Genomic DNA, 142474 nt, shown 5'->3' with positions numbered 1-142474 from the left:
TTAGCCATTTCAAACCCCTCCAGTTAAAAGGAAGAAACAGCTGCGATCACACATTGCTCCCAGAAGCACGAAGCTGAAGCCTGAAGATGACAAATGAGACTTCATCGAAACGTTGCCAAGACACTTCCAATTTTACACGGGAGAAAACCCGAATAACCAAAGACCCACACACACACACATATATATATATGTGTGTGTGTGTATATATATATGAAAGGAAGTGAGAAGAATTAAGACAGTGTAAGGGGGGAGAGAGAGAGAGAGAGAAAGAGAGAGGAAGGCAGTTGTGGTATTCAGTCGGTTCTATCCGGATCGGGCGAACTGGTAGGGGCGACTGCGGGATGCCCCACCCACCCACACTGATGTCATGATATCCCGTTTTTTCATGTTTTTGAGGCTCTGTGCATGCACAAAAGGCCTTCTGCCTTCTGCATGTGCAAAGATGGTGCGTGAGAGTGATGCAAGCACACACGCACACATTTGTGAACCAGTAGGGAAGGTAAGTGAATACCACCCCTGGAGGGGGGGAAGGGGAGGGAGAGAGGGAGGGGGAGGGAGGGAGAGAGGGAGGGAGAGAGAGAGATTAATGTGATCCTACTTGGAATAGAGGTGACCAACTGATCCATCCTAGGGAATCTTTTTTTTAGAGGAAATAACTCTTCAATACGGCTCAACCTACTGACCTCATAGAGTTAGAGAGTCAGGGATGTCCGTAGTGTTCACTCTCTCTCGCTGTCAACTCTGCTTCAAGTTTGTCTAGGATTTTGCTTATCTCAGGATGACGGCATAAAATTTCTCTCATCAGATATCACTAAAAAGGTGCTACACTGGCCCTATCCATCCACTCATATTTTTGTTCCTTAAAATATAAAGATGAAGACTTATTATTTGGAATATTTCTGATTCTGATCCAATTATTTTGGAAGAAAAATTGTGGAAAAAAATAACAAAATTATGGCAAAATTAGTATTATTTTCAAAAGTAAGATGTATGTATTAATTTATTTTTCAATAAATGTACATGGCAGGAAGAATAGAGCCAACAGCAGTAGACATCATTAAGAGGATTTGCAGTTCCTCTTCCACAAAGATGACTTTTTTTTCCCCACCAATTAACCAAATCACTAGTTTTCAACTATTTTTCTGATCTTCCACAAATTTGGGTCCATCTGTTTATGGCTTTTGAAAAGGATTTTTTTTTATTATTTGAATTTTATATCCCGTCCTTCTCCGAAGACTCAGGGCAGCTTACACTATGTTAGCAATAGTCTTCATTCTATTTGTATATTTATATACAAAGTCAACTTTTTATTGCCCCCAACAATCTGGGTCCTCATGTTACCTACCTTATAAAGGATGTAAGGCTGAGTCAACCTTGGGCCTGGTGGGACTTGAACTTGCAGTAATTGCAAGCAGCTGTGTTAATAACAGACAGACTTAGTCCGTTGAGTCACCAGTGGCCCTGTACCAAATGTACCAAATAACATTTTTGTTTGTAAACTTCTGATATTTAAAGACACTCCAGCCCAGAGCTTCAGCAGAAAATTCTCCCTAAATTTCTCTCTCGCGTGCCAGCTATGCATCACATAGAGGAGCTATCTATTGCCATCTCTCTAATGCTATTTAGCAACTTTTGATGTGCAGTCTCCATGTTTGGCTCTGTTATGATATAAACTTCAGGTTAACTTCAGTCCCCAAATGCTCATTAAAATGCAAGGTTGTCAAAAATGTACTTTGGAAATACATCCCTGAAGTCGCAAGGTTCCCAAAATTGGAAATGTCCCTTGGAAAGTCAGCCAAGGCTCTCTGTAGACCTAGTTTAACATCACTATTCAACTCACCTCTGAAGATTATTTGATCTTAATCGCCATTGGGTGGGACAGATGGTGATAACAGAATACACAGATATGTAATAGGCTCCTTTGGCTTCAGAAATGCCGCACATAGTTGAATCAAATATGTATCGTCGCAATAGCTGGTCTCAGTAGCACATAACCCACAACAGAATCAATTTATCCATTCCTTTTAATCATTACTAACCTGGGTAAGTAAAGAAAAAGCTGCTATTGATTTTTTTTCATAGCTGAAAACTATAGAGGAAGCAATTTTTTTAAACTGCAGATATTTATTGTAATCAAAGATTGACCGGGGTTGATAATTTGAAATTTTGCAATATAAGAAGCCATTACTAAAACTGTACTAAACTAGCATTCCCTTCCCTCTCTGATATTTCCCAGATCTTGGACTACATTTTCCTCCTGACCATGCTGAGTGAGGATGGTGAATCTTATAATTCAACACAACAGAATAGCACTAGGTTTGATTAGTGTGTTGTCACTTGTACATTCAAGTTGTATTTATTTTATGTAGGAAAAATGGTGAGGAGTGGTGGTAATGCTTATACAATGGAACTATTTTAGGTCTGCAACAGATTGGGGAGTATTTCATTCATGCTGGTCCAATGTTGTTTGAAGCTGATGAACAAAGGGCTTTGATTCACAATTTGTTAGTCATTCAAATTTCTGATACTAATGATGACAGCAGTATGAAAATGATGATAGTGATAATAAATATTTTAAATAAGTAAATTAAGTAAGCAAGTAGGTAAACAAATTTCTTAAAGCTAAATCACTCACTATTTTTGCATGTTGTTCCTAAAGATAGATCATGGGGCTCTAATGAAAAGCGAAGTTGCTTTCCAGTGCTGGTGTATTGCGAACTTTGACTAGGAATTCTACAAAATGTGCTCCTACCACATTTCGAGAGCACAAAAATAAGAAATGCTATATTTGATGTTGTGTAGGAATTGCATTCTCCTGATGCCAAGATTGAGTCCTAAATTTCTGCTAGCTTTCATTTGCAAATTTGTCATACCTTATAAGGTATTCTTTCTTATTTATTATTATTTATATTATTTACAATATATAAAATACTACATTTGCATTAAAATATTGCAATATTGGTTATATTGTTATTCTAATTTATTATTATTTATATTATTTACAAAACAGATATCAGATTAAGAGATATCAGATTAAGAGATATCAGATTAAGAGATATCAGATTAAGAGATATCAGATTGCCTTTGAATAATTAGGATGTATTATTTTATGTAGGAAAAATGGTGAGGAGTGGTGGTAATGCTTATACAATGGAACTATTTTAGGTCTGCAACAGATTGGGGAGTATTTCATTCATGCTGGTCCAATGTTGTTTGAAGCTGATGAACAAAGGGCTTTGATTCACAATTTGTTAGTCATTCAAATTTCTGATACTAATGATGACAGCAGTATGAAAATGATGATAGCGATAATAAATATTTTAAATAAGTAAATTAAGTAAGCAAGTAGGTAAACAAATTTCTTAAAGCTAAATCACTCACTATTTTTGCATGTTGTTCCTAAAGATAGATCATGGGGCTCTAATGAAAAGCGAAGTTGCTTTCCAGTGCTGGTGTATTGCGAACTTTGACTAGGAATTCTACAAAATGTGCTCCTACCACATTTCGAGAGCACAAAAATAAGAAATGCTATATTTGATGTTGTGTAGGAATTGCATTCTCCTGATGCCAAGATTGAGTCCTAAATTTCTGCTAGCTTTCATTTGCAAATTTGTCATACCTTATAAGGTATTCTTTCTTATTTATATTATTTACAAAACAGATATCAGATTAAGAGATATCAATGAAATGATTGTATTTTTCATTGCTGTCCTCATTCTTTTGTGTCCCTTCTCCTTTATACTGATCACATATGTCCACATTCTAATAACCATCTTGCAGATTCACTCCACACAAGGCCGACGTAAAGCTTTCTCTACGTGTGCCTCCCACATGACTGTGGTGGCATTGTTTTACGGTAGTGCTATGTTCATGTACATGAGACCTGGCTCAAGCCATTCACCAGACCAGGATAAAATGGTCTCCTTGTTCTATAGCATTGTCACACCCATGTTCAACCCCGTGATTTACAGTCTCAGGAACAAGGAAGTGAAAGGGGCCTTAGTGAAAGTGTTGCAGAGATGCAACATCTGTCATGGGACTTAAAAATTTATTGGCGGTCAGAATGAAATGTTCACCTCAAATGTGGTCTAACTGGAAACGTGTTACACTCAACGTGGTTGATGCTTTGTATTGATAACCTGGAGGCTTATGTCCTCTTAACAACGTAATGGCAGTACAGCAGTGGATATTTAAGATCTTGCTACATTCAAGGCATGGGCGAAGGGAAAAACTGTGTCGTGTCCCACTCCTCCGCTGACGGCCGGGTCAGGGAAATCCGAATCAGGCTTGCCTCTGCAGCTCTGCCCAAAGTCCTAGCAAAGTCCTCAGAGAAGGCAGGAGACCAGTAAGTGACTTCAGCAAGATAAGTTCGACTTTTGCCTGACTCAGAGACTGCCAGAAAGTAGATCCTTTATATAGGCCATGGGGTGTGGCTCCATGACTCAGCACTCATTAAGGCCTGCCTCCCTTCCTCTGTTGCCTCCGCCTATCCAATCTTCTGATGCGAGGATTACTCCAATCAGCTGTTAGAATAAACCTCCTCAGGCTCACATGCTGTGGAGGAGGAGGGTCTAGCTGCTCCGTTTGCCTGGGCATGGAGTCAGGGCTGGGGCAGGGAGATTCTCCTTCTTCTGCAGTTTGTGTGGGCATGGAGCCAGGACTGGGACCGGGAGGCATACATTCCTCAGTGTTCGGGAGCAGGTAAGAAGGCCCCGGCTGCTCTGAGGGCGGGCAAGACACAACAAACTGTAAAGATTTTGCAAGGGGCCTTTTCATTTTTGCACACCAGGTGGGTGAGGCTGGATTTAATTGAAAGTTGTTTGCTTCCTCATCCATAATATTTGTCATATCAGCAATGTTGATTTTTACAAGTTTCGTAATAGAAGTTGGGTTTTTTTACTGAAATATCCATTTAAGCTCTCTGTGCTGAAAAGATTCGCTCCAATTGTTATCAGAGGAATTGTGACTGGGCATGCTCTACTTTCATTTCTGGTCTATCATTTGTTAAATCCCAGTGTTTTTTAAAGTACTGATTGATAAAAATGATTAGGATTTCATAGTGTATATATTAAAAACATTAAAATTAATATGTTCATTTAATTAACCAAGTAACTTTGGGCAAATTGCTCTCAGGCGAGTCTAACACCTTCTGTTTTGTTATGTTGATAAGATGAAATTATTTTTATATATTCCAGCCTAAGGAGAAGTGTGGTAGAACACTGCAATGAATGGCTAAATAAATATTTCCCTGGGGGAAACATTTCTAGATTGTTGTGTGTTTATTTCTCAAAATCATTCAAACTTTTATTTTGCCTTATTATATAGAGGAGACACTTGCAATTCCCGTGTCATAGTAACCCATTGAACTCCTAGCAACTTCAATAGTGATTTTAATAGACTACAATAATAGCAATAATTTCCACCATGGTTTGGATTCAGACTAAGGTACCATCAAGCGCAAACTAGACTCAGATGATTATACCCATCAAGACCAGGTTGTAATCGTGACAGGGTTGTAAGTGGGAACCATGGCAGAAATATGCAAGAACGATTTCCTAGGCAAAGAGGGGAAAACATTCTTTCAATCCTGGGAAACAAGATAATATTTAGAAGCAGCTCAGAAATATTTTCTTGATTCACTGGGGTATATGAAGAAGGGAAGGCGCAGTATAATCAGTCTTGCAGAATTTTGTTATGGCCTATCTATCTCAATAAACTTAGACTTAGAATAACTTTACTGCCACTTTGAATGTACACTAATTGGCATACATTAAAATGAAATTTCATTGCATACCGCTCCCAAAGGGTCTCCACCTCTAATATACACTACATAAACAAAATAAATAAATACAAAATTATGCATATACCCGCATATATTATATGACACAGTCATATAATAACAACACAGTCTAGTTTGCTCACCCCATTTCTAAGAGGTCTGTAAGGGGCGTGCATAAGAGCACAAGCGTGCCTACCATTCCTGTCCTATTGTTTCCTTTCGTTATACATGTACATGGCAAGAGAAACGAATCTTGCCAGTTTACCAGATGGATAGCACAGGGAACAAAGCTGTTACAGAATCTGGTAGTCCTGCTAGAAATACTTCAAAACCTCCTCCCAGAGGGAGCAACAGAAACAGCCTGTGAAGTGGGTGTGTGGGGTCTCTAACAATCCTTTGAGCTAGAACTCAAAGCACATAGGTCTTATAAGTAGTATTAGAAGCACATAGCTCTTACAGCAATAGCAATATATACCACTTCACAGTGGTTTACACTCCTCTCTAAGTGCTTTGCAGAGTCAGGATATTGCCCCCAACAATCTGGGTCCTCATTTTACCAACCTCGGAAGGATGGAAGGCTGAGTCAGCCTTGAGCCTGGTGAGATTCGATCTGCAAAACTGCTGGCAGATTAGCAGAAGTAGCCTGCAGTACTGCACTCTAACCACTGCGCCACTGTGGCTCCTTATAAGCAGTATCCTGAATGACAGGAAGCAAGCTTCCTATAATCTTCTCGGTTGTTCTTACTACTCTCTATATCAGTGGTTCCCAACCTTTTCTTGTTTGAGGCACAACCTTTTCTTGTTTGAGGCACCCTTGGAAAGCCTTTCAAAAGTTCCCGGCACCCTTATAAGGAAATAGATATTTAAAATCTCCGTAGCTCAAAAGTTCCCGGCACCCTCAAAAGATCTCACGGCACCCCTTAGTGCCGCGGCACACTGGTTGGGAACCACTGCTCTATATGGACATTCTCTCTGAAGCATTGCAGCCACCTAACCAAACAGTGATGCAGTTTGTTAAAACACTCTCAATCGTATAATAAATAAAGCTATAATAAGGTATAGCTCTAGGCTTTCTATTGCTTTGTGCCTAAGGTAGGACTAGAATTCCCAGTCTCCCAGATTCTAGTCTGATTCCTTAGCCATTAGGGCAAACTGGTTCTCCAGTTTAACAAAAGCAATTCTCAATTTGATCCAAGGATGAGATGATAGTAGAACAGGGCAACAGTGTTTGATCATTGGGTAAAGGGTGAGCTTTCACACAAGAAGCTGAGTTCTTGAGTATCCAACATATGAATTCATATTTGGCCAATAAAACTCAGGATAGAGAATCTGTTTCAGTGGTGGGTTTTAATTTTTTTTACTACTGGTTCTGTGGGCATGGCTTGATGGGCATGGCATGGCTTGGTGGGCGTTATTTGATGGGCGTGGCAGGGGAAGAATACTGTAAAATCTCCATTCCCACCCTACTCCAGGGGAAGGATCTGTAAAATCCCCATTTCCTCCCGGTAAGGTGGGACTTGGGAGGCAGAGAATAGATGGGGGCAGGGCCGGTCAGAATTTTTATTACCGGTTCTCCAAACTACTCAAAATTTCCGCTACCGGTTCTCCAGAACTGGTCATAACCTGTGGAAACCCACCTCTGATCTGTTTGGATTGCATCCATCTTGATGTTTTCATCAGCTTTAGCAATTTGCACATACTAATTCTGGGATATCAGTTCACTCATTCTGCATATTCTTAGATTATTGTAGGGGAACAGGGATTGCTTGTGGTCATGGACTGGAGTTTGATCCATATGTTGAAGTGTTGTGATCAAAGCATCTTGCCAACGGTAAAGCAAAGTTCTTTTAAAGATAATTCCTTAAAATTCAGATATATCTAGTTCACCAACCTGACAAGCATATTCCTCTAACAATTAGTTTGATTCTGAATCAGGTAATGGAAGTCAAGGAAAGGAATCAGGTGCATCCAGATTCCAAAACTCTGTTGTATTACAAAAGTATACAGTTGCAATCTCCAGCTGAGACACTAAATGCAAGATGACAAACTTCATATTGTCAAACCATGTGTGTGAGCAGTTGTGAGCTATCAACAACACAAATGGATCTCTTATAGGGAACATTAATATGTTCTATAACTTACATGGCATGTGTCCCAAAATTATGTGTGGAACAAGAAATATATGATTCAGGAATATATTATTTAATATTGGTAATTCAATGTCCTGATGGACTTTTACATAGGGGCCTTGAACATGTATCATACGTAGTTTAAAGCTTTCTGCTTTTCTTCCCCCAAAAAGTTGAGCTACTTGAGATAGAAATGAATATCATCTTCAAGAAGCAACTTTTTCCATGATAGGAAATAATTTTCAATGTTCAAAACATGATCCCATGCTTGCTTTGTTTTGTCTGCTGACAGTTACCTATGTGGCCGGCAGTATTGGTGAGGCTTGGAGATGGATGTGGAAAATCAGATGGCAGCTTCTTCCTGATAGTGCAACATTAATTAATGGACCAGGGCAGGGGTGGTATTCACTTACCTTCACTACCAGTTTGCAAATGAGAGCACACGTACCACCTCTGCATATGCGCAGAGCGTCAAAATGGGATGTGATGACATCCGGGCGGATGTGCAGAGTCTCTGCAGCCACTGCTACCGGTTCTCCCAAACCGGACAGAACCGGCTGAATAGCACCACTGGAATAGGGATGAGGCCTTCTTATCCCATCAATCACCTTCAGCAGTGAACGTCCCCCTCAGGGCCCTAGGTCAGCTGACAAAGCCAGGTTCTGATACCCTTCTGGAAAGTCCAAAGAGAGGAGGCAGTTCTTACTTCCAGTGGTAGAATATCCCACAGGGATGGGGCCACAGCGGAAAAGGCTCTTCTCCTTGACCCTGCCTGTTCCTATTCTCTAGCAGACATCTTCCACTGGTACGAGTGGGGCAGGCTTGTCCCTTTGGGAAGAAATGGCTTCATCAGATAACCTGCATTTAGCATTTAGCAAAGTGGATTGTATGAGTTTTCAAAAAATGCAATTGGTCTGGACAGAGTTGCTTGGTGGGTTGCATTGTGGGTACACTATTTTAAAGTATTTATTGTTCTTTCTATTTATTTTTCAAGCCTTGAGATTTCATTTTTTTCCCCAAATTTTCATACATATATTTCATACAGATATATTTTTTCGTAGGTTTTCACAGGTATAGGTATGTAGGTCTTGGCATATTCGGGTCTTCTCCTGTGTAAGGTTGAAAGTATCTTGGTGGCATTTCGACAAGGTCCCATTCGTCATCTTCAGACTGCTGCTTGCGGCTTCGTGCTTGTGCAAGCAAAGCATGGTTGGAGCTGCCGTCTCTCTATAAATACTGGTGGGGAGGTGTGCAGTGCTGGCTTTGTTGCTGTAAGTGGGTTGGTTGGCTGTGTTGTTACATCTTGATTGGTTGATGGAGTTGATGTTTGCAGATTAGTCAGCTGTTTCGTAGCATCCTGTGTGGGTGTGAAAATTGACACTGGACCCAGGATAACACATGATGCCACCACCAATCATCCTCACCAGATTCAAACCCAAACCTATTCCATGGACCATCTAGAAGCCAGACCACTGCGGCATCACCAGCTGCTGCACCCCCCTCTGATCCCCACGCAAAGCAAGCTGACACACCATGAATACATGACAGGACCTCAGACTCGGAGCCAGGCCAAAGCCCGGGATGCTGCATCACAGCCATCTGCTCAGGATGTTACAGCACAGTTGTTGTGACTCCAGCCCCCGAACCTGGCCCCATGCCCAAAAGTGACTCCGAGAGTGAGGGGGAAGGGCTGGTAAGACTTACCTCGGGAGCACCGATTCCTTTGGCCCGGCTCCAGGAGCCAGAACCAGACCAGTCGGAGGATGTAATGAGGCCGTCATCCCCTGACTCCTCCCTTCCCCAGGCTATGCCTTCAGACCCAGCTAATAATAATAATCAAGCTTGGACCGACCCGCGCTTCAGAAGATTAGAGAGGTGGCGTCATCAAAGGGAAGGGTGGGGCAGGAGCCCCACCCCACAGGATATATAAGGAGCTTTGGGACTGCTCTCACTTCACGGGAAGCAAAAGCTAGCTGAACCATTTCTAAAGAGAGCTGAAAGTCTTGCTCCATGAGTCACTTGTTTGAACTTTGGCAGACAGCTGCGATTTCTCTGCCAGGACTGATAAGAGCCGTGAATCCACTGGCTGAAGGCCAGCTCATTGATCCAAAGTGGGGAAGGAGACAGAACAACAGTATTCAGGATGTCACAGAACTAGAGCTCAGGATGTTGCAGCACAGCCCATTACCCAGCCCATGAAACTGGATGTGGTGACATACAAACAACTCGAAGAAGTTTTCCTGGGTGAGTTTCAAAAGTTCCCTCACTTGAAGCAGTGATTTTTTTTCTCCAGAAGCTCTGTCGCTGATCAGGGTTAGTTCTCACAGTCGATCCCGGAAATCATTTGTTTTCTGGATTCGTTTCAGGTCTCCTGGATCTGCAAGCAGATTGCGAAGCCTCAGTGGTTCAGGCTGCAGCTGACTCAGTGGAAGAAATATTTCGGCAGTGGGGCCATCGGATCAAGCCGGGTCTTATTAGGAGTCAACTCCTCTCCAAAGTTATCAGAAGGATCTCCAAGCCCAAGCAATAATAGTTTCACAGTTTACTTTATTGTCATGGCACCTCATACAATGAAATTAAGTGCCATCTTCACTGTATATTATATCTGTAAAAAACCATATAAGAATAAAACGAAAACACACTTCCTTCACATTGTATGCAATTGAATTGAAAACCCCTGATATTGCATTAATCTACTGTATTAATCTCTATTCTATTCTATTCTTAAAAACAATTTCCCCTAGGAGAGGCACATGAATATCGTGCATGCACTTTCAGTACCTGAGGAAAAAACAGTTAGCCATCACTGGTCTAATCTCTTCTTAAATGGATGGAAACTAATCAAGAAGAGAAGCAACCTAGAACTAAGGAGAAACATCCTGACAGTGAGAACAATCAACCAGTGTGACAACTTGCTTTCAGAAGTTGTGGTTGCTCCAACACTGGTAGTTTTTAAGAAGAGATTAGACAACTATTTGTCTGAGATGATGTAGGGTCACCTGCCTGAGCTAGGGGTTGGACTAGAAGACCTCCAAGGTCCCTTCCAACTCTGTTATTCTGAAATAATTGGAGAATTCTACTCAGTTCAAAGTTCACCTGATTAAGACAATAGTGTGACTCATAGAAACAGCAGATAGTTATGTTCAGCAAAGGCATTCAAAATATCCAAGGACAGTATTAGAAGGGTATATCTCTAACAGATGGTGGGATGCTGAACGTAACACGATCTCATGTTCTTGTTTGACTTATCATTTATTTCATGTCTAAAATCTCTTCCATTAATGAAACCATTTTTGTCCAATCCAGAAAACGTCCAGCAAGTGAATGGCAGCTCAAATCTCTGGAGAAACAGCAGACACCTTGATAGGCTATGTGACCCCGTAACAAAGAAGGAATTGTGATGTGCAAAACTGATTGTAGGGAGATCTGATGCCATGAAGGTTGTTCAAAGCTGAAGAAATCAAGAAACTAAAAAATCAAAAAGGTGACGGTGTTTAAAGCCACTAAAGCAAATTCAGCTCTGAAACCAGAAGCTGCATTGAATCACAAAAATCACACACTAAAAAAACAAACTTTATTTCTTTATTCATATAAGTTAAAGGATTGTCCATCTCAGAATGAAAGAGATTCTGGCTGGTCTTCAACAAAACTAAAATGCAGGTAACCCTTGATTTACAACCACAATCAAGGGCAAAATTTAGGTTGCTAAGCTAGATGGTTTTTAAGTGAGTTTTGCCCCATTTTACAACCTTCCTTGCCACTGTTAAGTGAATCCCTAGAGTGGAATTAAGGATAAACTTCCTAACACTGAGGACAATTAACCAGTGGAATAGCTTGGCTTCAGAAATCGTGGGTGATTCATCACTGAGGTTTCTAAGAAGAAACTAGACAGCCACTTATCTGAAATGCTACAGGTTCTTCTGCTTGAGCAGGGGGCTGGCCTAGAAGACCTACAAGGTCCCTTCCAACTCATTCTATTCTATTCTATTCTATTCTATTCTATTCTATTCTATTCTATTCTATTCTATTCTATTCTATTCTATTCTATTCTATTCTATTCTATTCTATTCCTGCCCAGGCACGAAACCCTACACCACTTCAGTATATCCTATCTCATATATATCATATCTCATATCTCATAATAAAAAAAACAACCCCAAGCTCAATGGCAGACTACGCCAATCAAAGAATAAAGTTGATTAGCTTTAATCTTGGTTAGGTTCTTTTGAGATCTAGCAGGTTGAGGGACACCATCACACTGGGTCATTCCATAGGTGACCACTAGCTTTCCTCCCCATGATATCTCAAATGTTATCAAGGGGTTTATCAAGGGGACCCGCCATATCCCATCCCTATTATCTTGGGAAGTAAGAGGCCCCTTAGGTCATGACATCAGCTGTCCCCCATGAGATCATAATGCTGTGATATCACAGCCCTGGAGCAGAGATATAAAGGCAAAAGGGATGAGAGGGGAGCTGTGGAGAGTTGAGGAGAGGAGAGTGGAGGATAGTTGATTTGATTTGTGTTAAACGGAGCGGAGCAGAGCAGAACAAAGTGGAGGAGCAAAGAGCAGAAAAAAGCAGATTGGATGATATATAAGCAGAAAGAGCAAAAAGGAGTAGAGGAGACACAAGTAGAACAGAGTGGAGTGGAGGAGATAACAGTGGAGTAAAGCGAAGTGGGCTGGAGGGGATAAGAGCAGAGCAGAGTGAAGTGGAATGAAGGAGATAAAACCGTAGCAGAACAAAGCAGAGTGGAGGAGATAAAAGTGGAGCAGAGCTGACTGGAGGAGATAAAAGCTGAGCAAAGCGAAGCGGAGTAAAGGAAATAAAAGCGAAGCAGAGCTAACAGAGTGGATGAGATAAAAGCAGAGCAAAGCAATGCTGAGTGGAGGTGATAAAAGTGAAGTAGAGCGAAGCAGAGAAAAGGAGATCAAAGCAAAGCGGAATGGAGGAGATAAAAGCGGAACAAAGCGAAGCGGAGTAAAGGAGATAAAGGCAGAGCAGAGCAAAGCGGAGTGGTGGAGATAAAAGCAGAGCTAAGTGAAGTGGAGTGGAGTGGAGGACATAAAAGTGGAGCAGAGCTGTGTACAAGAGATAAAATTGGAGAAGAGCAAAGAAGAGCAAAGGAGATAAAAGCAAAGCGAAGCAGAGTGAAGGAGATAAAAGCGAAGCAGAGCGGAGTGGAGGAGATAAAAGCGGAGCAGAGGTGAGTGGAGGAGATAAAAGTTGAGCAGAGCAAAACAGAGTGGTGCCCATATATCAGAGCAGAGCAAAGCTGGGTGTAGGAGATAAAAGCGGAGCAGAGCAAAGCAGAGCAGAGCAAATGAGATAAAAGTGGAGCAAAGGAAGCAGGGTAAAGGAGATAAAAGCAGAGCAGAGAAAAGTGGAGGGGAGGACATAAAAGCGCAGCATAATGAAGCGGAGTGGAGGAGATAAGAGCGGAGCGGAGCAGAGCAGAGGAGAAGAGATCAAAGCGGAGCTCAGTGATTATAAGAGTGGAGAAGAATGAAGCTGAGTGGAGGATCTCTTTTATGAGTTTGGAAATCCAACGAGCGAAGAGTAGATGCTTGTAAAGTTTGGAATATTAGTATATTAGGTAAGGCTGCCCCTTGATTCTGCAGGATGTGATGTGATGTGATGCCATTAGATGGGATGGGATGGGATGGATGGAATATAATAACATAGCATAGCATAGCATAGAATTAGAATAGCATAGCATAGCATAGCATAGAATAGAATGAAAATTACAATATAATAGAATTCTTTATTGGCTAAGTGTGATTGGACACACAAGGAATTTGTCTCTGGTGCATAAGTTTACAATGTACATGATTGGTCTGTAGTTTCCTGGGTCTGATTTCCCCCTTTTTTTGGAGATGGGAAGCACATCAGCTCTTTTCCAATCCTCTGGTAGTTCACCAGTGCTCCAAAATGTTTGAAAGATAACGTCTGCTAGCACCTTCAAAACTCTGGGATGTAATCCTTCATATACTGGTGGTTTATATTCCTCAACATCAGACAGGTGTTCTCTCTCTCTCTCTCTCTCTCTCTCTTTTGCTTATTTTAACTTTTATTTCTAGTCTGTCTTTTACAGTTATGTTATTGGTAGGTTGGGCTATTGTTTCTTTTTGTGTGAAGACCGATGCAAAGAACAAGTCAAGCAGCTCTGCTTTCTCTCTGCTGCCTGTTACTTTCTAGCCGTCTTCTCTCTTTAGTGGACTTTTACTTTGGTTGCTGTGCCAAACCAGACAGTTGTAGAGGTACAAATGAGAGACTCCATAATTCCTCTGTAGAACTGGAACAGGAGCTTCTTGGGCAGTCTGAGCTCTTTGAGCTGACACAGGAAGAACAGGAAATAGATAGATAGATAGATAGATAGATAGATAGATAGATAGATAGATAGATAGATAGATAGATAGATAGATAGATAGATAGATAGATAGATAGATAGATAGATAGATAGATAGATAGATAGATAGATGATAGATAGATAGATAGATAGATAGATAGATAGATAGATAGATAGATAGATAGATAGATAGATAGATAGATGGATAGATAGATAGGTAAGATAGATAGATAGATAGATAGATAGATAGATAGATAGATAGATAGATAGATAGATAGATAGATAGATAGATAGATAAATAGATAGATAGATAGAGATAGATGATAGACAGACAGACAGACAGATAGACAGACAGACAGACGAGAGCACCAAGGACACTTCCTTTCAATCTGAAGTTACAAACCTTCTCCTTTCTTGATAGGATCTCCTTCCAGTTCCAACACTTTGTCAAGGTTCCAGAAAAACCTCTTCTGCATAAAGAAAACTCAGAAGCCATTGTCTTTAAGAGTTCTTTACTAGCATGAGGAAACTGGCACACGATGAGTGAAATTCCAAAACTGAACTTCCGGATTCCTTTCCCAGTTATACAACCCTCAAGAGTCCCACCCCCCTGACCCCTTTGATGGTCACATGGTCCCATGTTCTCCCAGTTCATTCGAATATCCTCTCGCCACTCTCCGTGCAGATGTGAACACCATCCGACCTTGACCGTCTGAAGAATGTTACCATACCCCTCAGCCCCCCTTCTTCCTGTTAAGTTCAGGAAGTAACGAGGCTGGAGACCAGGGTAGTGACAACAGCTCTTTAATATATGGTGAACCCAGCAACCAGGCTGGGGAAAAACCTCTCCTTATATACAGTTCTACCGGCGGCTTTAACCAATCAGCAACGTGCTTGTTTCCCGCCAAAACCATTTAAAGATACATTACACTCCTTCCCCCCAGAAAACACTTTACCCATATTTACATTATATTTACATATTATTTTTCAACGTAATCACGCAAATAGACTGGGCGTCTCCTGACTCTTTCGGACCTGCGCAGTACATTCCCTGGGAGTGGGTCGAGCTGACCGGAGGGGCTGTTTGCTCCTCGCAGCTCTTTCTCTAGGCCATCCGGCCCTGGATTATTAGCAGAGTCGTCCCTGCTGTTTTCTACTGGAACCTGTGGGCGTCGCTGGACCTCCGGAATTTCAGCTAAGTCCTGCAAGTTCTCCGGGTTTGAGTCAGCTGGGGAATCAAACATTGTGTAGTCAGGGCCCGTTTCTATTGATTCAGATTGTTCAGCTATGCGCCTTCGTATTTGGTCTATGTGGCGCCTCCATACTCGGCCGTCCCTTAATTCCACCAAGTATGATTTGGGACCTGTTCTGTTTAGGATCTGTCCTGCTATCCAGGTTGGGCCTTCACCATAGTTGTGTGCCCACACTCGGTCGCCTATGTCCATTTCTCTTGTTTTTCCTATTTCCCCCTTGTAACCCTCCGGCGTATAGTTTGGATGTAGACGGTCTAGGGGGCACCTGAGCTTCGCCCATTAACAATTGGGCTGGGCTTCTGCCGGTTGTGACACAGGGGGTTCTGTGTTGGACTGCCAGGAAAATATCTATTTTTGTTTGCCAGTCGCCTGGCTTAAGTCTGGACAATGCCTCTTTAGCGCTCCGGACGGAACGCTCTGCAAGGCCATTCGTCGCAGGGTGGAAAGGCGCCGAGAGGGCATGTCGGATGCCCTCCTCTGCCAAGTATTCTTCAAATTGGGTTGCCGTGAATTGCGGGCGTTATCGGACACTAGCGTGTCGGGCAACCCATGGGTTACAAATAGGTGCCGTAGGACTGAGATCACGGCCTCGGCTGTCATGGATCTCATGAGAATGATTTCCAGCCATTTGGAGTAGGCATCTACTACTACCAGGAAGGGTTGGCCGTGGAAGGGCGGCAAAATCAATGTGTATTCTAGACCAGGGCCCTGGGGTTTCTCCCATTCCGAACCGGGGCCGTTGGGGTAGCGGTCTGGACTCCTGGCAGGCCTGGCATTTCCCTACCCTTTCAGCAATTTCTGAGTCCATTAAGGGCCACCACATAGCTTCTCGCTAGACCCTTCATCCTAACGATCCCTGGGTGACCCTCGTGGAGGAGGTCCAACACCCTTTTCCTCAATTTTTCTGGGATCACCACTCTATCCCCCCCAAGCAGGCACCCCCCTTGCGCCGCCAGGTCCCCCCCGTTTTTTACAAATTCCTTAAACCGCTCGCCCGGCGGCCACCCTCTTGTACCCAACCCAGTACAGTTCTCAAAGTAATGTCCCGGTATGATGCCCGAGCCACCTCCTTAGATGTGACTGGGCCAGAGTCCAGAGAGTCAATTAACAGTATGGGCGTCCCCGGAGTGGGGTCTTCGATCGCCCCTGGTAGTGGGCATCTGCTTAATGCGTCCGCATGCCCCACCTCTTTTCCCGGCCGATGCTGCAGTGTGTAGGAGTATGCGGCTAAAAAGATAGTCCATCGGGTCAATCGTGGCGAAAGTGCCACAGGCGTTGGGCGGTCGCCAGCCAGTATCCCTAACAGTGGTCTATGGTCTGTCACAATTTCAAAGTCTCTACCAAAACGATTCGTGAAACTTTTTACCCCTGACACAATAGCTAGCGCCTTATCCAACTGGCTATAGTTCCTCTCTGTCGAGGACATCGTTCTGGAGTAGAAGGCTATTGGGGCTTCTGTGCCATTTGGAAACCTGTGGCTGAGCACAGCCCCACCCGTAAGGGAAGCATCGCAGACTAATACCAATGGCAATGAGCTATGATACTGAACCAGTAAGCTATCGCCGAGAGTAGGTTTTTACTGCTTGAAAGCCCTAGCTCCGACTTTCCCCAAGACCAAGCAGTATTCTTTCCCAGTAACTTATGTAGCGGCTCGGCAACGGTTGCCTTATTTTTAAAAAGACCGCGTAAAATTCACTAGACCCAGGAATGCCTGTAGCTCTGTTTTGTTTTTGGGCGCTGGAGCCTTTCTTATTGCCTTGACCTTGCTTTCAGTGGGTGAATTCTCCTTGTCTATTCTGTAGCCCAAGAAATCTACGGATTCTACCCCTATCTGGCATTTGTTCACTTTAACCTTTAGACCGGCTGACCGGAAAATGCCCAGAACTTTTCTCAAACGCTCCCCCAATTCTTCTAAATTTTCGGCTGATATCAATACATCATCGAAATAGGGGACTACCCCCGGGAGCCCTTGCAGAAGTCGCCCATTAAATTTTGAATAGCCCAGGTGCCACACTCACCCCAAACTGTAACCGGGTACACTTGAAAGCACCTCTGTGAGTCACAATCGTCTGGGCTTCGGCTGTGTTGGCGTCTACGGGCAGTTGTTGATAGGCTTGAGCCAAATCTAACTTGGCAAAAACGTGTCCTTGCCCCAGCGAGTGCAGCAAGTGTTGCACCACGGGGACCGGGTAAGCGCTTTTCTGCAAGGCTTTGTTTAACGTCGCCTTGTAGTCAGCGCAGATTCTAACTGACCCATCTGGTTTTACTGGGGTGACGATTGGCGTCTCCCACTTTGCGTGATCGACTGGCACCAGAATCCCCTGACTGATGAGCTTGTCTATCTCCTTGTCAATCTTAGGTTTAAGGGCAAAAGGGACTCTCCTTGCCTTTAACCTAATGGGGGCTACCTGGGGGTCTAAATTGAAGGAAATAGGGGTCCCCTTGTACTTGCCCAGGCAGTCCTTGAAGACATCTTCGAACTCGTTCATGAGTGTGTCTTTTAGGTTAAAGTCACTTCTGTAGATGCCAGTCACTCCCATGCCCAATGCACGGAACCAGTCTAGTCCCAACAGACTTGGCAGGGTCCCTTCGACTATCGTGATGGGCAGGGTCTTCTTGTGTGGTCCGTACTCGACGCGGACGGAGGTGGTCCTCAACAGGGATGCGATTCCCTTGGTAGTCGTGGACTCGTAGCCGTTGTGTTTGCAGTTTGCGTTTGGCGATTCTCGCAAAGCTTTTGCAAAAGTGTCCCAGGACATGATTGTGATCGCTGACCCGTGTCCACTTCTAGTCGGCACGGCACTCCTTCGATTTTCGGTTTAGTGAAGATTTTCTTCTCGACGCTGGTTGCTGCACGGCCTATGATCACGGTCGCTCGATTTGAGTTCGCGCCTTTTGTTTTGACCAATCGCGGGTCGCCTTGCCGATCCCGCTCTGATTGGTTGGTTTGAATTTTCGGCGGGAAGGTTGGGGTGCTCGACAGACTTGAGCCAGGTGCCCTTCTTCTCGCACCGCCGACATGTAGCGCCCTTGAACTTGCATCGTTGACGCTGGTGTTGCCCTCCGCAACTTCCGCATTCATCCCGGTCTTCTTTGCCCCTTCTCTCGGTGAGGCAAACTCCTTCCTCATCCTCGCCGCCTGATTCGGGCTGGATTTCTTCATTATGGACCGGGTTGATTTCGCCGCTGCTGGCGTGAGTGGCTTTTGCAGGGTTTCCGCTTGGGTGGACATTTCATGAGCTCTGGCTTCGTCCAGAGCGTTTGCCAGCGTTAGATTGCTTTTTGATAGCAGCCGCCCGCAAACGCATGTCTCTGACCCCACGGATGAGTTGCTCTAACAGCTCCTCATCCAAGTCTCGGTACCCACAGTCCTTGGAGGCTTTTCGCAGGGCGCCATGTAATCGCTGATGGATTCGCCTCTTGCTGTCTGCGCTCCAAATTCAAAACGCCAGACGTATTTGGACGGTGTTGGCGAAATGGTTCTTCAATAGATTTTGCAGAGTTTGCCACGGTACCGATTGTACCGGCGTTGGCTCTGCCAGGGCTTCCGCAATGTCGATGACCTCGGACCGCAGTGGCTCAGGAAATATGCCCTTTGCGGTTGTCTGAACTCCTTGCAGTTCGTTTGCTTCTAGGAAGCTCAAACGGGTCATGTACGCTCCCATTTCTCCCTGGCTGGGTCAAACGGTGCGGGCGGAGTGTAGCTGGCCATCTCCGCTTCTGCCCTGAGTTTGCTGGGTTCGGTTCTCCGTGCTCAGCCTGCTCCTGGTGCTCTTAGCCTCGAGATCCCACCTTCGTCGCCAGTGTTAAGTTCGGGAAGTAACGAGGCTGGAGACCAGGGTAGTGACAACAGCTCTTTAATATATGGTGAACCCAGCAACCAGGCTGGGGAAAAACCTCTCCTTATATACAGTTCTACCGGCGGCTTTAACCAATCAGCAACGTGCTTGTTTCCCGCCAAAACCATTTAAAGATACATTACACTTCCCCTCAGGGGAAAAATGTGGCAGCGTCTGGAAACCTAAAGTCTAGTATGGTTTCCAGGCCTGACACACTCATTTCTTCATGAAAGGATGGATCGTAGGCTAAAAAAGTTGCCCCACCTGAAGAAAAAGGACAGCAAGGAGTCCCGTCCACAGATCAATAACAATTACCTCTGTCGGTGGGGCAACCAGGAAGTCCTCTTTTCTGACTCCCACCCATCCACTTCCTCAGCCACTCAGCGAACCACGCAGGTCTTGCCTCTGATTGTAACATCTTCCCCAGTTCCATTGGAGGTTAGAAAGAAGGTTCAGCCTCCAGTGCTAATGCTGCCCGATTTGGCCCAGAAAACAACTCTTAGGATGCCTCTGGGGCCTCCTCAGATGGAGAGCAAGCCTGGCTTGAAAGAACCCCCTTCCTTACCAAGGAGGCCCGAGAGGGAAAGGACTCAGGGGAGTAAACCCACTCCAGATGCCGTCCTGCCTTCATATCCAGGTATATACGCTATAGGGCTGGGCTACCTATGGAACCAGCCTTGTCCTATCCCATCAGCCTGTCCCACACTACCAATCAATCTATCTATCAAAACACAGCCGGAAGGGTCCTTGAAGGTCTTCTAGTCCAACCTCCTGCTCAAGCAGGAGATGCTGTACAATCCCAGACAAATGGCTAGCCAGTCTCTTCTTAAAAGCCTTCAGTGATGAAGCACCCACAACTTCTGGTGGCAAGCCATTCCTCTGGTTGATTGTCCTCACTGTTAGGAAGTTTCTCCTTAATTCTAGGATGCTTCTCTCCTTGAGTAACTTCCATCCATTGTTTCTCTTCCTGCCTTCTGCTGCTTTGGAAAATAAGTTGAGCCCCTCCTCTTTGTGGCAGCCCCTCAAATACTGGAAGACTGCTCTCATGTCACACACACACCCTTCCTTCTTTCATCTAGACTAGCCAAACCCAAATCCTGTAACCGTCCTTCTTCAGGCAGGGATGTTATGGTGCAGACCCCATTAGTCCAAGAATTTCGACGGGCGGGGTCTAGGAAGAGAGTCTTCTCTACCGCTGCCACTATATTAGGGAACATCTCACCCTCAGAGGTGAGGAAGGACCCCTCCCTCTTAGCCTTTTCCAAAGACTATATCTGAATTATAAGATTACCACATTGTGAAATTTCAAAGCCATAAAAAAATTCCAGTCCATATATGGAGTTGAAAGTTCCTCCTCAAGACGGTTGTCTAGAAACATAAAAATCAGGGACTCGAGACTTATGACATATTTGACCCCTCCCTCAGGCTCAGCCTGGTCATCCCCTATGCACACTTTTTCTCTCTTCGCTTTGAGAAGGCTTGTCCTGTCAAATTGCCAATCAATCTCAGTCTGTCTCTTTTTCTCAGAACTCAGAACTCAGAGTGCTTCCGAAATTTGTGGGAGAGCAAGACGCCTTTAAAATGCAGACCTGTGAAAAAATTCTTGGACTTGATGGATGAAAGAGAAATATTAGACACCATCTTAGACCATCTTCGTCCTTTCCAGGTAAGCAGCTTGATTTGTGTCGTGGTGGGCCCGGATGTTGTGGCTCCAGCCCCCGAACCTGGCCCCATGTCCGAAAGTGACTCCGAGAGTGAGGGGGAAGGGCCAGTAAGGCTTACCTCAGAAGCACCGATTCCTTTGGCCCAGCTCCAGGAGCCAGAACCAGGCCAGTCGGAGGACATAATGAGGCTGACATCCCCTGATTCCTCCCTTCCTCAGGCAACGCCTTCAGACGCAGCTGATAATCATACTAATCGAGGATCGACCCGCGCTTCAGAAGATTAGAGAGGCGGCGTCATCAAAGGGAAGGGTGGGGCAGCAGCCCCACCCCACAGGATATATAAGGAGCTTTGGGACTGCTCTCAGTTCCATGGGAAGCAAATTAGCTGAACCGTGTCGAAGTGAGCTGAAGTCTTAATCTTTTTGGCAGGCAGCTGTGTTTTCTCGGCCAGGACTGATAGGAGCTGTGAACCCACTGTCTGTAGGCCAGCTCGTTACTCCAGAGTGAGGATGGAGACAGAACACTGGAGGTCCATCGTGGAGAGGTTGCAGAAGCCAGGACTGCCTCTGTGGAAATCATTTATCCCAAAAGTAGACAAATGTGGTTATCAAGAATTTCCTGAACTATGGGGCTGTTGGTGGAAGATCATGGAATCACCATGCAATGATTGCCTCAACAATAGGGTCCTTGAGTGGCTCAGGCTGCTAATGCAGTCTGTTATTAACAGCAGCTGCCTGCAATTACTTCAGGTTCTAGTCCCACCAGGCCCAAGGTTGACTCAGCCTTCCATCCTTTATAAGGTAGGTAAAATGAGGACCCAGATTGTTGGGGGCAATAAGTTGACTTTGTATATAAATATACAAATAGAATGAAGACTATTGCTAACATAGTGTAAGCCGCCCTGAGTCTTCGGAGAAGGGCAGGATATAAATGTAAAAAAAAAAAAATTTTGGGACTGCCTCAACACCAAGACTTAGAGATGCACTTAGAGACTGTCAACACCCCTGGAACGCTTCAAATCAATGGAGAGAACCTAAAGAAGGTAGACATTTTCGGCATCTGGGATCCCACCTCCAAGGCAAAGGGGACATCAAGGGTGAGGTGCGAGCAAAGGTGAATGCACCCTGGAGTCTTGGTGAGAACTCACTGGTGTGTTATTGGACAACCCATCTTAAATCCAAGATTTACAAGACAATCATCCGCCCTGTTGTACTGTATGGCACTGAATGTTGGGCAGCAGCAACAGGGACCAAAAGCTATCTGCCTGCCATGGAAATGCAAAGGCTCCATTGGATATCAGGCATCTCCCTTCTTGGCCACATCACACATGACACTATTGGACAACATTTTGGTGTAGCACCAATTACAAAGAAGACGAGAGAAGGCCGACTCCGATGGTATGGACACGTCCAGAGAGCAGCACTTTCCATCATGGCCAAGACCACTTCCCAACTAGAAGTCAAATGCTGGCAACCTCGCAGGTGTCCAAAACAGAGATGGCAAGACGCCATCAGCAAAGATGTGCAAGCCATGGGCCTGCGCCCTGGAGAAGCAGCTGCCCGCACAAAGTGGCATTCAATGACCCGAAACGTGGACCCTGCACTTGCGGGAATACACTAGGAAGAAGATGGGGCCCTTGATACTCTCTCAACTTGACTCTTTACTAGCAGACATTTCATGACCCAACTAAATCACCAGTGCTGGTGAGCATCATGTTTGCACCCTGCTTATTCGGGGCAAGCTACTGTGTTTAAACAGAGAGCAAATGTCACTCCCTTCTATTACTGATGATGTTCCCTAGTTGGGTCATGAAACATCTGCAAGAAAACAACCAAGCTCAAAAAGAACCAAGGACCCCACAGTCCTCCTCATTCTCCCATCACCCACCACCCTCTTCCCTTCTTTTTCCTCCCTCCTCCCTCCTTCCTCCTCCCCTTCTTCTCCCTCACTCTGTAAGCCCACTCCCTTATAACACTGATGAAGTTCCCTAGTTGGATCATGAAATGTCTGTAAGAAAAGAACCATGCTCAGAAAGCACCAAGGGCTTTCCTTTTCCTCCTCCTCCTTGTCCTCCTCCTCCTCCTCCTCTCAACAAACAACACTCCCATCTAGCACTCATGTTGTTACCAACTTTGGGTCATGAAATGTCTGGAAAAAATAGAACCAAGCTCAGAGGAGCCCACAGTTCAACCCTGAGCTACAAATATTCTTTTCCATTTGCTGAACTATAGTTCTTGCAAGCCCAGCCAACCAGCCAATAGTGAGGGAGACTGGGAGTTTTACAGGTGGTCCTTAATTTATAACCTCAACTGAGCCCAAAGTTTATGTTGCTGAGCAGGACAGCTGATACAATCCGGATGGTCCTTCTTATGTGCTTCGTGTCTGTCCCAGCTAGAAAAGTCAAAGAAATTATAATTTGCATCCTGACCCAGAAGGGAAACCAACCCTCCCCTTGGAAACATACAAAAAGCTGTTCCTTCCTCTGCTCCTTCACTTTCTCACAACTTCATTTTTGTTGTTCTTGTTGTTGTTGGCAAAGCAGATTCCTGCAGACCACAAACTGGCCAAGGGGAAAACAAGTGGATTGCCACCCATCAACCAGAAGCGTGCAACCCAACAAAGCACCTCCCAGTTCTTGCCTAAAGACAAGGTAAATATGCTGAGGTTTTACACTTTTAAGGCCGCAGTTGTCTGAGATGCAACGTCAGAAGAAGACAGCTTGCCATGCCAACTCACCACTGCCCATGAGACACAGCAGACTCACCGCGGGTTAATTCAACAATTCTGTTCTTTCCAATAATGTTAAAAATCATTTTAATGTTTATCATTTATGTTTCATTTTGTCCCTCCTTTGGCATCCTTTCTTTGATGCTTCTGTTCTACCATTTCTTTGATATTAGACAGGCAAATGAATAATAGAATTACAGACTTGGAAGGGGGCCTTGGAGGTCTTCTAGTCCAACTCCCGACTCAAGGAGGAAACCCTTTACCATTTCAAGCAAATGGTTGTCCAATTTCTTCTTAAAAGCTTCCAGTGATGGGGCACCCACAACTTCTGGAGGCAACCTGTTCCACTGGTTAATTGTTCTCACTCTTTGGAAGTTTGTCCTTGGTTCTAGATTGGTTCTCTCCTTCATAAGGTTCCATCCATTGTTTCTTGTCTTGCCTTCAGGTGCTTTGGTGAATAGGCTGACCCCCTCTTCTTTGTGGCAACCCTTGAGATATTGGAACCCTGCTATTAGTGTGACTCTTGTTCCCTGGTGAGTTGGCCACGGCAAGTAACCCATGGCTAATTGGCCCCATGGTTAGTTGGAATGCCAAAAGGGACAGCAATCCACCAAGGAGAGCTAATGCATTTAAAAAGATGAAGCTGCCAGATCTCCACAGAAACCATAAAGCATATCAGGACCCCCAAACAGAGAATTATCAAGGGTACCTATGGGGATGGAGGTGTTAAAGTAGCTTTTTAAGAAGAAGAAGAAAAGTCAAAATGGCAATTATTGACTTATTAGATTTATATGCTGCTCATCTCCCTGATCAGGTCACCTGGAACCACTTTCCCTGCGCTTGACCACAGGGAGCCCATTTTTTATCATAATGTGTCCTATATTTCCTTTTCCTGGCCGATTGGTGGCGCTCCCTAGGACTCTTTTTCCCACCTTCAGATTACCCTCTACAAACACTACGGGGTTAAACTCCGAAATTCAAGAGAGAAAGACCTAGTGACAGACCAGCTCAGAAGCCTCCTAGGTTTTTCATTGCAGGAAGAAACAGACCGAGAGGTGAGTGGGAGTGGGATGCTTGCAGGGGCTGAGACTTCTATCTTTGTGGGGTCCTTACCTTGGATGCTTTCTTGCAGACGTTTAGTGGCCCAACTAGGTCACGATATCAGTGCTAGAAGGGAACAGGTTTTGCAGAGTGGAGATGAAGGGGGAGGAGGAGAGGAGGAGGAGGAGAGGAGAAGAACTGTGGGGTCTTTGGAACTCTCTTAACTCAGTAGTTTTCTTGTAGATGTTTCATTACCCAGCTACCTAGGTAACGTCATCAGTGCTAGAAGAGGATGGGGATTACAGAGAGGAGGAGAGTCCTTGGTGCTCTCTGTGCTTGGTTGTTTTGTTGCAGACATTTCATTACCCAGCTAGGTAATTTCATCAGAGCTAGAAGGGCCCAGGGTTTGTAGAGAGGAGGAGGAGCAGGAGGAGATGGAGAAGGGGAGGAGAAAGCGGAAGATAAAAAAAAAGGAAATGTGCAAATGTCCTAATTCACAAATATCCCTTGGCCTAGGGAATCTTGGAAACTATTCGAATGGTTGCCTTTTGCCACCTGCCGGAAATTCTGGTGGCCCTGAAAGAGGCTGGTCAGTTCAGGCAGCCAAACGCACCTTCTGCGGTTGAAGCCCCGATTGAGGTAAGACCAGGGATGGGGTTGCAAGGTCTGAAACTCAGTACAGAAGGAGGCTGGGGGATTCTGGGAAGGAAAGTCCTATGTGCTTAGAAGGACTTATGCACCAGGCAATCTGGTCTCCTCAGATTGGTCATAGATCTCGAAGACCTGAGACCAGCACCGAGGATGTAGGTGGTGCTGGAAATTCTCCACCTCCATCTCCTGGGGAACTATTTTATAAGGCTAGAGAAGATTATGAGTTGCCCCAACAAACATTTCAAGTAGACCCAACAGTGCTTTTTCCAAAGGCCTGGACTTTGTTTTTCCCTGAAGACATTTTGCTTCTTATCCAAAAAGCTTCTTCTGTTTTGTCCAAAGTGAGAACTGAAGAAGCTTCAGCCAGAACTGAAGAAGCTTCTTGGATGAGAAGCAAAACCTCTTCAAGGAAAAACAAAGTCCAGTTGCCTTTGGAAAAAGCAACTTTGGGACAAACATGGCCTACATGTCTAAGAAGCTCCATCAGTTTCCATCCATTGTTTCTTGTCTTGTTTTCTGATGCTTTGGAAAATAGTTTGACCGCCTCATCTTTGTACTAACAGGACTCACAGACCCTCTCCGAGAGACAGATTCGGACAACATTAATACTCTGTTACGGCCAGGCAGTCCTTGGATCCCAAGCAGAAGACATGGTGTTTCACTTGGACAACATCGTTTCTGAAATTCTAAGGCAGTATTGCACCATGAACAAGGTAGGCTGGTTTCCACCCTATACTTCTCTTAATGCTGAGTTTAATTACGAGAACAATTATAATCTGGAGTCTTTGGCTTGGTTGCTTTCTTACAGAAATTTCATGACCCAACTAGCATGTTGTGGGAAAGGAGGAGGAGGTGGATCAATGGTCATGCTGCATTTATTATAGCCAAGGCAGCGCATGTGCATTATACTCTTTCTTCCTTTCCACACAACAACAGCTCTGTGACGTGTGTTGGACTGAGAATGAGGGACTGGCCCAAACTCACCCAGCTGACTCTCATGCCTAAGGCGGAACCAGAACTCATCATCCCCTGGTGATTGGCCCAATGTCTCTCAGCTGGCTTTCATCCTAACGCAGGACTAGAACTCACAGTCTCCAGGTGATTGGCCCAAAGTTACCAATCCAGCTTTCATACCTAAGGCAGGACTAGAACCCAGACTGTCCAGTGATGTTGTGATTGGGAGCCCCCCAAGGTTCAACCAAAGACAAACGGCTATGTAAAGGTTTAAATAAATAAATGTATCTTCTTCCTTCTGGTTTCTTTTCACCCCACCCTATTCCCACTGGGGCTTTCCAGGACGAAGGGCTGAAGAAAGCCTTCATGAGGTCCACCAACATTATCATCAGAGCTGTTGCCTACAGCAGGAGGCAAGACGTCCATTTGCCCCATAAAGAGGAACTGGTCACAAACATCATTGTAAGAGGGGAGAGGGAGGGGAGGCAAGTGCTCCTGGGCGTATTTATTTTTGAAAGTGAATTTGAATCAAATTGAATACCAATCAATTGAGCTTAAAAGGTTTTTGCTGTTAAGTGGGACATTTGTTAAGTGAATTCTGCTCATTGTACAACCTGTCTTGCCACCGTTGTTAGCCAAATCATTTTCCTTAAATTATTCGCACGGTTGTTAAGTGAATCTGGCTTCCCAATTTTACATAGGTCGTAAAGAGGCCACAGTTGCCATCCCTGACTTAAATCATGGTCACGGGACACTGCAAACTCCCATAAATGCAAGCTGGTTCCCAAGTGACCGAAATATGGTCATATGATCGCTGAGGAAGGGATGCCTCTCGGAACTACAGGGCAGATCCGACCACATTGTGGGCCACATCCATGCCAGGGGCATTGAGTTTGATGCCCCTCCTGTAGAGCATGCACTGAGTTAGCAGGTCAGCCCCAAAATTTGGAAGGGTGAAGAATTTGCACGCTGGCAATCTGGGCAGTTCAGATCTGGGAAAGTAGGTGAGCATGCTTCTTTAGATGTGAGGGGTCCTTGGTTTTCTCTCAGCATGGTGGTTTTCTTGTAGACATTTCATGACCCAACTAGGTAACATCATCAGGGCTAAAAGGAAGCGGGGTTTGCTCTCACTTTAAATTCAAATTCATGGCTTACCTTGTCTGTCTTGGTGGGAGTGTTTCTGGTGGCCTGGTCTAGTAGATTAGATAGATGAGAGAGAGAGAGAGAGAGAGACCACCATATAAAAAAGACGTGGAGACTCTTGAAAGAGTGCAGAGAAGAGCAACCAAGATAATTAGGGGACTGGAGGCTAAAACATTTGAAGAACAGTTGCTGGAATTGGGTAAGTCTAGTTTAATGAAAAGAAGGACTGGGGGGGACATGATAGCAGAGTTCTGATATTTGAGGGCCGTTCACAGAAGGGAGTGGGTCAACCTCCTCTCCAAAGTAGCTGAGAGCTAGATAAGAAGCAATATATGGAAGCTTATCAAAGAGAGATCCAGGAGAAATTTCCTGCCACTGAGAACAGTCAATCAGTGGAACGGTTTGCCTCCAGAGGTTGGGGGTACTCCATCACTCGAAGTTTCCAAGAAAAGAGTGGACAACCATATGACTGGGATGGTTTAAGGACCATCATGCAACGGCTGTAGTATGTATTCTTAGTAAAGCAAGAAAAGTGGGAGAAATGTTAGAATAAATGGAACAATGATATTATGAAATGATTAACACTGGAGGAACAAAAAGATGACACAAAAGATGTACTCAGATGATACACTGAACTACGGATTATGTACTGTTTTTTAAAAAAAAAATTTTTAAAAACAAAAAGAAAGCAACAGCCGCATAGAAGACATCCGAGGTCCCTTTTAGCCCAATGTGATCTTCTCACCTCACCTCTTTTCTTGTCTTTCATCAGCCGCATGAAACCCCCCTTGAACGCGGAGATGAGGTCAAAGCTGGTGAGGAAAACCATCCAGAAGGTGTTTTCCTTGCCAGCTTTCAAGATACAGAGGAATTATTGAGTCTGTCATTTGCATCTCTATAACTGTCTGGTTCGGTTCTGGAACCTAACAAGAAAAACACAGACTTCAGAGGATAATTAGAACTGCAGAAAAAATAATTGCTACCAACCTGCCTTCCATTGAGGACCTGTAAACTGCACAAATCAAGAAGAGGGCCGTGAAAATATTTACAGACCCCTCGTATCCTGGACATAGACTGTTTCAACTCCTACCCTCAAAACAACGCTATAGAGCACTGCACACCAGAACAACTAGACACAAGAACAGTTTTTTCCTGAAGGCCATCACTCTGCTAAACAAATAATTCCATCAACACTGTCAAACTATTTACTGAATCTGCACTACTATTAATCTTCTCATCGTTCCCATCACCAATCTCTTTCCACTTATGACTGTATGACTATAACTTTGTTGCTGGCAATCCTTATGATTTAGATTGATATACTGACCATCATTTGTGTTGTAAATGTTGTACCTTGATGAACGTATCTTTTCTTTTATGTACACTGAGAGCATATGCACCAAGACAAATTCCTTGTGTGTCCAATCACACTTAGCCAATAAAAATTCTATTCTATTCTATTCTATTCTATTCTTCAAGATGACCTGATTCAAAGCGGACAGCCCAGGGGAATTCATTCAAACACAGGTGAGCAGTCCAGATAGAGCAAAGCCATATGAGTTCCACCTAGAAAAACAAGGATGTGATAAATGTGATTCAAGTTCTCCTCAAAAATTCTGGATCCATCCATCGAGCCCACTGGCACCTTGGTCTGTCCCTTCATCTTTGATTCTGAAAGTATGCATCCACTTCTCATTCTATGTTTCTGGAGCATAGGACTATCTATTTTTAAGTCCTAAACATCTCCATAGGGTTTTCCCCACCATCTCTTCCTCCACTTCTCTTTTACGTTCTGCTTGAAGAGTCTTCTCAAGACCAATTCCCATCTCCCCCCTTTGCCCCCGAACAAAAGAAGGGCCATGGTGGGGCAGAACAACCATGTTTTGCATGCATTAGCTACGATTCGTAGGTAGTCTGAGAGAACCCTCAGAATTCAGTTGCTTAGCAACTGATTCAGATTTATGATGGGCACAGAGTCCTGGGGTCATGTGACCCCCCTTTTGTGACCTTCTGACCAGTCAATGAGGAAGCTGGATTCACTTAAGAACCGTGTGATTAACTTAACAACCGCAGTGATTTGCTTAACCACAGCGGCAAGAAAGGACATAAAATGGGGGCAAAATTAACTTTACTAATGTGTCGCTTAGCGATGGAAATTTTGGGCTCAGTTGTAAATTGAGAACTGCCTGTATTTAAATACCCCAAAACTGTTAAGAAAGGCATTCAACCTTTTAGTTTTTCTTTTCTGAAAGATAACAGGAAGGAAGTCCTTTTGTTCCTTGTGTTCAGCCGAGAAAGCATTTCCTCCAACTCTGGAAGAAAAATCAGCCCTGCAAGGTGGGCCACTCCATTTACTGCAGACTTGTGGACTTCAACTCCCAGAAGTCCATGGCCGGCTCAGGATTGTTGGGTGTTGCAGTCCCCCAGTGGTATTAAAAGGGCCATAGGTTCCCCGCCCCTGGATTTCTTCCTCATTTAGATGCTGTTCCTTCCTTTACGCCACTTCTTCCTTCCGACATTCTTTTAGGATCTTTATCACCAGGTGGCGACCACCTGCAACACCATGCTCACCGGCCTGCTGTCCGAGGCTCCCAATTTGGATTAGACAAAGCACCCAATGATGAAGCTTGCTAAATGAAGACAGGACAGATTAAACAGATATATCTGAAGAGATTCTCAGTCATCCAGCTCATGGGTGCCCCACAGGTGCTTTTTCAAAAGGCAACCAGACTTTGTTTTTCCCTGAGGAGGTTTCTCTTCTCACCCAATAAGCTTCTTCAGTTCTGATTAGCAGACGTAAGAAGCTTCGGATGAGAAGTGAAACGTCTTCAAGGAAAAACAAAGTCTAGTTGCCTTTTGAAAAAGCACCTTTGGGACAACTAAACAGATACGTACTTGGGTTGATGAGTATGTTCAGAGTGCTCATTAATAGTATATCTAGTGGAGAGCTGCTGAACGGTGGAGGATGGAAGGACTTCTATTCCTGTCATCATCTGGTCGTTAACACTCTGTCTTTAGAAGAAACGACCAGATGACTGCAAGGAAGGTAAATTTTTCCATCCTCCACCATTCAGCCAGAACTGAAAAAGTTTCTTGGATGAGAAGTGAAAGGTCTTCAAGGAAAAAGAAAGTCCAGTTGCCTTTTTCAAAAGTATCTTCGGGGCAACCATGACCTGGATGATTGACCATCTTCATGGACATTGAACTGGGAATAGGTGTGCTCTGAACTTGTGTGTTCTCCTGCAAACTTCAAGAACCTTCTGCATGGCAGCCACCAACAACCCCAAGAACCCAACAGTTCAGCATTGAGCTACATCCATTTTCTCCTATTGGAGGGACTAACCTGTTTCTCTTCCTTCGTAGGATGACATTGAATTGAGGAATACCTCACTCTCTATTTTGGGGGGTCTTCTGAATGGACTGAAGGAGATACGTAATAGTAATGTGACCGAAAACATCCTGAACAGCCTTGTTCCCCTATTCATACAACTGTCAAATTATCAGACAAAAGAGATGAGTTGAAGGGCTGGGTAACCTGAGCTCCTGGTCTCTTCATGCTCCCTTCTCAATCAGACAACTCTTTACCCTCATCTTCACTCAGAGCAACGTGGTTGTACCACGTGGACACTCTGGAGAATGCAAAGAGGTTCTGGACAATCCTGAAGTTGTGAGCTCCTTGGTGCTCTTTGAACTTGGTTGTTTTCTTGCAGACCTTTCATGACCCAACTAGGTGACAGCATCTCCTCTTTCCTCCCTCCGCCAGGTCTCCAGGAACACCCTCAACTCCTGTGTCTCCTTCATGAACTGGGGGGGACATTCCCAGCAACTTGTTTGACTATGAAATGTATACCAGTCTCCATAGCATGTATTCCAACATCTGCTTCATGGTTGTAAGTAGGAGCCAAGCTGGCTTCTTTTCTTTCATGGCACACAACTAGGACCACACCCACATAGGATGCTATGAAACAGCCGACTAATCTGCAAACATCAACTCCATCAACCAATCAAGATGTAACAACACAGCCAACCAACCCACTTACAGCAACAAAGCCAGCACTCCACACCACCTCACCAGTATTTATAGAGAGACGGCAGCTCCGACCACAAAATGAATCTATTGTGGGTTATGTGCTACTGAGACCACCTATTGGAACCATATTAATTTCACTCAACTACATTCAGCAATTCTGAACCCAAAGGAGCATATTAATGAAGTACATATCTGTGTATTTTGTTATCACCTTCCATCCCACCCAATGGGGATTAATCATCCTTAGAGGCAAGTCGAACAGTTGATGGTAAAATAGGTCTAAAGAGAGCCTTGGCAGACTTTCCAAGGGACATTTCTAATCTTGCTCTAAACATCTTGCCTCTTCAGGGAGATGTTTTCAAAGTTTTGATAATTTTAATGAGCATCTGGGGACTAAACTTAACCTGTGGTTTACATCAGAACAGAGACTTCTTCAAAGTCCAACTTTGCTTCCATAGAATGTCATAGAGAATACCATGGCTTCTACAGTTCTGATCTTTGTAAAATATGTATTTTCCAAGACCTTTATGACTGCTCTACCACATGCTAATCTTTTCCATGCTTGTTCCTTTACTGTTGAACAGCTAAAAAAACCAGGGCTAAATGAGAACTCATTTGTTGAGCAAGGTGGATGTTCTTTCAATTCAAGCAATTCAGGGCCTCTGTGGCTCAGGCTGCTAATGCAGTCTGTTATTAACAGCAGCTGCCTGCAATTACTGCAGGTTCTAGTCCCACCAGGCCCAAGGTTGACTCAGCCTTCCATCCTTTATAAGGTAGGTAAAATGAGGACCCAGATTGTTGGGGGGCAATAAGTTGACTTTGTATATAAATATGCAAATAGAATGAAGACTATTGCTAACATAGTGTAAGCCGCCCTGAGTCTTCGGAGAAGGGCGGGATATAAATGCAAATAAAAAAAAAAAAAGCAAAATCCAATATTTTTGCCATTGATCCTCTGGTATTTGGAAATATTCTGTAATCATTTCATTTTTTCTCCCCAATTTACAACTCCTTCAGTCCTAACACATGTAGGTTTAATACAGTTTTTAATATAATTAACTTAAAACATATAAGCTCATTCCTTCAAGTATTCAGCCTCAATTTCTAATAAGATGTGAGAGTAGAGAAGGAAAATATAAATTAATTTGGGAAACCCCCTAAGAATGGATACTTTTACAGCAGACTCCCACATTGGGTAGCATGGTATCATTCAATATTATCCTGATTGGAAAGATGCAGTCCATTGTTTCAGGCTTGCGGTTATGGCCGTGCATAACTCAGTCACCATCTCCAGTCATATCGTGTTTTACACGACATAAAATTCTTCTCAGCTATATTGGCCAATAAATGTGATGGATTCATGACTCCTATATGCCAGATCAATCTGGCTTCATGGAAGCTATCAGTTAGTGGATTTCAAAGAGAGTTTCTATTAACAATAGCTAACAGTAAATAGCCTCATATGATGTTGGTGTTGTACTCCCGAAAGAAAACAATTCCTACCCATACTTAAATACATTATGTCTCTTCTTTTTAAAAGCATTTGAACTGAGGGTCAAATACAGTCAATCAGGTTTGATATAAAAAATATTCCAGTTCATATTCAACAAAGGTTGAGTAGTCCATTCAGATTGATTCTTAATAGTTTCAGGTTTCAAATATGCTGGGTATAATCCTTATAAAAGGTGTTTATATATCTGGGTATAATCCTTAGAAAAGGTGTTTACCAACTTAGTAGGAAGTTATGGTACATCAGTGACTAACAGTAAACTGGATCTTTAATATTAGCAAATTTGCACAACATTTAATACAATATCAGCATATAATAACAATGTATGTAGGAGTCCAGCTACATTTATATCTAGAATAGTCTTTGCTTGCTTGACAAAAGAGGTCAATGTTTCTTTTGTCAAATTAAATGTGAGAAGAGATAAAAAGCATTCTTGATACGTTCCATAAGACTAGTTAATAATTCCATCTGTAACAACCCTTTTAATACCATACTTTAATCCAATTAATAAAAAAGTGGGAAATCCATATTTGGATTGCAGTGTATCAAAGTTTTTTTTTATATTCAGCAACACCATCTCATGTCAATTTCAGGTTTGTTAGAATGCACATCCAAAATGTCAATTAACAGACAAATAGTGCAACAATAATTGTCAATATTGGAAATTAGTTGCTTAAATATTGAGTCATATGAAAAATAAATTCTTTGCCTTGAAATGTTTGATGAATAATGTGCTATAGACAGGTGCAGACAGACAGGTTCAGACAGGTACATCAACAATGTACCTATCTGTAGCGCATTGTAGTACATTAATGATGTACCTGTCTGTAGCTACAGACAGGTGCATCTTCAATCATCATCAGATACAGACAGGTACATAAATGTGCTATATCATTATCATCAAGATTATTCGGACTCCCAGTGACTTATAGCAAAATAAAATGTAATAAAACTTCCATGGAAAAGAAAAGGCAAATGTAATAAATGTAACCCACAGCCTTAATAACATTAAAAGAGAAAACAATTCTTATCCTTAAAAACCACAGTAATAGTAACAACATAAAACATAATAATGATGAGGAACAATCAGTTCGCCCATGCTGTCTAGAAGAGTTTAGTCTTAGTTTCCAGCAGCCATCATCAATGGGGCCAGTTTAGCTGCCATTGTCATCGTCATCATCATCATCGCTTTTCAGCCTTAAAAATCTGCACCTGAATAAGGCATCAGCAGCAGTTTATCTTTGTAAAAATTGACTCTGGTTTGGTGATCCTGCAAGAACCTTGGTGTCCAACCTTATGGGACTAGTGATCAAACTACCACTAGTACCTGAAAACCTATAGGCAATGCAGTATATATACTGTATACTGGGATCAAAGTGCCTAGCACTAGTCAACAAATGGACTGTTACATTTTGCGTCAATTTTATTTTCTAAAATGTTTTCAAAGGCATTCCCATGTAGAATATATTGAAGAAGTTTAACCATGTGGTGATAAGGTGGCAATGCTCTATCCAGATCCATCCTCTTCAAGAAAGTTGAAATAAAGTCGGGCAAAACTCTTTTAGTCACAGCTTCCACATGCCATCCAACAATAGCTGTGAGTTTAAGAGGACCACCAAGTCATGGAACAGGCCACCTCCCTCCCCTCTCTTCCTCCTTGTAAAATAGTGGTGTTAAACCTAACCCAGGATACATGGTTAATGGTATCAAAAACCACCAAGAGAACCAAAAAGAGTGCTTCTATCTCTGCCCCTACTAAGATTCCAATAAATGGCATCTACCTGAACAACTAATGCAGTCTCCATCCGATTCCTAGGTTTGAACCCTGAATGAAAAAGGTCCCGATAATTCATTTTTTCCTAGGGAAATGCAACTTTATTTTATAAATTATTCTGTTTTTCAGCTGTTTCTATTTTAATCCCTAGCCTTCTTTCATCTGCAAGAAGCGCAGGCTGGAATTACACTTCAAAAAACATTTCACAGAAACACAAGTAAAGATAGCACAGAAATGATCATTCAGAACACATGAGTGAAAATAGGTTAATTAAAGATCCAGCCTGACTCCCACGTACATAATCCTGAATTTAGTTTTCACTATTTTGAGTGCACTTTCTAATATCCAGAAATCTTTATTAATTTCAGCAAAGTTATTGTTTGTAGCAAGCTCACAGTGGATTTAATTAAGGAACCAGAGTTTCTCCCCATGGTGTAATCCAGCCTTATCAATCATAACAAGGAGTTGCAATGGATCTTATTACCAAAAATGTTGTCTATAGATAACATGTTTAACCACTGAAATCCATTGTGGCTAATTAATATGTTTTTTTTTTTAAAAATGATTTTTTTTTCATCAAGCATGTATTTTATGACAGCTACAAGTGTAAACATAATTATAAACACATGTAAAGAGTATGAATAAAAGAAAGCATTAGGACAGGGACGGTAGGCATGCTGGTGTGCTTATGCTTGCCCCTTACAGACCTCATAGGAATGGGGTGAAGTCTACAGTAGACAGTCTAAGGTTAAAGTTTTGGGGATTTGGATTTTAAAGGTGCTTTTGTTTTCTTATCTTCAGTATAGCTTTGGGAGACCCTGCCACTCGAGATGTGAAAGGATATTAACAGCTGGGACCTACAGTAGATGTGAATTCCTCTACCCTTCATAGAATTGGGGGGGGGATCTAACTCAGAAACATGCCTTATAATGCACTGGATTACGTTAATATGATCTATATAAAATATTCTGGAAGTTAACTTACCCAATATTTAAAATGTGTAGAAAGAAAGAGATATCGTTTTTTTAAAGTTTTATTGGATTTTTATTTTTAAATATACATCAGTATCAATACATGAACAGTGTGGCCCCTGGGTATAATTCATTTTGATACAAACAGCAGTGATAACAACAATAATAGTTGTTACATTAATCAGATTTATATAATCCTAGTATTGATATACATGATTGTTTTAGAGTAGTTATTCAATATTTCAATGTTCCATTTTAATGCCAATGGTATTATTAAGCATACATAGTAATACCATTTTTCAATCTCTAATCTTTCTATCTAATTAATTACTTATTATGTATATTCTATTACATAAAAATTATATCTGCTAATATTCCCCCTATTTCTTATTTCTACCTCTATTCTAGCTTCTAGTCAGGCCACCATTACTAATTCTAGTGCTAATACACTTGTTTATATTAAGACATAGTCCTTCATTATTTGGCTGTTCAAAGTCACAATACACCATTCATCCTATTATTTAAACATACCTAATAATACCATCTTTCAACCTCCAATCTTTCCATCTAACTATTGCTTTATATAAAGGTGTATATTCTTATTTCTTATTTCTACCTCTATTTTAGTTTTTAATCAGGCCATCATTATATTAGAAAAAAGAAAAAAAGTAATAATAATTCCTTGCTATCCATCATCTCTTGCCCATTTTAATACTTCAATTTTTATTCGTTTTTGGCTTGCCTCCCATACTCCTCTCTTGGATATTTGTCTCTATCAGCATCTGTGTCTTCACTATTCAGTCTGAATATTTCTCCCATCTCTATCCTCCTAAACTGCCAGATCTTCAGAGTGTCCACCCAAACCCTATCTTCCTTTCAAAAGTATCTTCCAGGTTATCCTATTCCATTTTTAAATCTCTTAAAGTCCTTTTCCCTTGCTTTATTTTATCAGTCATTATTATCATCATTGTCTTCTCCTTCTCATCTTCTTGCTTTGTTTGCTGGTTTGTCTGTTCTATCTTTTCCTCCATTCTTTCTGCTGTCTCCTCTCTTTCCTAGGCTTTTTGATCTTCATTCATTATCAGTTCTAGCAATTTTCTGTTTTCCCATTTATGTCTTGCATTAGGTTCTATGACAAAGAACCACAGAGAGATACTCTGTGGTTCTTTGTCATAGTACCACTAATGCTTTGAAACATCAACGCCATTTCTCTTGAAATCTCACTCATTTTCCCCTGATGGAGCATCTTGTCTTATTTTAGTAAGTCCCACTCTTGCTCAAGTCCAAAAACAATATATTTAAGTCCAATGTTATTCCTCAGAAAGTTCAATAATCATAGTTCTTTACATTTCAGGATTATTAATCAGTTCAATTTAAGTAGTCCAGGGAGCTTCCACAAATCAAGAACCTTCCTTATTCTCACAATAGAATCTCCAGTAATCATAAAGTAGATTATAGAACAGTCAGTATCACCGTCCATTGTCCTCCAGATAAATGTTTATTTCTCTTACCAAGAATTTTCCTAGTCTTGTAGGGGTATGGTATATTTTCCATTCACCAATAGATGGTACCCTCAGCTTAGGTTTCAGCGTTGTTTCAAGTCTGATAAATTGATTAATCCAAATTCAGTTCAATTTATGGAAGCAAAGTCAGCTATTCAAGTAGATTCAAGTAGATAGTTCCAGCATTTTATAATGCCTTTCCAAAACAATGCCTACCCAGTTTAAAAATCCAATTTTCTATATTTTAAAAGGTCTATAGCATTTCTCCCCTTAGTTCCTTTCTTTCGGGTCTAGGATTTTTCTCTCTATGATATTTTGCTGCTTTAAGAAATAATTCTAAGAGTCTCTTTTCCTGGATTTTCCTCTCTCTTTTTTTTAAAGGTTAGAGTCTAAATAAAAAAGGAAACTTCTCACCCAGCTCCAGTCACTGTTCATCTACACTGCTCTGGCACATTTCTTTGTTGCCTCAGCTGTCCCAGCTTCATGGCAGCCATGATGGCTGCCTCTTCTCCTCATCATGGATGAGAGGGAAGAAGCCCTTGGTTAAGCAGGAGAGTTGTGGCTCTCCACAACTTGCAGGGCAATCCTCTTTACTTCACCACCCCTAGAAAGAGATATCTTATTACTACTAGTATCAATTTCAGAGATATCCTATTCATACTAGTATGAATTACATAAATAGCAATAACACTTAGCAATAGCACCTAGACTTATATACCATCCCATTATTTGCTTTACAAATAATGTGAAAGATTAATATACTTAAATTGACAATGGCATTTTCCCCCTTTCTCTTCTATTTCCTTTCCTTGCAATAGCTAATAGTATACATGACATTTCTGACACAAAACAATATTATATGCAGCTGCTGAAGTTATTATCTATGACAGGTAAGACATGGATGGTTAGCCATAAAAAAATTGTTGTCTCTAATATGCCACAACACTTGGAATTCAATATACATTTTATCATTAATTTCATTAATTCTCACTAGGAGATGCTGTTGCCATTTTGAGCATATATTTTTTCCAATCAGTGACTTGAAATAATTCTCACCACTATGGTAAAAGCAGAACGTTAATGCTAATATTACACAAAATCTCCCATACCAATCAGTGCCTGTCACTGAGATCACCATAGGATGCCCTCTTCCAAATTCTTCCATCATGAAGAATGTAGGTTGCTGTTTTCTTCATAATGGCACCTCATTCAGCTTTCTTTCTCCCAAGCGTTTCAGTATATTTTCTGTATAAGATACTCCAGGGTCTTATTTTTGTATTCTGTATTATAGCTTCCCTTGAAGCACCATTAAGAGGAAGGAAGGAAGGAAGGAAGGAAGGAAGGAAGGAAGGAAGGAAGGAAGGAAGGAAGGAAGGAAGGAAGGAAGGAAGTCTAACCCTCATTCAAACCTCTATGAATACAAGTTAATAAGGCACGTCTTCTCCAAAATGTCTACATCCAGTGTTATTCATATGCGAATAATAATACAGAGTTGTTAACATATGAAATGTGGATGCTAAGACTTTATGCTATTTAAGTGGTTGGTCACAAAATATTTTGCTAAATTTTCTGATAGAATTACAAGAATATAAAACAAAACACTACTGAAGCTGTTTGGAAGAATAATAATAAAGGATGTCCTTTCCTGCATGTAATCATTAGGTTCACTCATTAGGTTCACTACTTTTTAGAATATGAATATCTCACTTTTTTTCCAAGAAGATCATGGTACCACTCATAATTTTATTCTCACCACAGACATTAACTGAATGATGAACAAGCTGCCCTAATGGCTAGAAGGGAATTGAAATCCAGTCTCCCCTTCTTCCTTTTGCATTGTATTCATGGCATCTGATTGGCTTTCCAAAACAAGCAACTGCTGATATTTTTGTTTTGCTTATAAAACAGAAGACAAAATTAAGGAAATCCCTGAAAACCTGTTTATTTCAGCAAGCCTGAGGGTTCCAGAGAAATGGAGAACCTATGAAATGCTTACATTGCATGCAGGACTCCTGCAGCTTATATTGCATGCATTCTCCTGCAGTTTTGTTTTTATTTTGCATTCTATTTTTATTTCTATTTGTGTCTAATTGTTTTTAACGGTTGTTTTAACTGACTTACTCTACATCACCCAGAGTTTATTTGGGAAATGGGAGAGTATATAAATCTGATGAATAAAAAATAAATAATGAAGATGACTATGTACAAAAAGATATATGTTCCCCTTTGACATAGCCATGCATGGCATTTGCCTATGTACAGGGGTGAAATACTCCCGGTTCAGACCGGATCAGGCGATCCGGTAGCGATTGTGGCAGGTGATTCGGAGAACTGGTAGTGATGGCAGTGCAAGGCTCCATCCCCCCACCAGGTATTGTTACTTCCTGCTTTTAAAGGGTAAAAAAAGGCTCTGATGATCGTGCGGCACAGTTGTGATCTTCAGAGCCTTTTTTTACCTTTTAAAAGCATTTTTTACAACCTATAGGTTGTAAAAAATGCTTTTAAAAGTAAAAAAAAGGCTTCAACAATCACAGCTGTGGCGCATGATCGTCAGAGCCTCTTCTTTTACTTTTAAAAGCATTTTTTTACAACCTATTCGCCTGAGCCGATAGAAAAAAATGTTTTTAAAAGGTAAAAAAAAGCTCTGATGATCACAGCTGTGGCGCGCGATTGTCAGAGCCTTTTTTTTACGGGGGTGGGGTTGGAGGAGTCTGTTTTTGCTGTCAGCAGGCTTGACTGCTGAAGCCTGCTAGGCAAAAAAGGGTGTAAGCAAAAACGGGGGGGGGGGTAATCCGTTTTTGCTCCCAGAAGGCTTGTTTTTCCATTTCTGTGCCTGGATTCCACTTCTTACACCTTCTCCTCCCCATTCCCCCCCCACACATCCCCCCCCCATTTTTCCATTCCTGTGCCTGTATTCTGCTTCTGCAAGAGAAAGCTTCGATGTTTGCTTGGGTGGTGGAGGGAAACTCAAAGCACTGGGGCTTCAGAAGGGCAGAATGTGCTTCAAAATGTGCAGCTCCTGGCTCTAACAGTGAGTGACGTCAAGTTGGCCACACCCACCTGGTCACATGACCACCAAGCCACGCCCACAGAACCGGTAGCAAACATTTTTACATTTCACCCCACCTACAAATATATGCTGTAAAATAAACATAAAGAAGCAATTTCTCCAGTCAGTTTGGGAAGGGAGGGACATACTTAAAAAGCCACAAAAGTTGCTCTGCATATTGTTCTCTTGTACCAGCTCCATAAAGTGAATGGAAGCATGAAAGAAATGTACTTTGGGTTTAATGGTTATGCCCCATATAAAGTTCACTCCAAGAAGGTAGAAACTGGATTTATAGCTGGATCTTTCTTGATGTTAATATTAAAAATCCAGACAGTAGTATTATCAAGGCACTCCAGAGAATATAAGTTTTCTAATGATTACAAAAATGGCTAAATTTAAGTTATTTCAATATATCATTATTGTGGAAAAACAATTGGAATTGTCTTCAAGTCATTCTTCACTCCTGGCAGCTGCTTAGATACGCTGCAGGGTTTTTTGGCAAATTTTTTGAAAGAGGCTTGCCCTTGATGCTTTCCTCCCAGGGCTTAGAAAGAGGGACTGGCCTAAGATCAACCAGCTGGCTTTCTGCCTAAAGTAGTACTAGAATTCATAGTTGCCCAGTTTCTACTCCAGTGCAGACCCTGGATGTCTCAAGACATGAACAGGTACTCAGCAAGACATAATTCATGGATGAAATGAATTTCACTTTCCGTTTTTTGGCTTATCCAGAGCACCCAAATGGGTCAAAAGATACATGGTTGAACATGCTTCTCAGTTCCTTCTTCCTTATTCCTCTGAAGATTCATATCAGCACTGAATAAACAGACTCAAGGAACAGAAGTTGACATGTCCTTTTCCCCAGAAAACACAAAGTGCCATCTCACATCCTACACTTTCACCACTGAGAGATTGTCTTCTTCAAGATACGCAGTGATGTTCCCCAGTTGAAAGCAATGTTTTTATGTAATGCTTTTCATATGTGATTACAAATAAGGAATCAATGCACCCTATAACTAATATTTGGGCTACCCCAAAACATTGTCCAAAATTTCCTGCAGATACCTAGACATAATCTATTTTATTGATTGTATTGTATTGACATCAATACAATTGATTGTATTGTATTGTATTGTATTGACATCAATACAATTGAACGTGTCCAGAAATATTTTACAAGAAGAGTTCTCCATTCCTCTGAAAACAACAAAATACCTTATCCCACCAGACTTGAAATCCTAGGCTTAGAAAACTTGGAACTCCGTCGCCTTCGACAAGACCTAAGTTTAGCTCACAGAATCATCTATTGTAATGTCCTTCCTGTCAAAGACTACTTCAGCTTTAATTGCAATAATACAAGGGCAACCAATAGATTTAAACTTAATGTAAACCGCTTTAATCTAGATTGCAGAAAATACGACTTCTGCAACAGAATCATCAGTGCTTGGAATACTTTACCTGACTCTGTGGTCTCTTCCCATAATCCTAACAGCTTTAACCAAAAACTTTCTACTATTGACCTCACCCCATTCCTAAGAGGACCATAAGGGGCGTGCATAAGCGCACAAACGTGCCTACCGTTCCTGTCCTATTGTTTTTCTTTTCTTCTTCCTATATATGTTTATATGTGTATATACTATATAATCTTTTTGTATGATGTTGTGACAAAATAAATAAATAAAATAAATAAAATAAATAATCTAGGGAACTGATACTTTATAACCACATCCCCTTGCCAATATTAGCCAATATATTAATAAGAATCTGAAAACCAAAAGTAAGATTTGGGCTGTTAGAAATACGTTGTTAAAGCCAAAAGAATATTCTTGATTGGATACCCTAGCACTGTATCCTACCTACTGAAGCATTTAATAGGAGGCTAACTTTAATGCATTTGCAGGGAGAGGCTAAATATTGAAACAACTAATTTACAGTGGCATGTCATGGCAATTATTGCTATGGATCCAGTAAACCTTATGGCAATTATCACCCAACCAAAGTCTTGGGCTACATAAATGTTAGGTTATTTCACAAAAGGAAAAGTTTTCCATCCACATATCTCAAGCATTCTTCTGGCATATGGAGATTTGCATTGCTTCGTATTTTCTCTCATCTAGCAGATTATGATTTAGGGTGGCATCCAAACCATTGCACTGTCACTGCTCTGGAATTTGGAAAAGAATATTGTTACTGCAAAAGCCCTGTTTTTCTGTTGGCTCTCGTCTAGAAATGCTTGTGAGAAGCAATGAGTTAAATGCAGTTGTATGCCACTGCTCAGATTCCAGCAAGCAAAATAAGAGGGGTGTGTGTGTCTCTGAGTCTCTCTGTGTGTGTCTGTATGTATCTTTGGGGGGAGAGGTTGTTAGAGTTTTAAAAATTGTGTAGGACATGATGGCGGTATGCATAAATATTAGTTCTCTTAAGGAAAGGAAAAATACTGCATGTTCTTTCCTGTTGAGTTGAAAGGTTGCAGTGCTTGGGAAACTTTTGTCACCTTGAGAGCATAAGATCCTGAAAAGAAAAGATTAAGCAACCCTTTAAAAAAAACAAAAACCTCTTGTTGGAAAAATACTAAGTAAACTTCATATTTGAACATAGCCCATATGTAATTAGAAATGACTCCTGGGCACAGTTTCCTAGCGATGGCTCCTTCTCATGAACACCAGATAGCCAGAGAACCAAGAGTCTTCGACAGGCTTTCAAAAACTGTGGTATTTCCAGAAAAACTTTGCTAGGAGCACTTTGTCTGTAGGGAAAAAGTAATAGAATTCAGTTGGAAAGAAATAAACCTATCCCACAAAATGTGAGCCTGCTGTTTCTGCTTGTTCAGCTAACTGAATTGAAGGAGAAAACCCCCCCTAAAGTTATCATATCCCACAGGTGACATTCCAACTATAGAACTATAGGGGGAAATGGATATATAGTATTTTTTTTTATTTCCATTTATATCCCGCCCTTCTCCGAAGACTCAGGGCGGCTTACACTATGTTAGCAATAGTGTCATCCTATTTGTATATTTATATACAAAGTCAACTTATTGCCCCCAGCAATCTGGGTCCTCATTTTACCTACCTTATAAAGGATGAAAGGCTGAGTCAACCTTGGGCCTGGTGGGACTAGAACCTGCAGTAATTGCAAGCAGCTGTGTTAATAACAGACTGTCTTAGCAGTCTGAGCCACAGAGGCCCTTAAGTAGCATTAGGTTTGAAAACTATGGTACATTTCCTATTTCTCATTACTACTCTCCTGCCTACTAGGAGTCACTCCACAACTGAAATTTAGCCGTTTTCATTACGTAAATCCCAAATATATTAGATGACAGTCAAACTCACAACACTGGCCACAATGATAGCTCCCAGTAGAGAGGACTGGGAACTAGGATGCATAGTAAAGACCACAGATGTTGTTCCTAAAATATATTTTAAAAAATAGTCTATAAACATAACAAATGAATACAGGTATCTTGCTAGATAGTAAAAATTTGAAATCATCTCCATCTCCACCCTCATACATGCACCCATACAATTCAGAGATAATTTTTGCCTTCTGTTGCATTCTGTTCATATCAGCAAAAAAAAATTTTCAATTTTAGAGACCAAAGTGAAAGTTGAATTTATATTGAAATAAAAGATTCTTATTTTGAAATGGATAGCACACTTGACGCATATGAAGAGGGATAATACTAAGAGGAGATGTTTACATTTGCCAGATGACTTGCAAAGCCAAGTTTGTACTCCTTGAAGACTCAAGTGCATTCCATTTTTCCTATTGTGTTAAAAAGGGCTAGACACCATGACCAAAAAAACAAAAACCCATCTACAACTCTAGAAGCAGTGTTTGCATTGGCTAGGAAATGTATTTTACTTTCTCATGGTATAATAAACCTAACAGGAAGAGCTGGATAATCCATCTAATCCCAGGATGGAAAGTCCAAAGAAGATCTGATCAGCAGCCTCTCTCAAGCATTGGATCTCCTGTCACTGACAGGGCTTACCAGCTTGGAATGGTCCTTTGGAGCTGCCATCGTCATCAACCTACACTTTCTGCTCATAAGATAATTGTCCTCTTCTATTCAGCATGTAGAAAGTTATAAAGGCTCAAAATGTGGAGAGACCTGGCCCATAGAATGGCCAAGACTCGGACATGATTGAATGGATAACATCATCATCATTATCATCATCATCAAACATGATCATATAACTTTTGGGAATATGTGTTAATATATATGGGGAATTTATAATGATAATCTTTAAACATTAAAGATTTTTCCTATTGTGTTGAATGTCATGTTGACCTATATGCTTAAGCGTTGGAATCTGACTGTTTGTCAAGAATTATGGTGGCATTGAGCAGGGAAATGGCTAGGAAAATCATACTGAAAAATCAGAAAAGTGATGTTAAGGAGTAGCTTCCAGAAATGTAAGATGTACTGTTTGAAAAAAACAATATTTCCTAATAATCAAAGGCTAAAGCAATATTGTGTAACTATGGCAAAGATTTGGTAATATTTTACAATAAATTTTTATACTAATCATATTATAATAGTGTATGTACATACTAGTAAACCAATGACTACTGATAATATAAAATAAGGTATTTTTTTTCTTTTTCTCTTAATTTATTTGGGGTTTTTCTTTTTTTGTTTCGGTTTTTTTTCCGGTATAAATGCTGTTTCACTGCATGAGTTTTAGTGTTTGATGAACTTTTCTTGTAATTTGTAAATAAAATTAAAAGAAGAAAAAACCAGCCCAATGAATCAAGATTTTCAGAAGGTACCCTTTTTGCATTCAATGAGACTTTTCCTTGGCAAATGCATATAAAACAATAGCACAACCTGTGCAATGCTTTCTTCTCAATAATTCAGCATGTTTTCAAAACAGTAGATAAAACACCAGGTGTCATGTACTTTTGCAGCTTCTCACATTGTACCTGGACCTTATTTAAACAGTGTATTCTATCACAGAGGAAGGATTAAAAGGGGCAGAACTGTTAAGGAAGACTGTTGAGTTTGCTTCCTGTTTACTGGTAGTGATCACAGAACCCTTTCTGCCAAGTTCAGGCTTTTTTTAAGGGATCAAATTGAGGTAAGGTTCCACCAAACATATAGTCTAGTCTCCACTGCATAGAACCAAAGGGAAATCCATGGAAGGTTAATAGCTGTTGCAGATCTTGACATTTTTCAGGTAGCTGGTCAGCTCACCCTACCTCCCTACCTCCAAGCCCACATGAACTAAGCAGGGTGATATTCAGGACAAAAAGATTCTTAAGAACCGTGGTGGTGCAGTGGTTTTGAATGCAGTATTGCAGGCTAATTCTGCCAACTGCCAGCAGCTCCATTCTGATCAGCTCAAGGTTGACTCAAGGTTGGTAAAATGTGGACCCAGATTGTTGGGGGCGATATGCTGACTCTGTAAACTGCTTAGAGAGGGCTGTAAAGCACTGGGAAGCGGTTTATAAGTCTAAGTGCTATTGCTAGGGCAACCCAGGCTGGCTCAGTGACTCTGCAGGCTGTTGTGATGAGTTGTAAATGGTCTCCTCCAATACTGGAACCCATAAGAAAATCCTGACAGCTTGTTTTGTAATGTATAAGGACCATGCTTAAGAGTTCCCAGCAAAGCCTAACATTATGAACATGAACTTCTTTTTTGCAGGGTTGAAACTGGATGCTTCTAAGTAATCTAATGTAATATTGCTGAAGAGGATCTTGTGTTTCAGGTATATGTCAACGTCTTACAAAAAACGGAAAGCCTATTGTCAGGGACTTGGAAAGAAAAGGAGAGAGTCCAATGTCATGCCAAGGGCTTAAATATTTGACTTGAGGGCCCATATCTCTATCCCAAGCAACCTGCAAAGGCAGCAAGTCAGTCTAAAGGAAAATGGAGATTAAGTTGGTGAAAGTACACAAGAGCCATTAGCACATAAAAGAAACAATAAGTGACAACTTAACCATAGGGAAGGAAAGGAAAAAGAGTTTTAAGATAGCCTTGCCTTGATTTTACTGCATAAGGCCTTGATGGCAAACCTATGGCATGCATGCCACAGGTGGCACACAGAGCCCTCTCTGCTGGTACACGCGCCGTCACCCCAGGTCAGATCTCCGTGGCATTTCTTTTGTGAGCGTCTGTTTCCCTGCAAACGACGAAACAGAAGCTCACAAAAGAAAAAGATATTATCTCTTGCCGCGCTGCCAATGTTGGGATGCCCCACTTCCCGCCGGCCAGCCAATCTTCAGGTCTCTGCTGCGCATGCATGCATGTCCGTGTATGCACATGCATGTCCATGCGTGTGCATGTTCATGCGGTCGCACATCTTTCAGTTTGGGCATGCGCTTGCGCGCAGTTTGGAACTCAGTGTCTAAAAGATTCGCCATCACTGACATAAACTATAAGAGTCAGCAGTGACAGGCTTTCAAAATTCTGTTTATACACCCTACAACAATAATGTGGTATTGTGATATCTATTTTTTTTTTTAATTTTTTTTTTATTTTTCTAGACAGACAGACATAAAAACATCTTCCATCAAAATGCAGACAGTGTGTTGGTTGGTTGGTTGGTTGGTTGTTTACAAAGCTTTTGTGCAATTTCACCATATTCATAACATGTAATTTATCTTATTTTGCATTTTACCAATCTAATATACATCCAAATATTTTAATCAATTGATCTTTTGTATAACTCTAAATATTTCTTCCCTTGCCTTATACAGATTGTACTAAATTTTACATTAATTATATTTGTATCATTCATTTCCTTTTCTTAATTCAAACCAATGACATTACGTTATATTTTGTTAGTTTCAACAATTCTTACATTATAAATATCTCTGTCAAACTTCAACCTATTTTTTTATCTAGCCATTGATAAAATAGTTCCCATATCTTATAGTATTGTTTATCTTCCTGTTCTCTAATTTCAAATGTCAATTTACTCATTTCTGCACATTCCATTATTTTCTTAATAATTTCATCTTGCTTTGGTATTTCCTCATTTTTCCAATTTCTAGCAAACACAATTCTAGCCGCTGTTAATACATTCACAAACAAATATCTCATTTCTCTATTATAAGTTTCAGGTATGATCCCCAATGTGATATCTGTTTTTTGATCCAGCCTACCTTGAACCATTGATGGAGATGGTGATGGTGGTAGCATGTTCAAAACATGCTGCTTATTTAAGTATAATCCTGATCCTTCTTCTTTGTCCAGAAACCCTGAGTCCTTTAGGGTATGTATTCCCCAAATATGTCTGTAACCTCAACCACACATTTTTTTAAAAAAATCACGTGATAAGAATTGTCTCATCCCAAAATTCACAAAAAACTTCTCTCCTTGGCCCTTCCTCCTCAGCTCTGCAGACCATTTGATAAATGCTCAATTTGCTGCCTCTTAAACTAATTTGTAGGCTGCAGGTGCAGACTGGAAGACATACTTACAAAAGTATTTAAGTAAATGTTTAATCGTACTCTACATTAAAAGAGTAATCTTTAGACCTTTAGACAACTTCCTCCAATGACAGCCCCAAAAGGTTAACCTGAGACTGGAGGCTGGACCTAAGTTACAGATCCAAGTAGTGGACCACATACCCAACTCCTGTTCTTGACCTTGTTGGTCTTGTGGCTCTGCCTGTCCCTTTTTGTCTTGAAACAGTTTGAAATACCTTGCCCAAGATAACTATCTCATTTTGCCTAGGGGTCACATGCAAGGCTTCGCTGCTCCTGTAATTCTGAAATTACGTTTTCTTCCTGAGTGGCTGCTTCTAGCACCATCCAGGCATTCCTTGTTTGTAAGAACCTACTCTCAGCAATGCAATTAACTTTTCATACTTGAGTGGTAAGAGAATCTAAAGCCTTTTTAAAAAAATTTATGTGTAACTTGATGCTTCCTTGCAGAGTATATTTAATGGAATTTTTTAAATGGATAAACTAAAGAGGATTAAAGCAGATCAGAAAAAGGTTCATCTATAGGCTCCATAAAGATAATACGATAATTATTAGAAGTTATGACTCAAATCATTGAGTAGTTGCGCTGTTTCCTTATCAGGCTGTGAAAATGCTATAGAGAAAGTATGCCTTGTTATAGCAAAGTATTTGATAAAATCCCTCATTTGTGCTATGTTAACTAGCAAGCAAATTATGTGGGCTGGTTGGGAAAGAAATTAAACAGCACAATTATTCACTTAGAAAAGACAAAAATCAAAATACAGGTATAAGATGATAACTGGTTTGGTAACAATATTTAGGAAAAAGAGCTTGGAATAATAGTTGGTTGCAAATTGTGTATGAGTCAATAGGTGTCAGCCAAAAATGCAGTTTTTGTTGCATTAACAGAAAACAATGTACTCTAAATTATGTGAGACAACATAATTATCCATTTAGCTCTGAGGAGAGAAGAGAGGTGTGATACTATAGCATTGTTCAGATACCTGAATGGATATTATACAGTTCTCCATACATACAAACATACATGTTCTCAATAATTCTCAATGTGCAGACCAGTGGTGGGTTGCCCCCTATTTGGACTGGTTCTATAGAACTGGTAGTAAAACCGGCAGGAGGCTCCGCCCACTCTAAACGTCATCAAAACTCTTCTACGCATGCGGGCACAATGCGAACCGGTTGTAAAGGTAAGTAGAACCCATCCCTGGTGCAGACATGGTATTACAGATATAAGTCATATGAGGAAAAACCATTTCTAATTCAATGTAGAAGAGAGAATCCTTCACCCAGAGAAGCAGAATGGTCAAGCAAAGATAAGGCAGGATATTCATTAGGTCGCTTGAGCAGTGAGTTTGATTAAATAGCCCCAGCCAGACCTGCAGCTCTGTGAACTGATAGGAAATCCCTTTTTTCATTTGAACATTGCAAAATGAACACAGCAATTCATGTGTTCATGAATTCATGTGTTTATTTTTTTAAAAAGATGTGAAATAACTGTTTTGTGCTCTTAAAATTGCATTAGTACCAATCCAAAATTAGACTAAAATAATTCTGCCCTATTTTTTATCCTTAAATTTGGCTGGCATTCATCCATGGTGGTTGTGCTGATGTCATAACCTAAGTAAATACTATTGCAAGGTGTGTTTTCAAAAGTTGTGGTTTCTCATCCCCTTGGAAAACCTGTTTCCATTGTCTCTGTCTCATTTCAGAAATAAATGAAAGCTGCAATCTAGTTTAAAAACATCCTGTGTTTATAGGTATCTGGTTTCCCACTATAGGCAAAACTGACCATGCCCCCAGCTCCTCAGCTTTTTTGCCTAGAATTAATATTTACAGAAAGAGAGAAAGAGAGAGAGAGAGAGGGAGAGAGAGAGTCGTGCTGCTTTGACCCTTGCTATAGTATTAAAGAAAACCCAATTCACCCTTCAAACCATTTGCTATAATGCCAAACAGACTGTACATGTGGTTAGAAATGCTAGAGGTTTGTCTGCTTTTCTCCCTGTAAATGAAAGGTTAATAGAGATTTATTAATTCATGCATAGCAGAAAGCTCTGGAGCCGGACATTTTAGTAGCTGGTCATCTAGAAAGAAAAAAAGAGCCAATAGTAATTGCTTAGCATTCCACACAATTGCTATTAGCTTGTCAATCAAGATGTGAGCAGCACCTGACTGAAGACATTCTCTGCCAGCTCCAGATATCTAAGCATATAGACAATGCGGTATTAAAAGCATTTCAAATCTGCAAATAGTGAGGACAATGCAGATAAAATGGGTTGGTTTTAAAGTGCCTTATGAATGACTGATAAATGAAAAGGCTGCTTTGCAGTAGACTTCAAGATATAACCAAGCATGATTCACGTGGACAGTTATATCACTGCAAGTGTCAAAACCACCATTCTTGGGGGGAAAGGAGGGAGTGGAACCATGCTGTTAAGTGGGCTAGCGAGTTGAGGGGGAATTGTATTCCATTCTTTCTCCAATATGATCATAAAATATAATCATACCTGGATGAGAATGCCTGGTAGATCTGGCAGGTCCCCATAAAATGAGACTAAAGTATGTGGTCAACTTGTATTGGGGAAACATTCTGAGATTCCAACCACCTGTGTCAGCTGAGACTCTTCTGAATGGCAACTCCAAATTTAAAAATACTAGAAAGAATTTGAGCTCATGTGAGGGCAAGATTTACCATTCAGAAAGTCTCAGATTTAAACTTCCTCTGTTTCAGAAACTTATCTGAGAACCATCTTAATACCTAGATCCACTGTTTAGGGCAGTGTGGTGACTCAGCGGTTAAGATGCTGGGCTTGGGTGTCATACATTTTAATACAGATAAAACTAGTAATATTAATCATAATTGTTACATTCATCCAGCTTATGTATTTCTAATAATAATACACATTTATATTAAGTTATAGTCTTTCATTATTAAATTATTCCATGTTTCAATATATTGTTCTAATGCCAATCACCATATTGTTTAAATATACATAATAATGCTGCCATTTAATTTCTAAGCTTCCTTCTTATTATTGCTTTTATTTTATTATGTAAAAATGTGTATACTAATATTCGCCCTTTCTTTTATTTCTGTCTCTATTCTGCCTTTTAATCATGTCACCATTCTATTAAAAGATGTTTCTTTCTATCCAATATCTCTCGCCCACTTTGCTGCTTCAAATCCTGTTCATTTTTAACTTACCTCCCATATTTCACTCTTTACATCTATTTGTATTAAAATACAATCCTTCATTATTTCATTATTTAATGTTTCGATTCATAGTTCTAATACCGATCACAATATTATTTAAACATACAAGATTATTCTAACCATATTCTTTACATTCATCAAGTCTATATAATTCTGATAGTAAAACACATGTTTATATTAAGGTATGTTCTTTCATTATTTAATGGCTCAATGTTTCAATATATTATTCCAATGCCAATCCCAATATTATTGCTTTTGTTTCATTATATAAAAGTATATATATAAATATTCCTCCATTCTTTTATCTCTACCTGACTTCTAATCATACCATCATTCTAAAAAAGAAGGGAAAGAAAAAGAAAAACAAAACAAGACAAAACAAAAACAACCTGCCCCAATCCTTTTCTTTCTATCCATCGTCTTTTGTCCACTTCAGAACTTTGATTCTTATTCTTTTTTTAACTTGCCTCCCATATTCCTCTCTTGGATCTTTCTCTCTATCTGCATCTACATCCTGGCTATTCAGTCTAGGTGTTTCTCCCATCTCTACCCTCTAACAGTGCCATACTGTTCACGCATTGATACATATATATATTAAATTAAATTAAAAACTTGGGGGGGGGGAAAGATGCTGAGCTTGTCAGCTGGAAAGCCGGCAGCCCATGTTCGAGACCTGAGCACCACATGATAGCGTGAATTCCCATCCTTGTCCCAGCTGCTGCCAACCTAGCAGTTTGAAATCGTGCAAATGCAGTGGAGAGGTAACAGTGCTCCATGACGTAATGCTGGCCACATGACTGTGTAAATGTCTTTGGACATCACTGGCTCGATGGCCTTGCAATGGAGATGAGCACCGCCTGCTATAGTTGGCAACAAACAGTCAAATCCATAGGGACTCCTTTACCACTGTTTAGTGGGATCACAATTGAACCCAACATTTCTGTTGCTAAGACAGTTAAGTGAATTTTGTCCCATTTTATGACCTTTCTTGTCACAGTTGTTAAGTGAATCACGGCAATTGTTAAGATGGTAATTAAGTGAATCTTGCTTCCTCATTGTCTTTTTTGTCAGAAAGTCACGAAAGGGGATCACATGGGCCCAGGACACTAGAGCAGTCATAAGTACAAGTGTATAAATGTTGATCACATGATCATGGAGATGCTGCAACAGTGTGAAAAACAGTCATAAATCACTTTTTTCAGTGTCACTGTAACTTTGAATGTTCACTAAACAAATGGTTGTAAATTAAGAACTACCTGTATCAGTCTAAAAACTGGTTATTCCAGAGTCTCAGCTAGGCAGCTTTGATTTAAAGATGCTTTATTTCTCTGCGTGGACTCAAAATCAAACTCCACAGCGAAGCCAAACAATAGAGAAAAGGGTTTGAATAAGCTTCAGCTACTGCTGTGTTGACTCTGTTGAAGATCTCATGATCAGATGCCCATAGAATTGCTTTTTATCCAGTTAGCTTTTGAAAACAAAACTCTGGGACTTCAAGCAGCAAATAGAAGGGCTGAAAGAGTACACCCCACCATCTAGCCAAAGGGTGTCAAAGTCAAGGCCCGCGGGCTGCATCCGGCCCACAGGATGCTTAGATCTGGCCCATGGGCCCGCCCTGAAAACAGTGAAAGACCAGTCCGCGGTGCATCTGCCAGCGAAAACAGAGCCCAGGTGAGCTGCGCAGCCTCCCCAAACTCCGTTTTCACTGGCAGAGGGTAGCAGGATGCCGTTTTTGCTGGCAAGAGGCCATCACAGCCGAAAACAGAGCCTCGATGAGTGACATCAAGCTGGCCACGCCCACCGTGGCCATGACGCCCCAGCCCCCCCCCCCCCCCCCGGAAGTCAAACACAATCCTGATGTGGCCCACGATGAAATCGAGTTTGACACCCCTGATCTAGCCTGTTGTTGCAATTTTGTAACTGGATTCCATCTTCAATCCACTCACATGATCTTCAGCATCCTACTTTGAGAAAGGGCTCCCGAGAGTGAAGCACTGGGCGATATTTCAAGGAGCTCCATTAAGCATAGAGGGTGCTGCCAGAGAAAGCAATATTTGAACTCTGCATTCAAAGTAGAAGATCCCAAAGGCTGACTGAGAAAACTGTGCAGTCCCTGATGCTCTCTGAGCTGGATTACTTGCTTGCTGAAGTTTCATTTCCTGATTATGTAACATTTACAGTGCTAGAAAGAAGTAGGGTTTGCTCCAGGGGTGAAATTTACTTACCTTTGGTACCAGTTCACAAATGTGAGCGCATGCGCCTCCTCCACGCATGCGCAGAGCCTTCTGCGCATGCACAGAGGGTCAAAACGGGACATGATGATGTCTGGGTGGGTGGGTGGAGCCTCCCACCACTGGCACTACCGGTTCGCCCGAGCCAGATAGAACTGGCTCAATTTCACCACTGGTTTGTTCTCTGTTTATATACAAGTGGCTTGCCCTGTCGGTGTTGATGACTGTTTGTTTCTCCTTAGTTCATTTATTAGGTTGTTATTTACTGATTTATTGTTTGGTGTTATCCCAATGCTAATCCCTATTATCTGGGTATTGATTGCTATCTTGGAGGTATTTTTGTCTTTTTGTTTCCTTTTTAGCTTTCTTATTGTCTCTTCGGTATGGTGCTTAAATGTTTTTCTCTGTGTGCCTGTTGATGGCTGATTTGCCTGAGTGCCAAGCTTCCAAAAATTCTCTAAAATGTTTGGATTTAGCTTGGTCTAGGCTGTTCAGTTTCCCAGTCAAAACTACGGTTAAGTCTGTCCATGTGTGTTATGAAATTAAAGAGTTTTCATCATGTCTTCTGATTATATTCCAACTGCCTCATCGGGTGCTTCCTGACAAAACCATAGAAGGATAATGAACAAGGCCAGGAAAATTGTGGACATGGCTCTTTAAGGGCAATTCAATCCCACATAGAATCGGTTCCATATATCCAGGTCACAGTCTTTCTTAGAACACTTCATTTTATTTTCCAAGTGGTGGAGATAATAAAACAATGGACAAGAACTATTATTCCAGGTTCTTATTTAAATTAGTATATTGGTGACTGGATTGTGATTTTTCAAAAAATTGAAATTTCTATCTGGCTTTTTCAGAAGTACCTTCAATTTGTAGGCGTATTGGGACAACTCTATCATAATGCGCAGTCCACCATTTCTGATAATAGTACTCTTCGTTTAATCCAGGAATATTACACAAAACTTTATGGATAAAGGGTAGGCTTCCAGACAGTCTGCTCACATTCTCAGATTGGAAAACACAGCCAATAACAAGACCAGACATTGCAGTAGTTCAATACATTTCTGGTTCTGATAAAACTGTGGCATCTATAAACAGATACTAATAATTTCGTATTGTAGAATGCAACACAAATCCTCCACAAGGGCTTGGTCTGGGATGGATTGTCAATGAGAAGTGTGCTTCACATTTCCAGCTGATATGGAAGGAGTGGCAGTAGTTTATCTGGATATCTTCACCTAGCAGCTCTGAAATTTATAATAAAGGAAGGCACCTGATTTCCAGTGTGCATCCTAATCTTAGTGTTTATTTGCTGTCTCTTTATATCATTTTCCAGTTAAATGCAATACTTCGTGCAGTATTGCACAAATTAAGAATCAATTTGACCACAGGCAATCAGCCAGTGTTAAAGGGACTGCTCTAAGATATTGCAGCAAAATTAAGAAGTCTTAGGATGCATTTATTACAGCATAACTTATAGAGCAAGAGAACCTACCTCATCTGAGGCAATGAAATCTGGATGAAAAAATAAGCAGCAGCGAGTTCAATACTCAGTAGGTTTCACTATATGGGGAGGGGGGTCTTTCCACTTTCATAGACCAGCAAACCATTTTATTTATGCTTTTAGTCTTCCTTCCTTCCTTCCTTCCTTCCTTCCTTCCTTCCTTCCTTCCTTCCTTCCTTCCTTCCTTTTGGGTAACTCTGAAAGGAAATTATTATTATTATTATTATTTATTTGATTTTTATACCGCCCTTCTCCCGAAGGACTCAGGGCGGTGTACAGGCAAAAGTAAAAAACAGGCAATACAATGTACAATTTAAAATGCAGATTAAAAAACTTATTTTATAATTGGCCTAAAAAGTTTAAAATATATAATAAACTAAAACCCCATTTAAAATTATTAATAGAAAATTTAAAATCAATAAAATTTAAGCCAGCCCCGCGCGAGTGAAAAGATGTGTCTTCAGTTCGCGACGGAAGGTCCGAAGGTCAGGTATTTGGCGTAAACCCGGGGGAAGCTCGTTCCAGAGTGTGGGAGCCCCCAACAGAGAAGGACCTTCCCCTGGGGGCCGCCAGCCGACATTGCTTGGCGGACGGCACCCTGAGAAGTCCCTCTCTGTGAGAGTGTACGGGTCGGTGGGAGGCATGCGGTAACAGCAGGCGGTCCCGTAAGTACCCAGGCCCTAAGCCATGGAGCGCTTTAAAGGTCGTAACCAAAACCTTAAAGTGCACTCGAAAGGCCACAGGTAGCCAGTGCAGTCTGCGCAGGAGCGGTGTTACATGGGAGCTAGCTCCCTCTATCACCCGCGCAGCTGCATTCTGGACTAACTGGAGCCTCCAAGTGCACCTCAAGGGGAGCCCCATTTAGAGAGCATTACAATAATCCAGCGAGAGGTAGCAGGCGCGCATGGTGACTGTGCACAAGGCATCCCGATCAAGGAAGGCGCAACTGCGAACCAGGCGAACCTGGTGGAAGGCCCTCCTGGAGGCCGTCAAATGATCTTCAAGCGACAGCCGTTCATCCAGGAGGACACCTAAGTTGCGCACCCTATCCTTTGGGGCCAGTAACTGCTCCAACAGTCAGCCAGCGGCTGCAGCTGACTGAATCGGGATGCCGGCATCCACAGCCACTCCGTCTTGGAGGATTAAGCTTGAGCCTGTTTCTCCCCATCCAGACCCGTCGGCTTCCAAACACCGGGACAGCACTTCAACAACTTCATTGGGGTGGCCGGGTGGAAAAGTACAGCTGGGTGTCATCAGCGTACAGCTGGTATCTCACCGAAGCCACTGATGATCTCACCCAACGGCTTCATATAGATGTTGAACAGAAGGGGCGAGAGAATCGACCCCTGCGGCACCCCACAAGTGAGGCACCTCGCGGTCGACCTCTGCCCCCCTGTCAACACCGTCTGCGGCCGGGCGGGGGGGTAGGGGGGGGACCACCCATACACGGTGCCTCCCACTCCCCATCCCCCCCACCGGCGCAGCAAGATACCATGGTCGATGGTATCAAAAGCCGCTGAGAGGTCTAATAGGACCAGGGCAGAGGAGTAACCCCTGTCCCTGGCCCTCCAGAGATCATCCACCAATGCGACCAAAGCTGTCTCCGTGCTGTATCCGGGTCGGAAGCCGGACTGGAACGGGTCTAGATAGACGGCTTCATCCAGGTATTGGGGTAGCTGTCGCACCACAGCACTCTCTACAACCTTCGCAACAAAGCGAAGGTTGGAACTGACGATAATTACCCAAAATAGCTGGGTCCAGGAGGGCTTCTTGAGGAGGGTCTCACCACCGCCTCTTTCAAGGCGGCAGGAAAACCCTTCCAACAAGCGTTGATAATCCTCTGGAGCCAGCCTCGTGTCACCTCCTGAGTGGCCAGTACCAGCCAGGAAGGACACGGGTCCAGTAAACATGTCGTGGGTGGCCTCCCCAACAACCTGTCCACGTCCTCGGAGCCACAGGGTCAAACTCATCCCAAACAGACTCGACAAGGCGTGCCTCCTCTCCCTCGCTTGGATCATCCCAATTTCGGTCCAGACCGTCCGGAGCTGAGCGATTTTATCGTATAGATAACCACTAAACTCCTCGGCTCGTCCCTGCAAAGGGTCATCCGCACCTCCTGATGAAGGAGGGAGCGGTCACCCGAAACAGGGGCGGCGGGTTATCTGCCGGCGCAATGAGGGTGGAGGCGTGGGCGCCTCCCTCATTGCCACTAGGTAGGTCCTAGAATAGGACCTAACTAGTGTCCGATCAGCTTCGAACGACTGGACCTCCAGGTGCTCTCTAGGCGTCTTCTCCGGCGTTTCATCTCCCTCAGCCCCTCGGAGAACCAAGGGGCGGACGAGATCTCGCCCGGGTCAGAGGCCCCAAAGGCGCGACACGGTCCAAGGCCCCAGCCGTGGCCTGTTCCCAGGCCACGACTAGTTCCTCAGTCGTGCCGTGGGCCAGATCCTCAGGGAATGGCCCAAGCTCCGTCAGGAACCTCTCGGGGTCCATCAGGCGCCTGGGACGGAACCAACGTATAGGTTCCGTCTCCCTGCGATGGTGAGTGGCGGTTCGGAAGTCTAGGCGAAGGAGAAAATGATCGGACCATGACATTGGTTCTGTTACTAAATCATCTAATTCCAGATCATTTAACCACTGTCCAGAGATATAAATCAGATCCAGCGTGCCTCCCCCCATGTGCGTAGGGCCATCATTTACTCGAATCAAGTCCAAGGCCGTCATGGAAGCCTGGAACTCCCGAGCTGCAGTCGATAACAAGCCAGCTGATGGTAGGTTGAAATCCCCCATGACTATAAGTCTGGGGGTCTCAACCGCCACAGCGGCAAGTACCTCCAACAGCTCAGGCAGGGCTGTGGTCACGCAGCAAGGAGCCAGGTGCGATCAACAAGCCCAACTGATTCCTATGGCCCCACCGCACATAGAGGATTCACAGCCGGCAATCTGAGGAACAGTGGCCTCCTCGGCTCTAGATCTTCCTTAATGACAACCGCCACCCCCACCCCTACCTTGGGCCTCGGCTGATGAAATGCTCGAAACCTGGAGGCACAGCTCAACAAGGGAACCCCCTCTGGACCCAACCAGGTCTCCGTAATGCCCATAAGGTCCGCGGACTCCCCCTGAATAAGATCGCAAATCAGGGGAGCTTTATTAGCCATGGACCGGGCATTACATAACATCAGCCGAAGATCCAAGCTCTGAGGATCATGGCCGCCTGAGGAACGGGTAGGGACTAGGGGGCCGGAGCACATGATCGCTTTCAGACATCGAACACGTGCTCCCAACTCTCGATACGCCCCCCCCTCCGCCATATCTGCCTCTCCCACTTACCGTACAGATCGAACAACCCTCTAGTCCTGGAACAGAGCCCTCCCCCCCTGCCTTCAGACCAGATGAAGTAGTGCCGTGAACAAGCACAGGGGCTGGATCCCTCCCCGACGGGTTCTCTCCCCCACCCGTCAAATCCCTCCCCCCCTTAAAAAACCCTTATTTAAAAATCTATTTAAAAAACCCCACAAATTCTTCTTGGCCGCATGCCACCTCTCTGGGTCCCAAGACCCTTCGTTAAGGTAAGCCCTCGATAACTTGGAGGGCCATTCCTGCGAGGCGGGGGAACCTCGCAGTCGTAATAGTTCGGCAGACGAGTATCTCATGGAGAAATAGTCAGTATAACCGCAGGAGAATGTCCATCCTTAGCCGTCGGAGATGTTCCAGTCGTATCAATAGATCGCCAAGACCCGACATTAAATAGTCAGCCGTATGGGTCCTAGTCCGTAGAAGTCCGTGGGACCACAAGAATAAAAAGGTCTCCCTCGGATTCCCGGCAACGCACCATCACGGGACAAAGACCCGTGCAGTACAATAATTGAAACGACACCACCAGTGCCATCAACGCCGTCCATGCCGCCACCACTAAGCTGCCAGATTATACCGCTGGGCCCAATATGGCTCCAGCGTGCCGCTGTGCCGCTGTTGAAATTGTCCAGGCCAAGCCGTCTCTCAGTCGCTGATGTTGCAAATGTTGCAACTATTGAACTGCAATTAAATACTATACAGAGGAATGCAGTGATGACATACAGTGGGAAAGAGCTCTCCCAGGACAGCAAATATAGTGAGTCTAAACCACAGTCGATGTAAGCAATGAGCTGCAATGTTAAAGTGACTGGGATATTGAGCAAAAGCAGGGGCAAACCACCTTTAGATCTTAGTTCAGTGGTGAATTTCATATATGCACAGGTGCCAAAAAATGGGCTGAAGAAGGCATGAGACCATCCCCAATATTTCTACAGCTGATCAGCACTGAAGTCTGAATAGAGTTGGGAAGTGTAATCAAAACCTCTTTTCAGCCTGGAGAGTATTGTCTTACGAGAGTTTCCAGTCATGCAGGTGAACTTAACTAAAATGCTGGAAATTTGCCTAGAATCAAAGCTAGAAGTCAAGTGCGCCTCTACAGCAGGGTTTTCCAACCTTGGCAACTTTAAGATGAGCGGACTTCAATCTCCAGAATTCTGGGAGTTGAAGTCCAGGAATCTTAAAGTTGCCAAGGATGGAAAACCCTGCTGTATAGAAATATTAGAAATGGGGCTTGGGTGCATGCTCTGACTTGTACATATAGTTAACACTTTTAAATCCAAACAATTGGGGCTAATGAAGCATAGCTATCACTCATAGATAGATTGTGATTTAAGCTTGTGCGTGTTCCTCTGAGTTCCTTGAAGGAAAAATAGGTAGAAATTGTCATAAGCAAATGGCATAATTACAATTTATATTCTTTTCCTGGGTTTGCCATAGCACTGGGATGTTTCACCAATACACATTTTGGAGCATTCTCACATGACCTCATCGCTTGATTTAAATTCAGTATTGTTATGCCCCTATTGTGTGATTGTTCAGAGAGACCTACACCATTTCAGGCCATGGAATTTCCACAATCTTTATGTGTTAGCAGAACCTGTATATGCTTACTCCTTGTTCATGGACCTGTTGTAGCATATTCTCTCCAGTCACCTGCACATTGGCAGGGCTTGTCCAAGAGTTCCAGGTTCATTTTCTTAACACTTTGCACGTTTTAGAATTCTTGGGCAGCTGGACACAGAAATGCCTGAATGAATAGATATTTGGGAGAGGGGAGAAAATTTGTAAGCCATTCTCAAAGTCCTATTCTCCCACATACACTTGGAAGCAGGAAACCAATGAAACTGCATCAGCAAGAAACAATCCTACCTGTCATCTTTGTGCAGAGTGAACCCTCTTTCTGACACATTAGAAGCTGCTGGTCAAAAAATTAGGAGCAGCTGCTCAGATTCACTGCAGAGAAGGGGCATGGTTCACAAAGGGTTGAAGCAGTCAATATCACAATGTTGTGACAACATGGGCAGTTTAGACTTCCTACCAAATCCAAAGGACAAAAAAGGCGGAAAAAAACTGCCCTTGGCTTTGATTCCTGAAGATTGCATGGATACATCTATGCAGTGGTGAAATCCAAATTATTTTACTACTGGTTCTGGGGGCGTGGCTTGGTGGGCGTGGTGTGGCTCGGTGGGCATGACAGGGGAAGGATACTGCAAAATCCCAATTCCCTCCCCATTCTGCGGCCAGCCAGAGATGGTGTTTGCCGGTTCTCTGAACTGGTCAAAATTTCCGCTACCGATTCTCCAGAACCTGTCAGAACCTGCTGGATTTCCTCCCTGCATCTATGTACTTTTCTGGCTGCTTTGGACAATAATGGTTTGCCACAGCCGCATTCTGGGGTGGTTGTTTAACTTCCCAGTTTTCTCAACTCTCCAATCATGCCTGATCTTATTTAGCTTTCCAGCCCAGGCAAAGCCAGCCAGATCCTGTATATCCTCAGTGATCCCCTCAAGGAGGAAGCATACCTTCAAAAAGAGGGCCAAAGAAAGATTGGATCTGTAAATGATCTGCATATGCTGCCCTCAGTGAACATTGAGAAATGCAATATGAATAGAAATATAATCAATCTCACTATAGTGAGAAGTATATAGCTAGCCGTAATATCTGCCTTCTCGTGTAGGTCTCCAACAACTCACTGTTTATGGATGACCTCAAACGATGAAGCCCTCTCCTTTGCTGAAAGAAAGGACTGCCCTCTGCATTCGAACTCTGAAGGGGGACACATTGGCACTGCAAAGTGTGTTAACTCCTGAGCATGGACAGTAGGGGGAAAAAAAATGAGGCAGTTGCCTGAAGTTTCCCTTTCTGTAAGATTTGCCTCCAATGGTCTTCCTCGCTCTCTCTCTCCCTTCCTTCAATCTTTCCTTCCTTCCCTCTTTCCCTCTCTCCTTCATTCCCTCCATTTCTCCTTCTTCTCTCTCTTCCATTTCTCCCTCCTTCCTTCTCCCCCTACCTCCCTCCCTTCCTCTGAAGCAATAGCAGTTGTTTACCTGCTAGTCCCCCACCCCTGCCCCTGCCCTCACCCCTGCCCCCCCTTTCTAGGAACATTGTGTTCTTTACTGCAGCTTGTAGTTATACCCTGGAGCAGAAAGTATATTTCTTCCCATCCTCCCCTTTACAGGTGGCAGAAAAGGGCCCGGAGATTGCAATCACACCAGGCAAGACTGTCGCAAGCTATAGGACAAAACGGTCAACAGCTAAAGTCACCATCGTTTGCTTACTGACCTAGCAAGGAATAAAATAGCCAGCGAAAATCTCACCTGTCTGTCATGGAGCTATTAGAGAAATTCTACCGCTGCTATCAGTTGTGGTCAGGTCTGTTTGTCCTGCCCAGGCTGATTGATGGGAATAAATCTGAACTTTTCATTGTTCAGTAATTTCGCAAGGACTCAATTGGATGGGGGGAGGCAGTTTATTCTGCCAAGGAGATCTGAGTTTTTCTAGGTTACCCTGTTCACTCAGGTGATAAATTTGCATTTAAAACTCAAGAAGTGATTTTTAAAGAAAGTACAGGACCAAAAAAAAAAAAAAAAGAATCCTGAGATCTCCAGGCGCACTTTATTTATTGTTTCATTCTGCTCCACTGCCTTTTTAAAATGGCAAGTAGTACATCAATACTATGAATAAAATAGATGATCAATAAAATTTATTGCAGAAATTCCTCAGTTTTAGTGAAAAATAGGAAGAAAAGCCCAGTAGAACTGGACCTGCAAGGAAAGTTAGAGCAAAGCAATCTGATCTGAAAAAGTGAAATAAATAAGAATCCACCACAGTCAATCCACAACTGTGAAGAACAATATGAACAAATAATAGTATTTGTTAAAAAATAGGGAATTTGATTACATATCAGAAGTGGATTTTAGCAGGTTCTGACCAGTTCTGGAGAACCAGTAGCGGAAATTCTGAGTTGTTTGGAGAACTGTTAGTAAAAATTCTGACTGGCCCCGCCCACATCTATTCTCTGCCTCCTGAGTCCCAGCTGATCGGGAGGGAATGGAGATTTTGCAGTATCCTTCCCCTGCCATGCCCACCAAGCCACACCTACAGAACCGGTAGTAAAAAAAATTGAAACCCACCACTGTTACATATAATTGGAATATAGTTCTCATGGAAACATGGTCTTTGGTTTTTTTTGTCAGTGCTATGCAAGTTGTTAATGTCACCAGAGTTAAGAGAAGATTCAGAGAGAGCAATATGGGATTAAGCGGTGCCTCAATCATCATGAAGTCATCATGATGTCATAATGAAGATGTGATTTATCTAAATCGCATAGTGATTCAATGCATGTGATGTAATCATAGCTTGTACTGAACAGCTAAGGGAAAGCAACTTTTTGATTTTTTACTTTGGTTTCTGCTGAAAGAAAAAAAAATCAACAGCAGTCATGCTGCAACCTAGATTATTAAAACGAGGAGGAACACGAACAGTCAGAGAATCATCTTTGGGGCAAGGCAGACATTTTAAAAATCAGTATATCCAAGGCTGTTTTTCCCCCATCTCATTTTTCGGCTTCTGTTACCATACGTAGCAGAGGTCTTCAAACTTGGCAGCTTTAAGCATAGCTGGCTGGAGAATTCTGGGAGTTGAAGTCCACAAGTCTTAAAGCTGCCAAATTGCAGACCTCCGATATGGAGGATATATATCCATAAATGAAGGTATTCCACTGCTTTTTCTTTGTCTGAAACAATACATATATTAATTTGTGGTTTTCATTGTCCAATTGTCTAGTTGCCAGGTTCATTTCTATCAATACCTGGAGAGGGAAAAAATGAGGATCCATGAGAAGTCACATCTTCTCCCAGCCACCTGATTCAACTGAATCCACAATAAGAACTAATGGGAGACAGATATGTCCATCTTTGCTGTGCTTTGCGGTAAATCATCTGAATCACACAGTACTCAAAGCTGCTGCCCATTATAATTTTACTGCTTGAGACAAGGGAAAAGTCAAGCCTCACCCACTTTCCTTGTACAGATACTGCTTGGCTGGCCCATAGCCTTTATTTCAAGGTTCCCAGCTCTTTGATATCCATCACCTGAGGCATCTGTTTCCTGCCCAGCAGTAGAGCATATTTTCTGCCCAATTCCAGAAACATCCAGTTCACCAGACTGAAAGTTCTACTTCCTCAGTTTCATTATAGGTGTGAGGCCTGAAAACAGTCTGGGATTGGTTTTATATGTGCAAGGAAGCCCAGCTGATCATAATCTAAGGCAGTATATATGTTCTATAGAAGACATAAAAATAGGACTTGCCTCCTTTCCAAGGAACTAATTTGAGTAAGCATCTCAGATAAGCCGCTCCTCTATACACATGAAAAGGAGCAGGAGCACTTGTAGAGATGCAAGATTCAATTACTATAGCTGTTCCACTAAAAGTAGTTTTAGACCTTATATGGCAATGGTCTACCTTACAGGACTGATATCTATATTATAGGGCAGTGATGGCTAACCTTTTCCGGACCGAGTGCCCAAAACATGCACCCGAGCCCCCAAAATGCAATGTGCACCCCCCGTGCACGCACCTTGCCCCCACATGTACCCCCCACATGCACACACGCCACACGTGTCCCGCACCCCATGGATGCACGCCCCCATGCCCATGTCTCCCACGCATGTGCACACGACCCCCCCATATTTGCCCTGCCCCCCCACAAATGCATGGCAGAGACCCGAAGACCAGCTGGCCAGTGGGAGGTGCACATGGTGGAGCTGAACTAGGGCGACGGCTCGTGTGCCACCTCTAGCACGCATGCCATAGGTTCGCCATCATGGGTATAGGGGCATATCCCATTACCAAGAGATCAGAGACAATCCCCCTGATCCCTTCAGATTATCTTCCTTACCCCCTCCACACACACCCAACCTGAGGCCACTTTTTTGGGCCTTGATTTGGCGCCCCCATACATAGAAGTCCTTGGTGTATGTGTGGGTATGTTTTCACTCACATGCATCTTTTCAGGTAACCCTTGACTTATTACTATTTAAAGACAATTTGAAGTTATTATGCCCTCAGAACAAATTACTTAAGACTCCTCCTCAAAGTTCTGAGCATTGCACCACCTTATGGTCATGTGATGACAATTTGGGTGCTTGTCAAAACAGCCTGCCTTTGTGATGGTTGCAGTGTCTTGCATTCACATGATCGTGGCTTGTGACCTTCCCAGTCAGCTTCCAAGCAAAGTTCATTGAGGAAGCTGAATTTGCTCAATGACTCTGGTGTTTTGCTTAATGATCATGGTAAAATAGTGATAAAATCAGGTCCAGTCATTGCTTAATAATCCATTGCTTACCAATCGAATTTGATCTTATAGTTGTGGCTGCCATCTTGACTTTTTTGACCTTACAATTGACACCTCTGGTAGTCTGTATATATGAGACTACATATGCTCAAAATGTAACTGTCAACCAATAAATTTACATAATCGTATTGACAATTATTTAAAATAATTATAAACAATGATTTAATTGATTAAATTTGCCAATTCATGCACTAGTCATGTGGCCATGCCTCTTTTTGCAGTGCAACCTCCGTAATTCCTTGAAAAGCTATTTTGACTTAACAAAAATTGTGCACCCATGGCTAGAACCCAACCCATAATTATTCAAATCCAGAGGGAGGGAGGGAGGAAGATTAGGACTAATCCAGTTAAGAAATCCAGAATTTCACTCAATTACGTATCAAATGGAGGGGGTGGACTTTGAGCGTGATTAAAGGTCAAGAGTTTGGAGTGTTGTACTTGGGAAGGATATATTTTATTTATTTATTTATTTTTCAAATTTATATACCGCCCTATCTCCCTAAGGACTCAGGGCGGTTCACAGGCAGTTAAAATACATATAAATACAAATTAAAAAACAACAATTAAAAAACTTATTCTATTGCCAAATTTAAAAAACAATATAAATAATAAAAAAAAACCTTAAAACCAATAACTTTAAAATCTAATCCAGTCCCGCACAGATGAATAAGTGCGTTTTAAGCTCGCGACGAAAGGTTCGGAGGTCCGGAAGTTGACGAAGTCCTGGGGGGAGTTCGTTCCAGAGGGTGGAGCCCCACAGAAGGCCCTTCCCTGGTGTCGCCAGACGGCACTGCCTAGCTGACGGCACCCTGAGGAGTCCCTCTCTGTGGGAGCGCACGGGTCGGTGAGAGGTATTTGGTAGCAGTAGGCGGTCCCGTAAATAGCCCGGCCCTATGCCATGGAGCGCTTTAAAGATTGTCACCAACACCTTGAAGCGCACCCGGAAGGCCACAGGTAGCCAGTGCAGTCTGCGCAGCATAGGTAACACGGAGCCCCGAGGCTCCCTCTATCACCCGCAGCCGCATTCTGGACCAACTGAAGCCTCCGGATGCCCCTCAAGGGAGCCCCATGTAGAGAGCATTGCAGTAATCCAGGCGAGACGTCACGAGGCGTGAGTGACCGTGCATAAGGCATCCCGGTCTAGAAAGGGGCGCAACTGGCGCACCAGGCGAACCTGGTGGAAAGCTCTCCTGGAGACGGCCGTCAAATGGTCTTCAAAAGACAGCCGGTCATCCAGGAGGACTCCCAGATTGCGCACCTCTCCATCGGGGCCAATGACTGCCCCAACAGTCAGCCGAGGACTCAGCTGACTGTACCGGGATGCCGCATCCACAGCCACTCAGTCTTGGAGGATTGAGCTTGAGCCTGTTTCTCCCCATCCAGACCCGACGGCCTCCAAACACCGGGACAGCACTGATAGCTTCATTGGGGTGGCCCGTGTGAAAAGTACAGCTGGGTGTCATCAGCGACAGCTGGTACCTCACACGAAGCCACTGATGATCTCACCCAGCGGCTTCATATAGATGTTGAACAGAAGGGCGAGAGAATCGACCCCGCGGCACCCCACAAGTGAGGCGCCCGGGCCGACCTCTGCCCCCTGTCAACACCGTCTGCGACCGGTCGGAGAGATAGGAGGAGAACCACCGATAAACGGTGCCTCCCACTCCCAATCCCCCCAACCGGCGCAGCAAGATACCATGGTCGATGGTATCAAAAGCCGCTGAGAGGTCTAATAGGACCAGGGCAGAGGAACAACCCCTATCCCTGGCCCTCCAGAGATCATCCACCAACGCGACCAAAGCCGTCTCCGTGCTGTAACCGGGCCGGAAACCGGACTGGAACGGGTCTAGATAGACAGTTTCATCCAGGTGCAGAGGAAACTGATATGCCACCATACTCTCTACAACCTTCGCCGCGAAGCGAAGGTTGGAGACCGGACGATAATTACCTAAGACAGCCGGGTCCAGGGAGGGCTTCTTGAGGAGGGGCCTCACCACCGCCTCTTTCAAGGCGGCCGGAAAGACTCCCTCCAACAAGGAGGCACTCGTAATCGCCTGGAGCCAGCCTCGTGTCACCTCCTGAGTGGCCAGTACCAACCAGTAAACACGTGGTGGCATTCAGCCTACCCAACAACCTGTCCATGTCCTCGGGAGCCACAGGGTCAAACTCATCCCAACAAATGTCACCAAGACCACCCTCAGACGCCTCATCTGAATCGCCGCAATTTTGGTCTAGACCGTCTCGAAGCTGAGCGATTTTATCGTATAGATAACCGTTAAACTCCTCAGCACGTCCCTGCAACGGGTCATCCCGCTCCCCCTGGTGAAGGAGGGAACGGGTCACCCGAAAAAGGGCGGCTGGGCGGTTATCTGCCGACGCAATAACAGTGATGGCTAACCTTTTCCGGGCCGAGTGCCCAAAGCGTGCACATGTACCCCCAAAATGCAACGCGCATGCGGCCCCCATGCATGCATGCACGGGCCCCCCACATACACCCCCATGCATGCACAGCAGAGACCCAAAGACCAGCTGGCTGATGGGAGGCACGCGCGCATGCACGGTGGAGCTGAGTTGGGGCAACGGCTCACGTGCCCACTGAGAGGGCACTGCATGCCATAGGTTTGCCATCACTGTTATATATCCTTCCCAAGTACAACACTACATACATACATACATATATAATGTATGTCCCTGTGTACCTCATTCTGTCTGCTGTTTGTTCCTTTTTGCGCTCTTATTTTTGGTATGGTTGTAATGAAGATGTATATAACAAGCAACTTCCATGAGATTTTTTAAAAAGATAACTCCAGGGCAGGGTCAGGAAGCATCTTTAACTGCCAGAGTAATAAATTACTCTTTTATGAGTCAGTTTGGTGTTGGGTGGCCCTGAAACTGAATCAAATAAATAAATAATGTGTGGATCAAAGCCAAAAGAGATCAGGGCATTAGCCATGTAAACACAACATGATTAAATTTTCTTTCCACAGACAGCAATGCACCCCATCAATGCTTGCCCAGTCTCCTGTATTTTATGCATTGTACATCTTCCACCTCCCTTTCATTTAGTCAGCATCCTCTATTTTCTTGTCCTCTTTTTCTCTCCTGATTAAGAAAGATCATTTCACAGATTTATTTCACAGCCAGTTGTTGCCCCTAAATCATAGAAAATATGATACATCAGTGGCCATAAACTGAAGCTAAAGATGAAGCAGGTTTGATGCACAGTTATGATGCATGTACTGTTTTAAATTAGGCATTGTTAGTTTAGTAACTCATAAATCCTCAGATTTAAGCAGAACATGTTGTAGAGCAATTATCTCCTTGGTATTTTCTCTTGGTTTTACCAATTGTTTCTATCTTCATCTACTAACTAGTGAATTGAGACACTGCTGCTGCTTGCCACTGCAGCTCAAGAAACTTTTCTTTCATCCCAGCCCCTTGTATGGGCGGGGAGAGCCAGGGAGAGCGAGTGCAGGACAAGTTGCTAGATTGATCTGGAAAGGAACCAGTTTAATCCCAACTATCAGGAAAAGGCAGCTGCCAGCAAGCCAAGGCCAGCCTTCTCTGATCAGAGTGGAGAAGCAGGAGGACGAAGAGGAGACCTCTCGCTTCTGGAGGAGAGACATCACGCTCCCCACCCACCCACCACACCCCGATGCCCTCCACTGGAGAAGCCACCAAGACAAGAGCATCATCACAAAGAAGAGGCATGAGGTTGGTCTCTGTTTACTGTAACCCTCCAGGTACAGAGAGCGCAGGGGGAAGAGAGTGGAAAGATCTTTGGGAGGTGATCAAGGACAAGTGAGATGCACGCGAGAAGGAAGAGAGAAGGATGCCAATGATTTTCCAGTAGACTATTAAATTGTACCATCGTTTCAAATTGTATGTAGCTGAACAGGATTTCTAGGCAAATAGAGAGAGAGAGAGAGAGAGAGAGTCATGACCGGTAGATCGATCAGATAGGGATTTTTGCCTTGGATCCAGGCTTTAAAGCCACCCCAGAGCCAACTTGGTAAGCTCATCCCTGATGGAATGAGCCCGTTGTTCCCTCTCGTGAGGGGAATATTTTGTCTTTAGGAATTGTGTGCCGTGATGCTGAAGTAGTGAACTGCCAGTAGCCACCTTCGCTCATTTCCAGAGCAAACCTTTCCTCGCTTCCATGCAATTATGGTATGTAGCACATTCAAGAACAGAATGTCTCTTTATTCCCCCCCCCACCGCCGCTGCCACGATTCCTGTATCGCATTGTTTGTCCAGCCGCTCCTTTTGTGGTTTACCTTGTGCCTTGTATCTCCTGAGATTTAATTACTGGGTTTAAAAAAAATCAGTGCTTTTTCACATGCCACGATGATGAACTGTCAACAGTCAGTGCAATGGTTTTTTTAAAAACAACAACATGGAAAAGTCATAGCAGGCTGGTTTTGATTTATTCTTAGAACAAGATAGAGATGACACTCAGAGTGGGTACATTAAAACTCCAGTGACAGTAATAAGCATCTTTGGAGAGGCTGACCCACAAAGGGGAGTTGGGGGTGGGTAAATTTTCCTTTGTTTGCTGTCCCACTGCTCCCCACTTGTTCTGTCTTCTGCCGGGAATTCTCTCTTTTGGCTTGCCTGAAAATCAAAGATGCCGAGTTTGTGTATATATCTGGGGAAGAGGTTCTAAGTGCAGCTTCAAGAGAGCTGAGGGTTAAGAGGTGATGAGCCCTCTCAACATTGTCTTCTTTTCTGGACTGGGGCCCAACTGGCAGAAAAAGGAGTTTTAAATGCCAGAATCCAGCCAATGGGTGGGTGATGGAGAGAGAGAGAGAGAGAGAGAGAGAGAGAGAGAGAGAGGGAGGGAGGGAGGGAGGGAGGGAGGGAGAGAGAGAGAGAGAGAGAGAGCGCAGTGAGGGAGGGAGCTGATAATACAGATTCATAATAAAAAGTGGTGCATTGCCGAAGAACATTTTTGGCACAGCCCATTGACTAACTCTACTGGATTATCTTTTTCTGGAAATAGACAATAGGATTGTCCCTTCTTTGCTAGCACTTGGCTTAAGTTAACTTTCAACACAATGGCAAGATATTTAAATTTCGCTTTTACATTTTGGCAGGTGTTTTAGGGAAAACCCTCCTGTGGGTTTCTTCCTGTTTAAAAAAATGGACTCAGAAGAAGAGGAATAAAAAACCCTTTTTCATTTCTGGAAATTCTGCTGTAAGCTTCCACAGGTGTCAAAAGATCATCATCAATATTATTTTACTATTGTGCTAGCATTTTCCAATACTATAGCATTAATAGCTACCTAGTTAACAATTAATACTATCAATCCTATAGTACTATTCAATGCTATATGAAGCTTTTGACTGAGATGGTCTGTAACTTTAAGGGATGCATGTTTTAACTCAGAACTTGGGAACATTTGTCTTTATCCTAGACATTTGGAGGCTATGATTAGTTGGGAAGAAGACAGACAGAGTGAGTGAGTGAGTACTGATATTATATGGAATTAGCCTGTCTAGAGTGATATGTTTCAGTCACTTTAAAAGTCTTGCCCTAATTCTGTGTCTATCCTAGCTTCTGGTGGAAAGTGTCTTTTGTCATTTCAGTTCACTAGAAAGCTTGTCTACTTTCTCTCTACATCAGGAGCTTGCCATGCTGATAAATACTTTTAAGCTCCAGCTTGAATACCACATTATTCTTTTCATGGGGATGCACTTGAAGACAATACAGAACCTTCAAGTCATGATGAAACTATTTGTTCTCCACGCTGTTCAAGCTGTGATCCTGCTGGGCCAAAGTGCTCACAAGTGTTTAATCAGCATGGACAATGATTGGAATGGAATGCCTGGCCTTTGCCAGAAGCCAATTTATTTCTCTACCGGAATATATAACTTCCTTAGGCAGAGTTTTGTAACGGGCAGTGATTGGGAGCAGAGTACGTAGCCTTACATGCATTCTAGGCTGTGATTGTGACATGTGAAAATTAGTCACTGGCTTGAGGGTTGATTTCCCATCGCATCCCCTGCCGTATCTTGTGGGGGAAAACGGCAGGGAAATATCAATTTGCATCTGATGTAAAACTGCACCTTCAACCTGGGTATGAACATAATGTTAAGGGGTAAAAAGTGGTGCATATTTGCTCCTCCTTATTTTATTCACATGGATGCAGTGACTCAGTAGCTAAGATGGTGAGCTTGTCATTTGAAAGGTCAGCAGTTCAGTGGTTCGAATCCCTAGTTCTGCATAACGGGCTGAGCTCCCGTTACTTGTCCCAGCTTCTGCCAACCTAGCAGTTCGAAAGCATGTAAAAAATGCAAGTAGAAAAACAGAGACCACCTTTTGTGGGAAGGTAAAAGCGTTCCATGCACCTCTGGTGTTTAATCATGCTTGCCACATGACCACGGAGACGTCTTCAGACAGCGCTGGCTCTTCAGCTTTGAAACAGAGATGGGCACCACCCACTAGGGTCAGGAACGACTAGCACATATGTGCGAGGAGAACCTTTACCTATTTTATTTATTTATTTATTTATTTATTTTATTTATTTATTTATTTATTTATTAATCAAACTTTTATACCGCACCATTTCCCGCAGGACTCAGGGCGCTTTACAGGCATATTAAAATAAAACAATATAATAAATAACAATATAAAACCCAATTAAAACTAAATATTATAATAGCCAAATCACTAAAACGGTAAAGACCGGTTAAAAACCCATTTAAAATTTAACTAAAATATTTTATTCTTAGGCTAGTCCAGCTCGCTGAAATAATAAAGTCTTCAGTTCACGTCTGAAGGCCCGGAGGTCGGGGAGTTGTCGTAACCCTGGAGGAAGCTCGTTCCACAAGGCCGGTGCTGCCACAGAGAAGGCCCTCCCCCTGGGGGTCGCCAACCTACATTATTCACAGCCTGCCTCAATTTTCATTTCAGCTCTTCCACTTACATGACTTTAGTAGGACAAGAAATCATATGGCAGCGATATATTTGACCATTACATACCTGAAATGCCCAGCTAGCAAAAATCTTGTGACAATGCCCTATATTTCATGTATATTTCTGGCACTCCACTGATTTAGCATTTTATCAATGTCAGAGGAGAGAAAGAGACAAAGAGAGAGAAAGAGAAAGAGAAAGAGATTTAGACCTGATATCAGTATATTTTTAGCTAGACGGTACACCCCTAATGAAAGTAGTTTCAAATTCATTACATGTTTTTAAAAACTGCTTTTCAGATAAGGAACTTCACAAAGCAGTTTATAGTAATAATAGAACACAAATTGCTACAGCCAGTCCAGAGATTAAATCAAAAGTTTAGATTAAAGAATGATAAGTACTTTTAAGTCTATGTAAAGAAATAACAAAGCTGGCAAGTTTTTATTTCTGATCCTCGTTTTCTTTACGAGACAACCACAAACAGATTTTCAGATTATATAAACCAGCAATGTCTACTTTCTCATTTAATAGCTATAAATCCACATTGATAATATGTTTAACAAATAAAAGGTAAAGATAAAGGTTCCCCTCGCACATATGTGCTAGTCGTTGCCGGGGGCGGTGCTTATCTCCGTTTCAAAGCCGAAGAGCTGTCCGAAGACATCTCCGTGGTCATGTGGCCGGCATGACTTAACACCAAAAGTGCACGGAACGCTGTTACCTTCCCACCAAAGGTGGTCCCTATTTTTTCTACTTGCATTTTTACGTTTTTGAAACTGCTAGGTTGGCAGAAGCTGGGACAAGTAACGGGAGCTCACCCCGTTACACAGCACCACTAGGGATTCGAACCGCTGAGCTGCCTACCTTTCGATCGACAAGCTCAACGTCCTAGCCCCTGAGCCACCGCGTCTCCCGTTTAACAAATAACTGAGTGCAATTTTCTATAAATAAATGGTAAGGAAGGACCATCATACAGCAAGGACAACTGGTTTTTCATTTTTTTGAGTGAATGTATTGTTTGTTATGAGCAGATGCTATGTCTTTTCTTTGAGGCCATTATTTTGGAATTTTTTTTGATTCATTGACAATGGAATTTCCTTCTTGGCCTGCTGCATCAGGTTTTCATTGATTATTTGTTTCATCACTTATTGATGTACTTACTATAGGACTGTGCATAAAGAGTGACATAAGCAAAAGAAAAAATCTTAAGGCTCAAGGAGCTAAAGTTTAATAATAAAAGAGAGAAAAACGAACAGAGAAAAGGGCACAGAAGAGAACCATTCTTCTACCTACAATTCATTCATTCAACTTGTTATACGTAATATCCAGCATTAATGTTAAATGTCCACCAAAATCCATATTTTAAGTCCAGAGATTTATGTTATAACAGTCAAGCTAATGTTTAAAATAATATTTTAATATTGGCATAATTTTATATATTCTGAAAAATTACATGTGATGTCTGCCAAGATCATAATGATACATGGAAGAGATTTCTGATCGCAACGTTACCTGAAAACCTAGTTGCATTGAATTCATTAGAATTTATCTTCAAGGAAGCATGCATGGTGTATGGCTGTACTCCGTTCAATTATAGATACCAAGGCACAATGTCACATTCAGAATGCCATGTCTTTTTATCTGATATCAGGACTTTCATATATGAATGGTAAAATCAGAAGCAAAGAATTCACAGTACTGTTGAATATTCCTTTTCAGCTTTCAATTATGAAGGTTGAAAATCAGTCAGAAGGCAAGAAGATGGAGCATCTGGAGGCAAAGCAACAGAATGTGAAGGTGGAAACTGAGATGGGAGAAGAGAAGAAGGAAGAAAGCGAAGGTCTCATTGTATTCTTCAGTTCCTACCAGGACCTTTTCCAATTTTTTTGCAACAATACAACCATCCATGGTGCCATCCGGCTGGTTTGTTCTAAGAAGAATAAGATGAAGACTGCCTTTTGGACAGTCCTTTTTTTCCTGACTTTTGGCCTCTTGTATTGGCAGTTTGGAATCATTTATAAAGATTATTTCAGCTTTCCAGTCAACTTGAATTTGAACCTGAACTCTGATAGGCTTACCTTTCCTGCTGTCACACTATGTACTCTCAATCCTTATAGGTAAGACGGGTGGGGTGGTCTTTCAGGTCTGCGTGTTGTGCTCTCCTGGCATTGGTATTTGGGGAACTGTGATCCATCAGGGCATTTGATTTATAAAACAAGAGAAGCTATTGACTGTTAAAATGCACAGTTACCCTTCCCCTCAAAGCTTCAATACAGGGCCCAGAACTCCCTTCAATAAGGGAGGTATTAGCAATCAACTGCTCCTGAACCACACTCACACAAACACACATTCTTTCCCTCCTTGAACTTGTACCACACTGCAACACACACACACACACCAATCCTGCACATGAACTGTCCTAAATCATTGTCGTCCCCCGCTCCTTACCTATCACTCCATCCTGCTTAACAACTATATGTCTGGAATTACAACCACCACCAGACAGCTAGGATTGCCTGCTAAGAGATGCGGTCATGTGATGTCACATTTTATGACTGCATCACTTAACATTGTAAATTGTGGGCTACCTGTGGCTGTAGCATTGTAGATTTTAATGGTGTAGAACTAAAGTGTTGTGTTCGGCGAGCCGCCATGTTAAATGAGAGGCGGTATCCTATTGGTTAAGACGCATGGCAACCCAATGCGCGGGAATTCTTAGTGTGTTGATTGGCTCTCCTGTTTGACAGCAGGTTTATATAAGAGCTGTCAAACGCAGGGTGCGAGCCGTTATTGTTTGAAGTTGGCTTTCATTAAAGGTTGCTTGTTACTACGCTCGTAGTCGCCTCAGTAATTCCTCGAACCCAATACACAATACTGGCGACGAAGGTGGGATACTGAGGTGATTAGCGTTCAGACCGTTCAGAATTTCCCTCTTCTGATTCGAACCGGCCGTTCGATGGCTCCGCCTGTGTTTGCCCCGTTCCTTGTCAGCGCGGAGACGTGGGAAGCATACGAAGATCGTTTTGAATGCTACTTGGAAGCCCACGATTACACCGGTCTGTCCAGCAACCGTAAGCGGGCGCACTTTTTAAACGCGTGCGGTCCTGAAGTGTTTGCCACTGCCCTGGTGGCCCCTCTGTCCGTTCATGATGTTCCATGGGATATCTTGAGGGAGAAGTTAAAGGCACATTACGCGCCAACCCCGTCCCGAATTGCTCGACGGTTTAAATTCCGGCATCGCTTACAAGAAGAAGGGGAGCCCCTGAATCTATATATAGCCTCCCTCCGAACCGCTGCCCTGGAATGCGAATTCCAGGACCTAGATGACGCCCTGTTGGAGCAGTTAGTCTGTGGCGTGAGGGATCTTCGACTGCAGCGGCGTCTGTTAGCGATGAAAGATTTAACTCTCCCGATGGCATTAGACGAAGCACGAGCTGCCGAGATGTCGGAAAGGTCTACCGCTGACATCCGCTCCCAAAATTCTACCAGTCAGTCCACGGGGGTGCATCACGAAGACGACGATCCTGCTGACACCTCGGATGAGGAGACAGAAGTGGACCGCCTGAAGACCTCACCGCCCGGAAAGAAAAGGCTGCAAAAGAAGAAAGTAGCTGCCTGCCTCAGCTGTGGGGAGTTTCATCCTCGTGCATCCTGCCGTTTCCGTTCCGCTATTTGCCGCCGCTGTGGCAAGTCGGGGCATATTGCCAAAGTTTGCCATTCTGCTGGGCAGCCGCCAGACGAGTTAAAGTATCGCGCCCCAGGGAAGCCCCCTATGGGTGAGAACCGTCGTGATGTTGCCCAGGGGCATGGGCCCACAGAGGTCGTATTCCATCAGCATAGTTCAGCTGATTCTAAGAATTCCCGCGCATTGGGTTGCCATGCGTCTTAACCAATAGGATACCGCCTCTCATTTAACATGGCGGCTCGCCGAACACAACATAAAGGATTACTTACAATGTTTACATTATTTTCACAAGGCACTGTTACTTGCTACAAAATTTCTCTGACAAATCATTAGTGGCCAAACAAAGCTTCAGAATTTTCAGGAGAAATTTAAATTTTAAATGAAATTGTTCTTAATATTTCTGCTGATGTTCAGATTATAGAGGTTGAATTGCTGAATTCTTCTTCAAGGGTGGAAATTATCGAGAGAGACATCGCTACAATTGCAAAATATCTTCCCAGTAGTGCCTACTATGGCATAACCATGTCCTAATAATCTTTTTTACATTTATATTCCCTGATATTCCCTTCATTTCATCCCCACTCCATGAATGAGCCAGGCAGCAGCTTAAGTTGTCCATAGCTGCACTGGTGATAGTAATTTTCTCCACATCCTTCCTCAAGGTGTGTGAAATCTGTTAGGCTTTGACACAAGTCACGTGATTCAGAATGACTGGTACATAGACATCACTGAGACGGATAAGGGTCAGCAACAAGGACAACAGGTGTCATGCTATCATATTTTCTTCCAACACAAGAATGAATGAATAGCATTATTGTAGGGGAGACATGCTTCAAGACTCAAGAATTCTATAACTGATTTTAATTATGCGGTGCTTGGGCTAGAAAGCATAACAAAAATGATGAAGACTGGGAAATTATTAGGATTTAATTTAAAATTTGATTTAATGGAAAGAATGGTAAAAAGATTAAGTCAATGGATTGTTTTAAAAATTATTCGTAATGGTAACTGATTTTTAACAAAATATTATAATGGTTGATGAGAATGGATACAAACACCAGAGTAATCTCAAAAATAGATGCACTTTCTTCAGTGTTCAGTACTGTAAAATAAATTATAATTGTTATAATAGGGATTAATTTAAGCTTAAAATAATTCATTAAAAATGACTAAATGTAAGTTAATGGGAACGCAACGATCAAGCCAAAGATTGGAAGAGTGCAGTAGTGGGTTTCACTTACCTTCGCTACCAGTTCAGAACCGTGAGCAGGTGTGCGCACGCTTTACTCGTGCACGGTGCTTCTGCTCAGAGCATCCGTAATGACGTCTGGGTGGGTGGGCAGAGCCTCCCGCTGCCCGAACCAGGACGAACCGGTAGAAACCCATCACTGGAAGAGTGAGGGTGGAGTGATCAAGGCTAAGATGAATGGGCACACATAGTTATTGTATTGTGTTTTGATGGCCCCAATTGCTTTTCCACTAGTCCTGCCCATATCCGGGGGTATAACCCTTAACGTGTTACAGAAAACTAAAAGTGATCTTGGACCTGAAATACCAAAGTTAGATCTTCCCTGTTCTAGAAATGATACCTTCAGTCCAACAATCTTGGTAAGAATTCCAGCACAGCTGGATCCTAATTCTGTTCACCTCTGATATATTGTACTGTTTAAAGGAATTGAACCTCAGCCTTCCTGCGCTTGTGCCTTTGGATATGTTGAATTTTGTGTGACATTGACAGAGATTTCTGGAGCTTATAGTCTCATACATCTGAAGACCAGGAACGCAATAACAATTGGACACTGTATCCCTGAAGCCAGTTCTTCCATCTTTTAGGTATAGTGCTTTTCGGAAAGAGATGGAAGAATTGGATCAAATGACCCGACAGACTCTTCTGGAGATGTACAAATACAATATGTCTTTGGAGCATAAATCCTCTCAGAAACGCATCTCTAGGAGTCTATACGATCACATCCAGCGCTACCCATTGCATCGACGCAAACGTGATATACGAGCCTCGGATGACAACAACCCTCAAGTGGGCAAAAGACAATCAAGCATTGGTTTCACCCTGGTAAGCATGATTTTAGATTCTTCTTGAATAACTGTGCCAAGACCCCTCAATCTCCTTCATAACCAAATTCCTGGATCTGAAAAGTGTCCATAAATCAAAATCACAAATATGTTATCCTCCCAGTATCTATGATATGTGTGTGTGAGAGAGAGAGAGGGCAGGAGGAGGGAGAATAGAATTTAGTATGTTTAGCCTAATGAAGAGAAAGCTTAAGGGGAACATGATGGCAGTCTTCCATACTTGAGGGGCTGTCACAGAGAAGGGGAGGTCAACTTCATCTCCAAAACACTTGAGGACAAGGCAAGAAGTACAAGTGGAAGATTATTAGAGATCCAACCCAGAATTAAGGAGAAATTTCCAGACCTATGAGAACAATTAATTAGTGGAATGGCTTGCCTCCAGATGTTGTTGGTGCTCCAACACTGAAGGTTCTCCATAAGAGATTGGGCAATCATTTGTCTGGAATGGTATAGCATCTTTTGCTCAAGCAGGGAGATGGGCCAGAAGGTCCCTCCCAACTATTTTATTCTATGATTTCTATGACTTCTATGTAGTGCACTTAAAATATTGTAAGTAGAGGAAGCCGGGCAAATTTCACAGAAATGAATTCATGGTTTCGAAATACACTTCTTTAAAATCAATTTATTAAAGTAACCATAGTGTTTTCTCTTTTCCCCAAGGACATTAATCAGAAAGCTGTATTGCTGTTAAAATGAATAACAATGTGTTTCATAACAATTATAGCATAAGGTTTCAAATCAATTCCTTTAAATTCACCACAACAATGGGAAATTATCTGTAACAAATTTCACTAATGGACTAATAGCTTGCTGGGCTTTTGCACAATGGAAAGAAATGATAGCAAAGAATAATTCTGCCCCTTCTTAAATTCACTGGAACTGTTCAGGAATTGGGGATGGGGAAAATACAACATCAACTCCTCATGATTTTTAAGACAAGATAGCTAATACAGTCACAAAAATCTTGCTTTGGTGGAAGGGGAGGGAGGGGAAGAGAGGGGAAGAACAGCACATAATTAAGTAAACAATTCTCACAGGATTGTTCAGTTATTTACAAATACTTTATGCCACTCACAGAATAACTATATATATATATATATATATAGGAAGAAACAGCTGCAATCACACATTGCTCCCAGAAGCACGAAGCTGAAGCCTGAAGATGACGAATGAGACTTCGTCGAAACGTCGCCAAGACACTTCCAATTTTACGCGGGAGAAAACCCGAATAACCAAAGACATATATATATATATATATATATATATATATATATATATATATATATATATATATATATATATATATATATAAATATATATATATATATATATATATATATATATATATATATATATATATATATATATATATATATATATATAAAAATAATGTTGCCTCAACCAAATCCAAATTAAAACATCATCTTCATAAAGCCACTATACTGTAGCGCCATATACATCCCAGATACCTACTTAGCTCATCCTCAGCCCATGAATAAACATTTAAACTGACAGGTTTTCTAAATTCTAATCATGAGGATGCTTCCTTATTTCTAAGGGGTAACTGATTGCTTAAGATTTGTGTAGAAAATGTTGGTCTCCAAGTCCGCTCCTGCTTCATCCTGCAGGGGGTAGAAACTCTTAACGAATATGCTCTTTTGGCGTGCCTCGGGGAGGCAGATTTTTCCTAGCGCAAGCAGTCTCATAGATACCCAATTCAGATTTTAGGGATTTGTGTTGTAAAATGAAACTGAAAGCAAACTGGCAGCCAATGCAGTTCCTGCAGTCTAGCAACCCCGCAGAAGAAGTGTTCTTGGTATTCCCTGAGCTTCATGGTTTGCTTGCAGATATTTCATGGCCCAAATAGGGGAAATCATCATGCGTGCAGGTGTATCAAGGCATAGCCATCAGGATGGGAGCTGCTGCATCCCTGTACTAGCTGTAGTTCTTAATGGTCTTTGAGGGAGTCCTATATAGAACAAGTTATGGTATCGTTTCCATTTCCCAGAGAACAGTCATTGAATTAAATAAGGCAGTCTTATCACACAAGTGATAAAGCAGTTCTATTGATTATTGAATCCAGTGTATAGCATCATCACTCTTATATTACTGAAATGCAAGCAAATACAACGATACAGAATGTAATTTTTAGAAGACTATACGTGTTATTATTTTAAAAAATAAATAAAAAGGAAGAAAAATATGTTTTTTAAAAAGATCCACATCATATTCTTGTAAATCACTATGGGATTGAATCAGTCCTTAAGCTTGTCATTAAATCTAGATTAAATAGAAAAGAATTACTTCCTCTTCTGATTTTTGAGAACATAAAGAGTTTTCAGAAATAAAGAGATTTGCTGAACTCATTACATTAATATTGAGGGTTTTGTTGATTTGTGGATAAAAACATCATACGGACATACCTTACATCTGCTTCTATAGATGGAGAAGAGGTTTTCATAAGAGCATATGGTGTGCCTTGTCCATTGATTCCTCTATCATTGAGAATGTTTTCCCATCTTGCTGAGTTCATTCTTGTTCCAGAATAGATTTAATGGGATTGGTTTCTTTTTCAGTGTAACGAAAACAAGACAGATTGTTTCCAGCAAATGTATTCTTCTGGTGTGGATGCTATACGGGAGTGGTACAGTTTTCATTACATCAACATTTTGGCAAAGTTCCCTGACACTAAGGCCCTCGAGGAATCCAACTTCACAAGCTTCATCTATGCCTGCCGATTCAACGAAGTGACATGTAACAAAGCGTGAGTTCCAACATGATTGTTACATAGATCAGAGGTCTCCAACCTTGGCAACTTTAAGACTTGTGGACTTCAACTCCCAGAATTCCTCAGCCAGCTTTGCTGGGAGGAATTCTGGGAGTTTGAGGAATTCTGGGAGTTGAAGTCCACAAGTCTTAAAGTTGCTAAGGTTGGAGACCCCTGCCATAGATCAACTTAAGTCCCTACCATTCCGGTCTTAATTCTCACCATTTCCCTTTATTGAAACTATCAGCCACCCACCTTTTTATTATCAATAATTTGATTATTGATATTTACTGATATCAGTAGATATCATTTGGTTATTGATTATTTACTGATTCACACTTTCATTTAAATTTATTTCAAAAAAAAAACCAAAGTAGTAGGTATGGGTCATGAGCTTAACGGAAGGAAGTCCTACCTATGTTTTTAATCACCATTTAGTCAACAGGTAGTTGGGTTAAAGTCTGCAGTATACTCTGCAGTTAAGTAAGAGATTACCACTTCAGCTGTAAAACTAAGTTTCTAAAGGAAAACTCTAAATTTCCCAAGAAGAAACAGTTTTCATTATAGCCAAAAATGCATCTAATAGATTTTCTTATGAGCAGGAATGGAAAACTGATCAGTATATCTAAACGCCTTCTTGGCCTCCTTCTCTGGCTGATACCCAGAGGAATGTGACAAGGCTTGGATGACACAGTAAACAAATCATGCCTTCAGCTATTTATGATTAGATTACTACTACTATTGATGGGAGTAGCCAGCAGGTGTAGTCTATACCAACACATCACTCATTCATCACAAAGCCTGAATTTCATTTGCTTTAGTGGTGAGTACAATGAATCTTTACACAGGCAAAGACTGCTTAATAGCTTTCCAGTCTTATGGGAAAGGCTGTATGTAGAATTCTGAAATACATAGTTCATTTCAGGCCTTTCACTGAACACATAAATATCTGAGTTTGGGCTTTGAGATATAATTTTACTTAGTAATATCTCAAATCAAGATACATATAGCAGTATCCTATAAAGGTAAATCTAGATTATCCTCAGAATAACATACTTCTGATTAAGAAAATGAAATTGAAAGTCACTCAGAGTTTGCTTTGGTGCGGCTTGTAAGTCTTGCAAAATAAATAAAAACTGTACTTACAATATGCTTCTTATTGGGGTAAGGATCCTGGAAATCAAAAAGTACCAAGCCTGGCTCACTTACCTGGAGAGGGAAATTCTGTGTTTTCCTCTACTTGCTGCCTCTGTGCTCATACCTGAAGGTTTTCAACATGCAGTAAGGTAGTTACAGGAGATTTTTCCCACGGTCCCAGATCCTAAGCTAAGAAGAGTTGCACTTGTAGGATAAAATGAGCTCCCAATTTGTTAGCCCTTTTAAACAAGCTAGGTTCTCAATCACCAGTCCTGTTAAGTATCTTATGTATTTTGTACTGATCTCATATCTACTTCCCTGACAGCACAGGGACCTCCAATGGAGTTACTTCACTGAACATAAGAACATATAAAAATAGATTCCAAGACATGCTAACATGTACCTATTGAAGTTGTGTAATCAATAAATTATTTGAGCATAAATTTATAACCTTATGCAATTACCCAATAGATCAGATTATGGAATAATATCATATACCCACAGCAGAATAGAAGTGCTATATTTGCGACATCCCTTTGAATAAAGTGACATTTTTACTTACGGTAATTTCAAAGATCATTTTGAAGAACTGAAAAAAAGAAGGATGGGACAGATTTTTGGAGGGGAGGATAAGACATTTTCTCATAACATTTGCCCCATTTTCATTGCACTACCCTTTTCCACATTAGCATTTTCTTTTCCAGGAAGGTTAAAAAAAAGAAGTTCCTGCAGATTTTACTCTGCTAGTCATTGCCAGCTATAGGGAGCAGTGCTCATCTCCATTTCAAGGGCCACTGAGCCAGCACTGTTCGAGGACATTTCCACAGTCAGGTGGTCAGCATGACATCACGGAGCATTGTTACCTTCTCACTGAAGTGGTACCTATTTATCTACTCGCATTTGCTAGGAGGCAAACTGCTAGCTCGGCAGAAGTTGGAATGAGGAGGGAGCTCACCCAGTCACATGGCGCTGGGTCTTGAACCTGGGCAGCCAGCTTTCCAGCCAATAAGCTCAGCATCTTAACTGCTGCACTTCTGTGCCACCACCATTCCAGGGAGGGGGAATGTTCTAAAATTAATAGCACAGAAACTGGAGTGCACATCGGAGCACCAGAACCTGGAAGAGAGCAGCTGGCTGGTGCGCATGTGCACAATGGCCAGCTGTTCTTCCAGGTTTCATTGTGCGCATGCACTGGACCAGTTTCTGGCGCACATGTGCGCAATGAAACCCAGAAGAACAGCTGGCAACAGCACGTGCCCACAGAGGGAGCTCTGCATGTCACCTCTGGCATGCATGCCATAGGCTCGCCATCACAGGCTTAGAACATGGAGATTAGCATTAACAAAAATCATCTGGGTAAATGTTTTACAGATTTGTTTCTTCTCAATAACTGCCCAACAACTAGTTTCACTTTTATTTACCTTTCTTTTGAAAATGCTTCTGCTTGCCTACCACTTTACATCTCTGGCTCTCTCTTTCTGTGGAGATATATATATATATATATGTAGGTCTTTGGTTATTCGGGTTTTCTCCCGCGTAAAATTGGAAGTGTCTTGGCGACGTTTCGACGAAGTCTCATTCGTCATCTTCAGGCTTCAGCTTCGTGCTTCTGGGAGCAATGAAGCTGAAGCCCAGAAGCACGAAGCTGAAGCCTGAAGATGACGAATGAGACTTCGTCGAAACGTCGCCAAGACACTTCCAATTTTACGCGGGAGAAAACCCGAATAACCAAAGACCTACATACAAACACCCGCGAAAACCTCAGAAAACATATATATATATATATCCATGTATAGAGAGTGATGTGCGTAAGCACACACAAGTTTATGTACATCATAATCAAGACCTAGAGTAACTGTGGCATGGACAAAAGACAAGATACAGATGAAATAAGAAAAAAAGTGATTCCCAGTTAAGATCATAAAGTTTGTGAAGCCATTAACTCTGATGGGAGTCATCCCCACAAAGGGAAGACAGAAGTAGGCAAGATTTGAAGAAGAATGGCTTCAAAATACCTTGGAGCAGGGGTCTCCAACCTTGGCAACTTTAAGCCTGGTGGACTTCAACTCCCAGAATCCCTTTCTGGAAGTTGAAGTCCACCAGGTTTAATGTTGCCAAGGTTGGAGACCCCTGCCTTGGAGGAATTTTTGGGAGGGAATGGTGAGGGAGTAACAACTTGTGACTCATGAAAGCCGACACAGTCCACTAGCCATGCTATTCGAGACTGAAGCCAAGAGCTTATTAACCACCCCCTCTCCTTTTTTCTGACTTTTTAGTGTTGAGAAAGCAGCAAAACCAGGAAGTTTATTAAATCCATAGTGGGTTCCATTTGTCATGGTGATGAAATAATGACTATTTGACCACACTTAAAACTGGAATTAGCCACATTGGTTGGGTCTCTTGTCAGGAACAATATGACCTTTTTTTTCAGTGCAGGTGAACATTGGTTCTTTTGGATCCAGCTGGCACCTGGACAAGCCACCATTAATTCTAGCAGTTGTTTGCAGACTTTGTTAGTTAACCTTTCTCTGGCATTTCTTTCACAACTTGTGTACACTCCACACACACCTCAACCAAGCTTACCTGCTGCTGGCACCAAGCTTCCTCCTACATAATTAACACCATTGATAAATGCCATCTGCACGGCTGATTACACTTGATGCAGGGGTCATAAGCAGTATAACATGACATGAAGAAGTTCATCCATCTCATTTTAAAAGTTGATCTTCTCTAGAGAAGCCAATTTATACATCTATCAGGATTTCCCACCAAAAACCACAAGTAGTTTGCACATCTTTCCTACACTCAACTAAATAAGGTTTTAGTTCATTGAATTTTTCTTTAAGAAAAAAATATGTCGCCTGGCTTGATTTTTTAAAGAAAGTATCTGCGATAGTCTTAACATGGAACAAAAGAGGCATATGTTATTAAATCTTTCTAGTACAAAAAAGAATCTCAAGGTGCAGCATGTACAGTATAGTGGTAAAATTATTGGATTGGGTTCACACAATTCATTAAACCCTAGGCACAGATTAATAATGCATAACTGCTGTGTTCAATAACATGTTTATGTAATAGTCCGAATCTCACAATAAGCTGGTACGGTGTTCTTACATGTTGAAACACAAACCACACAACCGCATTTCAACCTAGCCTGGCACAAAAGAGACAACCATCTTAACATAAAAGTTCTCTTAGTTCAAATTTTGCATGTTGCTTTTCCAACACGAAAAAATTCAAGTAAAAGAACTTTTATATTAAGAGGGTCCCAATAAAGATGCTATTCTTTTTCCTCTAAGGGCTGCAAACTCAATTATTTGAATCAGTTGTGCAGTTAGCCGCAATCTTTATTTTTGTTCTTTCAGGAACTATACACATTTTCACCACCCTATTTATGGGAACTGCTACACATTCAACGACAATAGCAGCACTTTGTGGATGTCCTCCTTGCCTGGGATCAACAATGGTAAGCAAATGTCAAAAAATGATAATGAATGTCTGGAAAGGCTCGTATAACAATAGCCATTGAGTCCCTTGTTTATATATATATATGTTTTTTGTTCTATTTTCAGTATCCAGGCTCCTCTGGGCTTAGGCTTAATTGCAGTAAGGAGATACTGCCGTTATTTCTTAAAACTACAGAGTAGGGAGATAGCATCCTTTGACTGGTGAGGAATGGAGAAAAATTCTGCATGAAGAAAAATGTCCATATTGGACATGAAGGCCAGAATTAAATTTTACATGGCCTGGCTTTCTCTACCTACTGATCATTAGGGGCAAGAGTGTGAATGTGAGTGTGTGTTCACACTCATGCATGTTAAAAAAGAAGTCTGCACTGTTATCTTTCTTTTCTAAGTGACTTATCTTTTTGTGTGTTGCATCATAGACATTGTATTGGTTTGGTGATATTCTCAGAGTTGCCACCATTTAATTCCCTTCTCAATTCAGTTGTGTTTTTCTTCTAACTCTTGATTTTTGCATTTCAAGTTCTTACGAGACTTCTCTTCCAAATGAAGGACAGCAAACTACAGGCTTTTAATTGCAGAGCCTTGAATACCTGAGGCTTTCCTACCACACTATGTTATTTTTTATATAAAGTTGATATTTGGGTTATTTAATGCAAAGCAGCAGCCTCAAGATTTTTTTTTTTTTAAAAATATACTCTTAAACTTTAGTTTCAGTCTGTGTGCATTATTTCCATAGTACACAATGGCTAGGTTGCAATTCTTCTGTTAGATGGTTTTATTATCTATGCCGAGAACATTTTGTAAAAAGGTGTATCCAGCAATAGAACTTTCCCTGCCAGTTTGAAGTGATGTTTGCCTATTTATATAACACAGGCCCGGCCTCTATGACTCAATGACAAAGGCACAAATTGTACCTTGACTTTACTCCAACCGGCATTTTTTCCCTCTTCAGGTTTTCTTACATCCTTTCTAAGATTAACAAATTCTATTTAAGAAACTTTTTTTAAGGTCAGAACATTCAGGCCTAAGGCCACTGTACTGCTACATTAGAATTTCATCTCGGAAGCATATTCAAAGCTTTGGAAGGCTACTATGGCCCATCTCATTTGTTTCCAACATTGCTTGGACTCCTTCAACGTGGCAACATTTATTTTAAATTTTATATCTCCCTCCCTGAATCACTTGATCTCTTGAGATAATCACCCTTGGTTTCTATCTCCGCAGGCCTTTCTCTTGTTGTTCGCACAGAGCAAAACGATTTTATCCCACTATTGTCCACTGTGACAGGAGCCCGAGTAATGGTCCACAATCAGAATGAACCCGCCTTCATGGACGAAGGGGGTTTTAATGTGCGTCCTGGCATAGAAACATCCATCAGTATGAGAAAGGTGAGAGACAGGCGGAAGATAAGCGTTGCTTTGAGCATGGGGGTGGAATCGCTTCTCTTCCAAAGAAAGGCAATAGATAAGCACATGGCTAAAAAAAGAAACAGGCTCAGTTCAGTTCAGTTTTATTCAGTTCAGAGTTTATTAGAACTCATAGTTGACCAAAAGAAAACATGAACTATTATGGTGCTGTAAAACTAGGGTCTGTCAACAAACCATCAATACAATGAATTGTCCTAAAGACAATCTACCATTTTCTTATCTAGGGGTGTGTATTTGTGTCTGTGTGTATGTTAAAAGTTTAACAAGGCACATAACAGAAAGAACTGGCTCCCATAGAGTGTTCTGTGCTGTTAAACAGAAAGTTTAACAGCACAGAACATTCTGCCAGTAATGTTAAGCTGTGGGAACATTCAATTCCCAGGATTCCCCAGCCTTCTGGGAATTGAATCCACATAGGTTAAAGTTACTGGGGTTAAAGTTACTGGAGAAAAACTGATCTAGTCTTAAAAGTGTTTCTTGCTTCTAATGTAAGAAGCAACTATGAGCCTTTTCTTCACTACTTATAAAACATAGGAATCTATTCAGTGAAATTACAAAATGTCACCGTTCCCAATGATTGTCCTCCCAAGGTGCTTATTGATTTAAAAAATGAGCAAGGATTTGTGTTTTTCCTTAATTAAAAAATGTGACCGGCAGTTGATGGTCAATTGTTTTATCAGAGATCAATATAGAGTTCACAGACTTCTTATTACAATGAAATTGGGAAAATAATTCTTTACCTTAAAGATGGTAAAATAGCCCTTTCGCATCACTTGGTAAATACGAAAAATACAAACCCCCATCCTACGTTTGTGAAAAACAGTGCAATGCATAGCTTCACATGGTATATAATTCTCCTTTCCCACTTAGTGTGCCATTTTTATATCAAGGAGATATTTAAATTTGGGATTTCACCAGTGGTGGGTTGCTACCAGTTCGAACTGGTAGTGGCAACAGCGGGAAGCTCCACCCACCCGCCAAGACGCTTCTATGCACGCACCCACAAGAGAACCGGTAGCGGCAGGTTTTGAAACCCGCCCCTGGATTTCACCATGGAGTTCCTACCATCATTTTCACAGGCTCCCTTCACACAGCTTTTAGCATTAGAAAAAGGACTGGTACCAACCACAGGGACACGGATGCTGTCAGATGAACCAATCCTGGTTTAGCTTTTATGACTTTGTGTGTTATAATAAGAAGAATATAGGTAGTCCTCGACTTATGACCACAATTGAGCTCAAAATTTCCATTGCTAAGCAAAACATTTGTTCCATTTTATGACCTTTCTTGCCACAGTGGTTAAGTGAATCACTGCAATTGTTAAGTTAGTAGCACAGTTAAGTGAATCTGGCTTCCTCATTGACTTTGCTCATCAGAAGGTAACAAAAGGTGATCCCATGACCCCAGGACACTGCAACCATCATAAATACTGGTGGCTCAACAGACTAAGACAGTCTGTTATTAACAGCAGCTGCTTGCAATTACTGACTCAGCTTTCCATCCTTTATAAGGTAGGTAAAATGAGGACCCAGATTGTTGGGGGCAATAAAGTTGACTTTATATATAATATACAAATGGATGAAGATTATTGCTTAACACAGTGTAAGCCGCCCTGAGTCTTCAGAGAAAGGCGGGATATAAATGCAAATTAAAAAAAAAATACAGTACATGTCAGTTGCCAAGTGTCAAAATTTTGATCACATGACCATGGGGAAGCTGCAAAAGTCATGAAAGCCAGTCATAAGTCATCTTTTTCAGTGCCATTGTAACGGAATGGTTGTAAATTGAGGACTATCAGTATGACAGTTATACTGGCTGGCTGGGGAATTCTGGGAGTTGAAGTCCACACATCTCAAAATCATCAAGGTTGAGAAACAATGACCTGGAGTGGACCGGATGTTTTTAGAAAATCTTCAGATTAACAACATTTCTAATTTGAGTTTGAGTCAGGCAGTACCTTCAACCAGCAGGCAAAGAAAAGATCTGATACCCAGATGCAAAAAAGAAAAAAAAAACTGCATTGATTTGACAAGCTGTAAATTGACCAACAGGAAACCACCCAGCGTCTTGGGGGAAGCTACAGTGACTGCACAGAAGATGGAAGTAATGTACCAGTGAAGAACCTATTCCCATCCCATTACACTGAGCAGGTATCTTGCCTCAACAGAATCGTTCTCCTACCCAGTCTGGGCTCTGCCAGCCCTCTCCCTGCATTGGGATTATTCCAGTGGTGAAATCCACATTTTTTTTACTACCAGTTCTGTGGGCATGGCTTGGTGGCTGTGGTGTGGCTTGTTGAGCATGGCAGGGGAAGGATATTGCAAAATTTCCATTCCCACCCCACTCTGGGGCCAGCTGGAGGTGGTATTTGCCGGTTCTCCGAACTGCTCAAAATTTCCGCTACCAGTTCTCCAGAACCTGTCAGAACCTGCTGGATTTCACCCCTGGATTACATCACCAAAAATCTCCCAGCATGAATGCGCAGCTGCATATTCAAAGGGCTCCTTTTGCGCTTCTAGGTCTGCATACGTTCCTGTTTCCAGACCAGTATGGTGGAACGATGTGGCTGTGGACATTACTTCTACCCTTTACCCCACGGAGCAGAGTATTGTGACTCCGCTAAGCATATAGCCTGGGGTAAGTACAGTTTCTGCCAACCTAGCAGTTCGAAAGCAGGTAAAAAACGCAAGTAGAAAAATAGGGACCACCTTTGGTGGGAAGGTAACAGTGTTCCGTGCGCCTTTGGCATTGAGTCATGCCGGTCACATGACCACAGAGACATCTTCGGACAGCGCTGGCTCTTCGGCTTTGAAATGGAGATGAGCACCGCCCCCTAGAATCAGGAATGACTAGCTCATATGTCCGAGAGGAACCGAAGTACAGATTAAAGCAGGGAGGAATCCACCTATATCACTTCTGTAACCCCCCCTCCCTCAGCTCTTTTTGTTGATAAGAGATTGTTCAATTAATACATGCTTCTCTATTTCCTATTAGGTTACTGCTATTATAAACTCCAAGCTGAATTTAAAGCAGACCACCTGGGCTGCTTCACTAAATGTCGGAAACCTTGCAAGTAAGTAGGCTTCAAAACTTGTGGAGTTGCATTCCTGGGTCTGGCCAAATTCCATAGAGCTTGCTTAGCAATAGAAGATATTCAAGGAAACGGAACGAACAGATTTTATCCTTGATACATCCATGCAGGCCGGCCAACAAATTCTAGCTGAAAGGAGGAGCACCCAAGCAGGGAAATAAAAAGAAAGGAGATGGTGCATCTCTGTTTAAATATTCTCATAGATTATTTGAGCTGCAGAGTAATAAACATTTGTTGCTCAAATGCTGGCAGCAGGTTCATCTATGGGACTTCCCTCAACCATGCAAGTTCACGTTTGAATGAAGATGCCAGCCAAAGAGCTTGTCTCAAGTGTGCTGGGTGACACATTTGAAGTTTTTTACTTTTCTTTAGAGTGACAGAGTACCAGCTCTCAGCCGGATATTCACGATGGCCTTCGTCTGTCTCTGAGGTAAGAAGCTGATTTTTGCTGTAGGGCAGTGTTTATCACAAGAACCAATTTTGTATAGTTGTTAAATCATCAGGCTAGAAACCAGGAGAGTGTGAATTCTACTCCTGCCTTGGGAACAAAGCCAACTGGGCGACTTTGGGCCAATCTTAGATCCAGGAAAGAAGCAACAGGAAACCACTTCTGAAAAACCTTGCCAAGAAAATTGTAGACTAGACCAGGTAATTGCCAGGATACCCTGACTTGAAGGCTGCCCAAAAAAGTATTTCTTAATACTTAGCAACTCTAAGGTGTGTGGACGTCTTGGTGCTGGGGAATTTAGGGGATTGAAGTCCATACATCTTAAAGTTGCACGGATGAGAAATATCTGAAAGCTAGGAAGGACCAAATGAATGCATCACACCAATGGATGCAATAGCATCTTCCTTTTAATGCCCATTTTATAAGTGAAAAGCATGGGGTGGAGAGAAATCTAAACCAGACCTAACCTATCACTTGGAGGAGAGTAATACTGAAAGCAAAAAGTGCTCTTTTGTGCTCAAAATACCTTCCTTCCCCAAATTTTTTTTTTAATAGTTATGTTTATGCATGAGCTGTTAATAGTCCTTGAACTGTTTAAGCTGATATTGCAAATCTATCGTTTCAGTCTTGGGTGTTTCACATGCTGAACCGGCAGAATAAATACAATGTCATATCCAAGAGGTAAGAGCTCCCCCTATAGATGAAATAATATTAGAGCTGGGGAAAAAGTGTTGGTTAAAGTCAAACCAATGGAGTGAAACAGCAGTGCTGAGGTAAAAAAAAAGATGAGGGAAATGGAGTGAAAGTACAATATATTAACTGCTTTAAGATCAGCTGGAAGTATTGGAATGTAAAGTATCTATCCATGTAGTCCTGGTTATATCATTAGTTAATGGTTCAGGTTACTATGCACTCAGAAATTAGATTTAAGTAAATCTTGAATAGTGCAGCTTTTCCTATGGACAGAACTTCAAGTGCAGAAAACTATTCAGAAGTCCATTCTTCCACAAAATATTAGTTTCTTTTATACTGCCAACCACAAACCGCTGAGAGGTTCAGAGGAAGTTAAAGATCAGCCACAATCCAGCATCTGGACTGATCTCATATTAATGACAAGTACCTGACTCATTATATGATTTGCATATCACAACAGGAGTTTAAAGTAAAATTAGACGTCCAATAAAGTAGCTATTAAAAACTGCACTAAAACTGGTATAGATCTGAGGATTCTGCCTTGAATGTTTGGGTATTAAAGACTTCTATTGCAGATATATTTACCTAGCAGCAAGGTTCACTAAACTAAAGGACATTTATTTATTTTAAGCAAATGCTTCCTCAAGGATGACCTACTGAGATAAGATTTTTTCTAAATGACGCTGGGTAGAATTGCAGTCTTAGACCAATGCAGCTTTCTAACAAGACTGGACTCATTCCATCTCTCTCCTGTTGCCAGGGATGGAATTGCCAAAGTAAATATATTTTTCAACGAATGGAACTATAAAAGCAATGGAGAATCTCCGGCTTTCACGGTATGTCCACACATTTAATTGTATGCTGCCAGCAGCCTAAAATATCACATCTTTACTGTCCTTCTAGTTGGTCAAATTCTAGAACTATCTTTTATAGGATCTTCTCCAGCATCTTCCTTTAAGCCATGTTTCCATTTTCAATAGACGGCATTTTTTTCAATTTGGGTGCTATTTGGAAGGTGATAAGACAGAATGCAGTATCAGACAATGCTAATTATTAATACTAATTAGAGCAATACTTTTAGGCACATTCTAGCCTGGCAGAGCAATCTCTCTTCCACTAATCTCAGAATAATTGATGAAATTTTTAGTCTATGCCTCCATCCTAGCAGGAAAATTTGAAATTATTTTCAACTATTGTGAAAGATTATCCATATTAAGTTGATCAGGGGGGTGGGGGACAGACGGACAGGGGACAACTTGATTATTTTTTCTTAGCCTCAATCCATCCATTCATTAGCAAATGTTTATAGTGAACATTCTCTAAATGTACTCTAGATTTGTATACTCTGCAAACATTTCTCAGTAATTGACATTTGACTTACAGTATTTTTACTGTAGGTATCAGTAATTATACAGTTGATACATAGCAAAAGGCAAGAATTAGCAGACTATCACTGCTGATGTGTAACAGTAAGCAATAAACATTTCATAGATAGCACAATGACACTGAGTAACTTTACCTTAGTTTCATTCAACAAATCAAAATGATAGCCAAAGCTTGATAACCATTTATTTTTGCACTGTATCTTTAAGCATTGGGTTAAATTTCAAAATGTAGTTTCAACTTTGTCAGGATTGATGCTGCTTTTGAGACAAAAGCAGCATGTTTATTCTTATGTATAAACAGTGATTTTCCAATTCCTAGAACCAACAACAAACCCCTTAAAATCTAGGCAAGTCCAAAGCAAAATATGTTAGTTCTTCAACCTCTATCAATATATCATCTGGACACAGAGATCTTTTTGAACCATTTTTAATTTTGTTTTGTTTTTTCCTTGTACAGGTGGTAACATTGCTTTCCCAGCTAGGGAACCAGTGGAGTCTTTGGTTTGGTTCATCAGTCCTTTCTGTGGTGGAACTGGCTGAGCTGATTTTGGATTTTTTGATCCTCACAAGCATCCTGGTTTTCCGTCGGCTGTACTCATATCAATCTTCAGACCTTTATATACCCAGCAACTCAAATAACTCTGTCTTCCACAACGTACTTTCGACTCACAAAACTCCACAAGAAATACCTGCTGAGACTGGGATTGCTGCACTGCCATCTTATAATACCTTAGAAACATTAGACTTACACAGAGTTTCCTTCAGGAGAACAGAATAAAATCCAGACCAGGATGCTTTGGATATGACATTATTATGTACTTTAATTAATGCTGACTTATAGACTCAGCACTTGGAACTAACTTGTTAGCTGGATTCTCACACCCAGAGAAGACAGGCCTGAATTTCACCTAAAAGAATTCTGGAGATAAAGATCCAATGACATGAAAGCACCTTTCATTCCCATTTTGTCCTCGGTGTGTGCAATTCCTCAAGTCTGTATCTGTCCACCACCAAACAAAATTAAAAAGATGGACGCTGTATATTTTTTCCCCTTATATTTTGAGAAATACGTTTCTACAAATTGATCTTGGTTGTTGCTTCTCTTTTTGTTTGTTTGTTTGTCTGTTTGTTTGAGGCCACTTGCTGATCAAATTAAACTCAAGTGGACAAAGACATTTAACCCCTTTCTTGTAGGTTAAAAACAAACACAAGATTTTCGGTATTTTTCCCATCCCTTGAGACAGCTAGAACTCTTTGCTGATTGCAGCCAAGGATCAGCATGAAAATATGCCCTGGAAACCAAGAATAGCTAAACAGGATATGAAATCTTCCTAGGACTAGAACAATCCTAATACCTGTGTTTCCCTGAAAATAAGACTGGGTCTTATTTTCTTTTAGGCTTGAAAATAAGCACTTGGGCTTATTTTCGGGGAGGTCTTATTTTTTTTGAGGTGCAGGAGGCTGCGAGCACGGTCACTTTATAGCTGCTGGGCCCCTTAACTGCGGCCCGCAGATCAGCTGTGGGCCGGGAGTTCTATCTCTCCGGGCGCCTGGAAATGTTTCAAGCGCACTCTTGTTAGTCCCAGCCCTGCCCACAGCACCAGGAAATCTTGCAGCTCAGGGCCCCTCTGTTCCGCAGCTCACCTTGTGGCTATGGAACAGGTGGCAACCACAGTTTGTGCTCCGCCAGGCCTGGAGCTTGGGTGTTGCTTAGGCTGCTATGATGAGGTAGAAAGCCATGCAGCCTGTCGGAATCGGCCCCCCCCCCCCCGCCGCCACCTCTACCTGGCTGCTGCTGCTTGAGAAAAGGGCAGGCAATTGTGGAAGTTTGTGGGAAGCGCGTGCTTACGGTAGAAGCAAAGCCCAGCCTGTCCCTTTCAAGCAATCAAATGTCTGTTTGTGTGAGAGAAAGAAAGAGAGAGAGAAGACGGAGGGGAGCAACAAGAATTGCAGGCAATGCTGTTTGAAAGGGTTTCCTCTCTGCCTTTGGGACAGCGCCCTTCTAGTGCCCGCCGCCCTGGCAAAGGTGAAGCGGAAGCAGGCGGGGGCTGTGTGGGGCTCCTCCGATGGCCTCCCCAGCCCTGCTCAGGGGCAGCCCATACATGAGGTGTGGGTACGGATTCAGTTTGGCATTTCACCTTCCATCCTCTTACGAACTTTTGGCTGCACACAAGGAAAGCAGTAGAAGCAGCAGAAGTCTTTGGGGGTCTTTCTCTCCCCCAAATGGCACCAGAAATGAGTCTGAGACTCATCGCGACAGTGCAGCCTCTTGGAGCAGGACCCTGCAAGGGTTGTTTTGGCGTTATACGCATGAACGGCAGCACCGTGAGCTTCGTCATCCTGGCACAGCTGCGTCCTGCCCCTCACAACTGCACCAGTATGTCAAACCTCACAGCGGTGCCTCCACTTGCACGCACAATGGCACAAGCCTCGCAATGCGAGGTTCGACATGCCAGCACAGTCGCAAGCAGCAGGAAGCCAGCTGCGGTGGTGTGATGAAGCTCATGTCAGTGCTGCCATTCACGCGTGCAATGCCACAACAAGCCTTGCAGGGTCCTGCTCCAAGAGGCTGCCCCAGTATGACAAACCTCATGGCGGTGCCGCTGCTCCCACGCGGAGTTTGAGGGAAAGAAACAAGCCAGGGTCTCTGCTTCTTCTGCTTTCCAGCCAAAAGCAGAAGCAGCAGAGACCCTTGTCTGTCTGTCTTTCTTTTTTCTTTCTTTCTTTCTTTCTTGCACAATGGCACAACAAGCCTTGCAGCACGAGGTTTGACATACTGGTGCAGCACGAGTTTTGACATCCCCAAACCCGGGGATTTGAGCGGCATTTAAGTAGCCAGGATGCCTGCAGGATCCCTGGCTTCTGAGGCAGGCGAGGCCCAGAGATGAGGTGCTGTGAGGGAGCCCATTTCTCACGTGGCCATGTTGGGGTTGCCCACAAAGAGAAATGTGCCTTGGGGCACCACCCGGAGCAGGCGCCAAGCTGAAGGTGGGGGAGGGTCAGTCCCCTTATCCGGTTGCCCTCCTCTGCCATTTCTCATCAAGTGTGCATGTGTGTGTGAGAGAGACACAGAGACAGAGACAGAGAAATGGCAAAGAAGAAACCTTTTTCAAACAGCGTTGCCTGCAATTCTTGTTACTCCTCTCCGTCGTTTCTCTCTCTCTCTCTCTCTCTCTCTCACACATACACACACACACACACACACAATTTGATTGCTTGAAAGGGACAGGCTGGGCTTTGCTTCTATCGTAAGCATGCACTTCCCACAATATCTTCCACAATTGCCGGCCTTTTTTCAAGCAGCACCAGCTGTGGGGGGGGGAAACCAATTCCGATGGGCCACACAGCTTTCTGCCTCATCGTAGCTGCAGTCTAAGCAATACCCGAGCTCCAGGCCTGGCGGAGCGCAAACTGTGGTCGCTGCCTGCTCCATAGCCACAAGGTGAGCCGTGGAACAGAGAGGCCCCATGGCTGCAAGGTTGCCTGGCGCCATGGGCAGGGCTGGGGCTAGCAAGAGTGCACTGGAAACATCTCCAGGCACCTGGAGACAGAACCTCCGGCTGTCGCTGGCTCAGTTGATCTGCAGGCCAAGGTTAAGGGGCCCAGCAGCCATGAGGTGACTGAGGAAGTGAAGGGCTGCCTCCTGTGCTGGCCACGTCCACCCCTTCACTAGGGCTTATTTTAGGGGTAAGCCCACCCTCCAAAAAAATCAGGCTAGGACTTATTTTCAGAGTAGGTCATATTTTTGAGGAAACACGGTACATATATATGGTTAAACTTCCATACTTTGAAAAATAAAAGATCCCTAATTCTGAGTCCATCAACTACCAAGGTACACTTTAATCAGTCCTTCTTTAAGCAAGCTATAACAAGGATTTTCAACCACTTCTCTTCCTTTGAGTAGATCCAAGCTTTGAAGACTGTATACTTTATTATGCATTTAATATGGATGTTAAGCCTTGCTCCGCTACTCAAGAGACTCAATAGTCAACTTCTATATTGTGTATCTCCCTGTGAATGATTTCCGTTAAAAAAGGACCTAAACTCTTTCTCACTTCCTTTGTTCTCCTGGGACCTAATGCTACAAAAACAGTATATTCTTAGTCTTGGGTTCATTCTAGAAGTGGATGGAAGGGCTTCATATAGTCACTGTTTCCCATTCAACAAATATGATACCCCTCCACGAGCAAAACATGGTTATGTGAACATCAGCATCCCTTTCAATTGTATTGTATAAAAAAATCCAAGATGGAGTTAGAAGGTCAGATTTTCTAATTTATATTTTTAGAAAGTGCTGTTGTTTTAATACAGGTAACTGGTCAGTATGCCAGAGATTCTGCAGAAACCCACTTACCTACATTGGATAACTGTATGTTACACAAAGGGAAGATTAATTTATGAGGCTTCCACTAGTCTTCCGTCAATCTAGGTCCACCTTCTAAATTTCATCTCATCAACAAAAAAGGAAAACCATAAATCTTCAGCTCTTCTAATTTAACAATTTTACAGAATTAGAACTTCAACCCTTCTCTCCACAAAATATTTGCTATTTGCATATTACAACCTGTAAAAACGGAAAGTACTTTTAGCAGTGAAGAATTCCATATTGGTGATGAAGCAAGAATCCCATCAACCATCGGTGTTTTGCTCCCAGTGCTTCCCTCTGAATTCTTAAGGATGTCCTTGTTCCTCAACTGCATATGAACAGCCTAAGTTACTTCTCCCTTCCCCAAAGTGGACACACTCTGAATGTTTACTAATATATTAGCTTAACCAGATAAAATGATTGTAGCTATCATATATATGAGTCCCCTTTTAATATCAAATTAAAAAATGTGTTTTCTGAAAATGAAAGAGGAAAAAATCCTATGATTTTGATTGGGAAGTATAACTGTGACCTAAACCCAGAGTACCAGTGACATTCTATAGTCATTCAGGTTTCATTTAAGATATCTTTGCTTTGTAGCCTTCTGGAGATGTCTTTTTAAAAAATGTATTATTGCTACTTGTTCTTGCTTTTTGGAATCCTCTCTATAAGTTAAATCAGTGGTTCTCACCCTGTGGTCCACGGACCCCGGGGGAGGGGGGGCTGCAATGTTGTCACAGCTTTAAAAAATGTTATGATTTAAATCTTGAGTTAAGTCTTGGTGGTCCATGGCCACAAAAGGTATTTAAAGGAAGTTCGTGGTGAAGAAAAGATTGAGAACCACCGAGTTAAACGTTTGAGCAATGACATGTCTCTCAGCACTTTTATATACATTGTACATGTGTACATGTGTACACGTACACGGTCAGCAAGTTATAGCTTCCTATTCCATGCGCTACAGTTGGAAATGAAGATGAATTGTTTAATATACAATAGGACTGTTAATTTTTTCCAGTACATCTGTATCAAATCCAATAGTCTCTCTGCATTTAAATTAGCACATGATGGAGTATTGAGAAAATGTATCTGGCATGCAGCAGATGAAGTAACATAATGGGACTTCAGGCAGTGACTGAAGGTAGATACTGTATAAGTACACTAAAACAATCCTAATCTCGTGTGCCATATTAACAGTGCAAGACAGACAAGTATTGATCTAATTTCAGTATGCTGTGGTCTATATACTTGTCTTAATAGCAGCTGGCCAGGATCTTAATGCACCATTTCCATATCATCTGCACATAACAAAAGCAGTGCCATCTGAGAACTGTGTTTCTTTTGGTCTTATTCTCTGACTTGAACAGAAATATTAGAAAAGTAGACTATGAATATGAGAGTACAAATGAACTTCTACTACTTCTAGTTTCTCTTGTATGCATAAACTGGGCACAAGTTGTTGTCAAACAGCACAAGGCCTATCATGACAATATTGCGCTGTGTCTTTCATCACTACTTTCTCATGCAGGGTCAGCAAGTTAATGAATTCCTTTTACAGAAGCGAGACCATCATAACCATCATACAACTCTTTTGCACAGCAGCTTTGTATTTAAGCAGAAGGATCCAAATAAATTCTCATGTGCTCTCGACCACTTTATCCAAGAGGTTAGTTGTATACCGTTTATTTCCACACTGGAACTAATTAGTAATATTACACTGTTAGCATTTTGTTCTCTTTGACATTTGTTTATTCTGCTTGTAACAGCTATTTTGCTAAATTGGTTTAGGCAAAAGAAATAGAAAATGCATTATGCCAGTATAATGGGGGATAAACAGGAGAGGCAGATTAGGCAACCAACCCCCCCCCCCCCAAAAAGGGATTTTTTAAAGCCCTAGTTAAAGGCTGTCCTCACTCAGGATTCTTCCAAAGATCTTGCCTTCCATTGTTGTTAACTGCAGCCAATTCTGTAAAAATTCTACAAGGCCAAATTAAGCACAAATGCTGCTCATTTACTCGATGTTCAGTGCAACATCCCATTGTGCAATTGTACATATCAACTACTGAGCCACGATGCAGCCTGTTTTATGCAGCAAGGAACAAGAATCCACATAGGTGAAGAGCCAACCCTCCTGCCAGCTCTCCTGCATCTATCTAGATGCCATGTTGGCCACTTGTGATCTATCTCACATTGGATTACACATATTCAGACAATACTGTTTTAGTACTCTTATTTCAGTCTACATTCTTCTGCTTTATTTACCTGCCAATAGAATCCTGTTTCCTCCAGTACTCAGACAGATGAACCCCACTCATTTTAGTGGGTCAAGAAGTATTTGTTAGCGGAGGTTGTTAACATGAGCTGGTAGTTACACATGCCAGAAGAACATTATGGCTGCATTCCTCACAAGAATAAACCACACATGTGAGAGAAAGCGGCTTAAGTCCTGTGCATAGAGAAAGTAGTCCCTTGGTTTAGGCAAAGAGGGCCTAGGGAAATAGGAGTATTGTTTGCCCATGCATAAAGATGGAGAAGTGGGGAGATAGAAAGAGGTGTAACATACAACATCTATGAAAACAGACAAGAAAAGCAGAAGAAAGCAGCCTAGTGGCCTTCTCTCAAAACAATACGGCAGCAGATTAAACCAAGATCTTGTCCAGAAGAAATCAAGAAGGGGCTGTATACCATACTGTGCTTCCTCTCATACTGACAGCAGCATCACACCTTGTGCCCCGGCTCCTCTTCAGGTGTTGCACTTCCATCACCACAGTCCCACCGAAATAGGAAGAGAATTGTCCAAAGAAGTTGGGAACTCCATTCCTGTTCTCCTCCATCATTCCCTCCAAATGGGAAACAAGATGGGGATTCGCAAACAGATGGACTCTGCAAATGAAATGCTGGTGCATGGCAGTGAACATGCAAAAAATCAGCACCTCTGCAGCATGCTATGGTGAGAGTAAAGTTACTCCTAGCACAGCCAGAACAAATGTTTAGGAGCCATATAAAATTGGTCTGCGGTTAAAATAAATGAAGCCCATGGCCACTAGTTGATAAGTCCTGTCAGAGCATTACAGCGTCTGAGCCCCTGCAACAATATTCTCTGATCAACCACTGACACTTAGCACAAGGCCTCTTACCAAGCTAAGCCTCATTGTTTTATCAGTCCTTAGACTGGAATCAGGAAAACTATCATTCTTCAGCATGTTTAAACTCATATTCACCACTCTCTAAGCCCTATACCTTACTCAACAGGGGATAAATGAGCATGAGTTCACCTACAGGTGTCACTGTATATTCTGAAAACTATCACCAAGGGATGATCTGAAAGTAAATGTGGTGAGAAACAACACATCAAAACAAATATTCATTCATTATTCCAGAATCCTTGGCATTCTGCATTGCTGTTTCCAAGTCATGAAACCGGAAAGGGTTTCATGACTTTATAGCACATTGCTTTTAGAAGGAAACACTTCTAAATATACTGCAGAGGTTTCCGGGACATAGCTCCTAAACTTACTATTCACTAGTATGGGACTTCCCAATTCAGTGGGACTCTCCCTTATCTGTTAATTCAGTCAAATAAGCCACCCAGCCTTTGCAAGCAAGGGGGACACAACTTCAGGCAGTACACTAGGATAATCCTAATCCTATGTGCCGTATTATTCATCTCACCCCTAATTCTGGCAGTATTGGGAATAAAGGCATACTTGTTCTTGGAGCCAAGGTTAATGAATCAAACCAGTAACTTTCCTACCAAATCCAAGATATGAAACAGTAAAAGATGGCTGGCAGTCATCATAAGATCAGAATTTTGGTCACCAGAGCATCAACAGGAGTTTAAATTAAGGGAAAACTCCATCAATTCTGGTTGCATGGCACAATACCAGTATCACTACTATGAGACCCAACTTTTCTTCTCTTTATTCTGGTGAAGTTTTTAATAATACTGTTTGTGGCTAAAGGAAATGCTTTCCTATAGACTCACAGGAGAAGACATCTCAGAAGATTCAAGGATATCTCAGACTGCAAGTGAAACCCCAGCTGTAATCAACAGACTCCTTCAATCCTCCACAATTCCTCCCCTTAAGCCCACTGCCACCTGCCCAAAACGAGCTGGTCCACTCAGAGGCTGCAGCAGCTGTGAAGGAGGTCAACTCAAATCTGGTAACAGTGCGTTACAGTCTTGAATGGAAGCAAACAAAACTAACAGAAAATCGATGACAAAGCCAGAAAGGAAAGAGAAAGAAGAATTGGGTCTGGAAAGGGAAATGGGGTAAGGCGGCTATAGACTGGATGGGGAAAGGGGGAATGGACACATTCTCAGGTAAAAAAGTAAACTAGGAACAGAAGCAACGGAAGGAAGAGAAAGGAGAAAACAAGAGGGCAGGTTACACCAAGCATCCCACATTTAACAAACACGGTCGAGCATCAGGAGAAGGAAACCCCCCTCCCACCCACTCTGCCTGCCTCTCATGCAGCAAGTGATAAATCCCATCATCTCGAAAGGCAGAACTGTTACTGATCTGTTGGCCTTCAGCAGTGCTGAGAGACAAAAGCAGTACCATTTCCCGTGCCGGGGGGGAAGCAAACATTGCTGTTTAGCCAATGTTTGTGACACACAAACTCAGCTACTCTGATTAACCCTTAGTACTTACGTGCAATTGCAATGACCACAATGGCACAGATCACTCCCAGCATGATCATCATCTAAAGAGAAGAATTACAATCAGCCCATAGAGAACCCTCATACATCATCTCCTTTGGCAAAATCAAGGTCTCCAACAAAGATGGACAATGGACCACTTGAAACTGTTTATTCCAAGTCCATATTCATGCTCATTGATCCAACTATCCCAGTACTCATTATTCCTTCTGGCATTCATTTTCAGGTTCCCAACTAGACTTTCCCAGACACGCCAGCATTTTCCTGGAAACATTCCACATTGAACCTATAATTTTAAGCATGCAAAACGTTGGCTCTATTTCTGATCTATCAGTCTCTCTCCCCTGTTCAGGAAATGCACTGTGGTTTTATTATAACAAAGTAGGATTGGCTCAGGAACAATTACTTATATAAGAGACTGGAAACTCTGAATAGATTTTTGGCTGAAATGGATAAAAATGAATTGGGGATTTATTAGAAAAGTTTGTTTATGGGAAGAAGGGAACCATGACATGTAACCTGGGGGATGGGTGGAAATAGTAATTACTATGTAAGGACTGAAAAGAAGATCAGAAGTTGCTTCTTTCTTTTTTCTTTCTTTTGTTATCTTTCACTTTTCTTTTATTCTTTTATATTTTTTCCAAGTGTCCTTGTTTCCATATTTTTAATCTTATGTAACACTTTCTTGCAATAAAAATATTTTTAAAAGTAGGATTGCCTCAGCAGCTATACATTCAATAAGCTGCTCACTTCTTACTCACCTTACAATTCTTCCACCAATACTTCCTCTTGAGCGCTGCTGCGCTACTTTCAAATACTTGGGCACCAGCTTGGAGAGCATCCGCTCGTTCGTCTAATTCTGAGAGTTTCTGATCTCGCTCCAAAACTTTATCCACATTCACACGCATAATATCCACCACCTGAAGAGAAAAGGTAATTAGCTTCCTAGCAAGAGAGAAAGCAGATGTCAGGCATGAACAATCCGATGCACACGTGAATAATTCAATTAGCTATTTTGTAGTTCATGCCTATAACACAAGACTCTTCTCAGATTGCCAGTTTATACTTGGGCCAAACTAGATACGGTTCAATGGCATTCAAGAGAAGTCAGACTTGGCTCTCTTGTGCCTACATAGATTCCAGACTAATTCCCCACTTGACTCCTCCCCCTGGCTTGGCCAGTCTCTCACCGACAGCAGAGGACCACAAAGAACCATTTTAATCACTTACTTCTTCCACCTGTGCTTGAGTCTGCTGCAGGCGCCAATTACTGGTCAAATTTGGAGATGCACCAGGGCCCCCTGCAGCATTTTCACCTCCTTCCTGTCCTGTCCCTGGGGCACCTTGCTGAGCTGGATCAGACCTGTGGAGACAGGTCAAGTACGAGAGATGATGCGGATGCCTATATCCAATACTCAGCCAGAAACCAGCACATTAATATATACAACTGTAATTTAGTTGCAGGCTTATTATCAACACACAAGAAACCCAAGCACTACAACATGGAAATGTCAAGGAGAAATATATTCAAATTTTCCAAAGAAATGGGCCATTCAGATTCTTGAACTGTTCATCTTTAAAGTAAAGCACCTTAAGAGGAAGCTGGAAGACTTAGGTCTAACATAAACAATTATTTTCTTGTATAATAGTAGAATTCATACTATCTTACATTGTTGTACTGTTTATTAGTTGTTAATCCAGAGGATTTAGAAGCAGTGGCTTTCTAGATCTCACAAATAAATGTCAAATGCCTGATAGTAATGCAAGAAGTAGTGAACAATACTAGAGAATGTAAAACAGAATGGGGTTCAGTACCTATTAAATCAAAGGAAGAACTATATTTCAGATGTAGTCTCTTCTCTCTCTCTCTCCCAAGAGCAACTGTTTGTTTATTTAATTTATATGCCACCTATCTCATGACTAGAGCAGTTCAGGTATTACAATTCAGAAGTATTGTCAGGAGATATATTGGAGTGTTGCTCTGACTCATCTGAGCTTGAGGATATAAAGAATTGAAGCAGAGCCCACAGCAAGCATCTTAGGCCAAATTTAATGGAAATCCAGGGCATGGCAAGTGAAGGTTCAATGGCATGGTTGTGACATCTCATTTTAGCTGCCAAATTCAGGTCACGACAATGTCTCCTCACCGAGAGAATGCAAGTAAGACGACACAGCCATGTTTCAGGAAGTCACTCAACTCTCCCCTTACCTCAGTAACCATTTTTTTAGAAAGATATGGGGGAGGGGGGCAGGATTATTTAACCCTCTCATCTTCTTCTATAAAACACTATTATTTGACTCATTATCAGACACTGATTATGAAGTGTGCTGAATTCTTAGAATGTACTACTTGAGTAATGTTAACAGATACAATTAGAACTTGAGTAGATAAAATGAAAAGCAAGTCCGCAAGCATAAAAGAACTGCTGTGTCATGAGGCAGAAACATTTACCAATAAGTAACATTGCTAGGTATTTTTGGCTTTACTGCAGCAGGAAGAATAGGTCAAAAAAGCCGTCAAATAAATCAGTTCAGAGAAACAAGGATGCATTTTCCAACGCAGCAATGGGGACAGTGGTGAAAACTCATGAAGGTTACAGACTAATGACCAGGCTGGCAAAAAATGCCATCAGAAGCTTCAGGCAATGTTTCCGTGAGCAATCTTGCCATTATCTCATAGATGAAGGAAGAGACAGGAGAAATGCAATTATGGAAAAGGCAAGGAGTCCCAAGAAAGAGATCAAAAAAACTTAAGACTTTCTGTTCAACTGTTCAAGCAAAGAAATATCTGCAGTCATTTGCACGCAAGCGCCCTGCGCATACAACAGTATTTTGCTTCCCTTTTCAATGATGAATCCTCCATCATCAAATTGCTCTTTCAGCAGTTATTATTAGGGGGCCAACTTTAATACTTCTGAAATTAACCAGCTACTTTATTACCCGGTTTCACACATGCACCTCTAACAGAAACCCATATCAGGGAGAGTTTGGTCACACAAAATTCGTGCTGCGTTTTTCTCTTTTCATACAGGGACAATCTCCTGCGCTAACATACCGGTTCATAAACTTTTACCTCCCGGCTTGTACTCAAGGCAAAAAAAACCCGGCATTTTCGAAGGTGCCTTCTAGAGTTCTGTGAAAATACCCCTCTCCTCCATTGCTACCTATATTACCACTCAAGAAACCGCTGGAGCCTCCGGCCACCGGACAGCTCTCGCCTGAATCTATTCAGGGGCCGGGGAGCACCCGCTGCAGCAAAGAAAACTGCGGAGACATCAGATGGGATGAGGCATCCGTCCCAGCTCCATCTCACTTCGGCACCGGACAACCGAAAAAAGAGAAAGGGGGGGGGGCAATGCTGCAATGCGCAACTCGTCAAGCGCCGCAACAGTGCAGGAAAACCGGCCGCGCATTACAGGAAAGGCAAGCAACGACGAGAGCGTCACTCCGGTTGCTACTCACATGGCCGGCCTCGGCTCTAGCAGCCCTTATTGTCCTTTCAGGAGGAAATGCACGAAGCAGGGCAAGGGGTCGACGGCCGGCCGGTGGGAACGACCACGCAAGAGGGGCTCCACCGGAGGCTATCGAAAATTACTGCAGCAAGAACCTCGCCCCCGCTCCCGGGTTTTATACAAGGAGAGGGGCGGTCCTTTCGGCCCCGCCTCCTCCCGCAGCGAGCCAATGAAGAGCGCGTTCCTATCCTCACACGCCCCCGATTGTTGCCGGCAAAACTCAGCCAGCGAATCGGCGTTGCCTGCCTTTAGCACCAAATCCTCAGCGAACAAGGGGGATGCAGTTCGATAAGCGAATCGACGTTAGCGAAATTTGCATAGTCCTCTCTCTTCCAAACCACCCCGAGATCCTGGGACTGCAATTGGGAACACGCGAGCCACAATCCCAATAACTTCAGTCAGCAGTTTGCTGCTGTATCGTGCGCGGTTCCTAACTTTTAGATTCTTCTCTGCGGGTGGAAGCAAGAACGGCCTACTGAACTGAAGCTCTGAGTGGGACGACAGTAGTATATTCCTTAGGGGGCTGGGGAATCATATAGAAATCCTGAGGTTTTCTTCTGCTTACTGGTGAACCCCCAGTTCTGGGATGGAGGCGGTTAAACATTGTGTTTGCCTAAGAGATACATTTGTTAGAATGAGCGATCGAGCGTGATTTGAAGGGATTGATATTTGCTGTAGAAAGATTGCGTGGGGAATTTCGGTTGGAAAATCCAAATCGGCGTCTATTCGTTTATATCGAAAATCGGAATGACAACGCTGCAGCCTTATTCTTCCAAGCAGAGCTCCACCAACTTCCCTTCATTCTTTCTACATTTATATTTTGTCTTTTTCTCAGAGACCAGGGAGGTATCCTTGTTTCATACTGTACTTGTAAACCTTCAGACCCAACGGTAGAGCTGCATTTCCATTGGAGATGCCACTTCCAGAATTGGCGGGTGGGAAGTTGGGAGTGTTTCATCCTAGACATGTTTTTAAAATAGGGTAAGGACAGGTGTGTGCATACAGTGCATCTTTGAGTCAGTCTTTTTTTTAACTCCAGGGCAAGTCTGTGCAATTTTCTTGCCAAGTTCTTTGGAAATATATTGCCATTGTTTCTTTCCTAAGATTAAGAGAGAGTGACTGGCCCAGGTCGCCCAGCTGGTTTCATGTCCAGTCTCTCAATTGCCTGATGCCTTAACTGCTACACCAAACTGGCTCTTTTAAAATATCAATTTTATTTACAGCCAAGAGTCCCAAAGCAAGTAATATCATCTAAATATGGCATTAGATAAAACACATTAACAAATATTTATGTAATAAATACCACTTAAAACCCCAACTCATTGATTTGTTACCAAGAACCTTGTTTTCATACCCATAGTTAAAAATCTACACATTTTAGGTTGACTTCTTGCGTTCTTGAATTCAATCACTACACAGTTTACTTTTGTTTTTGATTTATTGGCTTAGTTAAATAGGTACTTCTGCTCAAATCTAGCTTGTTTTAGCTATGCTACAACCATATTTTGTTTGAACACAAATGTTCAGCTGCAATATAGTTTCTTTGAAATCATACAAGTATAAATTAAGTACAGGTAGCCTTCAACTTAACGATCATTTGTTTAGCAACCATTCAAAGTTGCAGTGGCTCTGAAAAGTGACTTATAAGCTCATCCTTCAACTTATGACCATTGCAGCATCCCCTAGTCACATGATCAAAATTTGGACATACATGCAACCAGCATGTATGGTTGCTGTGTCCCTGGGTCACATGTCTCCATTTGCGACCTTCCCACCTGACTTCTGACAAGTAAAGTCAGTGGGAGAAGCAGGATTCATTTTATGATAGTGCAATTCACTTAATAATTGCAATGATTCACTTTTTGCCATGTTTTGACCATGGCAAAAAAGGTTATAAAATAGGAGACAACTTCATTAGGAAACTGAACAAAATTATGAAGTATGTATTTTTGGAAACCGAGAGGCTTATCTTACTTATGTTAGTAATCCTTTTAGCCAGAATAGATAGCTCCACTGTGGTGAGAACAACATATAGTAGCAGCAAATTCTGCAAAATATTTGCCAAATTGCTAAGATACAGTTGCTTTATAAGGCATCTTGTCAGTACTTTTTCAAATTAAGGTTCCAAATTGAAAGAGGAACAGTAAGTGTCCTCACTTTCTAATAATTACATAAGCTTATTCATGATTAACTGAATTTGTTGAACCAATTTTCTGAAGCCACAAGTCACATTATACAAATATGTAACCAGTATGATGTTGCCAAAAGTGATGGTGAAGTAAAAACACCCTGGTCCTGATGAAAGCCAATATACATTTGAATATATTATTCAGAGATTCTTTGGAAGCAGTTCAAAAATTGCAACTGACTGAAAACAGAGCTTAATTCGAAAGGCTATTTTTGTTACTTTTAAAACCATTTATATTTTGGGACTGGAATTCTTAGAGAACGCATATTTTCATATAATCCATATATCTAACATCTCAACAAAAATTTGAAATATCCCAGGGATATTTTAATGATCAGACAGAATTGCAGAAACATCTGGTAAAAAGAAGAGAAGAGGATGCTTATGTATCAACAACAGCTGGTCTCAGGATATAACTATAATATATAAATTATGTGATGAAAACTTAGAGACATTAATTATCAACGGCAAACCATACTATTTGCCTCATGAATTTTCTTCATTTCTTCTAATTGCTGTTTATGTTCCACCACAAGCTTGTGTAAACAAGGCATTACGAAGTCTAGCTGACTAAATTATGGAGGCTGAAGCCAAATACCCTGATTCATTGGCCATTATTTTGGAAGGTCTAAACAAGGCAAACTTAAGGAAATACTTTCAGCATCTCAATTGTCCCACTAGAGGCAAGAATACTTTAGACCATTGCTACACAACACTAAAAGATGCCTATCGGTCCTTACCACGAGCAGCTGTAGGACACTGATCACTGCATGATTCACATTGTACCTGCTTACAGGCAAAGACTTAAAACCACAAACCAACAATTAAATCAGTGAAGATCTGGACGGAGAAGGCAAAGTTAAAGCTGCAGGCCTGCCTTGACTGCACTGATTGAAATGTTTTTGAAAGTACCTCTGGAGACTTAGATGAACTCACAGAGACTGTAACATCATATATCAGCCTCTGTGAAGACCTATGTGTACCCACCAGGAACATGCAAATATACAGTAACAACAAACCTTGATTCAGAGCTAAATTTAAGCAACTATGTTGTTCCAAAGAGGAAGCCTACAGAAAAGGTGATAAAATGCTGTACAATCAGACCAGATTGTATCTATTTGTGTCATGTTGAGGACCATTTGTATTTCAATTTTACTAAAATAGACCCACAAAATTAGAAGTCAGTCTCATAAGAAGAAACAAATACTATAGTATAACAACTAAAAATATGGGTTGTGGGCATTCTACATAAACCTATATGGAAAAAAAACAAAAAATTAGATACAATGAGGAAGCAATACAATACAAAAAAATGAAATTTATTATTTGCAATTATATGTCAACCATATGACAAATAACCATATAATGTATCTCATCCTGAAGTACATGTGAAATCAAAATTGCTTGAATAATATTTCTAAGAAATGGCATATCAGAACACTAAAGTATTTCAATTAATGAAGTGAAAGAAAATAATTCAAAACATGGAACAAGGATGATATTTGGATGGCTTCACACAACCATCAGTTTCTGCATATTAGAGCCTAATAAATATCTTCCAGTAATGCACAATATGGGGATAAATGTTGTTACAGAGAATTTCTCTTAACGATGCAGTCTATAGCGATTATATCGCTTGTACAAGAATTTAATCCTCTTATTCAGATTATGGTAATCATCAACGAACATTCGGTCACCCACCATCTTCTTTTTGCGAATGCATCTCTGCAGCTCATTTCCCCTCCATCCACGTACCCATACCGGCCCCACAATCAGGTCTTTGGGGTGGGCCTTGAAATCCCCTAAAAACAACACAATAGATTCATTTTAGAATTCTATCACTTCAATTTTCAAAAAGGAAGTTATTCAGTAACTGGCCCTTTTTTTATCACAATTACTATCAACTTCAGTTGCAAAAGGCATTCCTTTCCTAAATAAAGTAGCCATCTTTATTTATTAAGCAAATAAAAATGTCTTTCCCTTCGTTTTTTTTATCAAAAGAAATCGCATGAATTTTTCTCAGATTAGGAACTTCCATGACAATTTCCTCCTTCCAAGATGGGGGGTGGGGGAGAGAGAAAAAGAAGAAGATCCATTAAACGCCTGCCAGAATCACTAGAAAAGTTTGCAGGGAGCTTGAGGAATGGTAGACTGCATGTAGCTCTCCTAAACATGCTGTTATTGGAAGATAGCTTGCTGGTAACGATAATCTACTGTAAACTAATATTTACCCAGAATTCCAATATTATCATAGACACCAAAGAGTGCTCGTTTCTCATTCCATCTGTCAACCACTTTTGGAGGAGGAGGTTCTTTCACCAGAAATGATTTAGGAGCGTCTAATTTAAACAAAAAAGGAAAAATATATAATCAATGTCACTTTAAAGATTGCCTTTCAAAATCTTATTATGAAAAGTCAACAGTTGGAGCTTTTATGCAACATATTTACAGACCAACCTTTATATAAAATAAAGTTAAATCCTTTCTTTTAAAGCCCTCTAATGGTACACTATCACTGGACAGTTTTAGAAAATAAATTTACTGGTCCTTAAACAACAGATTACTGTATTTATAAAGAATATCTAGTCAACCATCATAAGTGTAGAATAGGTTGTCCTCAGCTACCAACCAGAATTGGGACAGAACTTCTGGCTCTAAGTGATGCAGTTGTTAAGTGTATCTCACCCAATTTCATGATCTTTTCATTCTGGTCATTAAGTGAATCATACTGTTCTAAGCAAATCTGGCTTTCCCCATTGGAACTTGGCTGGAAAAGTTGCAAGTGACTCTGCCATGTGATTCTGGAAGACAGCAAGTGTCATAAATACACACTGGTGTATTCATATTCATATGTGACCATTCTGCAACAGTCATAAGTGCGAGAACTAGTTGTAAAACACATTTTTCACTGCCAGTGTAACTTTAAACACGAATGGTCATAAGTTGAGGACAACCTGTACTGCAAGATTAGTTACAAATAAGACTGCAAATAAACAACTTTTGGACCAAGCGGCCTTTCACAGAGCACAATACAGTACAAGGTAGTAGTTTATGAACTAAGCCACTCCTATTCAGAAATCCTGTATTAACTGAAGCTGGAAATAAGGACTTTTAGCCACTTGGTTCACTTGAATTTCAGTGTCAATGATTATTTTAAGTGCAATCTTAATATTTGTTGTATTTATACTGATTTATACTGATATTGTTTCCTGATTGCTTGTTTGTAGCCTATGACTATCATTAAGTGTTGTATCATTAAGTGTTAAATTTGTACCCTATGACTATAATTAAGTGTTGTAAGTGTTGTACCTTGATGAAGGTATCTTTTCTTTTATGTACACTGAGAGAAGAGAATAGAATAGAATTTTTATTGGCCAAGTGTGATTGGACACACAAGGAATTTGTCTTGGTGCATATGCTCTCAGTGTACATAAAAGAAAAGATACGATTCATAAAAGATAAGATTCTTTTATGTACACTGAGAGCACATGCACCAAGACAAATACCTTGTGTGTCCAATCACACTTGGCCAATAAAAAATTCCATTCAATTCTATTTCATTGTATGGGTATACTGTGTATAGAATAGAATAGAATTTTATTGGCCAAGTGTGATTGGACACACAAGGAATTTGTCTTGGTGCATATGCTCTCAGTGTACATAAAAGAAAAGATACGTTCATCAAGGTACAACACTTACAACACTTAATGATAGTCATAGGGTACAAATTTAACACTTAATGATACACTTAATCAGGGATATATATGTACGTATATATGTACAATGACAATAAAGTTAATAATAATAATAATATTCATGCCAATGGTTGTGGGTGTGTTTCCCACAGAATTCAATATTTAGAACAGACTCTCCCATACCCATATGTAGGAAATCCCATCCAACCCCCAACCCCTGCAAAAAGAGCTCCCCTTCTACCTCATCCCCTTCTCGCTGCCTCTGAAAAAGAAGGGGACGGCGCTATAATTAATGAATGCTCGGGATAGTAAACAAAAAGAACCGGGGGCTGATGTTTATCCCAAGGCAGGGTTGAGGTCGATATCTCCCCCATACGACACCCCCGGCTCCTTCCACCCGCCCACCCACCTGTACTGAACAGCCGACGAGCTGCAGAGACGAGAAGGCTGCTGCTGGTGCTGCCCGTCCATAAGCGCGGCGGGGCCATCATCAGGCGCCACGCCGCTTCCATTGAGCTTCGCCTTCCCTCGGCCTCTTCGTCTAGAGAGGCCTCCTCGCAAGGTAGCCACCTGGGACGCTTCCCAGAACACCCCGCGCTTCGCAGCTTCCGGTCCGCAGTGGGGCAGCGGAGAGGAAGGGGAAAAGTCGCAACCATAGAGATAAAACCAATGAAAGGTAGACGTGACGATCAAGACTTCAAGGCAAGAGTGTCTTGTCTTTTTTTTTTAAGAATAGAATAGAATTTATTTATTTTTATTGGCCAAGTGTGATTGGATACACAAGGAATTTGTCTTGGTGCATATGCTCTCAATGTATATAAAAGAAAAAATACCTTCATCAAGGTACAACACTTACAACACTTAATGATAGTCATAGGGTACAAATTTAACACTTAATGATACACTTAATCAGGGGGTCTCCAACCGTGGTCCCTTTAAGACTTGTGGACTTCAACTCCAGAGTCCCTCAGACAGCAAAGCTCTGGGAGTTGAAGTCCACAAGTCTTAAAAGGGACTAAGATTGGAGACCCCTGCACTTAATGATAGTCATAGGCTACAAATAAGCAATCAGGAAACAATCAATATCAGTATAAATCGTAAGGACCTATGTTTAACTCATAGAATCATCTATTGCAATGTCCTTCCTGTTGAGGATTACTTCAGCTTCAATCACAACAATACAAGAGCAAGCAATAGATTTAAACTTAATGTTAACCGCTTCAATCAGAAAATATGACTTCAGTAACAGAGTTACCGTATTAATGCTTGGAACACACTACCAGACTCTGTGGTATCTACTCAAAATCCCCAAAGCTTTAACCAAAATCTGTCTACTGTTGACCTCACCCCATTCCTAAGAGGTCTTTAAGGGGTATGCATAAGAGCACAAATGTGTTCCTGTCCTACTGTTTCCTTTCATTATATCCAATTTATATAGTTATTACATACTTATACTCATATATATGCTTATATATTATATAGTTACTTCATACTGTTGTGACAAAATAAATAAATAAAAATAAAAAACAAAGTTAGAGTCATAAGTGAAGGGAGATGGGTAATGGGAACGATGAGAAGATTAATAGTAGTGCAGATTTAGTAAATAGTTTGACAGTATTGAGGGAATTATTTGTTTAGCAAATTCTTACATTTTTCTGCAGTTTTATTAAAATGATATTTAATATAGCTGATTCTTTTTAGCTATTCTATTTAATTCTTTTTATTACTATTATTCATCCCCTCTTTTCCTTCTCTCCAACAGCAGTTATTTTCTCAGGATTCTGCTCCACGGACAGGGGCTGAATCACTAAATCAGTGGTTTTTAAACCTGGGGACTTTAAAGACTCTGCTCTTCATGGCTGGCTAGCGAATTCTCGGAGTTGAAACGTATGCATCTTGAAGTTCCCAAATTTCAAAAATACTGAACTAAATCTTCCATGTGAAACAAGATTCTTCACTGTTCTAATTAAAGAGATTAGCCGGTTCAAGCTGAAATAATTTATTATTTCATCGAGATGCCTGCCTGCAGAGATCAATGGAGAAAAATAAGGTGCTAAATGTAATTATGCTTATTCACTCACAAGGAAAAGTTTATCTACATGGAAGTTACCATGGTATAAAGCTTACTTTTAATATATATAGAGAGATGTTTCACTCATTCAAATGCAACTGACCACTCCATACACTAAGAATACAAATACTTACAATTTGGAAATTACATTTCTGTCAAAATTAGTGTAGGGTCTGCTGGGCGGGAGGTTGGACTAGATGACCTACAAGGTCCCCTCCAATTGCAGAGTTCTACTGTACTAGTTGAAGCAATTGATAGGTTTATCGTGAACTATCTGACTTCCAGCATCATCACTTCCCCTAAGAAATAAATAACATTGTTTCTGTTGAGAGCATTTAAAAGTATTTCAGAAGCTGTTTTGTCAGGTTACAAAGCAAATGAAGCACTTAAGCACTTTATTTCAGACAGCATCTTGATATTGTTTTTTAAGATGGGAGCTTTCACTTTGTACCCAAAGAAATAAAAATAGAACCATACAATGTACTGTAAGAAACTTGGTCTTCAATACCAATGTAACTCTAACTTTTTCATAACTCTTCGTCTTCCGAAGCGCGCCTGTCCTTGCGGAATTTGATCGCGGACCACGAAAGGAAGATCGACCTTTAAAGCGATTGGCTGCCGAGCTATCAAAGAACAACCTGATTGGGCGAGCGGACATTATTCGAATTCCTGGCGCGTCATTTTTCCTTCCTCTATTGGTCTGCAAGTGGCGCGAGAAGTGCAGGCCAAGTTTGATTTTTTCCCTCCCCTCTCGGTTCTGCTGCCAAGCCGACCTCATAAGAGGTTGGAGAGGCCGGTCCTGCGTTCCAAAATCTGCGATGTTCTGAATTCTATCCGGCGCCGAGTGCGGATGTTTGAGGCTCGATCTGCCTCCCGTTAGGCTGCGGATCGGGAAGGATCATGGCTGAACCGACTTCGCTTTCGCCTCCCTCGTGGGAGTTCCAGTTGCCTCTGTCTCCGACCGACTTGCTTCGCAGCGCGGGGTCTCGGCAGTACGTGGTGCAGGAAGTGCTGCCCCTCAGACAGCTCCCGGGACATCTGGCAGGTTGGTGGGAGAAGCGGGAAGGGGAAATGGGAAGGGGGAAGGCGGGTAATTAATATGAGTCGTGCCTTTCCATCAAAGCAGAGCCCGAAGCAGCTCTGATTCTAGGCGGTGCTATCGGGTATCCCGAAGTTAACCGAATCTGGTAGAGTTCAGAGTAAAATCAATGGTCTGTCTTCATCCAATACCGTTATTTAGATGGGGTGGCATTTAATGGTTATATAATAAATAGCACACTTTTAGGATGTAATTTTTGTTTACCCTTTTTTGAAATTATGTAACAGCATTTGTATCTGTATTCAGCATCTGTATTCTGCTTCAGAATATATGAGATCTAAGCATAGACAAAACAGATCCACCTTAGCTTCAGCAAGGTATACATTCCAGAAAATTGAAAATCTAGTCAGGTTCCTTAAAGATATGAGCTAAGGTTTATTAAGTAAGGCATAGTAGCAAAGTCCACATTGTGAAAAACATGCAAATCATATGATGAAGCAGCTATTATGGTTTATTTTTGTTTTAATACAACTGCATACACTGCAGCAGTGTATAAACAGATTAAGGACCAGTTCTAGTAAGTTTTTCTAAGTGAGAATTAGGCATTTCAAGATCTTGATTAATAAAGTCATTTTTCACTAACTGCAGTTTAATGTCTGAAATCAAGAATTCTGAGTACCAAAAAATTAATGGACACACAATCCATTCCAATTTCCTTCATGCTTTTTCATTTGGCAGCTTTATTTAAAGAATTACCGTTTGTTATTGTATCAATTACAGTTATGATGTCCTTGCTTAAATCTAGAAATCTTCAAACAGTTTCAAAGCTATCTTATGCCAGTTAATCTGGAGTTGGAATTTCTCACACATGGACTTTCTTTTTGCAGTATTTCAGACAACATTCCGTGCACAAGGAGCACTTGCTATTCTGCAGCATTTTGATACTCTTTTCAGTATTCTACAGTGAGTACACATTACTACTGGTATTTTTGGAGGGAGCTTTAGTCTGAGGGTTGAGAGTACATCGTAAGAAGCCTTGTTCATAATTGTGGTAACAGCATTGAAAGAAGTAAACATATAAAGAACAGAAAATGACAGGAGAATTCTTTGTGTCCTAATTAGTCGTTTTGCTAAAGAAGTCATTTAATTTCCTGTACCCACATTGTTAAATGGCAGAACGAGGGGGTTGAGACTGTAAAGAATCATGTATGATGTAAACAATTTGTAGCTGAGCTTTGGACATTGTAGATGTGTTACGGGAAATTTCTGAAACATTCCCTGAAGTTCTCTTTCAAAAATTAATACAAGCTGAATGTACAATGGTAACTTTAGATGAATAGGAATACATGGGATGCTTTGAAAGTAATGTTTGTGTTTTAACTTAATATTCATGCTTTACAGCTACTTCAGGACTGTAGATACTGCTGTTAAGGAAGATGCCCTAGAACTAATGTTGAAAGGTGAATAAGTTCTCTTAATACTATAGAAAATACAAATTCTTTACTGCAGCTAAATGATGATAACAAGGCAAATGTGACCTCATTGGCAGGTTGCTCCCTCAGCCTATTCCTTGCATAATGGTCTGTAATCTTGGTGGTCAATGCAGAGTAATGTGTGTTCACTGTAAGGGCAGACCAACAGGAAATCCATTCCTTCTGTCTTCCATCTTTTTGGAATGAGAGATCCATCATTTGCATAGTATTGCAAGAGGTGGTCAGTGGGGTGGATACAGGATAAACATAGTGTGCCTGGGTAATGGGTTGCTGGGTGCTCCAGAGTTATGCTGATAGGATACCATGAGCACAAGTCTTTGGTAATCTGAAAGCTGTCCTGAATTCACATTTAGAACAAATAACTGTTGAGAGCATGTCTGAAGATGATGCCTTCCCAATTCTCCTTTTAGTTGTGACTAGTCAATCCAATGCCCTGACAGCCATCCTGAATGATTCAGACCTCACATCCTCCCTTCGGGTTCTCCATCTTAATGCTCTAAAGATGAATTGTTATATACTAGTGCGGCTAGTGGAGGCATTCGAAACAGAATCTGGCAAGACCAATCTAGTGGGATTGGATTCCAAGGGGAAGGTAGGTGGCTTGTATCTGTTTGCTAGATGTTCCTCTTTACCTGTTGCCTGAAATCTGATTAATTTTAGTTTTACTGTTCTCTTGAGAGACTCCAGCAGTGCCAGTTAGAGGATATGTTATGTACCATATTGAAATTTATGTGATCTTTTAAAACATAATTTTGTATTCATAGAGTAAAAGATAATCAGAAGCTTCTGTTTTTTTTCTTTCTGCGCTTTCTTTGCTCCTTCTACTCTTTATTAGTTTCTGTTAATTTTTATGTTCTTAGTAAATCTTCTAATGAATATTTTTAAAACCTATATTAAATTGAGGGAGTGGAGGTGTCAAATTTCCATTCTTATTTTTGCTATCCCTTGGCAGCTCAAGTCTCAGACCTTTGAATAGGCTGTGCCTCACAGGAAGAATCTACTGGCAATCAGTTGAGAATATGTAAATATTTAACATAAGCAAATCTGGATACATCCAGAGCTGAAATCAACAGAGGCAACTAATGTAATTTCTGAACATGATCTTCACATACATAAGCTTTCAATGTATGCCTTTTCTTGAACTGATGTTCTGGATTTGTTTTACAGAACAAGAAAAGCCAGACTAAAGGCTTTGCTTGGGAGGAAGAAAGGCAGTCAATTATACAACTGCTCACACAATTACTTCAGTTGGATCTTCATCAGCTGTGGAGTGGCTTGGTAGTGGAAGAAGAGTTTGTAAGGTATAGAAATGGAAAAGATTGAATGGAAAGCTGTTTTTAGACAAAGTTTCATTGGGCTGAAGGAAACTGAAGGGTCAATCAGATGGGAAGAGAAGAAAATGATATGATTCATGTGAGCCAGGAAGAAAACTTTGTAAGTACATAGGATTGTAAAAGATAAAAGAGTCCCTGCGGGTTTTTCTCCGCTAGTTGTAGCCAATTTTAGGGGGCAGTGCTCATCTCCGTTTCTAGGCCATTGAGCCAGCACTGTCCAAAGACGTACCTGTTTGCCTACTTGTTATTTACATGCTTTCAAACTGCTAGGCTGGCAGGAGCTGAGGCAAGTGACAGGAGCTCATTCCATCATGCGATAACAGGACTCGAACCACTGGAGCACAGATCTTCTCTGGTGTCTTTTAAGCCACTGCACTTCTCTTATAAGCTTTTAGTACATAAAATATTGCATTGCAATATCCTCCTGCTCTAACTCCTGTTTTGACTTTCTTTTTAGTCTGATAACTGGCTGTTGTTACCGTATCCTGGAAAATCCTACTATTAGCCACCAGAAGCATCGGCCCACAAGAGACACTGTGATTCATCTACTAGGTGTTGCTCTATTTCGATATGACCATATGCTCAGTAAGTCTATTCTTTTAGCATGGGCAGACCAAATAGGTCTAATTTCTAAGCCATAAATGGCAAATCTGAGCCATCCTAATTTATATCGTTACTGAAGGTCTTCTCTTACCACAGTTCTCTTTGATAGGTGCCACTCTGAAAGTCACACAGATGCTTCAGCACTTTGAACATGTAGCTTCAGTATTTGTGGAGGCTGTAACTGTGTGGATCAAGGAATATGGTATGAAGAGTATTGTGGGGGAGATACTAAGGTGAGAGAGGTTTCTTCTGTCTTCCTTGCACTTCTCAGCAGCATCAATCACTGACTTTTGATTCATTGTTCAGGGAAATTGGACAGAAATGCCCTCAAGAACTGGCTCGAGAGGCTTCTGGGATGAAGGGCTATGCTGCCTTCTTGACAGAACTCACTGAACGAACACCAGCTATTGTTCTGGCCAACATGAGTGTCCTATTACATCACCTGGATGGAGAGGTTGTTTCACAGAGACTGTATTTTCCATGTAGAAAGTATATGAGAATGAAATAAATAACTTCCTATTTTTATTGGCTGAAGATCTTGAAAAAAGCTTAATGGCCAGCCCAGATGTCATTCTGAACCATGTTCTAATTCTGCAGAGTTATGGAATGTGTAATAGCTGAACCTGGTGCTTTCCTTTTTTAAAGAAACTGAATCCTTCATTTGTTTGTTAACTCAAGCTTTTACATCTAATTTTGTCTCTGCTGTGGGCTGTATTGTATCTTAATAGGTTCAGAACTATTAATTGTCCTCTCTTCCAAGTTAAATAAACACTCTGGTTTCTGTTTTTTCCCTTGTAATCCTGCATGGCTTCCTCAGGTGGATACTTCTACCTGATATCTTGTGGAAAAAAACCTGAAAGTTTCAGTGATATATTTATTTGATTGCAAGTCTCTTACTTGCAATGTTGAACTCTATAATCTTTTTTTGAGTACACACAATTTGAATCAAGATACAAGTCTATTGGAGTGAAGCTGCATGTGGAACAACTGGCGCTAGAGTGTGCCAGGCCCAGAAGGGTTTTTCGCAGCAATTATTGCAAGTATATATTTGGCACACCAAAAACTCAGCATCAGCAAATTTTCACTTTTTGTTGCCTTTTCTCTGTAGCATTTGGCAATTCATTATCAGTAAGTCCAGTCTAGCAGAGAACTACTATTGTAAAGCGCTTTTGGCCTGAGATTCTTGCATAGATGAATCAATTAAATTTGTTTCAAATTTAAAGCTTTTTTGGGATTTTTGCTTTCTGAGCATATCTTCTAGTTTGCAAGTTTTGGAAATGGCGAACCCAGATGTCATTCTGAACCATGTTCTAATTCTGCAGAGTTACGGAATGCGTAATGCCATTTTGGCTGCTATGGCGGAGATGCTGTTGCAAGTGCTGAATGGAGAGCAACTGGAGGAAGCTGCCAGAAATACAAGGGATCAGTTCTTGGATACTCTGCAGGCGCACACGTGTGATATCAGTAGCTTTGTGCGCAGTCGTGTGCTTCAGCTCTTTACCCGAATTGTGCAACAGAAAGTGAGTTTTGAAGAAAATACCATCAGGAGCAAATAACCAGACCCACACTTGTAGAGGTCAAACTAGCTACTTTATTGTTCTCTTCGTATAATTACAAGAATCTCCCCAGTCTGGTAGCTTTCCTCTGGGAAAGACTAGATAAGGCTGTAAGGCATTCAAGGGTGTGTGTGTGTGTGTCAGACCTAGCCTCTTTTATATACATAGGGAGGCAAGTCTGATTCCTCCCTTAAGAGAGTGGGGTGGGGGTGTTGTTTTTTCCACCCCTTATACTGGGTTTTTATTGCTTGTAAGCCACCTAGAGTCACTGTGAGCAAGTAGAGGCTATAGTTATCTAAATAAATAATAAATTAGCCCTCCTCCCATTTGGGATAGTTGTTATCCAACAAATACTTTTTGAACTTAATTAGGGTAACTAAGATGCTACTAAAGGGATGCGGTGGCTCAGGGGCTAGGACGTTGAGCTTGTCGATCGAAAGGTCGGCAGCTCAGCGGTTCGAATCCCTAGTGCTGCCTTGTAACAGGGTGAGCTCCTGTTACTAGTCCCAGCTTCTGCCAACCTAGCAGTTTCGAAAGCACGTAAAAATGCAAGTAGAAAAAATAGGGACCACCTTTGGTGGGAAGGTAACAGCATTCCGTGCGCCTTTGGCGTTGAGTCATGCCGACCACATGACCACGGAGACATCTTCAGACAGTGCTGGCTCTTCGGCTTTCAAACGGAGATGAGCACCGCCCCCTAGAGTCGGCAACGACTAGCACGTATGTGCAAGGGGAACCTTTACCTTTACCTAAGATGCTACTAATGTCTTGCAAATGCAAAACAGTTTTCCACAAAAAATACATCATCAGCCTAAAACATAAATGAAGAACAATTAGTCCAGCAGCACTGGCAGTTTTGGAGGCCCCTAGGGCGGCACATGTGACATCACTGTTATGCAGGTAAGGTGTGCTTTTCAGCCTTCAGTGAGTGCGTGGTCCTGGGATGGAGATTTTTTTCATATTTATGTAAAAGCTCCAGTTAAGCAGTTGAGACTTACTTCTGAGTAAACACACCCATTTTCCGGCATCAAGGGGCCTGTTGGAGAATTATTTTTGGACGTCCAGTTCCCAGGGAGGACAGCATGGTTTTGTTCCTCTTAACCTCATGTCAGAAACACTCTAAAACACTATTACATTTTTTATATAAATTGTAACAATGTGATATGGAAAAGTTTTTTTTATAGTTTTCTTGGGACTGCTTGCCTTCTTCCATTTTCTGTGTATCCAATATGTTCGTATTTGTAAGCAATTCATATAAAGCTAACAGGCTAATTTCAGGTGGGGACCTACTACTTGCTACCTAGCAGTTATTATTTAGAGTGAAAATATATTACAAAGGTTCCTTCCATATTTTTCTCTAGCAAAACCATTCACGCTGCTAGGGAAAATGAAAGCTTGCCCTATATATCTTCTGTGTATCTCCAGTTGGCAGAAAATATTTAGCACAGCAAATGTCTGAGCAGAGTTGAGAACTTGTTAGAAAGAGATACTAGTTCTGTAGAAGAAATACGTCCTTACTATCATGATTGCATCAGTTCTATCAAATATCTTCTCTTTTTGCCATAGGCTCTGCCCTTAACTAGATTCCAAGCAGTTGTGTGCCTTGCTGTGGGTCGGCTACAGGACAAAGCAGTAACAGTGGTTAAGAATGCTATTCAGCTGCTCTCTGCCTTCCTTTCCAACAATCCTTTCTCTTGTAAGGTAAGCTTTATAAGCCTAATTCTTGGCAATTTTTTACTGCAGTATTTTTCATTACCCCTCAGCTGTTCTCATCGTCTGCAAACGAGTTTTTGCTCACCTCGTTTGCTTAAAAAAAAATAAAAGTATAGCCCAAAATATCTTGAACACAGGAAAACAGAACATAGCCGTGGAACAAAAAGAAAGCATCAGTAAAAGGGTCATTGCCAGGCACTTGTGAAAAGCCTCGGGCTGAAACTTTATTGTTTGTCATCTATGTTACAAGAATCTCACCAGGCTGCTTGCCTTCCCCTGAGAAGAACCAGATAAGGCTTTGTGGATTCAAGGGGAAGTCATGCTTGTGCTGTTTATGGCAACGTAACAATTCCAAGCTCAGCCCTTGCTTGACCTCTCCCTCCAGCCTAGCTGGCAGTTCCCCCACAGTCATCATGCCATCAATCAAGCCCTTTTTTTCTACCATAATACAGGTAGCCCATCTTTTCCTTTGCTAAGCAAGGTAGTTAAAGCGAGTCACGCCCGAGTTTTACGACCTTTTGCATCACAGTTGTTAAGCAAATCACTGCAGTTCTTAAGTGAATCATGTGGTTGTTAAGCGAGACTGGCTTTCCCCATTGATTTTGCTTGTCAGAAGTCAACTGAGAAGGTCGCAAATGGTGGCCACATGCATAAATACCTGCCAGTTGCCAAGCGTCTGGTTTTGGTCACATGACCATGGGGATGCCGCAGCTGTTGTAAGTATGAGAACTGGTCGTAAATCGCTTTTTCAGTATCATTGTAGCTTTCAACAGTCATTAAACGAACGGTTGTAAGTCAAGGACTACCTACATCCCTTCTCTCTCTCTCTCTCTCTCTCTCTCCCTCCCTCTCCCTCCCTCCCTCTTCCCCTCTCTCTCTCTTATGAATAAGGCTCTTTTTAGTTCTAAACAGTTGATAAAAAAGAGGAGTTTGGCTCAGATTGGTGCTTTAATTTTCTCTTTGACTGCATTCAGTAAAGGGAGTAGGATGAGCTGCTCTGGAATAGGCAGCTACCATGTTTTCTTCTAAGATGGGTTTTTTAAAAGTTGACTGTTTTCCTTCAATCTGCTACCAATCATCCCATAACATTAATATACTTGGTGATAAAAGAAATAAATAATATAAAAATAGAAGTATTAACAAAGCTAATAAAAACCTCTCACATTTACAGTTGAGCTGCGCTGACTTAACTGAACTTCTTGGAAAGGAAAAGCAAAAACTCCAAGAAATGAAGAAATCCAGAACCCCAATTGGTAATGTGCTTTCATCTGTGCCATAGCTCTAGGGAGGGCGGATAAGGATAGACATTGTTTTAAAAGGGAGGGGAAGAAGAATTGCAAAGTTAAAATTAGTTGCAGCAGGAAAGGCAGAATCCTACTCTGGTGCTAATAGGATGCATGATAGCTCGACCTCCTGTAGTTCTATCTCCAAAAGCTGCTGTATCTAAAAGGATGCCTCACAACCATGCTTGGACCACCTGTCGTTATGGCCTCACTATCCTAAATCCCTGTTCTTCCTCTTCACTCCCTCAGGACTGCTTGGCTCCTATATTTCATGGTAATCAGTTTGTCTCAGTCACTTTGAACAGATAGCTTTAGCCTGGAAGCAGTTAAATAGGGATTGTTTCAACACCATCCTTCTTGATTCTCCAGCATTCATTCTCTAAATACTAATGGTCAGAGCAGGGATGGAAAACTATAGCTGATTCTTCCATTCACCTCACAGAGGTTGTGATCTCCCCTGAGGAGGAATGGGAAGCGATGCAACCAGAGCTCCAGGCAACTCTGAAGACTTGCCTAGACTCAGAGCAGTGGGCAGAGGAGGAACAGGACCTTGAGACAAATGACCCAGCACAGCTAAGCAATGATATTGTCCAGCTGTTGAGGAAATCCAATTACAAGTGAGTAAACTGCCGGGATATGGATCCTTCTGCTCTGAATGTAACACAGAATGTTTGGCGCTTGTTACAGGTAGCCCTCGACTTGCCACCACAACTGAGCCTGGAGTTTTAGTCCTAAGTCATTGCAGTCATTATATGGGTCACCAAGTGTCCTGAATTGATTTTTACCTTTTTGTGACAGTCATTAAGTGAACTGCATGGTCCTTAAGCAAGTCCAGCATATCCAATGGGTGTTTTTTCCCATTTTCTGCTGGAAAACAGCAAAAAGCTGTTGCAAATCATGATCACATGACCATGGAATACCGTAATTGGTCATAATGCGAGCCAAGTGCCCAAAATGCAATTATATGACTGCAGGAGGACTTGGGCAACCATACCTTTGAGGACAGGTTGTAAGTAACTTTTGAGTCCATTGTACCTTTGAATAGTTGTTAAGCGACCAATCATTATATGAGGGCTACCTGTATAGTTATTAGGTGAATACTTTTGAGGTACACTACAGGTTTCAAATGTTAGGTGAATATGTAAGAAATAGCTAAATGAAGTTTGGCTTTACTGTGTTTGTCTCCTAACATAGGAATGCCATCCGTCTGACACGAGAAGGTGTGCGCCAATTCCAAGGGTTGGAGCCCTTCTCTGGCAGTCCAGGAACAAAGGATGATGAGCAAAGCTTTATCCTGGATGTGTTGAGAACATTATATCTTGGTAATCATCTAATGCTCCTCCGCTTAATTTACTGTTTGGTTGATTCTAAAAGATTCCAGTTATAAAGGCAGTAATGATTGTTAGTTTGATGCCTCTTCTCTTTATGTATAAAGTGGATAGGAAAATGCACTGATGTTTGCAGAGCTAAATTGTCCCTCTTTCTCTTCTCTATTGGACCCAAGCATTATATCTGGAATGTTAAACAAGAATACTTCTTGTTTAAAATATTTACCTTGGAAATTTCCAATACTGAAAGAAAAGAATATTTTTAGACTGATAAATTTTGCACAATCCTTCCATTCCACACTAGATGCTCCTTTAGAGAAACAATTTATTTCACCTATTTTTTTATTGTAATAATAGAAGAGAAGATACACAGCTGAGGGTTGAACTGCGAAGTCTTTGGTGCGCTTAGCTTGATTCTTTGCTTACAGATTAGTTCAGTACTCAACTAGGTCAGATTATCAGTGCATCTTGATGATCTTATCTACTTGGGTAATGAAATGACTGCAAGCAAACAACCAAGTTCAGAGAACACTAAGAACTTCACATTTTATCACAATAGGAGAATGAAAGTTCACCCATAGCAATATAGACTTTTATGTTGTTAGTCACACCTTGAGTTTGGGATTTCATGTATTCAATCCTTGTTTCTGCTGTGAAGATACCAAAATTGCCGTTGGTGTCCAAGAATCCACAGATGATATTAACAGTACAGGGAATGAAAAGCAAACCGAGGAAGACCCTCTCCCAGCAGCATTAGTAAAGCAAGAGATGCTGGTGCAATACTTACAGGATGCCTACAACTTTTCTGCAAAAATCACTGAAGCCTTAAGCATAGTCTCTAAGCTCATGTATGAAAGATCAGTATCTGGTAGGTATAGTTATGTTTCTCTTCTTTCATTTATGTTTACCATGTGGGTCATGTGCCATAAAGTTTGGGTTAAGGCTTCGTGTCTGGAATAAGATAGGTCTGAAAACTTGGAGCGTTAGTTACTTGGAACATTTCTCAAACCATGTTGGAGATTTAGAGGGAGCCCTAGCTCTACAGCTCATGACATAGGGGGAAAAAAATAGTTCCTTGATTCTACTCACCAGAATTTAGTTACACAATTCTCAACTATATATTTGAGAAACCTGGTAGATTAAATAACTATCCTAACTTTAGATTAGTGGCCTGACATCTGAATTGAAACTGCAATAATCAGTCTCCTCCTTCCTATTCTTTCTTTTCAGTGGCCCAAGAAGCCATTGAGTTCTTTGTGGTAGTTTCTCAGTTTGGCGTACCTCAGGCTGTGTTTGGCGTCCGTCGCATGCTCCCCCTGATATGGTCTAAGGAACCCGGAGTCAGAGAAGCCGTGTTGGATGCCTATCGGAGACTCTATCTGAACCAGAATGGGGGCTCTGAAAGGTTTGGCTTGACCCATTTCTCTCCATCGCAGCAGAAAGGCAGGACATAAATTTTATACAGATAGTCCTCGACTTGTGAGCACAATTGAGCCCAAAATTTCTGGTGCTGAGTGAGACATTTGTTAAGTGTGCTTTACCCAATTTTATGACTTCTTGCCACAGGTGTTGAATGAACCACTGTGGTTGTTAAATTAGTAACATGGTGGTTATGTTAATCTGACTTCCCCATTGACTTTGCTTGTCAGACGGTCGCATGACCAACGGGACATTGCAACCGTCATAGATACGAGTCAGTTAAATTTTGATCACATGACCATGGGGAATGCGGCAATGGTCATAAGTGTGAAAAACGGACATGAGTCACTTTTTTCAGTGGTGTAACTTTGAACTGTCACTAAATGAACTGTTGTAAGTTGAGGACTACCTGTACAGAATCTTAACTGCAAAGCTCACTATTCAGCATAGTCAAATCTAAGCTTTATCTTGGCTGACTTTCTCATTTGAAATACGTTGCAAATGAGAAATAGACTGTGAAACCAAGGCATGCAGACCAAATGAAGAATAGCTGGTCTGAACTTTCCGCATGCCTTACATCTAGGAATGAACCTGGCTACACCCAGCTAACTTTTGGGTAGAATGCCATGAAGACATAATTAATGGAATTAACTCTACCACTTCCTTCTTATTTTCTACACAGGACTGAAGCCCAGAATTTGATTCACTCTCTCTCTCTTCTAATAGTTGATGCATCATTGGGGACAATTAAGTGCCTTGAAGAAATTGTGAGTGTGTATTCTCTTATAAAAAGCCATCTAGTTGCATTTGATGGATATTCTTCATTGGAAGAATATTGCAAGCATAACCTCTGCCACCAAACTGCCATCATGATTACTTATCTAAATTTTTATTTTATCACCTTAATCTTTATATTTTTGCAATGCCTAAGATATTAACACAAACGCAGATGTCACTAGGGCCTTTCTAATATGTTTCCAGAATTAATTAAATCAGAAAATTGCTACTTTAATTGATGATGGTAAGTTTAATGTTTTAAGGAGACATGAGACTGGAATATAAAATGTTATTAGACTGTATTAGTGTTTGTTTAGATCAGGGTGATAAGCTAGAGAAATCTTTATTTGATCTGGGATTTGCATCTGCTGTTCTAATTTCGTGTGTGTTAGAATAAAGGTATTATCCTCAACCTCACTTCTACATTAACTTTTAAAAGAGGGAGCAAACATTTGCTTCTCTGGTAAACCCTTGATATGTTCTTTTCAATATACTCCTATCCCTTCATCTGCTGAATGGATGAATTTATCCATCATGAATGAAGCTCTCCATATGCTCTGTGTAAATCTCTACAAAGGGTGGGAAAGTCAAATTTCTACTCAGTCCTACTAATTCTGGTGCAATACCTTTTATGGCCACCAGCTTGCTACCTTGAAAAACGAGTAGGAGAACCTGCAAAGTACCAGAGATAGGTTTAGGTTTGAGCTTGGGGATAAGGGTTGACTGTTATACTAGCTTTAAAATCTGCCTGGTTTCATTTCCTGACTACCTTTGTTGTTTCTTAGATCTCAGAGTTTGTGCAAAAAGATGAAATAAAACCTATTGTGATTCAACTGCTCTGGGAACAATTTACTGAGAAATTGCAGTGTTCAAGATTGGAACGCCATGCTGCTATTATGCTTCTTGGAATGATGGCACAGTGAGTTGTTAGCTGTTTCTATATGGCTAATATATTTAGAAGATTCAGTATAACAGTTGCATTTTATTATTATTATTATTATTATTATTATTTATTCGATTTTTATATCGCCCTTCTCCCGAAGGACTCAGGGAATATGCAACATATTCTAAAGAATCTAGATCTCTGCTTCTCTCTGGGAAGCTTCAAGAAAGTTTTCTTACTTGGTATCTGGTTGATCTTTCTCAACCCTTCAATTTAGAAAGTAGCAATTTACAACTTGGTGGGAAGAGAAAGTCGAAGAAATTAGATCATTGGTATGTTGAAAAACAAACATGAGAAAAGTCTCTTAGTAAATAAGTTTTTCTTGATTGGAATTACTTCTATAAATATTCTTTTGGTTGTAGTGGAATCTTAGCATTCTGCTGTCGAGTACTTAATGAGTTCTGATCCTGTGCATCCTGGCCCTTCCTTCTGAAGCTCAGCCTGCCAGTGTTACAGGAGGCAGATGGAGGGAGGGCAGGCACAAAATTACTCCCCCCCACCTCCAAAAATGTGGGAGTGGTGCTTACGTGCCTATCACACTTATTTTATTTCAACGATACGACATGTTTTGAAAAAGACTCCTTCATCAAGAGCATTCCATGTGTATTAATCAAACAGTCACTGAGTATTTTCCAAATTACATTAGCCCAACAATCAAATAATGTTGACTGGTTCTTGGCTATCCCTTCTTTTTGCTTTTCTTTTTGAAGGAGAAATATTTTCCTCTCCCTTTTAGTTTTTACAATTCCCCAAGAAGGGATAGTAAATTCTCAATATTAATTGTTGCATGTGGATTGTATTGTGGCCCTGTGATGGAGACATTTGTTTTTAGATATTTTGTTACATGATATTTTGCTGCTTTCTGAAGATTTAAAGTTTCAGTGATTTATTCTGTGCTTAATTTGACAACTTTTAGTCTTGGACTGAATGGCTTTGATACCTTCTAGCCTTATAACTCTCCTCATCCCCAGTGACAAAGGTCTAGCTTGTTGAACATTTCTTGAGAACTTTACAGGATATAATATTGTGCTAATATAAATGTTACCATTTTTCATGTCAAGCTGCCTTATGTTGTAGTCTTAATTTCAGCAACTCAGTGAAATCTTTGATTTACATTATCTGTAAATAATTGATGTATAATTCATTATAAAAAAAACTAATATTGGTCCATTGTTTCTCTAAGACAAATACTATAGGTTTTTGCTTTGGTCTTTCTTAAGGTCACTGGAGATTTCTATAATGTTTGGATCTAATCAGGGATTTTTCTGCCCTCAACAGAGGGAAGCCAGAGATTGTGGGAAGCAATCTGGATCTTTTAATCTCTGTGGGATTCGATGAGAGAGTCCAGGAAGATTATCATCTTGCCCAGGAAGTATGCAATGCTATCTCCAAAATTTCCAATAGCCAGAAGGTCAGAGTGATAATAATAATATTTTATTTCATTTATTTATCTCATGGACTGATAATTGTAACTGACAACACAAATGCCAGTTTTTCAACCTGAGAGTAACTTCAAGGGCATAGTCTTTGTTCAGCAGGATTTACTGAAATCTGCCTTGAACACTGCTGCGGCTATAGTTTGTAATTCTATGCTGTAAACGCATGGCCAGTTTTTTACAATGTTATATAAACTAATTACTTAATTTTGTGGGCTGTTTCAATGCACCATATCAAGATGAGAATCCAGTTTTCGCTATATGTTTATCTTTCTTTGGAGCTGTTAAATCTGTTGCAAACATGAAAATAAATATCCACATTTAAGGTAAAGAATCCCATAGTTCTGTAAAGAAAATTGTAATGGCCATAAAAACAGACAAAAGAGCAATACTGTACTTCCATGTTGGAAGTATCAAAGCGCTTGGTGAAAGGAACAGCCAGAAGCATCACTGTTGCCTAGGGATACCTAGTTGGGAGCTCTTTTCATATCCCCTTTAAGTTGCCCACCCAAGTGGTACCCATCTATCTACTTGCAGTTGCCTGCTTTCGAACTGCTAGGTTGGCAGGATTTGGAGCATATGACATTTGATAGACTAGAGTCATTTGGAGCAGAATGTTTAAGGAAAACATTTAGGGATTTTGTTTGAAAAGAAGGCAAGATGACTCTGGGATTATCCTAAACAAAGCTTTTGAGGATGACCAGACCTCATATTAGCAGGATAGCCTGAACTTTGAAATGGCAGGCTTTCCTATTTACTTTCCTCCCAATTCAAATTTGAAGAACATTTAAAGGATACAAGAATGTGGGCACATACAATCTAAAACTTATTTATAATTTCCCCTTTCTTTTGATTTAATGAAAATGATAAGATCAGCACAAGATATTACTTTAGGCTACTTTTATAGTACTTGCCTTGAGGCTTGGTCTGTAGTTGTTAACAAGAAGATTGGTTTTTAAAAATGGGATAATTTATATTCTTCCAAAAGTTTATGTATATATGGCAGAACTGTGAGTTCCAAAATATGATCTTCTCTAATTAGTGATAGAGCGCCTTTCAGTATATAAGAACTTCAAATGAACTAAGAAAGCACAAATTAGCTTTTTAGTAAAGAAAACCCAAACGTTCTGCTAGTTATGACTAATATTTTTCTCTTTTCTCACAGTCTGACCTTGGGAAAAACACTACTCCCTTCCGACTTCCGCGGTCACACTTACTTTTCAAGCGTCTGCATGAGGCCATAACTGTGGGTGAGTTGGTGAAACTGAGAGGAAGGTAGGCATAGCTACAAGCATGCTATTTGGTCTGACTGTAGGCCTTCCCCCCTAGGTTTTACTCATCCAAATACGCATTGGATTCCCTTCACTGAGAGAGCAGTTGCCCTTATCTACCTGTTGGCAGAAGGACCTGAGGAAATATGTGCTCAGATCTTGCAGTGTTGTAGCCAACAAGCCCTGGAAAAGTTGCAGGAGTTTAGTACAGCAGCTGAGGCAGGTGAGTTAAAGACAGGTGTGCTCTCTGCTTTTGGCAAAGTCTGCTTGGGATACTTGAGGCAGGCAACATAGAAGGGGCATATCTACAGAGGGCAGCAAGAGAGAAGAAGAAAAGAGGATAAATGTACCATTAAAAAAAATTGTCTGCTCTCCAGAGTTTGGATCTTCTTCTGATGAAGCAACTGGTGATTCGAGCATGATTGATATCATTATGTTAACACATCTGGTCTCCCTTGCGGGAGATGTGGCCTTGCAGCAGCTTGTACACCTGGAGTTGTCTGTAAGCAATGAGCTACGCAGGCGCCGTGTGCTTGGGGAAGAACAAGACGCAAAGGAACAGGCTGCCAGCACCGTAAAAGTCCAGAATAGGAAGGTGAGGGCTGGAATTCTTCTCGTTTACATGTCTACTTGACTTCGGTTATTTCAAAGGCTTGCCATCAGATCCTGTTACTCATCTGATTATTAGCATATTAAATGCTACAGATTTCCATAATTTGGGACAGTGACCTTTGCTGAGCATATCGTTCTGCAGAGGTTCCCAACTAATTGTGAGAAGTAATGGTATAGCAATAGCAGGTATATACCGCTTCACAGTGCTTTATAGCCCTCTCTATAGAGGGTTATAGAGTCAGCACACCCAACAATCTGGGTCCTCATTTTACCGACCTCAGAAGGATGAAAGGCTGAGTCAACCTTGAACCTGGTGAGATTTGATCTGCCAAATTGCAGTCAGCTGAAGTAGCCTGCAGTACTGCACTCTAACCACTGTGCCACCTCGGCTCTTTTTTTCAATGGTATACATTGGGGGGGGAAAATCACAAGTGCCTTCAACCTTTTCTTACTCTTAAGGCTGCCTTGCTCCATGGAGAACAGTGCTAGCTTTCAGTGATTTCTTCCTTCTGCACAGTGTACTGGGAATGACACCACGATGGAGGAAGACCTAGGCTTGGTTGGGGCTTCTGCTGAAGATACAGAAATGGAGCTCATCCGAACCATTTGTGAGACAGAGCTCTTGGATGGTAAGTATGGAAGCTGAGTAGATCCCCCCCCCCCCGCTTCTTATTGATGAATATTGTAATTGTTTTTTGTGGTCTACTGGGTAAGAAATTGAACTATACCCACATACGCACCAAATACCTAGGTTTCAGTTAGTTTGCACCATGAACCCAGTGAGGTAACCAGCCTCAATTAGAAGAATATGGGATGTTAGATTATACTGAAATGATATTTTAAAATTTCAGAGGCAGAGTGTACAGAATATTTCTCTCCTGCTGTGCATGTTGGTCAGTGTCTGAAGCATGTCCTATCATGGGCCACTTTAAATGAATTATTTTATAACAATTGTTTCTTTATGCTTGCCTAAGTATTTTGCATGCCTGAGGATTTTTACCTGTACTCTGTACAAGTTTAATTTTCCTTAGAATGATCCATTTTCTTGCCTTTATAGAAAAACAGCTGCTTTCGGCCTTTGTTCCTCTTGTACTCAAGATTTGCAATAATCCAGGACTCTATAGTGATCCAGCACTCTCAGCAGCTGCCGCATTGGCCCTGGGAAAATTCTGTATGATCAGGTAGGATCTGCGAGGAATATTTCTTCCTACAGCTGTGAAGTCTTCTAACTGATGAACTGAAGTTTACTCACTTTTCATTCCCCTGCAGTACAGAATTTTGTGACTCACATTTGCGGCTCTTCTTCACAATGATGGAGAAAGCCACCCTCTCCAGTGTTCGTGCAAACCTCATCATTGCAGCTGGAGACCTGGCCATCCGCTTTCCCAACTTGGTTGAACCTTGGACACCCCACCTCTATGCCAGGTAACTCTTTGGTGGCAAGGTCTCTGGCCTGGAAGGTGTGAAGAAATACGTTAGCCAGCTGGATATAGTATAAAGACCTTTCCAGCAACTGAAGTCTTCATATGGTCTGATGGCACACCTCATGATGTCACTTGGTTTTGCTTCTTAGGTTGCGGGACTCTTGTCAACATGTCAGACGGACAGCTGCTATGGTGATGACTCACCTGATCCTAAAAGACATGGTGAAGGTGAAGGGGCAAGTGAGTGAGATGGCAGCTCTTCTCATTGACCCTGAAGATGAGATTGTTCATCTGGCTCGGAACTTTTTCACTGAACTCTCTAACAAAGTAAGGAAAGAGGCCTCGTGCTAAACTCTCAGAAATATAAAACCCACGTTTCTCATTTCTGTGCTGCTAAATTTCAAATAATGCTTTGTAGACTACATAACTGAAGCACCGGTACCATTTAAATGTCCAAAAAGAAACTTGAGATGAATTTCTCAATATTTATGGAGCAGACTGTAGCTGTTTGAGACGAGTCAGCCAGATACTGTATCAAATGTGGAACTTTTATGTTAAATTGAATCACAGTCTTAGCTTAATTTAACTAGCCCTTTTTGTTTCACCAAGAAGTATAAACATAGTTTTTACTAAGTGGAAAAAATGTGGTTTTACATCCACATTTGTGCACCTCTTACTAACGATACATATTGTGTCTATATTCCCATCATTCTGTTCTCTTTTAGGATATGTTGACTGGGGAATTCTGGGAGATGCCAAAGTTAAGAAACACTGGTCCAGGAAGAGCAATAGTTTTATTTTATTATTTGTTTACTTGTTTATTTATTAGATTTGTTTGCCACCCATCTCACTCTGAGGCAACTCTGAGTGGCTTACAACAATAAAAGCCAGTAAAATCATGAATAGGTATTTCTAATAATATTAAAGATTACAATTAAAAACAATGGCATTCTTCGAGTCCTCAGACACATATGTAGTCTTTACACATATGTTAAATTAGTTAGAGTGTCTCTCCCTTACCAAACTACATATGTATTATAACATTTCTCCAATGATGTATCTATACCTATGATTTTCAACATTCTTAACATTATTCATAACTTCCTTTTCATCATTTTAACATTGTTAAGATTAGTAGCATTCACTACAATCCCACCCTTTAATATAATACAATTATTCTCCTACAAACTCTAAAATATTCTCCATCATTCCTCACTTCAGTTTCATTCCAACTAATTTCATTACTTTTATTTTTAATTGTCTATACCAGTGATGGTATAGAGATGGAGCATGCGCATCTGGGCCGCAACCCAGAAGAGGAGCTGCCCAGGGCGCATATGTGCGCCCAAAAATGAATTTCCAGTTTCAGCTACTGAACTTCCAGTTTCAGCCAGCTACTGCTCACGACAATCAGCTGGCCGGCACACATGCTCACTCAGGAAAATGGAAGTCCAGCTCTTCTAGTTTCCAGCATTGCCACATGCAAAAAGGCCAGCTGATTGTCGTGTGTGCATGCGCAGCAGAAACCCGGAAGAGGAACGGGTGACACTATATGTGCCAGGCAACATGGGTCCGTGTGCAACGACATTACAGGTCTATGCTTTGTTGGAAACCCTTTAAGTAGTAAACTTCTTTTTCATGAAAATAATTCCTTTCAAGGCACCCTTTATTTTTTTTCTTTTAAACTTTTCTCGTCTCTTTGGCTGTATTATTTGAAAATTAAAACTACAGCTTCTTCCTATTTAGTCAAGCATACTTTTTCATACTTTCCATTGATTTTAGCTCTACAAATGTCTATGGCATAAAGTTCTTTTCAAGCACAGCTGAGTTCAGTTTTACCTCATTCTGTTCTGTGCAAGTTAGGCTCTCAACTCGGGAGATACCTTCCAATCCAACATCCTGTTGCTTGCCTTTCACCAACTACAAAATATCATGAACCTCTAATCTCCTTTCTCAAGAGATGTGTTCAGATTGAAAGAACACATTCTCCCACTAGCAAAATAGGGCTAGTACTCAAGTAATTTCAAACATTAGAAAGGTCTCTCTTTTTTTTTCTTTACTCAGCCCTAGTATGCAGGCAACCTGCTTAAAATAAACACTATTCAGTGCTTAAATCCTGACCCTTTCCACTTTACTGATCTGTAGAATATTTTGAGTCTCTTTGCTCATAACCAAGCAAAGCCTTCTTTCCTGCCCAGAAAACATGAATTGGACCCAAACTGCCATCCATGTATTTTGATGCACATCTTCCAGCAATCACTCTTAACTGAGTAGAAAACTTCAGTGTAATATACATTATTCATTAATGGGGATAACAGCATTCTTTTTATAATCATAAAAGAACAAAATGATCCGAATGAAAGCTCTGTTGGCTGACATTGTTTCATTTCCTCTCTCAAAATAGCCTCTTTCGGTTTTTTTCTGTAGATGGCATGGCCTTTTTCCCAAGGTAGAATGGAATCTCTTTCCAGGTCTAACTTCGGGATAAATGTGTCTGGCTTGTCTTGATGTTAGCATCTGTATTTTATCCAGCATTATCTCATATAGGTCTCCAGGGCTGGATGGGTTCAAGGGTTTAAGACGTTCCACTCTTTCTTTGCAATGCAGGATAATGCTGTTTATAACCTGCTCCCTGATATCATTAGCCGCCTCTCAGATGCAGACTCTGGCATAGAGGAACAGCCTTTCCACACCATTATGAGGTACCTTTTTATTTCAGATTTTTTTTTTCTCTTCCACACCTCTACATGTCACGTCTAAGCCAATGAGTTTCCTTAATGCCTAGAATTCCTTGGCATATAAAATGGGAGACAGAACGGTATGTCAGATTATGGAGTGCAAGTTTGTTTGGTATTGTCTATGGAGATTCTCAATCATCCAGATCATGTTGTCCTAAAGGTTGTTTTCAAAACGCAGCTGGACTTTTTTTCCTTGAAAATGCTTTGCTTCTTATCGAAGAAGCTTCTTCAGTTCACTGAAGTTCAGTTCAGTGAACTGATGAACCTTCTTGGATGAAGGTGAAACATTTTCAAGGGGAAAAAAACCTAAGAAATTCCAGTTGCCTTTAGAAAAGCACTTTTGTTTGGGATTATATTGAATGCCTGGAATTCTTGAGAAGGAAACAATAAAAGAAGCATTATTGGATATTGCTTGTGGACGACCTAGCAATGAATGTCTTGAGCTAACCAAACAAGAAATGAGATCAAGAAATCCAATTTCAAGAAATTCCTTAACTTGCCTCCTGTTTCAAGTAATATTGAGAAGAACAGAAAACTGACATGTCAGAAAACCTCATAATCTTGTAATTGCAATCCAAAATACTGAACATTAATATTTGAATTTTATTTTTTATTTTTTTGTATTCCTTCCCTTTTCCTCCACACTCTGCCTCTCAGGCAACTTTTTTCTTTTATCACTAAGGATAAGCAAACGGAGAGCCTGGTAGAGAAACTATGTCAACGATTTCGAACTGCTCGGTGAGTAAGGAATTGCTAAAGGAAGGAGCATTCTGTATGAGAAAATCTGTCAATCCTTTTGAACTTGAAATGAGAAGGTTTGGCCTCTGGAATGAGAACCCCAGTAGAACAAATTTAGAGAGAAAGGGGTACATTCTCCTCACGGTGTAAAATGATATAGAGCCACAAAGACCAAAAATTAGCCTGCTGCTGTCCAGCAGGATGCAAATAGTGTGTCAGCCATTGTAGTTGGACAGTGGCCGTGGCTTCCTGTTACGTGTAAGTTTAGAATGAGGTCCTACCAGATGACAACATTTAAGGAAGGGGACCTGGACCATTCCCACACTGTGCAGTCTATTAGACTAGCAGATATCCTCAGGGAGAGGCAGTTTCTCAAATAATCTGGCCCTATGCCATGAAAGGCTTTAGGTGTAAAGCTGATAACCAGCACCTTGGATTGCACTCTGAAGGCAACTGGGCACTAGTGCAGCTCACGCAGCAGTGGTGTCCATCCTGGATCCCTCTGTGGTTTTTGCTGCCATTGCTCTGATATCTGGCTGGACTGGCACCAGGGATTGGAAGCACATTTTTTTCCTCCTTTCTCTGTGGCCTGTATCCGAAGAGTTTCACTGTGCTGGGGTGGCAGGGGCTTCCTGGGGAAATGTCATGCCATGCCACTGGGGTGGGATGGCTGAGGCCAAGGCTTCTTGCAAGGAGACTTTGCAGCCACCAAATAGCCTCTGAACCGTGGTGTGACAAGCAGCCCCATGCAGTTGTGAGGCCACTTACTGCCCCACAAGGCATGGCACAGGGTAGCCCAAAGGACTGGGGGGATAGGTGGTTTAGGAAGTTGAAGGGCCTGGCTTAGGAAGAATAGATGCCCAGAGCAGGGAAGAACAAAGTGGGGAGTGGCTTGGATCAGAATGGGTCCTCAGTTAAAAACAAGTGGGATTTGGTTAAGAACAGCAACAGGAAGTGTCAGGATTGTCCTTGCTAGGAATGGGATTATGACATAGAACTAAATTTACAGTTGCATTGCTTAGTAATGGAAACTCCAGTCCCAACTACCATCATGATATAAGAACTATATACTGTATACTATATAGTATAGACCAGGGGTAGTCAACCTTTTTATACTTACCACCCACTTTTGTATCTCTGTTAGTAGTAAAATTTTCTAACCGCCCACCGGTTCCACAGTCATGGTGATTTATAAAGTAGGGAAGTAACTTTACTTTATAAAATTTATAATTTGACAAAACCCCTACCGCCCACCATGAAAGCTGGAACGCCCACTAGTGGGCGGTAGGAACCAGGTTGACTACCAGTGGTATAGACTATATATGCTTAGCATACACTTGAGGCATTCTTTCCCCCAACCTTAGTGAAGCAACATAATAAATGGGGAGGGGGGACAGGGGCTATATGACAATTCTAGCCTATAGGTAACCCTCATTAATTGCTGTTGGGACCAGCAACTCTGCCCTGTAGCTAAGTTATTAAGCACAACATCATCAGTTCCGGCTACAATTGTTAATTGCAATGTCATGCAATTATAATTTATTCTGGGCTTCCCCATTGACTTTGCTTGTCAGAAGCCAGCTGTGAAGGCTGAAAATGCCAATCACTTGTTCCTGATTGTCACTGTAGTCAAATATGTGTGTGTGCCAGTTGCCAAGTGCCCAAATCACTATCACTTGACTGAACAGAGATTACAATGGCTGCAACTTTGAAGACGTCTCCTTTTTCAGTACCATCATAATTTTGAACAGTCAGTCAACGAGCATGATAAGTACCATACTATCCTGCTTATAAGGAAGTTATTTACGCAATTATTAGAATCTCCACTCCTGTCATTTATGAATGCTTTTCTTGAGATTTAACAGATTAACAGATTGGAAGGGACCGTGCATTTAGAACGACTACTTAAAATGTGATGTCAGTATAAGCAAATTCAGCCATTTGTTTTCTTAATGTAAAAATCAACCATTTTTGTGCTCTGTTCACTAGCATGTTAAAACAGGTGCATGTCTCAAAACCTTGTCCCTAAGCAATTTTGTGGACTTTCCAAAGCAATCTCTTAAAAAAAGAGTGATTTGTCCAACCGGAATGTTGCCTTAGAAACCGAAAAGGCAACCAACCAGCCAATAGACCAGAATGTTTTGTAACACTTTTCTTTGTCAAAGTGAATCTGTAATCCAGCCTCAGACATACATGTGCACAGTCAGTTTTGCTACTTTACACCAAACATTTACCCTTTTCATCATGGATTCTCCATTTCTAAGGATAAATCTTACTGAAACCTTACTGAAACCATTAATGGCCCCAAATCTCTATTCTATCTGTTACAATTACTTTTTTGCACAGATTCTCATTGAAAATATAGTGTAAGATCCTGATCTAGATACCTTTATCTTATATCTGGTCATTTCTGTACTTTTGTACTTTGTGATTCATTCTGTCCAACGTAATTAACCTATATCGGGGTTGATCTTTCTAGACCAGTTTCTTAACCACTGTAGGATGAGTGGACGTCAGCTCCCAAAATACCATCACCAGCATGCTGGCAGTTGAAGTCCAATCATCTTAAAGTTGCCGGAGTTGAGTAGCACTGCTCTAGACTGCATTAAAGAATAGCATGGATGTTGTCTTGGGTTAAAAATTGTAAACGGAGCAAACTAAATCTCAGATGATTCTAGCTAACAGAAGATATTCATCATAATCTCTGGGCTTTGCATTCATGTGATTTCTACACAATTCAGCATTCTGGAACATTCACTGAGCTTTTGGCAGAAAGCCTGCCTTGTAAAATTAGATCAGACTGAACCTCGGTTTTGGTTATGTTTTCAGTAGCATTTTTTTTTATTTACTTCTCTACACCAGTGCTACTATATAGCATAAAATTCTAAACAGTATGTTTTAAAAATGCATTATTTACAGCAATATATTTCCCTTTAAGAGGCATTTGCAGTTTTTACTGTCTTGCAGAAAGCCACAAAGTGCTCACTCAGTAAAGTGAGGTACAGCGTTTATGTTGTTGTTGTTGTTGTTGTTGTTATTGTTATTATTATTTTAAAGGGCCAGCAAATTTATCTACTTAAATTCTGGCTTGTCTAAATCTTAGTCCTTTTTTTAGTGCAGTTACAACCATCATCTCAGCTCTCATTCCTTTTTTTTTTTTTAATTTGGCTACTTTCTCTCTGAAATATTTCTTTTACCAGTATATGAGCTAGAAACAAAATCCAGGATCAATTTCTCCATCTTTCCTTCTATTTGTGATTCCAGCAGCACAGTTGCATAGACTAGCCCATTCCTTTGGACTGCAAATAGGAAATGAAATCTGGGATGGTTCTCCTAATGGCACTCTCTGTCTTTGCTTTGGCTTCTATATCAGTGATCACTTCTGTCCCTCAGAAAGATCAGTTCTGTTTTGCCGCCAGGATACTTTGCTCCCAACCACATTCTGCTACTCAGTCCATGAAACAGAACTCCGTGGACTCTTTTTCTCCATTTAAATGTTTTTCTTCTACATGTCCAAGACTAAATGCTTTGTTTGTTTGTTTGTCTGTTTGTTTACTATTCCTTGTTTGTATGTTCTACCCAGAATTCTACTCTGTAGAAGAAACTATTTCACTGTCAAGGCAATTGGCAAATTGTTACTTCAAATGAGTGGATTCAGATTGTGGGTGGGTCCTCATTTTAAGAGTTGGCATTCTTCCGCCTTTGACTGTCATCCAAGCTTTTCTTCTTCTGCTCTCCCTGAAGAGATAATCAAGGCTACTGAATTAAGGGAGACGAATTACTGTTGCTAAGCAATAAACTCAGTCAGTGTTTATCATTCTCGTAGCACTTTATAGTAGCCAAGGAATATAGCAATCTGTTTCTCATTCTACATCCTTGTGAACTGAATTTTATCCTACTGTTCCAATATGTCTTTGGTCCAATTAGATTGTGTGTGTATTCATTTTGGGTATGCATACATACTGTAGTCTTATTCATTATTGTTATTGCTATCTTTTGTTTCACCTGGTTTGTTGTTTATTGCCCAGTCTTAAATGGCTGGGTTAGCCTACAGATAAGTTAAATAAGTAGGTTGATCACACACATCTAAAAATTCCAAATGGTGTCAACTTCAAGCATCTTTTCTCTTCAAGTAGGAGACTGGTTTGTCACAGGACTTAAAAGATGCTTATTTTCTTGGAACCATCAAGCATGTATCACATACTATTTTGTTTTGAATCAGATTGACTCATGGCTATATGAATATTGAATGCTAGTCTTCAAGTTTGCAACTGCCCAATGATGATCCGTCAAATGTGTAAATTTTTCTAATCAAATGTGTGTCCCATAAGTGATTAGATTCTTGTTAGGGAAAAAAAAGATACTTTTTCCTCGTATGATCTCTGTGCTTTCTGTGTTCTATTTCTGTATAATTAGTACAAGTCCAGCATTCATCCCTTGTAGGTGCTGTCGAATATAGCGGTAATTTCGAATTCTTTAACCCGTCACATAGAGCAACTATATATTGTGAAAAGTGATAGTCTGAGAGGAATGGTCAGAATCACCATTGGGTTTTAGCATATTATGGTTTTGGACTTCATTACGTTTGCCTCTGAATGCAGACATTTGTTTGCCTTCAACCAGATGTTGCCTCTCATTACCACCAAACGTTTTGACTTTGTGTGTGTGTGTGTGATGTGGGGGGGAGGGGACAAAAGTGGGGACATAGAAGGGACTAGATTTTCCAGAATATAACCATAAATAATTCCAGAAATTTGGATCGGAGCTCCTCAGGAAACTTGATTAAAGATGTACTTCTGGTGATTCTTAAATTTCCACATTTTCTTGTACATGCTCTTGAATGATGGCTGTAAAGGTGATGCCAGACAATAGTACAAAGATGTACAAATAGTACACATGTACACACAAAAGCATAAGGGAGGTAAAACCATTTGAAAACCCTTCAATAATCACAATAATCTTTGCTTTACTGTAGCAGATTAAAAAGTTATTGATCACGGGAGATTTATTGAGCGATAGCATTTAGATTTATATACTGCTTTACAGTGCTTTACAACCCTCTAAGCGGTTTACAGAGTCAGCATATCGCCCCCAACAATTTGGGTCCCCATTTACCCACCTCGGGAGTATGGAAGGATGAGTCAACCTTGAGCCTGTTGAGATTTGATCTGCCAAATTGCAGTCAGCAGAAGTAGCCTGCAGTACTGCACTTTAACCACTGCGCCACCGTGGCTCATGATGTTACCTTAATCAGTTAACATGCCTGTAAATACCATCCATTGTTTAATAAGAATAATAATTATGCCAGTACTATTTCCAGGAATAAGAAAGGTTAAATGTATTGTTAATGGCATTTAGATGTCTGGTCCAGAGGAAACAAAAGTTTGGATGTTTCATTTTTTCACATCAGCCTTATTAACTTGCTCTGCATATCACATGTACATAAAATCCATGATAAATAAGAAGAATGTAACTGAGGTCATTCATGCTGACATTGCATTATTCACACAATCAAAACAACCTTTCCTTATGGCAACTACTTCTTTCTTATACTGGAGCATATTGGGAATTTAGGAATTAAAGGAGTGAGATCTGGGCCTTTGAGGGACATATCCTCCTAAAAGACCTGCTAGTGAATGTTCTAGAAGATTAATTTGCACAGGTGCAACCTCCCGTGTGTGTGTATACATAGAAAAACACACTTGAATAACCACTATTCAACAGTTTGTTCTCTTGAATAAATTAAGCCTGAATCACCTTGGTTTCAAAATACACTCTGAGGTCTCTTTTAGTTCTGGGTTAGTTATTGCAAAACTCAATACGTCTCCTCCTCAGGCCAACTTCCAGGCCAGAGAGAAAAGGTACATAGGTAGAATAAGCTTCCTTCAATCCAGAATAGAATAGGACACCACCTCCCTTGTTAGTTCCAAGCATGGAACTGGAAATTTTCTGAGCCTCACAGGGCAATTCAGAAATGAAGTATGGTGATCAGAGATCTCCCTCGTCATCTTGGCAACCATTCCTTTTTTTCCCCCCATCTAATCTTTGTCAACGCTATTTGAATTCCAGTAGTCATGATCAAATATTCTGCAACATCACGCCTTCAGTTGTTACCTTCCTCTTTCACTGCCCTTTTCACTTTCCTTCCTCTCAAACAAGCTGTCAGAGTATCTTAATTTTCTTGTTCATGAGGGAAGGAGCAGCTACATTACTTAGTTTGTATAAAGGCAGATGATTTATAATTCTGAGGTTCCTTGGTCTCCTGGGTGATTTTCAGTGATTTATTTTGAACCCTGCAGAGAGGCCCATCAATGATAGTGTTAAATATGTAATCCCAGAATCAAGGGATCTAAACTGAGTCAAGGATAAAGTGGAAATCAGTAGGATCCAAGGGCAACAAACCTGGCAACGTACTCTGTACAGATAAAATATATTAATTGTGGGCTCCAGAATAACATACATCAAACACGAAGCAGTTTTCTACAGGAATTTTTAAAAAATCATGACATCTATAGCTGTGGCCATTGTGTGGGTGTCTTCCTATGAATATCTGATTGGGCTATGCAGGAGACAAAATGCTAAGCTAGATCGGTTTTAGCGTTATTCAGCAAGATTCTTTTGTTCTTAATTTACTTTTGTTGTATTATCACAGTTTAAGACATTTCTTGGGTATTTTCTTGTATGTTTTGTCCTTCCTGGTCATAGGCGTACTTTCTGTTTCAGTTCATTTTAGGAGCAAGGCTTCTCCATATCGTGCCATTTAAGGTGCTCTTTGTATTTGTTTGAGAAATCAGGCCTTGACCACTGAAGCCACATTATTTTTCTTCCTCTTTTTTAGAACAGAGCGCCAGCACCATGATCTGGCATACTGCCTTACCTTACTTCCTCTCACAGAACGAGGGCTCCGTAAGATGCAAGACAACTTCGACTGCTTTGCTGATAAACTCCAGGACTTGACAGTCTACAACCACTTCCTGGCTGCGTTAGGCAGGGTTCGTAGGGTGGCCACTAAGCCAGAGATGAAGGTGAGGGTCATCTTTTTTCCCCAAGATAGCATATGCCATCTTTTTTTATCTGTGAAGGGAAGAAAAATTAAAAATATCTCATTGCTAGATCATGGATGTATCATAATTAATTCTGTGATATACAGTTTATATTTCTGCTCTGTATGTGATATCATTCCTCAGGCTCTTATTGAAGAATTTGAACAGAAGCTCCAGAAGTGCCACAGCAAGGGTCTGGATTCCTTCACTGAAGCTCCAGAGGAGACCACACACCAAGAAGGCAGTAATATATCTGTGCTGCAACCAATAAAGAAAGTAGTGTCACGTATGTCTGCACTTTATCCTAACACTTCCTAATTCACATATTAAAACTATCAAAGACGCTGGTCTTTGGAACAATATGAGATGTGACTTGCAATTATTTGAATGTTCAGTTATTAAAGAAAAATTAAATGTCTTGTTTCTTTTCTTAGGATCCTGTCGGCGACCTCTTCGGGCAGCCAACAGAAAAACTGCCTCCGCCTTTATCACTCCGGAGCCCCGCATTACTCGATCCAAGAGGAAGACTTCCAAACACAAAGTTACCATTGTTTTCTCCAGCGATGAAGAGAACAGCCTAGATGAAGGTGAAAATATTTTCTGTCTGAATTTAAGATATTGGACTAGTCAAAATAAATTTGTGAACTTATCTTTTGGGGAGACCAGAATGTAAGAACAATTTTTGTGTTAATTTCATCAACCCTATTTAAACTGTGGATTGATTGATTGATTGATTGATTGATTGATTGATTGATTGATTGTTATGTTAGAGAGGAGATTATATTTTCATAAAATTAATATGAGCTGTATATAATACATTTTCTGTCTGTGCCAGTTCCCTGAAGACCATCTAAGTTGTCTTGCTTCTTTCAGAGCTTGATGCTGAATTGACAGCTGAGGAGACCCCCAGCAAAACAACCCCTATTTCTCGTTCGTCTCACCGCTCTCGATGATTACCTGCCGTTTTGTGGATTCTGTTGGTTAATAAGAACCAAAGTTTCCAAGATTTCAGAATGAATTGAGTCCTTTTTTTATATTTGATAAAGTTACATGAGAGGGTTATTTCAGATTTCAAGGCTAGCATTGTGATGATTGTTTATTCACATGGTTGATAGATTAAAATGTGCCTTTCAGTAAATACATGCTCTGGTTATTATTACTTTTGTATTTTGACTTAGGAGCATGACTGAAATTTCTACATGTGCATATTAACTAGGAGATGTTTGAGAACTATAAAAATGTATCTTGATATATAATGTAAGCCAGTTTCCATGCATACATTAATTAAAGAGATGCATTAACATACATAAAGGACAGAGAATCGGAATGTTCTTTTAGAGGGTACAGTAACCAAAATGCTTTTTATTTTAAATGGAACTAAGTAATCAAATTGGGAAACAAAATAGAGCAAAATGCAAGTTAAATAAGATACAAAACTAATCGTAACCAATGTAAAATGCAATGCACAAAAGAGCCTTTTTAAAATAAGAGTTCATGGCAGTTAGTGCATCTTGGCTGGATTCAAATGAATTTGAAGCGATCTATGTAGCCATCACACAGGATTCAGTCAACAAAACAGTAATAAAAAGCAATACAAATTTAGAACTCTTGGTTTGATCTGAATTTAAACAAAAAAAAGGAGAAATGTTCTCTCACAAACACAG

The 142474-nt window shown here is 41.4% G+C and overlaps 4 protein-coding genes and 1 non-coding gene across 6 annotated transcripts; 3 read left to right on the top strand and 2 right to left on the bottom strand.

Moving 5' to 3' along the window:
- The first annotated feature begins 68101 nt into the window (after window positions 1-68101).
- On the top strand, window positions 68102-93135 carry SCNN1A (sodium channel epithelial 1 subunit alpha). The gene is made up of 13 exons (XM_058171569.1): window positions 68102-68172; window positions 73097-73494; window positions 76896-77133; window positions 79730-79917; window positions 84423-84523; window positions 85749-85912; window positions 88003-88101; window positions 88471-88588; window positions 88946-89024; window positions 89415-89472; window positions 90116-90171; window positions 90944-91019; window positions 92026-93135. The coding sequence occupies exons 2-13, from the start codon at window positions 73106-73108 to the stop codon at window positions 92344-92346; spliced, it is 1887 nt and encodes a 628-aa protein (XP_058027552.1). The 5' UTR covers window positions 68102-68172; window positions 73097-73105; the 3' UTR covers window positions 92347-93135.
- VAMP1 (vesicle associated membrane protein 1) lies at window positions 79921-104186 on the bottom strand. The gene is made up of 5 exons (XM_058171570.1): window positions 104057-104186; window positions 101825-101957; window positions 101356-101514; window positions 100587-100638; window positions 79921-81646 (listed from the first exon to the last, which is right to left on the bottom strand). Coding segments are annotated over exons 1-5 (366 nt in total). The 5' UTR covers window positions 104059-104186; the 3' UTR covers window positions 79921-81626.
- Window positions 104187-107600: 3414 nt separating this feature from the next.
- Window positions 107601-110603, bottom strand: MRPL51 (mitochondrial ribosomal protein L51). The gene is made up of 3 exons (XM_058169312.1): window positions 110399-110603; window positions 108526-108633; window positions 107601-108096 (listed from the first exon to the last, which is right to left on the bottom strand). The coding sequence occupies exons 1-3, from the start codon at window positions 110499-110501 to the stop codon at window positions 107900-107902; spliced, it is 408 nt and encodes a 135-aa protein (XP_058025295.1). The 5' UTR covers window positions 110502-110603; the 3' UTR covers window positions 107601-107899.
- A 2136-nt stretch (window positions 110604-112739) lies between these two features.
- NCAPD2 (non-SMC condensin I complex subunit D2) lies at window positions 112740-141948 on the top strand. 2 transcript variants are annotated; one of them, XM_058170874.1, is made up of 31 exons: window positions 112741-113105; window positions 113987-114062; window positions 114501-114559; window positions 115003-115184; window positions 115760-115893; window positions 116384-116511; window positions 116639-116762; window positions 116836-116983; window positions 117852-118049; window positions 119652-119786; window positions 120970-121051; window positions 121524-121698; window positions 122276-122403; window positions 123068-123277; window positions 123640-123814; window positions 124511-124595; window positions 125391-125524; window positions 126827-126959; window positions 128150-128234; window positions 128314-128478; window positions 128633-128850; window positions 129385-129496; window positions 129925-130048; window positions 130137-130292; window positions 130441-130618; window positions 132899-132993; window positions 133687-133767; window positions 140606-140792; window positions 140955-141096; window positions 141245-141397; window positions 141684-141948. In XM_058170874.1, the coding sequence occupies exons 1-31, from the start codon at window positions 112961-112963 to the stop codon at window positions 141761-141763; spliced, it is 4227 nt and encodes a 1408-aa protein (XP_058026857.1). In that variant the 5' UTR covers window positions 112741-112960; the 3' UTR covers window positions 141764-141948. The 2 variants fall into 2 exon arrangements, with proteins under 2 accessions (XP_058026858.1, XP_058026857.1); XM_058170875.1 differs by lacking the exons at window positions 140955-141096; window positions 141245-141397; window positions 141684-141948 and having other exon boundaries at window positions 112740-113105; window positions 133712-133767; window positions 140606-140744.
- LOC131193744 (small nucleolar RNA U85) lies at window positions 114608-114926 on the top strand. Its single transcript, XR_009154002.1, has one exon. It is a non-coding gene; the product is annotated as a small nucleolar RNA U85 (small nucleolar RNA).
- Window positions 141949-142474: the final 526 nt, after the last annotated feature.

Source organism: Ahaetulla prasina, chromosome 2 (genome assembly GCF_028640845.1).
Source record: "Ahaetulla prasina isolate Xishuangbanna chromosome 2, ASM2864084v1, whole genome shotgun sequence".
NCBI classification, from domain to species: Eukaryota; Metazoa; Chordata; class Lepidosauria; order Squamata; family Colubridae; genus Ahaetulla; species Ahaetulla prasina.
Note: the sequence above shows the minus strand (reverse complement) of the source record. Positions and strands in the feature narration are given on the sequence as shown.

What these genes read in the sequence shown, in the direction of transcription:
- SCNN1A (XM_058171569.1), top strand. Translation starts at nt 73,106, where the DNA reads ATGAAGGTTGAAAATCAGTCAGAAGGCAAGAAGATGGAGCATCTGGAG. An exon ending in TGTACTCTCAATCCTTATAG is followed by an intron (nt 73,495 to 76,895) that starts GTAAGACGGGTG and finishes TCCATCTTTTAG; the next exon opens with GTATAGTGCTTTTCGGAAAG. An exon ending in CGCTAAGCATATAGCCTGGG is followed by an intron (nt 88,589 to 88,945) that starts GTAAGTACAGTT and finishes ATTTCCTATTAG; the next exon opens with GTTACTGCTATTATAAACTC.
- VAMP1 (XM_058171570.1), bottom strand. An exon ending in CTCAAGCACAGGTGGAAGAA is followed by an intron (nt 101,515 to 101,824) that starts GTAAGTGATTAA and finishes TTTTCTCTTCAG; the next exon opens with GTGGTGGATATTATGCGTGT. An exon ending in TGTGGTCATTGCAATTGCAC is followed by an intron (nt 81,647 to 100,586) that starts GTAAGTACTAAG and finishes TCTTTTTTTCAG; the next exon opens with TTCTTCAAAATGATCTTTGA.
- NCAPD2 (XM_058170874.1), top strand. Translation starts at nt 112,961, where the DNA reads ATGGCTGAACCGACTTCGCTTTCGCCTCCCTCGTGGGAGTTCCAGTTG. An exon ending in TAGTACAGCAGCTGAGGCAG is followed by an intron (nt 128,479 to 128,632) that starts GTGAGTTAAAGA and finishes TCTGCTCTCCAG; the next exon opens with AGTTTGGATCTTCTTCTGAT. An exon ending in ACACCCCACCTCTATGCCAG is followed by an intron (nt 130,293 to 130,440) that starts GTAACTCTTTGG and finishes TTTGCTTCTTAG; the next exon opens with GTTGCGGGACTCTTGTCAAC.
- MRPL51 (XM_058169312.1), bottom strand. Translation starts at nt 110,501, where the DNA reads ATGGAAGCGGCGTGGCGCCTGATGATGGCCCCGCCGCGCTTATGGACG. An exon ending in TCGTCGGCTGTTCAGTACAG is followed by an intron (nt 108,634 to 110,398) that starts GTGGGTGGGCGG and finishes TGTTTAAATTAG; the next exon opens with ACGCTCCTAAATCATTTCTG. An exon ending in TGATAATATTGGAATTCTGG is followed by an intron (nt 108,097 to 108,525) that starts GTAAATATTAGT and finishes TGTTGTTTTTAG; the next exon opens with GGGATTTCAAGGCCCACCCC.